This window comes from Geotrypetes seraphini, chromosome 8 (assembly GCF_902459505.1).
Source record: "Geotrypetes seraphini chromosome 8, aGeoSer1.1, whole genome shotgun sequence".
NCBI lineage: Eukaryota > Metazoa > Chordata > Amphibia > Gymnophiona > Dermophiidae > Geotrypetes > Geotrypetes seraphini.
Genome location: NC_047091.1, coordinates 86,042,015 through 86,181,739, shown reverse-complemented (window position 1 = coordinate 86,181,739; position 139,725 = coordinate 86,042,015). Strand labels below are relative to the sequence as shown.

Below are 139,725 nucleotides of genomic sequence, written 5' to 3'. Positions count from 1 at the left end.
AACAGATTGCAGCTCTACACTCTGGAGGAACGTAGGGAGAGGGGAGACATGATTGAGACATTTAAATACATCACAGAACGTGTCGAGGTGGAAGATGACATCCTTTTCTCAAAGAACCCTCGGCCACAAGAGGGCATCCGCTTAAACTTAGAGGGGGGAAATTTAGTTGTGACACCAGGAAGTATTTCTTCACGGAAAGAGTGGTGGATCACTGGAACAAGCTTCCGGTGCAGGTGGTCGAGACCACCAGCGTTCTTGACTTCAAGAATAAATGGGACATCTACGTGGGATCCCTACGAAGGTCGAGTTAAGGAACTAGGTCATTAGCATTCAGACTTATTGGGGTGGGTCAGTTGAGTGGGCAGACTTGATGGGCTATAGCCCTTTTCTGCCGTCATCTTTCTATGTTTCTAAAATCCTGTAGCCAGCAAAAAAAAAAAACATTGTGTGCTGTTGAGCCAGCAGCACCCAATAAAATCATCCTGTGGTAGCCATTACACCAAAACAAAATCAACTTATGGTATTAGCCAGCAAAAAAACACTCAAAACCAAAACAAACATCGTGTGCTGTTAAGCAGCAGCACAAAAATTAAATCAACTTGTGCTGTTAGCCAACAAAACAACCATCAGTGAGTGCTGTTAGCCAGCAGATTAAATAAAAACAAAACAAGCAGCTTGTTTTGCCAGCCTGTGCCCATCTAATCAGTGCATCCTGAGTGAGCGATTCCTCCGTCTTTTTCTCTTCCTCCTCACCAGTGCTTCCTGAGTGTACATCTCATAAACTGTGTGCCCATAGTAAAAGTGTAAGCTACGAGAATGACCCCTAAGAAGAAGCAGCATGAAAAGGAAGCCAATAAGGAGATGATTACAGTGGCAGTTAAGAAGGAAATCCAGGAACATGAAAAAGGTATGCGAGTGGCTGACGTTGTTATAATAAACCTACATCAAACATTTGCACAATATTAAAAAAGAAAGAAAAATTAAGGAGGCCAGATGCAGCAAAAGGAGTCACGAGAGTATCAAAGAAACAGCCACGAGTTCTGGAAGATGTAGAAAAGTTGCTTCTCCTATGGATAAATGAGAAGCAACTCGCAGGTGATACTGTGACTGAGAGCATTATCTGTGAGAAGGCTAAGGCATTGCACACCGACCTTGTAAGGAAACTGCCAGGTACATCAATAGACAATGAAGAAGGCTACAAGGCGAGCAGGGGATGGCTTGATAACTTTAAGAGGAGAAGTAGCATCCATAGTGTTGTGAGGTACGGAGAGGTTGCAAGTTTGGATGCTCGGGCAGCTGAGATGTTCGCTGCTGAGTTCCAGGAGCTCATAGCTTCTGAGTGTTACCTACCGCAGGAAGTTTTTAACTGCGATGAAACGGGGCTTTTTTGGAAAAAGATGCCTAGGAGAACCTACATTACAGCAGAAGAGAATGCAATGCCAGGTCAAAGCCCATGAAAGACCGTCTCACCCTCTTGTTCTGTGCTTATGCAAGTGGGGAACTCAAAGTCAAGCCCCTGCTTGTGTATCATTCTGAGAATCCACGAGCCTTCAAGAAATGCAAGATGCAGAAAAGCCAGTTAAATGTTCTGTGGAGGTCCAACAGCAGGGCTTGGGTCATTCGTATCTTGTTCGTTGAGTGGGTCAACGAGGTCTGTGGTTCTGCAGAAATCCAAGTTCATTAAGGTCAAGTTCCTTCCTCCAAACACAACTCCACTAATCCAGCCCATGAACCAGCAGGTCATTTCAAACTTTAAAAAGCATTATACCAAAACACTCTTTCAGCAACTCTTTGAGGTAACTGATGAAACAAATCTTACCTTCCGAGAGTTTTGGAAAAATCATTTCCACATTGTTAACTGCTTCAAGATCATCGATAAAGCTTGGGAAGGGGTCACCAAGAGAACCCTCAATTCTGCTTGGAGAAAACTCTGGTCTGATTGCGTTCTTGACTATGGCTTGGAGGGGTTTGGTCAAGAACATGAGACTCCGCTTGTCAATGACAATGTGTCCTTGGGGACGACCATGGGACTGGAGATGAATGAAGATGACATCCAGGAGTTGGTGGAGGAACATGGCCAGGAGCTGACCACCAATGAACTGATGAATCTGCATTGTGCACAACAACAAGAGGTAATGGAGGAGATCTCATCTGAGGAGGAGAACAAGACGGAGTAATCTCTCACTTTAAATGAGATTAGGGAGATGTTTAAAATGTGGGAAAAAGTGCAAAATTTTGTAGAAAAGCACCATCCAAATAAGGCTGTAGCAGTGCGAGCGATAAATCTGTTTAACAACAATGCATTGTCACATTTCCGAGAAATCCTCAAAAGGAGGCAGAAGCTACTATCACTGGATAGGTTCCTTGTTAAAATCACACAGAAAGAAACAGATTCCACTGAGCCAACAGATAGCAATGATTAAGTTGTCCTACACAATATCCCTCATCCTCTCCTCTCCTACCTCACAGGCTCAAACCAATCAGGATTCTGTTCAAAAGTAAAGTGAAGGCTATTTGTGCCATCTCATCAGTGCCTCCATTGTACCTATCAGTGCATTTTGTGTGCCCATCTCATCAGTGCCTCCTGTGTGTCCATCTTAGAAGAAGAAGCAGCATGAAAAAGGTGGTGGTAAGGAGATGAATATTTTTACTTTATACAGTACAGTTTAGTACAAAGTGTTTGGGATGTGGAACAAATCATTTAAGTCTCCATTATTTCCTATGGGGAAATTTGCTTTGTTATAAGAGCGCTTTGGATTGAGAGCATGCTTCTGTAAAGAATTATGCTCTCAAACCAAGGTTCCACTGTATTTCTGAGGAATTTCTGCCTTCGACTCAGATTCATCGCTAATTTTGTAACTATTCCCCACAGCCCACCTCGCATATTCCCGGCAGCAGCTTAACCATCCTCCGTTAACTGTAACCCCTACCCTAGCATCCCATACTTAATCCTAAAAAAAATATCTCTCAAAATAACAAAAATGTGCCTAAAGGTGACTTTGTTGTGCTTCTTTCAAATACCAGCATCTTTACAAAACAATATTTCAAATAATCAGTTCACAGTCATATAAACATGACGGCAGATAAAGGCCCAAATTGCCTATTCAGTGTGTCCATCGGCAGCACCCACTACCCTCTGTCGCCTTCCACTTAACCAGTTCCTGATCCAGTCCATTGTTTTTGGGGCCATAGCAAGGGTATTCAGTTTATTAAATGCCTGTGTGGAGCACTGTCAAAGGCTTTGCTAAAATCCAAATACACCACTATCAAAGTGGTTTTATGTACAAGTTCTGGTGGAATTCTGCGCAATTGTGCATAATTTTGCACAATTCTTCCAAACTGCCACATCTCTTCCTTCTCCCCACATGAGCCTGGCCTCATTCCCTCCTTAGTTTGACCTCCCCCTCATTCATGAAACAGCAGTGATGGGACCCAGCCCACAGAGGCACAAAATTATCAAAAGGAGTAACTTAGATAGTATAATTGCACAAATCTGCATAGCTTGGACTTCCCTCATACACTTCCACACACATTTGCCCCATATTCCTTGCCCTTACCTCACCCATACGTTGACATCATTAAATCCTTCTGCCAAACTGCTCTCTTCTCCCCCAGTAGCAGATGAATTAATAAATAAATAAACAAACATATTTTACAAACTTGAAAAGTAGCCTTTTCTCCTGCCATCCTGAGTGAGCAGCAGAAAGGCAATAATAAAAGGCCAACAACCAGAGTAGAAGGGTTGACGTGAAAGAGAACAACATGGAGGAGAAGGAGGAAGAAGACACAAATATGATTAACCACTGCAGCCTTTAGGAATATTGTGGTGCTAATTGTTTACTTCTTGTCTGTATTTTTCTTACTTTGGTATTTCCTTGAAATTGTTTAATGAAGGTCAGTTTGCTTTCTATTCTAAATGTCAATCTGGGATCAAATGACCTAACTTTTGGAAAGGCTATTGGTCTCACTGTTCAACAGAAAGTCTTTCATATATTTAAGCCCCACCTGCCATCCTTGTAATGCTGCACCTGTTTTCAATGTCATTGCTTGCACACACTCTATCTTTACATATATATATATTCCGATTCATGTGCACTCTGGGAAACGATAAACCATCAGTGCTTAAAAAAAAAAGCTAACAGAAGTCTTTAAAAAGAGAGTGTTCAGGCCCCAGCTCTCGTTGGCAAGGTTTGAAAAGCCCGCCCTGTGAAGTGATTGGTCAGATAAGAATTCCTTCCTTGCCCAGTCCGGAAGAGAAGCCTCTACAAATCGATATTTTGATAAGGTGTTGTTCGTGGGATTTGAAGTTTTTATTCCTAACCCTGTTTTCCCTGGACGGCTCAAAGCTGTCACTTACCTAATTTTACCTTCTGTTCTAAAACCCCATTGATATTCCTATCCTTTTGGCTATGCCATGTTCTTTTTGTCGCTTTTCTTTGACATCTTTCTACTAACAGGTAAGCCACTACACACCTTCCTTCGTCTCCATATAAGTTTGAGGTGTGCCAAAATACTGCAGCGGTGATCAATGCAAGCCTCGATCCCAGGAGCAAGGCTAGCTCACAGTTAACACATCCACTTCCATATAGTACAATTAAGTCTTGCCAAGTTTACAACTAATGTTTACAAAAGAAAAATGGGTTCATTCAGCAAACTGGCTCTTTACATGATAAGAGTGGGTGGCTCTGAAAAGAGCCTTTGGGTTTCTGGTTAACGTCCTCTCAACGGGACAGCTTTATTTGCCTTTGGCCGCTTTGTGGCTCTCGGTTTTCTTGGGCAGTAGCACAGCCTGGATGTTAGGCAGGACGCCGCCCTGCGCGATGGTGACTTTCCCCAGCAGCTTATTCAGTTCTTCATCGTTGCGGATGGCCAGCTGCAAGTGCCTGGGGATGATCCGAGTCTTCTTGTTATCGCGCGCGGCATTGCCGGCCAGCTCTAAGATCTCAGCGGTCAGATACTCCAGCACCGCTGCCAGATAGACCGGGGCGCCGGCACCCACCCGCTCAGCATAGTTGCCCTTCCTCAGCAGCCTGTGCACGCGCCCTACGGGAAACTGCAGCCCTGCTCGGGACGAGCGAGTCTTGGCTTTAGCTCGAGCCTTCCCTCCTTGTTTGCCGCGCCCAGACATCTTATTTTCAAATTGGCTTTGTGAGAATAAAAGAATCTCAATCGCTTCTGTCCCGGAACTTTTATTCTTTCCTAAAGCTTCACTACATCGTTTTTGATTGGATAAACGAGTTCAGCCCCGCCTATGAGGCTGATTTTCATCCAAGGTTTGCTCGCGGACCAATCCCGCTCTAGAAAGTAACCGGAGGATATCCCCCAACACTTAGCTAGGTCCAATAGCAAGGAAAGGCGCGCAGGAACACAAATTTGCATAAGTATACTATAAATAAAGCCTTCCGCCATTATTCAGCACATTCTGTTTGCTTACTTTTAGAAAGTAGTTAGGAACTATACTGAGATGCCCGAGCCAGCCAAATCAGCTCCAGCAGCCAAGAAAGGCTCCAAGAAAGCCGTGAGCAAGACTCAGAAAAAAGATGGCAAGAGGCGCAAGAAACAGAGGAAGGAGAGCTACGCTATTTATATCTATAAAGTGCTGAAGCAGGTTCATCCCGACACCGGCATTTCCTCCAAGGCTATGGGCATCATGAACTCCTTCGTGAGTGACATCTTCGAGCGCATCGCCGGAGAAGCCTCCCGCCTCGCTCATTACAACAAGCGCTCCACCATCACCTCCAGGGAGATCCAGACCGCAGTGCGCCTCCTGCTGCCCGGTGAACTGGCCAAACACGCCGTGTCCGAGGGCACCAAGGCAGTCACCAAGTACACCAGCTCCAAGTAATTGCGGGCTTAGTCTACAGCTCTACAAACCAAACCCAAAGGCTCTTTTCAGAGCCACCCACATGCTACACATAAAGAGATGGATTTCTAGTTTATACAGCACTTCTCTTCAAAGTTCTGAGCGAGGTGTTTTCCTTTTCTCCTAGATTCTATGTTTCTTTTCCCCTTCTCTATATTTAAAACCTCTTGCTGCTAGCCCTCATGACCCGCATACCCTAAATAAGATCAGTGCAGAGCGGTGGGTAAGAAAACGGTAATATCAGTGGAACGATTGGCTAAAATCTGGACCTGAAGGCATGAAATCTGAAACCTGAGCTGTGAATTAACATATTTAAGGGGGGGGGGGGGCGGTTGAGATCCTCGTGGTTAAGACTATTTGTTACAACAGATAGCTAAAAAGACACTGAAATTACAGCTCTGTTCTTGAAAGCGTGGGTGGCTCTTAAAAGAGCCTTTGGGTTTTGTGAACTGAGAAAAGTCAATGACACTCTTTAACCTCCAAAGCCGTACAGAGTGCGGCCCTGGCGTTTCAAGGCATATACCACATCCATAGCGGTCACGGTCTTTCGCTTGGCGTGCTCGGTGTAGGTAACGGCATCTCGGATGACATTCTCTAGAAAAACCTTCAGAACCCCACGAGTCTCTTCATAGATGAGACCAGAAATACGCTTTACGCCACCTCTGCGCGCCAGGCGTCGGATTGCAGGCTTCGTGATGCCCTGGATGTTATCGCGCAGAACCTTCCTGTGCCGCTTAGCGCCTCCTTTACCCAGACCCTTTCCGCCTTTACCACGTCCAGACATCTTGAGCTATCAAAACTAAAAACACAACAGTGACAAATCCGCAAACTGCCTTTAATATACAAGAGAGTCCGACCTGAAAGAGAACTGCCATTTTCTGCAAACGCGGGAAAACCAAGCTACAATTACTGCCTCCAAATCTGTGTTCATTCAGCAAATTCTCCAAAAGGGATAGAACTGAACGGATTCTTTGCCCTGCTCCACACATGTTGGCGTTGTTAAACTGCTGTGAATGATATTAACTTGGAATATAAGCACGAGCGGGGACATAAAGTATCATTTACCCTGCCCAGCTCAAACCTCCACTCATTCCCATCTTAAAGCTACTTTCCCTTTTCTTGGGTTCGTTGGTTGGTTAGTTCTATCACAGCTGCTCTAAACTGAGTTATTGTCTCAGTATTTTCAACGCATTGTCATTAGACAATGATCTGCATTAAGGATAAATGTGGAACATAGAAATGAATAATATCATTCTAAATCAAATGTGCCCCACCCTGAGCACTCCATAGGGCAGGGGGAAAATGAGATCTAAGGAAACTTGAGAGGGCAAAATATAAGATTTTGCGTCAAAAAGGGGTAGGACTTTGTATCTGGAGGTGCGGTAACCCAAGGTAGCAGTTCATGACATGGGAGTGAAGCGCATATGTTGCACTTCAGAGTAGAGAGTTGTGCGGGGACAGAAATCCCACCCGTCCCTGCCAAAGTCTCACCCGTCCCCACCCGTCCCTGCCAAAGTCTCACCCGTCCCCGTGAGGAATCCCCTCCGTCCCCGCCTGTCCCCGCGAGGAATCCCCTCTGTCCCCGCCCGTCCCCGCGAGGAATCCCCCTCCGTCCCCGCCCGTCCCTATAAACTTCAGAAATAGTTATTTCATTTAATTATGCTACTGAATTAAAGGCTCTGGTAGAAACCCATTTAAAAATAAGCAAAAAGACTTTATTAATTTGGAAATATTAATTGGGAAGAATACATACTTTGTAAACGGGTTTCTACCAGAGCCTCTTTTGTTTATAAATTTTTATCAACACAACTAATATACTACTTTATCCTGAAGCAAAAAAAAAAAAAAAAGAAATAGAATTATTTTCCTACCTTTGTTGCCTGGTTTCTGCTTTCCTCATGTTCTCATTCAGTTCCTTCCATCCACTGTCTCTCTTCCTTCTGCGTCTTCCATTTGCTCTGTTACTGTGCCTCTTCCTTTCTCCCCCCTTCCAAATTGGTCTGGCACCCATCTTCTTCCCTCCGCTCCCCCCATAATCTGGCATCTCTGTCTTCTTCCCTGCCAGCGTTTTCTCCCCACTCTCTCTTCCCCATTTCCTTTCAGCGTCCTTCTCCCCCCCATCTTCCCCATGTCCTATCAGCGTCCTTCTCCCCCCTCTGTCTTCCCCATGTCCTTTCAGTGTCCTCCCCCCCCTCTGTCTTCCCCATGTCCTTTCAGCGTCCTTCTCCACCCCCGCCCCCGTCTTCCCCATGGCTTTTCAGCATCCTTCTCCACCACCCCCCCGTCTTCCCCATGTCCTCTCAGCGTCCTTCTCCCCCTTCTGTCTTCCACAAATGCTTTCAGTGTCCTTCCCCCCCTCGTCTTCCCCATGGCCTTTCAGCGTCCTTCTCCACCCCTTTGTCTTCCCCAGTGCTTTCAGCGTCCTTCTCCCCCCTCCTTCTCTCTCGCCCCGGGTGCAGCACAGCCGGCCAGGTCCCCTTACTTTTGTGCCGACAACAGCCCCGGTCTGACAAACCTCCCTGCCCTTAACCGCAAATCTAAATTTCCTTCTTACAGCTGCTGTAAGAAGGTAATTTAGATTTGCGGTTAAGGGCAGGAAGGTTTGTCGGACCTGGCCGGCTGTGCTGCACCTGGGGCGGGGCGGACCGCCCCCCTCCCTTGGTAGCCACTCGAGCCGCTAGGCTACTCCTCCTTACCTACCCTGCCTGCAGCACAGAGCCGAACGGAAGTCTTCCCGACGTCAGCGCTGACGTCGGGAAGACTTCCGTTCGGCTCTGTGCTGCAAGCAGAGCAGGTAGGGAGAAAAGCCGCATGACTTAGTACATCCAGCCCCGCAGGAACCCTGCAACCCTCGGAGGCGTCCCCACGGGAACCCTGTGACCCTAGGGGGCGTCCCCATTGGATTCCCGCGACCCTAGGGGGCATCCCCACGGGATCCCCGTGACCCGAAGGGGGAACCCGCGGGTCCCGCGGGATTCCCGTCGTCCCCGTTCCCGTGCAGCTCTCTACTTCAGAGCAGACAGGATAACCATGTCCAGTGACCCTGGTTCATCCTGATTCTGCAGCCATCTTAAATGCTACAAAATTTGAACTTTGTATGACAAAGGGTACGGTCTCATCTCCAAGCACTGCCTTCTCCACAATCCTTTTTGCCTTCTGTCACCTATGGGGCTCAGAGGCAGGATATTTGGGCCCGAGAAGCAGGGGAGAAGGAGAAGAAATATGCAGCAAAGGCCTTGTACCGCTCCTATCCTACTAACAGTCGTGGACAGGACAGGATGAAGGTCGCTAAATCAAGGAGGAAGAAAAATGGAAATTGATCGGGGCTTAATTCATAGTGAGAATTGTATGGGGGAAATGAGTGGGAGGATCGGAGGGCAAGCCAGATGAGTGGAGAGAGATTGAACGGATTCCAGGGTGGAGGAAGGATGAAGGTAGAAACTGGCTTACTGGGAGAGGGGTTAGGGACAGTAGAAAGATAAGAACTGAAGCATTACTATACTGGGACAGACCGAAGTTCCATCAAAGCTAGTATCTTGTTTCTAACAGTGGCCAACCTAGATCACAAGTTACTGTCAAGATCTCAATGAGTAAAACAGATTTTATGATGCGTAACCTAGAAATAAGCAGTGGATTTTCCCAAAACTATCCTAATAATGGCTTAGGAATTTACTGTTAGGAAGTTAACCAAACCTTATTTTAATCCTGCTAAGCTAACTGCATTCACCCCATTCTCTGGCAAGAAACTCAGGAGTTTTTTTAAAAAATTATTTATTTATAAATTTCAAATTATTTATCAAGCATACAAAACTTGTACAGAAAGAAATTGAACTTAGATCACATTCAAAAAGAGAGAAAATATTGTTACAAGTCAACAAATATAAAGCAAGAGCTTGAGACTGAAGCAAAATGTAATGCTTAGTTCTTCTAACGAGCTTAAGATTTTTCTTTACCCTGTCTGGTGAATGACAAGAAGAAAGTTAATTGACATGGTTCAAAGAAAACATACTTATTTGTTTGGAAATGTACAATGCACTTAGAGGGATGACGCATATCAAAAGTAGCCCCCAAAGCCAAGACTCCTGGTTTAAGTAGAAGAAAGTCACGTCTACGCTTCTGCGTCTCGCGTGATATATCTGGATATATCTGAATCTTATAACCCAGGAATTGTTTCTGTCTATTTTTAAAGAATAGTCTCAAAATCCACATCTTATCTGTTTGAAGAGCTACAGTGGCCTGTAGCCTGGCAGCGGAGTGGTGTTATGCGTAATGTGACTCTCTTGAAGCTTTTCCCGCTACTGGTCGCCTGCGAACTTTGGCCTGCTCGGCTGTGTAATAAGTGTGTAATATTTTGGTGCGATAATATGGGGGTTGTGGAGGTCGTCAATCGGCATGCCGCAAAATGTTTGCAGGTTAATCAGTTGATGTGTGAGATCGTTCTGCGTTGTTTGCGGCTCAATTTGTACATTAGGGCTAGGCATGTGCCAGGGAGTTGCAACTGTATTGCTGATGCTCTTTCTCGCTTTAACTTTTCGCAGTTTCGTCGGCTGGCTCCAGACGTGCAGCTCCATGGTTTGCAGATGCCGGATCATTTATGGAGCCTGGTCGGGAAGAGCTCTGGGACTTGCTGAGACAGTCGGTGGCTCCTACCACCTGGACTCGCTACAATGCTGGATTCCGTCGATTGTTCGCCTTCCTGTCTTCCCGGGGTTGGTCCCCAGGACCAGTATCCGAGACCCTGCTAGCGGAATTTGTGCAGGACTCACATCGTGGGGGGTTTGTCGCGGGGAGTTGTACCTGGCCACTTAGCTGGTTTTACATTCTTCTCCAGGGCCTTGGGGTGGCGTTGCCCGTCCTCGGGTTTCCTAGTGCGTAGACTTCTGACGGCTATGGCTAGGATTGCACCACAGCAACCCGATTTCTCATGACTTGTTGATGAGATTGATCGTGGAATTGCCGGCGGTGGCTCGATCCCGAAACGAGGTGCTGCTGTTCACTGCTGCTTTTTCGCTAGCTTTTTTCGGAGCCTTCCGCGTCGGGGAGCTATTAGTGCATCCTGCTGATTCGGTGTGTGCGCGTGGCTTTTTATTGCGGCATGTACAGTGCGATGACAGTACCGTTAGTTTATATCTTGCCAGATCCAAGATGGACCAGCTGGGCAGGGGCCGTATGGTGGTGTTGCATAAGATAGTGGGTGTTACTTGCCCGGTTACGGCTCTGTGTGCCTATATGGCGGTTCGTCCTCCTTTGGGGTTGGCCTTGTTGTTGCATGAAAACGGCGGGCCCCTTACTCGTTATCAGTTCTTAGCCGTGCTGCGTCTAGTTTTGCGCCGATGTGGTGAGGACCCGGCGCGCTTTGGTACTCATTCATTTCGGATTGGGGCTGCCACTTGTGCCTTTCTGGCTGGGGTGCCAGGTGTAGGGATTCAACGGTTGGTGCATTGGTCCTCGGACTGTTACAGGAGTTACATTAGGCCTCAGGGGTGGCACGAGGTTTAGATCAGGGAGGGACCTAGTTAGGGCTGCTGAGTTAATGTTTCCACTGATGGGTACCTTGGTCTCGGGGGAGTGGGTGGCTATAGCTGGTTGGTGCATGCTCAGGACTGACACTTTACTAACCAGAGTTTTGTGTTTTGATTTAGGGCTGGATTTGATTGTTGGGTTTGCCTTACAGATGCGGTACGGCGACAGCGTGCGGTGTAGATTGTCGGGCACTCCTTCGTCCACTGGGCGGGAGAGCGTGCCACGATCCGGCCTGGGGGTCAGCACCTGGGTCTGCAGCACTTGGGCATTCGCTTGTCCTGGTGGGGTCAGCGGGGCATGAGGTGGCATCAGCTGTTACCGTTGCTGGCTGACTTCCGTCGTCGCCCTCGTCGTCCGGATGTCCTGCTGCTGCATTTGGGTGGTAACGACGTGGATTCCCAGACGGGGAAGCACCTGATTGACACTCTTCTGGGTGATCTCAGGATGGTATTGGAGTGGTTCCCTGGCACGACGCTGCTGTGGTCGGACATTATTCCACGACCACGCCGGCTGGAGTCCCGGAGATGGACCAGGGGTCTGTGCAAGGTTAACCGTCAGGTAGGGCGATGGGTGGAGTCTAGGGGGGGTGCAACTACGACACGAATGGGTGGATGTGTCCTGTTTAGGTTTATTTGCGAGGGATCGGGTACATTTGTCGGACGTGGGCTGGGATTTGCTTTTGGATGATTTCTCGTCGGGTTGTGAGCGTTGGGCGCTATCTTAGTCGCACCTCTGTTCATTGGGGGGGGGGGGCCTGTAAGGGTTTACAGGCCCTATGGCGGTATCTCGAGCTACTGGCTGGGCTCATCAGGAGATGAGCGGTGGGCCAGCTGGGAGCCGTGCCTGGTGGGTCAGGTGACCCGGGTTAGTGGGGCATGTGGGGGACATGCCACCCCCCAGATTCTTGCTTCATGGCGGGGTCGGGGGCATAACTTGTTTTTTACAGTAGCTCGAAATAATTTGTGTTATAATGTTTATACTGTTTATACATTGTTATGTTATTTAACAACCTGTTATGACCAATAAACAGGGCTGCGGCTATTTTTCACCATAATTAGTGTTGAGTTTTTTGTGAGATAATGTAGGGGAGGGGTAAAGGTTTGAAATATATGTAGGTAGCGGGCCTATCCAGATTCCGCTGTTATAGGCAGCCCGAGAGCTCGTCTCGACGGGCGTACCTAATGCGGAGCTGGGAGGCCCGCGTGGTAGCCCGTCGGAGACGCGGGGCCGTTGGGGGGAACAGGAGGCAGGGGATTGGTCGGCAGGTCTTCCTGCCGCCGGGAAGACCTGTCATTGGTTAGTCGTGGCATCGGAGGGCGTCGTGAGGGGGGAGGGTTTATAAGTCGGGCCTCGGAGGACTAAGGGCGTTTCTGGTCCTCCGAGGCGGCTTTCCCACCTGCCCACCCTTTGGCTTCTGGGTAGAGAAGGTTGAGTTGGGATATTTGGGCGGTATCTCGAGCTACTGGCTGGGCTCATCAGGGGATGAGCGGTGGGCCGGCTGGGAGCCGTGCCTGGTGGGTCAGGTGACCCGGGTTAGTGGGGCATGTGGGGGACATGCCACCCCCCAGATTCTTGCTTCATGGCGGGGTCGGGGGCATAACTTGTTTTTTACAGTAGCTCGAAATAATTTGTGTTATAATGTTTATACTGTTTATACATTGTTATGTTATTTAACAACCTGTTATGACCAATAAACAGGGCTGCGGCTATTTTTCACCATAATTAGTGTTGAGTTTTTTTGTGGGATAATATAGGGGAGGGGTAAAGGTTTGAAATATATGTAGGTAGCGGGCCTATCCAGATTCCGCTGTTATAAGTGTGTGATGAAGTGTCGCAACCTAGAATGTGAGCTCACTTTGCAGAGAGAAAAAGTACCTGTAAATAATATGTAAGCCTCTTTGCTTATACTAGAGAATGACACGGTAGTTGTTACCGAGACTAGCTGTGGGTAACCCTCCGAAATGGTGACAAAAAAAAGTTCACCCGAGTATTGGGACAAGGCCATTCACTGCCTCGTGGAGCAGTGAATGGTCTTCTATTCGCAGTTAAAGGAGTGAGCACGCGTGGCAAACGAGCACTAGGTCCGGCAAGCCTCCTCTCTCCCGACGGCCGTCCATATCCCTCCCTCCCTTTCCTTCTTTTCGTGGCGATTTCTATAAGACTATTTGTTGCATTGCTGCCGGAGCCTTGAAGTCAGGTCACGTGTAGCTGCTGGAAAGTCTCCTCTGACACAACTTCCTGTTTCTGGTTGCATCGGAGGAGACTTTTCCAGCAGCCAACACAACGCGACTTCAATGCTCCTGCTGCAAAACAACACATAGAAATTGCCACGAGGGGAAGGGGAAGGGAAGGAGGGAGCTGCACGGCTGGCAGGCGGAAGGGAGGCAGCTGCTGGACCTCGTAAAGGGTGCTGGGGGGTGGGGATGGAGAGGAGAAGATGCTTAAGCAGCCTGAAGGGAACTGGTAAAGAAAGAGAGGGGAGGAGATGCTGGAAAATGGGGAAGAGAGCGTGGGGAGAAGACAATGGAAAATGGGGAAGAGTAAGTGGAGAGAAGACGCTGGGGAAGAGAGAGTGGAAAGAAGACGCTGGGAAAGAGGATAGATTAAGAATATTTGAATCGCTATCCCCTTTTGACTCTTCCCTATCAAGCTTCCCTGCCTTTTCTCCTTACCTCCCCACCTCCCTTTCCCAATCCTATCCACTTTTGTTAACTCCTTCTACTTAAAGAACAATTTTCTCTCTAGGCTTGTGGGAACGGGACAGTGACGGGGACCAAGCCCACAGGAAGAAGGTAACCAATTTTTCCCAAATGTCATTCTCTAACTTGTAAGAAGCATCAAAAACTAAGCCTCAATTAGAGTTAATATATTCGTTTATGACCTCAGCAGTACAAACTGTGAGAAAGACTTCATTCACAGTATAACTTGCACTAAAGTCTTCATCGGTCAGATTTTTTATCTCAAAACTTATTAGTTTATTTATTTTTATTTAGTTTTCAAAATAACTTAAGAGATAATACTCATCTCATTATCAGAGCATAGCAGGGGTGAAGAACCCCTGCTATGCTCTGATAATGAGATGAGTATTATCTCTTAAGTTATTTTGAAAACTAAATAAAAATAAATAAACTAATAAGTTTTGAGATAAAAAATCTGACCGATGAAGACTTTAGTGCAAGTTATACTGTGAATGAAGTCTTTCTCACAGTTTGTACTGCTGAGGTCATAAACGAATATATTAACTCTAATTGAGGCTTAGTTTTTGATGCTTCTTAGATTTTTTGGCCTTATAAAGATATATCCAAGTGCCCAATATACTTATTCTCTAACTTGTACCATAGAAAATACATAATCTGCAAAAGCCATGACAACATGTCCACAAGGATGAAGTGTTTCGGACATGATGTATCAGCTGAAGAAATGTTGTCAAAATATTTGGAGGTGCCATCGCACCATGGAGCGTTAAAAAAACAATTATAATATTATGTTTTGTTCTCTATTTCAGTCCTAATAATGTTACAGAGAATTTGATCGTTTTTTAAATTGGTTTATTATTACTTTTTTTCTCCTTCAGATAGTTAACTTTTGTGCTCCACACCTCTGATATTTCTGGCCATAAATGGGTGCCAACACCCAAGTGATAAGCTGTACTGTATTTAAAGCAGTAGTGTCGATTTTAAGAGCAAAGACCGAAAAATTCTCAGGTTGCAGCCGGTAACTGAGAAAAGAAATGTCCAATCACTGCTCAGGGCGGGAATTTCAAACCTCTGGTTCCGGCTAGTCAATAATGTACAAGATTTTAAAGGGCTAACCTTACCTATCAGATTGGAAGAGGAGGGGCTCTGAGCTTAACCATGTTCAAGTTCTTCTCCAGCTCTTTTTATAACAGGCAATTTCTAAGTAGTAATTTCATTTCTCCAGTTGTTGGGAATTTGAGGCTTAGGATGCTCCCTTTTCTTTGTCTTTTATTCCCCACAGCCACTCATTCAGATAGCTCGGTAATTAAAGCAAGAAATACAAATTTAAATTGGGAAAGTCCATGGCAGCTTGAGCCCCAGCTTTACTGTTCTTTCTCTGAATTCGGAAGATAAGAAAGAAAATCAGTAACGCCGTAACAAAATAAATAATAACAATAATTGCTTGTTTTTATAATTTCATCTCTTCCCCAGCCCACTCCCCGATATTTTCTTGTTCAGTATCAAGAGCAGATAAAGAATGCGAAACGAAAGAAAATGCAGGCCTGGGAAAGAAAAAACCCATCAATCACCAACGACCATTGTTCTCATAGAGAAAAAAGGACCAATCCCGGCAAAGGGCGGGCTTTTCATATTTAGCGGCAGACAAGGCACAGCCTATAAAAGAGGCGAGCAAGCGAGCTGATTTCCATCGTTGTTTTTTTTTCTACAGCATAAGAAGGAAGGAGTCGTGTGTTCGGTATGGCACGTACGAAGCAGACCGCCCGTAAGTCCACCGGAGGAAAAGCTCCTCGCAAGCAGCTAGCGACCAAGGCTGCCCGCAAAAGCGCCCCAGCCACAGGGGGTGTGAAGAAACCTCATCGCTACCGACCGGGCACTGTAGCGCTTAGAGAAATCCGCCGCTATCAGAAGTCCACCGAGCTGCTTATTCGCAAGCTGCCCTTCCAACGCCTGGTGCGAGAGATCGCGCAAGATTTCAAGACCGACTTGCGCTTCCAGAGCTCGGCTGTCATGGCCCTGCAGGAGGCTAGCGAGGCTTATCTGGTGGGGCTCTTCGAGGACACCAATCTCTGCGCTATCCACGCCAAGAGAGTCACCATCATGCCCAAAGATATCCAACTGGCCCGCCGCATTCGTGGGGAGAGGGCTTAGAAAGCGCCCTTGGTCAACAGGCATTTAACCCAAAGGCTCTTTTAAGAGCCACCAACTTCCCACCTGAAAGGGGCTTAAATGAGTCTTGTTTTTTGTGTATAAAAAGCTACATTTCTAGTGTAGACAGCATTCAGTGCTAGACACCTACTGCAAAAGGTTTACTCTAAACAGCTAATAAAACATAATAAAATACTGCTCTTATGATTTGTTTTCACGCATGGCTACTGGCCTGGAGCAAAGGGATGCCTTGCAAACGAGACGGGCTGAATAAGGGGTGTGTGTGTGGGTGGAGGATAACAAAACACGTTGTTGGAAATTATTTAGGAACATAAAAGATTATGGCGCTCTTTCATTGATGTGTGAGGTGGCTCTGAAAAGAGCCTTTGGGTTTAATAAGCGTCGCCGGTTGTCGAGCAGAGCTTCACTTTTTCTTTGCGGCTTTTGCTGCCTTGGGCTTGGCAGCCTTGGCCGGGCTTTTCTTCCCCTTCGCTTTCACCGCTTTGGCTTTAGCCGGGCTCTTCGCCGCTTTCTTGGCTTTAACCGCTTTGGCCTTTTTGGGGCTCTTGGCTGCTTTCTTGGTGGCGGTTGCCGACGGCTTCTTGGCCCTCTTCGGACTCTTTTTCCCTCCGGCCCCTGCCGCCTTTTTCGCTTTCTTCACTGCCGCTTTCTTGCTTTTCGGAGGGCTCTTCTTCTTCGCCTCCGGCTGCTTCTTGTTCAGCTTGAAAGAGCCCGAAGCTCCGCTGCCCTTAGTCTGCAGCAGGCTGCCTTTACTCACCAGACTCTTGACGGCTAGCTTCACGCGACTGTTGTTCCTCTCTACATCGTAGCCGGCTGCCGCCAGAGCCTTCTTCAGGCCAGCCAAGGACACGCCGTTGCGCTCCTTTGAAGCCGAGACCGCCTGCACGATCAGCTCGGAGACGCTGGGGCCCGATGCCTTGCGCGCTTTCGCCGCTCCCGCCGGCTTCTTCGCCTTCTTCTTGGCCGCGCCTGGAGCAGGAGGCGGCGCAGCTGCTGCTGCTGGAGCGGTTTCGGCCATGCTCTGCTGTGTCGCACTCGCACCAAAGCCAAAAATTAAACCGATGAAGTTGCTTCTCGGCCCCAGCCGCTCCCACTATTTATAGCAGATGCTGCCCACTGATTGGCTGCGGGCTCAGCGCCTGCCTGCTTCAGACCAAGGCTCCTCTCCCCTTGTGTTTCTGAAGCCCTCTCAATTAACTTTTTATACTCAAATAACATTCGTTTGCACAATTATTCTCGTTCGGATCAGTAAAGAAGAGTTCATAGTCTGCCCTAAACGCGGTGTTTGCTTCTCATGAATATTAATAAAGTCCAAAAGAAACGTTCCTTTGCTTCTTTCGGTCTTTCCCACCTTCCAAAGAGGCGCAACTGTTTTTTATTTGTGAAAATAATATCGCTGTCAGGATCTACATGGGCATAATTTCCCTGCAACAGTTTTTAAGGAGGTGTAAAACTGCTTTGCTCACAAAATCAGCCTTTCCTCTTGGAAAATACTGACCGAGAACCCAAATCTAAGGGGAAAGAAATAACACACACCATTCTGCACTGTCCTAAGAATCTACAACAGTTAGTCTATTCTCTTATACAATAAAAATAAAATCTTTGGATTATAATTGATAGTCTCGTTAATATATTAAAGCTGAGGTATGAAAGAGGTTTAACAAAGAACAGTTTGGCAATCAGTTAATTAGGAGTTTGATACTAGCATACCTGTCTATTTTGTATTGGAGAGTCCCTGACAAGTGGTGTGGTAAGTGGTGTGGTAAGGGGAGGTTCATCCTGGGCGATGTCTTGTTGAAGACGCAAATACCCACGCATAGGAAGTGACATCAGAGGAAGAGATGATGTTGGCGCGACAGCAGCTTGGAGGTTGCTGCTCGTGCCAGGAATGTTACAGAGGTATAGGGGAAGGAGCATGTGGAGGAGGGTCGCCGCTGCTCTGAGCGCCTCTCACCTTCGCTCAGAGCCGGATTAAAGAATAGACCAAGTACGCACGGGCCTATGGCCCGAAATGGTCAGGAGGGCCTGCCAGTGCCATGCTTTAGGGCCTCACCCTTGCTGGATTCGCTGTAAGCAGCAGCAGCATCGTCATCTAACCGGCACCCCTAACCTGATCCGGCCCCCCTCGTTTCTCTCCCTCCTTCCCATCGCGAGACTCTAAACAGCACCAGCACTCTAAGCAGGCTGCTTGGTGGCTTTTTCCTGCCAGTGATTCCTTCTGGTGCGTCACTGTACACTTGTGTGCCTAGGGGCTCTCAAATAATTAATCCTGCCCTGCCTTCGCTATGTCACTGTCCCTGAGTTTATTCTTCTAAATGCTGGTTGTGCCTACTCCTACTCTACTTCTTTTCTTTTTCCTTAAAGTACCAAAGGTCATGAAAGGAGGAAAAAGAGGAGATGTGGCTTGATGGGAAATGATGCCTGAGTTCAAGTTCTTCTTTTTTTATTTTTTGACAAATAACTTGGGGGCATATTTTTACTAAGCTGTATTAAGCACTAAAAAGCATGCTTACAGAAGGATAAAAACCAATAAAATAGGGCAAGCTCAGAAAACACACGGTAGTTTTATATTTGTGGCCTATCCACATGCTAAAGAATAGAAAATTGCTTTTGGCTTTAGGGGAGGATATTAGGTGTAAACAGTTCTTGTTTTGTTTTGTTTTTTTATTTGGCACTGTTTATTGAAAAACTAAAATCAAAATACAACAAAACACAGCCAGTCAATGTGATGCCAAGATACACAGGAGTACAGTAGTTCTTCAGTGCCCCTTGCATAGATCAAACAATAAGTGGTCCCCCTCCCCTCACCCAAACCTCAAACTGCAGGAAGTTCCCTCCCCAGTGGTCAAATCTATCCCATATTCCAGTAAATACCCCCATTTTATGGTTTTTCAAGCAGTGATAAACTACAGTGCATTCCAAGTATTCAGTTTTGAAGCAAAATAGAACAGACTGGGGAGTGCGTTTGCTTCCATACCGCAGCAATAGTCAATAGTAATTTACTAAATGTCTCTTCCTCCACCTAAAAGTCTGCAGGAAATAGGTGTAAAAACACCAAAGTGGGCAAACAGTCAACCTATCTGTTCAATATGGAAGAGAGAAGATCTAAAATATGTATCCAAAATACGCTCCCAATAGCCATTCACACATCAAAATAACACACACACAGGTATTCCTTAAGCTCAACAATCAAACACTCTTACGGCTAAAGCACTCAAGCAAATCCACCCAATTTCCAGAGTCACTCAAAGTCATCCATACCATTTCTCCCCTCAAAACATACCCCAACACCAAGAAGAGAAAAAACAAACTTGAAACCACCTCTTACCGCTCTCCCTCATTGCTATAAAAAATGGAGCAATGCAATGTTCTGTGTCCAGAAACAGGAATCACAATGCATGGGTAACAGCACACCCAGGGAAGGTCAGCTCTTTCTCAACCATTGCTGGGGCTACTCCCTTCTCCAGCCCCGGATGATCTCCCACTTTGCTGCCAATGGAATCCGGCCAATCGTTGCTGTACTGTAGGAGCACCCTTCGAAGTGCTCGGCTCATCCACGATCTCGATACCCTTCTTCAGCAGCAAAACCTTGGGCTCAGATAGAGAGGATAATCTCCTAATGGACTCCGTTTATAGTGATCAGTATCCTGAGATTAAAGGTCCATCTATAGCAGATGTTAGCTTTGGAGCGAGCTCAGGTCACTGCTCTGAAAGAGTGACGCTTCTGCAAAGTGCTGAATGCCAAGTCCTGGTAAAGCTCCACTCGACATTCCTGTCAGGTGTCATTCCCCAGCTCTCTAGCACAACACAAAATGCACACTTTTAAGGTGAAACTCTGGAGACACACTACTATGTCTCTAGGGTGGTGAGGGTTGCGGGAACCCAAGAAGCGATGGACCCGCTCAATGCCATGCTCGAGGTCTTCCATATCCTAGAGGAAATGACACAGGCCAGTGACCACCTCTCTGGCATCTCCAAAATAGCTAGTATCAGGCACCTTTCACATCCGGAAGTTATTCCTTCTAGCTCTGTTTTCCAAATCCTCCATTTTAGTGACCAATTCAGACAGTTCAGCCCACACATTAAGAACATAAGAATTCCCATTGCTGGGTCAGACCATTGGAACATCCTGCCCAGCAGTCCTCTCACGCTGTGGCCCTGAGGTCAAAGACCAGTGCTCTAAATGAGTCCAGCCTCACCTGTGTACGTTCCAGTTTAGCAGGAGCTTGTCCAACTTTGTCTTGAAAGCCTGGAGGGTGTTTTCCCCTTTAACAGACTCCGGAAGAGCGTTCCAGTTTTCCACCACTCTCTGGGTGAAGAAGAATTTGCTTACATTTGTATGGAATCTATCCCCTTTCAACTTTAGAGAGTGCCCTCTCGTTCTCCCTACCTTGGAGAGGGTGAACAGTCTGTCTTCATCTACTAAATCTATTCCCTTCAGTATTTTGAACTTTTCAATCAAGTCTCATCTCAGTCTACTCTTTTCAAGGGAGAAGACGCCCAGCTTAGAAACATAGAAATAGACAGCAGATAAGGGCCACGGCCCATCTAGTCTGCCCACCGCAATGACCCTCCCCCACCTAACTCAGTGAATAGATCCCACGTGTCTATCCCATTTGGCTTTAAAATCAGGCACGCTGCTGGCCTCAGTGACCTGAAGTCGAAGATTATTCCAGCGGTCAACCACTCTTTCAGTGAAAAAGAATTTCCTGGTGTCACTGTGCAGTTTCCCTCCCCTGATTTTCCACGGGTGCCCCCTAGTTGCCGTGGGACCCTTGAGAAGGAAGATATCTTCTTCCACTTCGATGCGGCCTGTGAGATACTTGAACGTCTCGATCATGTCTCTCCTCTCTCTGCGTTCCTCGAGTGAGTAGAGCTGTAATTTATCCAGCCTTTCCTCGTACGGGAGATCCTTGAGACCCGTGATCATCCGGGTGGCCATTCTCTGGACCGACTCTAGTCTCAGCACATCCTTTCGGTAATGCGGCCTCCAGAATTGCACACAGTACTCCAGGTGTGGTCTCACCATGGATCTATACAATGGCATAATGAGTTCAGGCTTACGGCTGACGAAACTCCTGCGTATGCAACCTATGATTTGCCTTGCTTTGGAGGAAGCTTGCTCCACTTGATTGGCAGCCTTCATGTCCTCACTGATGATCACCCCTAGGTCACGTTCTGCTTCAGTTCTTGTTAGGATCTCGCCATTTAGGGTGTAAGTCTTGCATGGATTTTGGCTGCCCAGGTGCATGACTTTGCATTTTTTGGCATTGAAGCTGAGTTACCAGGACCTAGACCAGCGCTCCAGTAGTAGTAGGTCGTGCATTATGTTGTCGGGCATTGAATTTTTGTCTGTTGTACTCTTGGCCACTACATTGCTTAGTTTGGCGTCATCAGCGAATAATATTATTTTACCTCGGAGCTCTTCTGCCAAGTCTCTTATGTAGATGTTGAACAGGATCGGGCCCAGGACGGAGCCCTGTGGCACTCCTCTGATCACCTCCGTCGTTTTGGAGGGGGTGCCATTCACCACTACCCTCTGAAGCCTACCCTCAAGCCAGTTCCCAATCCATTTCGTCAACGTGTCGCCCAATCCTATAGAACTCATCTTGTTCAGCAACCTGCGGTGTAGTACGCTATCGAATGCTTTGCTGAAGTCCAGGTATACGATGTCCAGGGACTCCCCAACATCCAGCTTTCTCGTCACCCAGTCAAAGAAGCCGATCAGGTTGGATTGGCAGGATCTCCCCTTAGTAAATCCATGTTGACGGGGATCCCGTAGATTCTCCTCGTTCATGATCGTATCCAATTGGCGTTTGATTAGAGTTTCCATTAGTTTGCTCACTATTGATGTGAGACTCACTGGTCTGTAATTTGCTGTCTCCATCTAGGAGCCTTTCTTATGAAGTGGAATGACGTTAGCCATTTTTCAGTCCAACGGGACGTTACCTGTACTAAGGGAGAGATTGAAGAGCGCGGATAGCGGTTCCGCCAAAACATCACACAACTCCCTGAGCACCCTGGGGTGTAGGTTGTCAGGCCCCATTGCCTTGTTAACCTTGAGCTTTGACAGCTCGCAGTAGACACTGCTGGGCGTAAACTCGAAATTACTAAACGGATCAGCTGAGTCAACCCTTGTCTGCAGCTGAGGACCAAGTCCCGGTGCCTCGCGGGTGAAGACTGAGCAGAAGTATTCATTTAATAGTTGGGCTTTTCCGAGTCCGTTTCTGCATAGTCTCTTTCTGGTTTCCTGAGGTGTACTATCCCACCTGAGTTCTTGTTCCTGTCACTGATATACCTGAATAAGGATTTATCTCCTTTCTTTATGTTCCTTGCTAAAGACTCCTCCATGCGGAATTTGGCCTCCCTAACTGCTGTTTTGATGGCTTTTGACTTGGCCAGATAGATTTCCCTGGAGTCCTGTTTCCCTGATTGTTTGTAAGAGATGAATGCTTTTTTCTTCTCCTTGATGAGGTCCGAGATCTCTGCAGAGAACCACTGTGGCTTATTGTTCCTACTCCGTTTACTTACCGATTTAACATAGCGGTTTGTTGCTTCCTGTATGGTGGCTTTCATAGTTGACCACATTTCTTCCATGTTATCGGTTTCTGCTTGGCTTTGTAGCACCTGGTGAACGAAGTTCCCCATGTCTTTGAAGTTTGTGTCCTTGAATTTAAGGACCTTGGTCAGTGTGGTAGATTTAGTGAAACTTTTCCTGAGATTGAACCATACCATGTCGTGGTCGCTGGAGGCCAATGTGTCGCCCACCGAGACCTCTGTGACACTTTCTCCATTGGTAAGTATCAGGTCTAGGATTGCCTGATCCCTTGTTGGTTCCAACACCAGTTGCCTTAGTCTTGCTCCCTTCAAGGAGTTTAATAGCCTCCTGCTGCTGCCTGAAGCAGAGGAAAGCGTGACCCAATCCACATCAGGCATGTTGAAGTCACCTAACAATACTGTGTCCCCACGCAAGGTGATATTCTCTATATCTCCGATTAAGTCCATATCTTGGTCATCCTGTTGTCTTGGGGGTCTGTATACTACGCCAAGATACAGGCATTTGTCCTTCCCTCTGGCCAAATTTACCCAAAGAGATTCCCCAGTGTATCGTACATCTGTGATTCTGGTGACTTTAATGTCATCTTTAGTATATAATGCTACACCTCCTCCCATTTTGCACTCTCTGTCCCGGTGAAGCAAGTTGTAATCCGGTATGACCATGTCCCACCCGTGGGAGTCTGTGAGCCAGGTCTCAGATATCGCCACCACATCCAAGTCTGCATTTGTCATTTCTGTTTCCAGTTCCAGGATCTTGTTTCCCAGACTGTGGGCGTTGACGTACATAGCCCTCCATGTTGTATGTTTGTTACATCTCAATGGGGACATTCCTACTATAGCAACTAGGCCACCTTTAGCATTATTTGCATGTCTCGTACTCTTCCTAGACCCAGAGCTGCAACGTGCACCTTTCCCGGACTCCCCATACCCAGAACTACAGTTTATGCCTAACCCAGACTCAGAATTGTGTGTACCCTGTGGGGGTATTCCCTCTTGAGCAACTTGACTTCCTATAATACAGTTTGCAGTGTGTATTCTGTCGCTGGACCCAGAATTACAATATGTACTTCTCCTAGTCCCAGAATCACAATGTGCATCCCTCCTAGATCCAGAATTACAATGTGAACTCCCCTTAGACCCAGCATAACAATGTGACCCAGAATTATAATGTGATCCTGAATTATAGTGTTTACTTACTTTAGTCTCCCTTATTTTAGTCTCAAGAAGAAATTGGTAGCTTAGCTCGTCAAGTAGGTTGTTTGTGCCAGTATCCTCCCCCAACTTACCTAGTTTAAAGCCTTGTGAAGTAGTAGCTTCTCCAATCTCTCACTGTAAGGCAACTCCTCCATCCCTTTAACCATTTTAGTCGCTCTTCTCTGGACCCTTTCAAGTAGTACCCTATCCTTCTTCGTTTACGGCGACCAGTGCTGGACGCAGTACTCCAGGTGAGGGTGCACCATGGCCTGTACAGCAGCATGATAACCCTCTTCGATCTGTTTGTAATCCCCTTCTTAATCATTCCTAGCATTCTGTTCGTCCTTTTTGCCTCCGCCGCACATTGTGCATAAGGCTTCATTGACTTGTCGATCAAAACTCCCAAGTCTCTTTCCTGGGAGGTCTTTCCAAGTACTGCCCCGGACATCTGTATTCATGCATGAGATTTTTGTTACCGACATGCATCACTTTGCACTTATTTACGTTGAACTTCATTTGCCATGTCGATGCCAATTTCTCAAGCTTGATTATGTCATGTTGCAGATCTTCACAATCCCCCTGTATCTTCACTACTCTGAATAACTTTGTATTGTCCGCAAATTTAATTACCTCACTCGTTATACCAATGACCAGATCATTTATAAAGACCCGGTGAGTGTTACCCGGAATTAGCCCCGTGTAACCAGTGTTCCCGCTAAGCTGCGTTGACGTGCGCACGCGCACAAAATATTACCTCGCAGCGCACAAGTTTCTCGTCGCAGCGCACACAGTGTAGAGCACAGTTCTTCAACCGCCGGTCCGCAAACAAAATCTTGCCGGTCCACGAAGGATTCGGTCCCCGCCGCAACGAAAGGCCGGCGTCAGCTGACTTGCAACTTCCTGTTGCAGTCGCTGTGCCGGGACTCCTGCCTTCCACCGCGTTTGCCTCCTGCCTTGTCTCCGCACCTCCAGACCAGCAGCGGCAGCTGTGTATGCTTTTAACTTCGGCACAGAGCTGCCCCTAATCAATAGTTTAGCGCGGTTTCATAAGGCAGCCTCGGGGCCTTTGCTAGGCCGGCCCACATCGCATCATCGAAGCGGGCCGGCTATCAAAGGCCCCGAGGCTGCCTCATGAAACCGCGCTAAACTATTGATTAGGGGCAGCTCTGTGCCGAAGTTAAAAGCATACAGAGCTGCCGCTGCTGGTCTGAACTCTTGGGCCGCTGAAGGAGGGCAAAAAGCAGCTGTCCTGGAGGTTTCCCTTCCTCTCGCCTTTACAGGTTCCTTTTTTCCACCTTTTTTTTTTCCTTCAAACGGCAACGGGCCCCAGCATCGACATCAATCAAGTAAGTTCCACTGTCAATCAAGCGGTTCTGCTCGGCCAAAGCTTCCCCTGTGACATGAGCCACCCTCAGGGGAAAGAAAGTGACCCACAAAGGTGAGGGGAAGGGGGGCAGATGATGGAAGTTGGGGGGGGGGGAGAGAGAGAGAGAAGGGGCAGATGATGGAATGGAGGAGATGAGAGAGAGAGAGAAGGGGACAGATGATGGAAGTGAGAAGAAGGGAGAGAGAGCAGAAGGCAGATGGATGTCAGTTGAGAAGGGAGAGCAGATGCTGAATGGAAGTGGGGAAAGAACACATACTGGATGGAAGGAGGAGATAAATAAAGGGGGAAGAAAATAGTAAGATAATGGAGGGGTGAGGGAAAGGGGTGACAAGCTGTGTGTAGACACAGTGAAAAGAGGGAAACGGGACTAAATAGTAAGAAAGAATTTAATTTAGATGGAGGCAGAAAATAGAGAAGGAAGACCAGAGAAGAAAAGGGAAGAGAGAGCAGAGAATGATCAGATCTGAGTGGAGGAAATGAGAAGAGAGATATGCTAAAAACCACAGGGGGGAGGGAAGGATAGAGATGCCAGACCATGAGGGGAACAGAAGGAAGATGATGGATGCTAGACCAAATTGGGGGGTGGGGGGGGGGCAGGAGGAGAGATGGCAGGGAAAGACAGACAGTGAATGGAAGGGGCAGATGCTGGACTGAAGAGACAGAGAAGGTTATCATGCTGCTGTACCGGGCCATGGTACGCCCTCACCTGGAGTACTGCGTCCAGCACTGGTACTTTAAGAAGGACACGGTACTACTCGAAAGGATCCAGAGAAGAGCAACTAAAATGGTTAAGGGGCTGGAGGAGTTGCCGTACAGCGAAAGATTAGAGAAACTGGGCCTCTTCTCCCTTGAGCAGAGGAGATTGAGAGGGGACATGATAGAAACATTCAAGGTACTGAAGGGAATAGACTTAGTAGCTAAGGCAGGGAGAACGAGAGGGCACTCTCTAAAGTTGAAAGGGGATAGATTCCATACAAACGTAAGGAAGTTCTGTGGTAGAAAGCAACATATTTATTTGGCTCATAACTTGCTGGCGCCCGATATTTTTAGCTCACAGTGAAAAAAGTTTGCTCACAACACCCGCCCGCTTAGAGGGAACACTGCGTGTAACCCACCAAAATGGGGAGGAAAATAAACTGGTCGCCATGGGTACGGGGACAAGGCCATTCACAGCCTCGTAGAGCAGTGAATGACCTTGTCCACGCAGTAAGGTATCTGTCGTATTGCTTCCCTTCCCAGCCATCCTCGCGATCGCGACACTCACTCTTTTCCACCGGTGGCAAAAAAATCAAACAAGCAACCCATCCGGGCATCACTTCTCTTCACCTAGCCATCTCCCTCCGTTCTCCTCACCTTTGCGGGAGCTCTTCATAGTTTTCTCTTTCTGAGGTGTTCGGACGTGGCAACATTCTCATCAAGTCCCATGTGAGTGCACTAAAGCTTCTCTGATGCAAGCCACCCAGGCTAATACAGAAAGTTGAGTCAGAGGAGAAGCTTTGGGGCAGTCACGTGGGTCTTGGAGAGAACGTTGCCATGTCTAGACAAGTCAGAAAGAGAAAGCTATAAAGAGTGCCTGCGAAGGTGAGGGGGAAGGGAGGAAGGTGGTCTGATGAGGGGAAGAGGTTGAGTGATGCTGAAGGGAAGTGGAGGAAGAGAGGAGAAGGGTAACAGGTATTAGGCACCTCTCACCTTAAAACATACCCCAACACCAGGAAAAGAAAAAACATACTTGCAATCCTTCACAGTTTTCCCTCATTGCCAACAAAAATGGAACAATGCAACGTTTTGTGTCCAGATGCAGGAACCACAATGCAGGGGTAACAGCACACCCATGGAAGGTCGGCTCAACTCCAGCAACAGATGATCTTCCAATTGTTGCTGTATTGTAGGAGCACCCTTCGAAGTGCCCGGCTCTTCCATGATCACGATACCCTCTTCCAGCAGTTACAGCTTGCCTTTAGATAGGGAAGATAATCTTATGGACTCCGTTGAGAGTGATCAGTTTCCTGAAAGGAAAGGTCCATCTATAGCGGATGTTAGCTTTGGAGAGAGCTCAGGTCACTGCTCTGAAAGAGTGACGCTTCTGCAAAGTGCTGAAAGCCATGTCCTGGTAAAGCTCCACCCGACTCCCCCATCAGGTAATAGTCCCCAGCTCTCAAGCACAGCACAAAATGCACTCTTAAGGTGAAACTCTGGAGGCACATTACTATGTTTTGCATATCAGACAGATTAGTCTGCACATCCTCAATACCTTGCTGTTCCCTTGTGCCAGTTCTTTGCAGGAATTGACACAGGTTTCCACAACATCCAAGCAGCCAGTCATATGTGTTAAATCTTGCTTAAGGTCATAAATCGACGCTCTTACTTGAGAGGCTACTGCTAAAATCTCGCTTTTCATCTCAGCAATCCAATTCTGCATATCCACTCTGATAAGTACAGTGCTCCACTCACCTGGCTCCTCTAACATATTGCTCACGCTGTCGTCCATCCGCTGGGCCACTGGCGAAAACACAGGCCCCGCCAACCACATAGCCTATGCTATGTGGTTGGTGAGCCAATGATTTATCCACATCAATCTTCTTTCTGGACATCATGAATCCAGGTGAATTAACCCCTCTCTGGCACTAAGTGAGGAGTCTAATGTCTGCCGCAAGTACATTTAAAGCGGGATATATAGCAGCTGAAGACGGAGCCTCTGATTTAGGCTGCCATCTTCTTCAGTGACGTCACTTCTTCCTTCAGGTGTACGCAGTTCTAACACAGGCCAACAGCAAAAAAACAAGACAAAAAAAACCCCCCAAAACAAACAAACAAAAAAATATATATATATTTTTAAATAAATATATCTTTGAGATTTGTTTTTTTTGACCTGTTCCTGGGGTTATTTGGGGCACTGATTCAGAAAATTGTATTGGATAGTTTTTTTTATTTATTTATCAATTTTCAAATTAATTTACAAGAATTAACTCTTGTTACAGCAATACAGTTTAAACTTGAATAAAAAAAAAGAAGCAAAATCTTTATACATTTAAAGAAACAATCAATAGCTCCTTAGACCTCAAATTGTAAGGGAGGAATTTTGATAAGCAAAGAGAAACTTATTATTTATGTAGTTAATCAATCAGGAAAGGCTTAACAGCATTCTTGCGAATCCCTTTTTACAAAACTGCTGTTCACCATATCTAGACTAAACATTTCCTGTGGCCAACTTCTTGAAATATAAGAAAGCTCGGAGCTGTTCAGGAGAATAAAACACATATTTAACCCTTAGATATTTAACTAGACATTTATAGGGGTAGGCTAAAAGAAATGTACCTCCCAAAGAGATTATTTCAGGTCTCATTACTAGAAACAATTTCCTATGTTCCTCTGTATGTCTAGCTACATCAGGGTATATAGAAACATTTTTTTTTTTTTTTTAACCATAAAACAACATCTGTGAAGAATGAAAGTATAACTGGAAAATTGCACTTCACATAGTAACATAGTAGATGACGGCAGATAAAGACCCGAATGGTCCATCCAGTCTGCCCAACCTGATTCAATTAAATTTTTTTATTTTTTCTTCTTAGCTATATCTGGGCAAAAATCCAAAGCTTTACCCGGTACTGTGCTTGGGTTCCAACTGCTGAAATCTCTGTTAAGACTTACTCCAGCCCATCTACACCCTCCCAGCCATTGAAGCCCTCCCCTGCCCATCCTCCACCAAACGGCCATACACAGACACAGACCGTGCAAGTCTGTCCAGTAACTGGCCTAGTTCAATATTTAATATTATTTTCTGATTCTAAATCTTCTGTGTTCATCCCACGCTTCTTTGAACTCAGTCACAGTTTTACTCTCCACCACCTCTCTCGGGAGCGCATTCCAGGCATCCACTACCCTCTCCGTAAAGTAGAATTTCCTAACATTGCCCCTGAACCACCTCTCAACCTCAAATTATGTCCTCTGATTTTATCATTTTCCTTTCTCTGGAAAATATTTTGTTCTACGTTAATACCCTTCAAGTATTTGAACGTCTGAATCATATCTCCCCTGTCTCTCCTTTCCTCTAGGGTATACATATTCAGGGCTTCCAGTCTCTCCTCATACGTCTTCTAGCGCAAGCCTCCTATAATTTTTGTCGCCCTCCTCTGGACCGCCTCAAGTCTTCTTACGTCTTTCGCCAGATACGGTCTCCAAATCTGAACACAATACTCCAAGTGGGGCCTCACCAATGACCTGTAAAGGGGCATCAACACCTTCTTCCTTCTACTGACTACGCCTCTCTTTAAACAGCCCAGCATCCTTCTGGCAGCAGCCACTGCCTTGTCACACTGTTTTTTCGCCTTTAGATCTTCGGACACTATAACCCCAAGGTCCCTCTCCCCGTCCGTGCATATCAGCTTCTCTCCTCCCAGCATATACAGTTCCTTCCTATTATTAATACATTACTCTGCATTTCTTTGCATTGAATTTTAGTTGCCAGGCATTAGACCATTCCTCTAACTTTTGCAGATCCTTTTTCATATTTTCCACTCCCTCTTCAGTGTCTACTCTGTTAAAAATCTTGGTATCATCTGCAAAAAGGCACACTTTTCCTTCTAACCCTTCAGCAATGTCACTCACAAACATATTAAACAGGATTGGCCCCAGCACCGAACCCTGAAGGACTCCACTAGTCACCTTTCCTTCCTTCGAGTGACTTCCATTAACCACCACCCTCTGGCGTCTGTCCGACAGCCAGTTTCTGACCCAGTTCACCACTTTGGGTCCTAACTTCAGCCCTTCAAGTTTGTTCAACAGCCTCCTATGAGGAACTGTATCAAAGGCTTTGCTGAAATCCAAGTAAATTACATCTAGCATATGTCGTCGATCCAGCTCTCTGGTCACCCAATCAAAAAATTCAATCAGGTTCATTTGGCACGATTTACCTTTTGTAAAGCCATGTTGCCTCGGATCTTGTAACCCATTAGATTCAAGGAAGTACACTATCCTTTCTTTCAGCAACACTTCCATTATTTTTCCAACAACTGAAGTGAGGCTCACCGGCCTGTAGTTTCCTGCTTCATCCATGTGACCACTTTTATGAATAGGGACCACATCCGCTCTTCTCCAATCCCCAGGATTCACTCCCGTCTCCAGAGATTTGTTGAACAAGTCTTTAATAGGACTCGCCAGAACCTCTCTGAGCTCCCTTAGTATCCTGGGATGGATCCCATCTGGTCCCATCGCTTTGTCCACCTTCAGTTTTTCAAGTTGCTCATAAACACCCTCCTCCGTGAACGGTGCAGAATCTACTCCATTTTCTCGTGTAACTTTCCAGACAATTTCACTCCTCCAGGATTTTCTTCTGTGAACACAGAACAGAAGTATTTGTTTAGCACATTTGCTTTCTCCTCATCACTATAAACATATTTGTTCCCAGCATCTTTTAGCCTAGCAATTCCATTTTTTTATCTTCCTCCTTTCACTAATATATCTGAAAACATTTTTATCTCCCTTTTTTACATTTTTAGCCATTTGTTCTTCCGCCTGTGCCTTTGCCAAACGTATCTCTCTCTTGGCTTCTTTCAGTTTCACCCTGTAGTCCTTTCTGCTCTCCTCTTCTTGGTTTTTTTTATATTTCATGAACGCCAATTCTTTCGCCTTTATTTTCTCAGCCACTAGGTTGGAGAACCATATCGGCTTCCTTTTTCTCTTGTTTTTATTGATTTTCTTCACATAAAGGTCCATAGCCATTTTTATCGCTCCTTTCAGCTTAGACCACTGTCTTTCCACTTCTCTTATGTCCTCCCATTCTAACAGCTCTTTCTTCAGGTACTTTCCCATTGCATTAAAGTCCGTACGTTTGAAATCTAGTACTTTAAGTATCGTGCGGCCGCTCTCCACTTTAGCCGTTATATCAAACCAAACCGTTTGATGATCGCTACTTCCCAGGTGAGCACCCACTTGAACATTAGAGATACTCTCTCCATTTATGAGGACCAGATCCAATATCGCTTTTTCCCTTGTGGGTTCCGTCACCATTTGTCTGAGCAGAGCCTCTTGAAAGGCATCCACAATCTCCCTACTTCTTTCCGATTCCGCAGACAGAACATTCCAGTCCGCATCCGGCAGGTTGAAATCTCCCAATAGCAGAACCTCCTCTTTCCTTCCAAACTTTTGGATATCCACAATCAGATCCTTATCAATTTGCTGCGATTGAGTCGGAGGTCTGTAGACTACACCCACGTAGATAGAAGTTCCATCTTCTCTTTTCAGAGCAATCCATATCGCTTCTTCCTCTCCCCAGGTCCCTTGCATTTCGGTCGCTTGGATATTGATCTTTACATAGAGAGCTACTTGCATCTTGTTCAAAAACTAATGAAATCAGTAGCATCATTCTTTCAGATAATTCAAATACAGTTGATTCCAAAAGATCAGATACATTTAGGACTTCTTCATTCTTTCCTTAAAGATAGGTAATAAATCTTGTTAACAGATGGTATATAGGGGAAAATTTTAACAAGATATTTTTTATACATCTCAATGGGAGATACTCTAAGGGTTTTAGGAAAGTTCAAAAGACGAATATTCAGCACATGATTAAAGTTTTCTAACTGTTCAACCTTACGGTTCAATTGAGTTTTATCCTTAATTAATCCAGAAGATAAGTGTTGGAGTTTTTCAACTTTATCATTAACTTGTTTTACTTCCTTAGTAAAATCTTCTTTAGTCACCTCTAGTTTAAGTCCCAAAGAGTCAACAGTACTTATTAAAGCTGCTATTTCTTGTGAGGAGTTGGCCACTGCTACAGTTAGGCTAGCAAGGGCATCCAAAATGTTTTATAATGTAATCACCTTGATCAACTTATAGCTGGGTTTTCCTACAGCTCCGAGGTCCCCTGCTACTTCAAACTCACGGCCCCTGTCCCTCGATCCGGGGTTCCCCCTGCAGTATCCATTTGACAGGGCTCCTCAGTCAGTGCCGCGGTAGGAGCAGGTTGCGGTGGAGGAACAGCTACTGGGGGAGATAAAGATGTCCCCAGGGAAAAGTCTTCCACTTCTCATGTGGGGGATAATGCCACCAACACCCCAGGTAACTCCATGGTATTATGCATAGTTGCAAACTCCCGAATCGATCGCTGCATCGGGAAGGAAGTTCGAGGTGTCAAGGAATCCACCTGAACTATCCCCTTGCGCCTGGTGTGCGGCATATGATTACTGATAGGAAAAATTAGAACGAAACACTCTCGTATCGGTTCAGGAATGCGATTAAGCTGCTGCCATCATTTTGAATTTCTCCATCCAGCTCTAGTTTCTTAGATATGGTTGAATTTAATTTTACTATGTTTCCTTCATGATTAAAAGATATTAATTTAGACACTACATTAAAATATCCCAATTTTTTAATGAGCGGCAGAATGAAGAGTTGTATATGGAATATGTTCTGTATCTCAAATACTAGAGCTGATGGGAAAAAAACTGGTGCCATTTCTGGGATCAGAAGGTCAAATATACCCAGAAACTGGTCTAACATTTGAGGCACCAAAATAAGTATTGGCCAGTAATAGGTTAGCATAGCTCAGGAGCTCTTACCAGCTAGAAATTAGGGGCTTCTTTAACAAAGCTGCGGTAAATGCGTCAAAGCCCATTCAATTCCTACAAGCTTCACTGCATTTACCACAGCAGCATCGCCACGATGACTTTGTATAAGAGGCACTAGGTGTTGGCAAGGACTCATACATTAATTTCCACATGCTAAAAGTGGAACTTACTGCATGGAGAAGAAGAGAAAATGGGAAATGTGGCCATTTTACAGTTGTGCTGAAAGTGTTCTCAGCTTGCGGAAAAGTCCTGCAGTAATGATAACTCCGGCTACTTTTTAACACAGCTTAGTAATAGGGCCCTTAATAATTGCGTTGCCATCAACAGCCAGGAATATGCCGTCTCTCCCCCCCCCCAAATCATGTTGGATACAGTGAGAAATGCACCCTGAAGCTGGTCCTCTACTACTCCCGCATCAAAACCCAGGGTCAGAATTGTTTTCCAAACACTCTCACAGCAATGTCTCTTAACTCTTCTCTGGGTTTAGAGGGTTGCTAGAGAGAGAATAGTTGGACAGAAATGTACAGTGGTACTTCGGTTTATGAGTGCACCGGTTTGCAAGTGTTTTGCAAGACGAGCACAACATTCAAAAAATCGGCGACTCAGAAACCGAGTATGATTCATTAAAAAAGCAAGTGCGGCCCTACATCTGTACCTCAGACAACGAGCGCTTTACTTGCTACATGAGCAATTTCACTGGCATGTACAGGACATGCATGCCACGAAGAAAGACACTATAAAAGCACAGTGCATGCGCGAAGATTGCCAGACCAGGAGAACCGCGTGGAGATTGTCCATTGAGGGAAAAGGCACGAACTAGCTTGTGATATTATCCAGCAAAACAACAATCAATCATGTGCTGTTAAGCACACAATACAGTACAGTACTGTACAATCATCTTATAGCTGGGGAAAAAAAACCCCAAAACATTGTGTGCTGTTATTCAGCAGCACATAATATCCTGTAGCCAGCCAGCAAAAAAACCCCAAACAAACATCATGTTACTGTAAAGGCGATAACACGATTGTTATGGGAATAGACTGGAGTCTTGGAAACTCAAAATGTGCTAGGGAGACCGGATTCCTGGAAGCTATACAGGACTGCTTCATGGAACAGCTTGTCAGAGAACCGACGAGAGGGAATGCCACTCTGGACCTAATCCTCAATGGGCTAAGAGGACCTGTAAAAGAAGTGGAAGTAGTGGGACCGTTGGGGAAACAGCGATCATAATATGATCAAGTTCAAGATTGAAGTAGGAATATCGAAGGGGAAGAGAACCAAAGCGACAACTTTGAACTTCAAGAAAGGAGACTACGAAGCAATGAAAGTAATGGTAAGAAAGAAAGTTAGGAACAGCTCAAGGAAATCAGACTGTAGAGCAAGCCTGGTCATTATTCAAGGACACGGTGAGCGAAGCACAAAATCTGTATATCCCCAGATTTAGAAAAGGATGCAAAAAGAACCGAACTAAAGACCCGGCGTGGATAACTAAAGAAGTGAAGAAAGCGATAGGAGACAAGAAATATTTATTCCAGGAATGGAAAAAAGACAAAACCGGGGAGAACTGGAAAGAGCACAGGAAGCATCAAAAAGAATGTCACCTCATAGTCAGAAGAGGAAAAAGAGAAGCTAGCCAGGGAAGCACAAAATTTTAAACCGTTCTTCAGATATGTTAAAGGGAAGCAGCCGGCAAGGGAGGAAGTGGGACCGCTGGATGACGGAGATAGGAAAGGAGTGGTGAAGGAGGAGAAAGAAGTGGCGGCTAGACTAAACATGTTCTTTACATCCAACGTGCCGGAACCTGAAAAAATCTTCACAGGAGACCAAACAGAAAAATTAACATCAATGGAGGTAAGCCTCGAGGACGTACATAAGGAGATAGATAGATTAAAAAGTGACAAATCTCCAGGCCCGGATGGAATCCACCCTAGGGTTTTGAAGAACTAAAGGAGGAAATAGCAGAACTACTACAGCAGGTTTGTAACCTATCCCTGAAAACAGGCGTGATCCTGGAGGATTGGAGGATAGCTAATGTTACGCCCATCTTTAAAAAAGGATCGCGAGGTGACCCGGGGAACTACAGACTGGTAAGCAGAAATGGCGGAAGAGCTGATAAAAGACAGCATCAATGAGCATCTAGAAAGAAACAAACTGATGAAAACAAGACAGCACGGCTTCTGCAAGGGAAGATCGTGCCAAACAAACTTATTGCACTTTTTTGAAGGAATTAACAAACAAATGGACAATGGGGACCGCATAGACATCTTATACTTGGATTTCCAAAAAGCCTTTGACAAGGTACCCCATGAACACCTACTACTGAAACTGAAGAACCATGGGATGGAAGGAGACGTACATAGATAAATAAAAAATTGGTTGGTGGATAGGAAGCAAAGGGTAGGAGTGAAGGGCCACTACTCTGACTGGAGGAAGGTCACGAGTGGTGTTCCGCAGGGGTCAATACTCAGGCCACTGCTGTTTAATGTATTTATAAACGATCTAGAAACAGGGACAAAATGCGAAGTAATAAAATTTGCAGACGACACCAAACTATTTAGTGGAGTTGGGACTAAAGAGGACTGCGAGGAATTACAAAGGGACCTGAACAAACTAGAAGAGTGGGCGATGAGATGGCAGATGAAGTTTAATGTAGAGAAATGTAAAGTCTTGCATGTAGGGAACAGAAACCTGAAGTACAGCTATTCAATGGAAGGGCTGATAATGGGTGAAAGTATCCAAGAAAAGGACTTGGGGGCAGTGTTCCCGCTAAGGTGCGCTGGCCTGCGCTCGCGCACAAAATATTACATCGCAGCGCAAAGTTTCTCTTCACAGCGCACACACGCGTCGCAAAGGTAAGGGGAGGTAAGGTAAGGGGACGCATTGGGGGGATTGCACTTCCCCACAATTGCCATGCTTCGGTTCCTCTTCTTCCTTCCTTCCTCCCCCCCCCCCCCGCGGGACCCTGCGGCACCATCAACTCTTACGCCCTCTAATGTCGGCCCTGCAGCTCCAGACTTCCTCGCACCTTCTCCCCTCCCCCTTTGGATCGCTATTATTTTTAATGTTATAGCCGCGGAGCTGTATCCATCAGTGGAGATGTCTAACCTCGGCCTGCCCCGGAACTCTTACTGCAACAGTGACTTCCTGTTCCTGCCTAGACGGGCGGCTGCTGCAGTAAGAGTTCCGGGGCAGGCCGAGGTTAGACATCTCCACTGATGGATACAGCTCCGCGGCTATAACATTTAAAATAATAGCGATCCAAAGGGGGAGGGGAGAAGGTGCGAGGAAGTCTGGAGCTGCAGGGCCGACATTAGAGGGAGTAAGAGTTGATGGTGCCGCAGGGTCCCGCGGGAGGGGGAGGGGGGAGGAAGGAAGGAAGAAGAGGAACCGAAGCATGGCAATTGTGGGGAAGTGCAGAGCTGCAGGGAAGAGTGTTGCGGTACCCAGCTGGAGGGAGAAGGAAGATGAGGGAGGGAATTAAAGGAGATGCCAGGGCTTGGAGCATAGGAGGAAGGTATGCCAGTCTAAGGGAAAAGGAAGGGGGAGATGTGAGAGCATGGAGGGGGAGCGAAAGATGGAAGAAAAGGAAAGGAGAGAGATGCCAGAGAATCAGGGAAGGGGAGATACCAGACTATGAGGAGAGGTGTGGGAGAGGGAAGGCGAGGAGAGAGATGCCAGACCAATGGGGTGAAAGGAGAGATGGAAGGGGGAGGCATACAGTTTCTGGAAGGGGCATAGAAGGAGAGAAGATGCCATATAGGGGAAGAGAGACGGCAGACAGTGAATGGAAGGAAGAGAGTTACAAGAAGATGAGGAAAGGAGAAACCACAGAAGACAAAGGTAGAAAAAAATTTCTATTTATTTATTGCTTTAGGAGACATGTGTCACTGTTTCTGTGAAGCATTGTATGCAGAGTCCAGCTTCTTGCTGGTTCAATTTAACCTTTGTCTATGTATTTTTATTTTATCCCCCCTTTTACAAAACTGTGAAGCGTTTTTAGCACCAGCCTTGGTGGTAGCAGCTCTGATGCTCAGAATTTTATGAGCATCAGAGCTGTTACCTCCGTAGCTAAAATCCACACTACAGTTTTGTAAAAGAGGGAGGGGTTAGTTTGTGATTACATATTCCTTACTAGGCGAATGTGTTTTCTGTGTTCTGTGTGTTCGAAAGACATGGTTTTCTGTTAGGATTGACGGTGTAGGATTGATCTGTGCTGGTCTGGCTTGTTTAGTTTTACAATGGGTGTATTGATGTACTGCTCACTGCAATATGTAAGATGCTGCCTTTTCCTAGGTACTCATGTGTGACGTGTGGTTTGTTACTAAAAATCATGTTTTTCTTACAGATGGGGGGGGGGGGTGCCAAAAAATGATGGGCCCCGGATGTTACATATGCTAGGTATGCCACTGTATGTAAAGATACCAGAAAGCTGGCGTAGCAAAAACTTCTAAGTTTTGAGTATTTAACCCTCCCACAATCTCACGGGCACTCGTTTCAAGTTTATTGAGATTTTGATTTAAACGCAATATCAAATATTTTCAATGCGTATAACAAAAATAAATTTGGGGAAATAAATAAAACCATTTGAACCAGTGTTCCCGCTAAGCTGCGCTGGCGTGCGCTGGCGCACAAAATATTACATCGCAGCGCACACGTTTCTCGTCACAGCGCACGATCGGAAGAGGCGTACGGCAGATGGCAGGGCGGCGAGAGGAGAATCGGGCGAGTTGGCTCATAACTTGCTGGCGCCCGATATTTTTGGCTCACGGTGAAAAAAGTTTGCTCACAACACCCGCCCGCTTAGAGGGAACACTGCTTGGGGGTAATAGTGGACAACACAATGAAGCCGTTGGCACAGTGCGCAACAGCCTCTAAGAAGGCGAATAGAATGCTAGGTATTATCAAGAAAGGCATTACAACCAGATCGAAAGAGGTGCGCCCGCATCTGGAGTACTGCGTCCAATATTGGTCGCTGTACCTTAAGAAGGATATGGCGATATTTGAGAGGGTTTAGAAAAGAGCGACGCGATTGATAAAAGGTATGGAAAACCTTTCATATGCTGAGAGATTGGAGAAACTGGGCTCTTTTCCCTGGAAAAGCGGAGACTTAGAGGGGACATGATAGAGACTTACAAGATCATGAAGGGCATAGAGAAAGTGGAGAGGAACAGATTCTTCAAACTTTCAGAAACTACAAGAACGAGAGGGCATACGGAAAAATTAAGAGGGGACAGATTCAGAACCAATACTAGGAAGTTCTTCTTCACCCAAAGGGTGGTGGATGCCTGGAATGCACTTCCAGAGGGTGTGATAGGACAGGGTACGGTATCAGGGTTCAAGAAGGGATTGGATGAATTCCTGAAGAAAAAAGGGATAGAAGAGTATAGATAGAGGACCACTGTACAGGTCCTGGACCTGATGGGCCGCCGCGTGAGCGGACTGCTGGACAAGATGGACCTCTGGTCTGACCCAGCAGAGGCACTGCTTATGTTCTTAAGGGACTTGACTCGAGGGCTGCAGGGTAAGGTAACATTATTCGCTGATGACGCCAAACTATGCAACATAGTAAGTGAAGGATGTTTGCAGGATAATATGACACAGGACCTTCTTGCTTTGGAAAACTGGTCCTCAACATGGCAGCTGGGTTTCAATGCTAAGAAATGTAAGGTCATGCACCTCGGTAGCGGAAATCCATGCAGAACTTACATCTTAAATGGAGAAACATTGACTAGGACCTCGGCAGAACGAGATTTGGGAGTAATCATCAGTGCAGACATGAAGGCTGCCAAACAGGTAGAAAAGGCCTCATCCAGGGCAAGACAAATGATGGGATGTATCAATAGAAGTTTCGTCAGCCGGAAACCAGAAGTCATAATGCTACTGTACAGGACCATGGTGAGACCTCATCTGGAGTACTGTGTGCAATTCTGGAGGCCACATTACCGTAAAGACGTGCTTAGAGTCGAGTCGGTTCAGCGGATGGCCACTAGGATGATCTCGGGGCTCAAGGGTCTCTCATACGAAGAGAGACTGAACAGATTGCAGCTCTACACTCTGGAGGAACGTAGGGAGAGGGGAGACATGATTGAGACATTTAAATACATCACAGAACGTGTCGAGGTGGAAGATGACATCCTTTTCTCAAAGAACCCTCGGCCACAAGAGGGCATCCGCTTAAACTTAGAGGGGGGAAATTTAGTTGTGACACCAGGAAGTATTTCTTCACGGAAAGAGTGGTGGATCACTGGAACAAGCTTCCGGTGCAGGTGGTCGAGACCACCAGCGTTCTTGACTTCAAGAATAAATGGGACATCTACGTGGGATCCCTACGAAGGTCGAGTTAAGGAACTAGGTCATTAGCATTCAGACTTATTGGGGTGGGTCAGTTGAGTGGGCAGACTTGATGGGCTATAGCCCTTTTCTGCCGTCATCTTTCTATGTTTCTAAAATCCTGTAGCCAGCAAAAAAAAAAAACATTGTGTGCTGTTGAGCCAGCAGCACCCAATAAAATCATCCTGTGGTAGCCATTACACCAAAACAAAATCAACTTATGGTATTAGCCAGCAAAAAAACACTCAAAACCAAAACAAACATCGTGTGCTGTTAAGCAGCAGCACAAAAATTAAATCAACTTGTGCTGTTAGCCAACAAAACAACCATCAGTGAGTGCTGTTAGCCAGCAGATTAAATAAAAACAAAACAAGCAGCTTGTTTTGCCAGCCTGTGCCCATCTAATCAGTGCATCCTGAGTGAGCGATTCCTCCGTCTTTTTCTCTTCCTCCTCACCAGTGCTTCCTGAGTGTACATCTCATAAACTGTGTGCCCATAGTAAAAGTGTAAGCTACGAGAATGACCCCTAAGAAGAAGCAGCATGAAAAGGAAGCCAATAAGGAGATGATTACAGTGGCAGTTAAGAAGGAAATCCAGGAACATGAAAAAGGTATGCGAGTGGCTGACGTTGTTATAATAAACCTACATCAAACATTTGCACAATATTAAAAAAGAAAGAAAAATTAAGGAGGCCAGATGCAGCAAAAGGAGTCACGAAAGTATCAAAGAAACAACCACGAGTTCTGGAAGATGTAGAAAAGTTGCTTCTCCTATGGATAAATGAGAAGCAACTTGCAGGTGATACTGTGACTGAGAGCATTATCTGTGAGAAGGCTAAGGCATTGCACACCAACCTTGTAAGGAAACTGCCAGGTACATCAACAGACAATGAAGAAGGCTACAAGGCGAGCAGGGGATGGCTTGATAACTTTAAGAGGAGAAGTAGCATCCATAGTGTTGTGAGGTACGGAGAGGTTGCAAGTTTGGATGCTCGGGCAGCTGAGATGTTCGCTGCTGAGTTCCAGGAGCTCATAGCTTCTGAGTGTTACCTACCGCAGGAAGTTTTTAACTGCGATGAAACGGGGCTTTTTTGGAAAAAGATGCCTAGGAGAACCTACATTACAGCAGAAGAGAATGCAATGCCAGGTCAAAGCCCATGAAAGACCGTCTCACCCTCTTGTTCTGTGCTTATGCAAGTGGGGAACTCAAAGTCAAGCCCCTGCTTGTGTATCATTCTGAGAATCCACGAGCCTTCAAGAAATGCAAGATGCAGAAAAGCCAGTTAAATGTTCTGTGGAGGTCCAACAGCAGGGCTTGGGTCATTCGTATCTTGTTCGTTGAGTGGGTCAACGAGGTCTGTGGTTCTGCAGAAATCCAAGTTCATTAAGGTCAAGTTCCTTCCTCCAAACACAACTCCACTAATCCAGCCCATGAACCAGCAGGTCATTTCAAACTTTAAAAAGCATTATACCAAAACACTCTTTCAGCAACTCTTTGAGGTAACTGATGAAACAAATCTTACCTTCCGAGAGTTTTGGAAAAATCATTTCCACATTGTTAACTGCTTCAAGATCATCGATAAAGCTTGGGAAGGGGTCACCAAGAGAACCCTCAATTCTGCTTGGAGAAAACTCTGGTCTGATTGCGTTCTTGACTATGGCTTGGAGGGGTTTGGTCAAGAACATGAGACTCCGCTTGTCAATGACAATGTGTCCTTGGGGACGACCATGGGACTGGAGATGAATGAAGATGACATCCAGGAGTTGGTGGAGGAACATGGCCAGGAGCTGACCACCAATGAACTGATGAATCTGCATTGTGCACAACAACAAGAGGTAATGGAGGAGATCTCATCTGAGGAGGAGAACAAGACGGAGTAATCTCTCACTTTAAATGAGATTAGGGAGATGTTTAAAATGTGGGAAAAAGTGCAAAATTTTGTAGAAAAGCACCATCCAAATAAGGCTGTAGCAGTGCGAGCGATAAATCTGTTTAACAACAATGCATTGTCACATTTCCGAGAAATCCTCAAAAGGAGGCAGAAGCTACTATCACTGGATAGGTTCCTTGTTAAAATCACACAGAAAGAAACAGATTCCACTGAGCCAACAGATAGCAATGATTAAGTTGTCCTACACAATATCCCTCATCCTCTCCTCTCCTACCTCACAGGCTCAAGCCAATCAGGATTCTGTTCAAAAGTAAAGTGCAGGCTATTTGTGCCATCTCATCAGTGCCTCCATTGTACCTATCAGTGCATTTTGTGTGCCCATCTCATCAGTGCCTCCTGTGTGTCCATCTTAGAAGAAGAAGCAGCATGAAAAAGGTGGTGGTAAGGAGATGAATATTTTTACTTTATACAGTACAGTTTAGTACAAAGTGTTTGGGATGTGGAACAAATCATTTAAGTCTCCATTATTTCCTATGGGGAAATTTGCTTTGTTATAAGAGCGCTTTGGATTGAGAGCATGCTTCTGTAAAGAATTATGCTCTCAAACCAAGGTTCCACTGTATTTCTGAGGAATTTCTGCCTTCGACTCAGATTCATCGCTAATTTTGTAACTATTCCCCACAGCCCACCTCGCATATTCCCGGCAGCAGCTTAACCATCCTCCGTTAACTGTAACCCCTACCCTAGCATCCCATACTTAATCCTAAAAAAAATATCTCTCAAAATAACAAAAATGTGCCTAAAGGTGACTTTGTTGTGCTTCTTTCAAATACCAGCATCTTTACAAAACAATATTTCAAATAATCAGTTCACAGTCATATAAACATGACGGCAGATAAAGGCCCAAATTGCCTATTCAGTGTGTCCATCGGCAGCACCCACTACCCTCTGTCGCCTTCCACTTAACCAGTTCCTGATCCAGTCCATTGTTTTTGGGGCCATAGCAAGGGTATTCAGTTTATTAAATGCCTGTGTGGAGCACTGTCAAAGGCTTTGCTAAAATCCAAATACACCACTATCAAAGTGGTTTTATGTACAAGTTCTGGTGGAATTCTGCGCAATTGTGCATAATTTTGCACAATTCTTCCAAACTGCCACATCTCTTCCTTCTCTCCACATGAGCCTGGCCTCATTCCCTCCTTAGTTTGACCTCCCCCTCATTCATGAAACAGCAGTGATGGGACCCAGCCCACAGAGGCACAAAATTATCAAAATTATCAAAAGGAGTAACTTAGATAGTATAATTGCACAAATCTGCATAGCTTGGACTTCCCTCATACACTTCCACACACATTTGCCCCATATTCCTTGCCCTTACCTCACCCATACGTTGACATCATTAAATCCTTCTGCCAAACTGCTCTCTTCTCCCCCAGTAGCAGATGAATTAATAAATAAATAAACAAACATATTTTACAAACTTGAAAAGTAGCCTTTTCTCCTGCCATCCTGAGTGAGCAGCAGAAAGGCAATAATAAAAGGCCAACAACCAGAGTAGAAGGGTTGACGTGAAAGAGAACAACATGGAGGAGAAGGAGGAAGAAGACACAGATATGATTAACCACTGCAGCCTTTAGGAATATTGTGGTGCTAATTGTTTACTTCTTGTCTGTATTTTTCTTACTTTGGTATTTCCTTGAAATTGTTTAATGAAGGTCAGTTTGCTTTCTATTCTAAATGTCAATCTGGGATCAAATGACCTAACTTTTGGAAAGGCTATTGGTCTCACTGTTCAACAGAAAGTCTTTCATATATTTAAGCCCCACCTGCCATCCTTGTAATGCTGCACCTGTTTTCAATGTCATTGCTTGCACACACTCTATCTTTACATATATATATATTCCGATTCATGTGCACTCTGGGAAACGATAAACCATCAGTGCTTTAAAAAAAAAGCTAACAGAAGTCTTTAAAAAGAGAGTGTTCAGGCCCCAGCTCTCGTTGGCAAGGTTTGAAAAGCCCGCCCTGTGAAGTGATTGGTCAGATAAGAATTCCTTCCTTGCCCAGTCCGGAAGAGAAGCCTCTACAAATCGATATTTTTATAAGGTGTGGTTTGTGGGATTTGAAGTTTTTATTCCTAACCCTGTTTTCCCTGGACGGCTCAAAGCTGTCACTTACCTAATTTTACCTTCTGTTCTAAAACCCCATTGATATTCCTATCCTTTTGGCTATGCCATGTTCTTTTTGTCGCTTTTCTTTGACATCTTTCTACTAACAGGTAAGCCACTACACACCTTCCTTCGTCTCCATATAAGTTTGAGGTGTGCCAAAATACTGCAGCGGTGATCAATGCAAGCCTCGATCCCAGGAGCAAGGCTAGCTCACAGTTAACACATCCACTTCCATATAGTACAATTAAGTCTTGCCAAGTTTACAACTAATGTTTACAAAAGAAAAATGGGTTCATTCAGCAAACTGGCTCTTTCCATGATAAGAGTGGGTGGCTCTGAAAAGAGCCTTTGGGTTTCTGGTTAACGTCCTCTCAATGGGACAGCTTTATTTGCCTTTGGCCGCTTTGTGGCTCTCGGTTTTCTTGGGCAGTAGCACAGCCTGGATGTTAGGCAGGACGCCGCCCTGCGCGATGGTGACTTTCCCCAGCAGCTTATTCAGTTCTTCATCGTTGCGGATGGCCAGCTGCAAGTGCCTGGGGATGATCCGAGTCTTCTTGTTATCGCGCGCGGCATTGCCGGCCAGCTCTAAGATCTCAGCGGTCAGATACTCCAGCACCGCTGCCAGATAGACCGGGGCGCCGGCACCCACCCGCTCAGCATAGTTGCCCTTCCTCAGCAGTCTGTGCACCCGCCCTACGGGAAACTGCAGCCCTGCTCGGGACGAGCGAGTCTTGGCTTTAGCTCGAGCCTTCCCTCCTTGTTTGCCGCGCCCAGACATCTTATTTTCAAATTGGCTTTGTGAGAATAAAAGAATCTCAATCGCTTCTGTCCCGGAACTTTTATTCTTTCCTAAAGCTTCACTACATCGTTTTTGATTGGATAAACGAGTTCAGCCCCGCCTATGAGGCTGATTTTCATCCAAGGTTTGCTCGCGGACCAATCCCGCTCTAGAAAGTAACCGGAGGATATCCCCCAACACTTACTCGGTCCAATAACAAGGAAAGGCGCGCAGGTACACAAATTTGCATAAGTATACTATAAATAAAGCCTTCCGCCATTATTCAGCACATTCTGTTTGCTTACTTTTAGAAAGTAGTTAGGAACTATACTGAGATGCCCGAGCCAGCCAAATCAGCTCCAGCAGCCAAGAAAGGCTCCAAGAAAGCCGTGAGCAAGACTCAGAAAAAAGATGGCAAGAGGCGCAAGAAACAGAGGAAGGAGAGCTACGCTATTTATATCTATAAAGTGCTGAAGCAGGTTCATCCCGACACCGGCATTTCCTCCAAGGCTATGGGCATCATGAACTCCTTCGTGAGTGACATCTTCGAGCGCATCGCCGGAGAAGCCTCCCGCCTCGCTCATTACAACAAGCGCTCCACCATCACCTCCAGGGAGATCCAGACCGCAGTGCGCCTCCTGCTGCCCGGTGAACTGGCCAAACACGCCGTGTCCGAGGGCACCAAGGCAGTCACCAAGTACACCAGCTCCAAGTAATTGCGGGCTTAGCCTACAGCTCTACAAACCAAACCCAAAGGCTCTTTTCAGAGCCACCCACATGCTACACATAAAGAGATGGATTTCTAGTTTATACAGCACTTCTCTTCAAAGTTCTGAGCGAGGTGTTTTCCTTTTCTCCTAGATTCTATGTTTCTTTTCCCCTTCTCTATATTTAAAACCTCTTGCTGCTAGCCCTCATGACCCGCATACCCTAAATAAGATAGCATAAAACACCGAGGAGGCGTCTCATCGGGAAAGTATAAAACGCGGATCTCAACCGCATATCCTTAAAAAAGTTAATTTATTAACAACTTTGTAACTTGCAGTTTCTAACACTACGGATGTGTGCTGACAGTCTTATTAAGAATAATAAATTTGAGGAAACACTTCAGCTAAGGGAGGTCTGGGCAGGAAAAAGTATTTTTGCCTGGTTCAACCTGGTCTTGAACCCAGATCAGCAGGGCCCAAGATAGCTACCCTGCCACTTTTAGTCTCAGCAAAGGGAGGGAGAAGCACTAGGGTCCATCAGAGCATAAAAGTGTCGAGACTAAGAGTGACAAAACTTGATTATTTTACAAGCTAAGAAAGTAGCCTAGAGGTTAGGCCAGCTGTCTTGGGCCCTGCTGATGTGGCTGAAGTGTTTCCTCATATTTATTACTAATACTGTCAGTGCAGAGCGGTGGGTAAGAAAACGGTAATATCAGTGGAACGATTGGCTAAAATCTGGACCTGAAGGCATGAAATCTGAAACCTGAGCTGTGAATTAACATATTTAAGGGGGGGGGGGGCGGTTGAGATCCTCGTGGTTAAGACTATTTGTTACAACAGATAGCTAAAAAGACACTGAAATTACAGCTCTGTTCTTGAAAGCGTGGGTGGCTCTTAAAAGAGCCTTTGGGTTTTGTGAACTGAGAAAAGTCAATGACACTCTTTAACCTCCAAAGCCGTACAGAGTGCGGCCCTGGCGTTTCAAGGCATATACCACATCCATAGCGGTCACGGTCTTTCGCTTGGCGTGCTCGGTGTAGGTAACGGCATCCCGGATGACATTCTCTAGGAAAACCTTCAGCACCCCACGAGTCTCTTCATAGATGAGACCAGAAATACGCTTTACGCCACCTCTGCGCGCCAGGCGTCGGATTGCAGGCTTCGTGATACCCTGGATATTATCGCGCAGAACCTTCCTGTGCCGCTTAGCGCCTCCTTTACCCAGACCCTTTCCGCCTTTACCACGTCCAGACATCTTGAGCTATCAAAACTAAAAACACAACAGTGACAAATCCGCAAACTGCCTTTAATATACAAGAGAGTCCGACCTGAAAGAGAACTGCCATTTTCTGCAAACGCGGGAAAACCAAGCTACAATTACTGCCTCCAAATCTGTGTTCATTCAGCAAATTCTCCAAAAGGGATAGAACTGAACGGATTCTTTGCCCTGCTCCACACATGTTGGCGTTGTTAAACTGCTGTGAATGATATTAACTTGGAATATAAGCACGAGCGGGGACATAAAGTATCATTTACCCAGCCCAGCTCAAACCTCCACTCATTCCCATCTTAAAGCTACTTTCCCTTTTCTTGGGTTCGTTGGTTGGTTGGTTCTATCACAGCTGCTCTAAACTGAGTTATTGTCTCAGTATTTTCAACGCATTGTCATTAGACAATGATCTGCATTAAGGATAAATGTGGAACATAGAAATGAATAATATCATTCTAAATCAAATGTGCCCCACCCTGAGCACTCCATAGGGCAGGGGGAAAATGAGATCTAAGGAAACTTGAGAGGGCAAAATATAAGATTTTGCGTCAAAAAGGGGTAGGACTTTGTAACTGGAGGTGCGGTAACCCAAGGTAGCAGTTCATGACATGGGAGTGAAGCGCATATGTTGCACTTCAGAGTAGAGAGTTGTGCGGGGACAGAAATCCCACCCGTCCCTGCCAAAGTCTCACCCGTCCCTGCCAAAGTCTCACCCGTCCCCACCCGTCCCTGCCAAAGTCTCACCCGTCCCCGTGAGGAATCCCCTCCGTCCCCGCCTGTCCCCGCGAGGAATCCCCTCTGTCCCCGCCCGTCCCCGCGAGGAATCCCCCTCCGTCCCCGCCCGTCCCTATAAACTTCAGAAATAGTTATTTCATTTAATTATGCTACTGAATTAAAGGCTCTGGTAGAAACCCATTTACAAATAAGCAAAAAGACTTTATTAATTTGGAAATATTAATTGGGAAGAATACATACTTTGTAAACGGGTTTCTACCAGAGCCTCTTTTGTTTATAAATTTTTATCAACACAACTAATATACTACTTTATCCTGAAGCAAAAAAAAAGAAAAAAAAGAAATAGAATTATTTTCCTACCTTTGTTGCCTGGTTTCTGCTTTCCTCATGTTCTCATTCAGTTCCTTCCATCCACTGTCTCTCTTCCTTCTGCGTCTTCCATTTGCTCTGTTACTGTGCCTCTTCCTTTCTCCCCCCTTCCAAATTGGTCTGGCACCCATCTTCTTCCCTCCGCTCCCCCCATAATCTGGCATCTCTGTCTTCTTCCCTGCCAGCGTTTTCTCCCCACTCTCTCTTCCCCATTTCCTTTCAGCGTCCTTCTCCCCCCATCTTCCCCATGTCCTATCAGCGTCCTTCTCCCCCCTCTGTCTTCCCCATGTCCTTTCAGTGTCCTCCCCCCCCTCTGTCTTCCCCATGTCCTTTCAGCGTCCTTCTCAACCCCCGCCCCCGTCTTCCCCATGGCTTTTCAGCATCCTTCTCCACCACCCCCCCGTCTTCCCCATGTCCTCTCAGCGTCCTTCTCCCCCTTCTGTCTTCCACAAATGCTTTCAGTGTCCTTCCCCCCCCTCGTCTTCCCCATGGCCTTTCAGCGTCCTTCTCCACCCCTTTGTCTTCCCCAGTGCTTTCAGCGTCCTTCTCCCCCCTCCTTCTCTCTCGCCCCGGGTGCAGCACAGCCGGCCAGGTCCCCTTACTTTTGTGCTGACAACAGCCCCGGTCTGACAAACCTCCCTGCCCTTAACCGCGAATCTAAATTTCCTTCTTACAGCTGCTGTAAGAAGGTAATTTAGATTTGCGGTTAAGGGCAGGGAGGTTTGTCGGACCTGGCCGGCTGTGCTGCACCTGGGGCGGGGCGGACCGCCCCCCTCCCTTGGTAGCCACTCGAGCCGCTAGGCTACTCCTCCTTACCTACCCTGCCTGCAGCACAGAGCCGAACGGAAGTCTTCCCGACGTCAGCGCTGACGTCGGGAAGACTTCCGTTCGGCTCTGTGCTGCAAGCAGAGCTGGTAGGGAGAAAAGCCGCATGACTTAGTACATCCAGCCCCGCAGGAACCCTGCAACCCTCGGAGGCGTCCCCACGGGAACCCTGTGACCCTAGGGGGCGTCCCCATTGGATTCCCGCGACCCTAGGGGGCGTCCCCACGGGATCCCCGTGACCCGAAGGGGGAACCCGCGGGTCCCGCGGGATTCCCGTCGTCCCCGTTCCCGTGCAGCTCTCTACTTCAGAGCAGACAGGATAACCATGTCCAGTGACCCTGGTTCATCCTGATTCTGCAGCCATCTTAAATGCTACAAAATTTGAACTTTGTATGACAAAGGGTACGGTCTCATCTCCAAGCACTGCCTTCTCCACAATCCTTTTTGCCTTCTGTCACCTATGGGGCTCAGAGGCAGGATATTTGGGCCCGAGAAGCAGGGGAGAAGGAGAAGAAATATGCAGCAAAGGCCTTGTACCGCTCCTATCCTACTAACAGTCGTGGACAGGACAGGATGAAGGTCGCTAAATCAAGGAGGAAGAAAAATGGAAATTGATCGGGGCTTAATTCATAGTGAGAATTGTATGGGGGAAATGAGTGGGAGGATCGGAGGGCAAGCCAGATGAGTGGAGAGAGATTGAACGGATTCCAGGGTGGAGGAAGGATGAAGGTAGAAACTGGCTTACTGGGAGAGGGGTTAGGGACAGTAGAAAGATAAGAACTGAAGCATTACTATACTGGGACAGACCGAAGTTCCATCAAAGCTAGTATCTTGTTTCTAACAGTGGCCAACCTAGATCACAAGTTACTGTCAAGATCTCAATGAGTAAAACAGATTTTATGATGCGTAACCTAGAAATAAGCAGTGGATTTTCCCAAAACTATCCTAATAATGGCTTAGGAATTTACTGTTAGGAAGTTAACCAAACCTTATTTTAATCCTGCTAAGCTAACTGCATTCACCCCATTCTCTGGCAAGAAACTCAGGAGTTTTTTTAAAAAATTATTTATTTATAAATTTCAAATTATTTATCAAGCATACAAAACTTGTACAGAAAGAAATTGAACTTAGATCACATTCAAAAAGAGAGAAAATATTGTTACAAGTCAACAAATATAAAGCAAGAGCTTGAGACTGAAGCAAAATGTAATGCTAAGTTCTTCTAACGAGCTTAAGATTTTTCTTTACCCTGTCTGGTGAATGACAAGAAGAAAGTTAATTGACATGGTTCAAAGAAAACATACTTATTTGTTTGGAAATGTACAATGCACTTAGAGGGATGACGCATATCAAAAGTAGCCCCCAAAGCCAAGACTCCTGGTTTAAGTAGAAGAAAGTCACGTCTACGCTTCTGCGTCTCGCGTGATATATCTGGATATATCTGAATCTTATAACCCAGGAATTGTTTCTGTCTATTTTTAAAGAATAGTCTCAAAATCCACATCTTATCTGTTTGAAGAGCTACAGTGTCCTGTAGCCTGGCAGCGGAGTGGTGTTATGCGTAATGTGACTCTCTTGAAGCTTTTCCCGCTACTGGTCGCCTGCGAACTTTGGCCTGCTCGGCTGTGTAATAAGTGTGTAATATTTTGGTGCGATAATATGGGGGTTGTGGAGGTCGTCAATCGGCATGCCGCAAAATGTTTGCAGGTTAATCAGTTGATGTGTGAGATCGTTCTGCGTTGTTTGCGGCTCAATTTGTACATTAGGGCTAGGCATGTGCCAGGGAGTTGCAACTGTATTGCTGATGCTCTTTCTCGCTTTAACTTTTCGCAGTTTCGTCGGCTGGCTCCAGACGCGCAGCTCCATGGTTTGCAGATGCCGGATCATTTATGGAGCCTGGTCGGGAAGAGCTCTGGGACTTGCTGAGACAGTCGGTGGCTCCTACCACCTGGACTTGCTACAATGCTGGATTCCGTCGATTGTTCGCCTTCCTGTCTTCCCGGGGTTGGTCCCCAGGACCAGTATCCGAGACCCTGCTAGCGGAATTTGTGCAGGACTCGCATCGTGGGGGGTTTGTAGCGGGGAGTTGTACCTGGCCACTTAGCTGGTTTTACATTCTTCTCCAGGGCCTTGGGGTGGCGTTGCCCGTCCTCGGGTTTCCTAGTGTGTAGACTTCTGACGGCTATGGCTAGGATTGCACCACAGCAACCCGATTTCTCATGACTTGTTGATGAGGTTGATCGTGGAATTGCCGGCGGTGGCTCGATCCCGAAACGAGGTGCTGCTGTTCACTGCTGCTTTTTCGCTAGCTTTTTTCGGAGCCTTCCGCGTCGGGGAGCTATTAGTGCATCCTGCTGATTCGGTGTGTGCGCGTGGCTTTTTATTGCGGCATGTACAGTGCGATGACAGTACCGTTAGTTTATATCTTGCCAGATCCAAGATGGACCAGCTGGGCAGGGGCCGTATGGTGGTGTTGCATAAGATAGTGGGTGTTACTTGCCCGGTTACGGCTCTGTGTGCCTATATGGCGGTTCGTCCTCCTTTGGGGTTAGCCTTGTTGTTGCATGAAAACGGCGGGCCCCTTACTCGTTATCAGTTCTTAGCTGTGCTGCGTCTAGTTTTGAGCCGATGTGGTGAGGACCCGGCGCGCTTTGGTACTCATTCATTTCGGATTGGGGCTGCCACTTGTGCCTTTCTGGCTGGGGTGCCAGGTGTAGGGATTCAACGGTTGGTGCATTGGTCCTCGGACTGTTACAGGAGTTACATTAGGCCTCAGGGGTGGCACGAGGTTTAGATCAGGGAGGGAGCTAGGTAGGGCTGCTGAGTTAATGTTTCCACTGATGGGTACCTTGGTCTCAGGGGAGTGGGTGGCTATAGCTGGTTGGTGCATGCTCAGGACTGACACTTTACTAACCAGAGTTTTGTGTTTTGATTTAGGGCTGGATTTGATTGTTGGGTTTGCCTTGCAGATGCGGTACGGCGACAGCGTGCGGTGTAGATTGTCGGGCACTCCTTCGTCCACTGGGTGGGAGAGCGTGCCGCGATCCGGCCTGGGGGTCAGCACCTGGGTCTGCAGCACTTGGGCATTCGCTTGTCCTGGTGGGGTCAGCGGGGCATGAGGTGGCATCAGCTGTTACCGTTGCTGGCTGACTTCCGTCGTCGCCCTCGTCGTCCGGATGTCCTGCTGCTGCATTTGGGTGGTAACGACGTGGATTCCCAGACGGGGAAGCACCTGATTGACACTCTTCTGGGTGATCTCAGGATGGTATTGGAGTGGTTCCCTGGCACGACGCTGCTGTGGTCGGACATTATTCCACGACCACGCCGGCTGGAGTCCCGGAGATGGACCAGGGGTCTGTGCAAGGTTAACCGTCAGGTAGGGCGATGGGTGGAGTCTAGGGGGGGTGCAACTACGACACGAATGGGTGGATGTGTCCTGTTTAGGTTTATTTGCGAGGGATCGGGTACATTTGTCGGACGTGGGCTGGGATTTGCTTTTGGATGATTTCTCGTCGGGTTGTGAGCGTTGGGCGCTATCTTAGTCGCACCTTCTGTTCATTGGGGGGGGGGGGGCCTGTAAGGGTTTACAGGCCCTATGGCGGTATCTCGAGCTACTGGCTGGGCTCATCAGGGGATGAGCGGTGGGCCAGCTGGGAGCCGTGCCTGGTGGGTCAGGTGACCCGGGTTAGTGGGGCATGTGGGGGACATGCCACCCCCCAGATTCTTGCTTCATGGCGGGGTCGGGGGCATAACTTGTTTTTTACAGTAGCTCGAAATAATTTGTGTTATAATGTTTATACTGTTTATACATTGTTATGTTATTTAACAACCTGTTATGACCAATAAACAGGGCTGCGGCTATTTTTCACCATAATTAGTGTTGAGTTTTTTGTGAGATAATGTAGGGGAGGGGTAAAGGTTTGAAATATATGTAGGTAGCGGGCCTATCCAGATTCCGCTGTTATAGGCAGCCCGAGAACTCGTCTCGACGGGCGTACCTAATGCGGAGCTGGGAGGCCCGCGTGGTAGCCCGTCGGAGACGCGGGGCCGTTGGGGGGAACAGGAGGCAGGGGATTGGTCGGCAGGTCTTCCTGCCGCCGGGAAGACCTGTCATTGGTTAGTCGTGGCATCGGAGGGCGTCGTGAGGGGGGAGGGTTTATAAGTCGGGCCTCGGAGGACTAAGGGCGTTTCTGGTCCTCCGAGGCGGCTTTCCCACCTGCCCACCCTTTGGCTTCTGGGTAGAGAAGGTTGAGTTGGGATATTTGGGCGGTATCTCGAGCTACTGGCTGGGCTCATCAGGGGATGAGCGGTGGGCCGGCTGGGAGCCGTGCCTGGTGGGTCAGGTGACCCGGGTTAGTGGGGCATGTGGGGGACATGCCACCCCCCAGATTCTTGCTTCATGGCGGGGTCGGGGGCATAACTTGTTTTTTACAGTAGCTCGAAATAATTTGTGTTATAATGTTTATACTGTTTATACATTGTTATGTTATTTAACAACCTGTTATGACCAATAAACAGGGCTGCGGCTATTTTTCACCATAATTAGTGTTGAGTTTTTTGTGGGATAATATAGGGGAGGGGTAAAGGTTTGAAATATATGTAGGTAGCGGGCCTATCCAGATTCCGCTGTTATAAGTGTGTGATGAAGTGTCGCAACCTAGAATGTGAGCTCACTTTGCAGAGAGAAAAAGTACCTGTAAATAATATGTAAGCCTCTTTGCTTATACTAGAGAATGACACGGTAGTTGTTACCGAGACTAGCTGTGGGTAACCCTCCGAAATGGTGACAAAAAAAAGTTCACCCGAGTATTGGGACAAGGCCATTCACTGCCTCGTGGAGCAGTGAATGGTCTTCTATTCGCAGTTAAAGGAGTGAGCACGCGTGGCAAACGAGCACTAGGTCCGGCAAGCCTCCTCTCTCCCGACGGCCGTCCATATCCCTCCCTCCCTTTCCTTCTTTTCGTGGCGATTTCTATAAGACTATTTGTTGTATTGCTGCCGGAGCCTTGAAGTCAGGTCACGTGTAGCTGCTGGAAAGTCTCCTCTGACACAACTTCCTGTTTCTGGTTGCATCGGAGGAGACTTTTCCAGCAGCCAACACAACGCGACTTCAATGCTCCTGCTGCAAAACAACACATAGAAATTGCCACGAGGGGAAGGGGAAGGGAAGGAGGGAGCTGCACGGCTGGCAGGCGGAAGGGAGGCAGCTGCTGGACTTCGTAAAGGGTGCTGGGGGGTGGGGATGGAGAGGAGAAGATGCTTAAGCAGCCTGAAGGGAACTGGTAAAGAAAGAGAGGGGAGGAGATGCTGGGAAATGGGGAAGAGAGCGTGGGGAGAAGACAATGGAAAATGGGGAAGAGTAAGTGGAGAGAAGACGCTGGGGAAGAGAGAGTGGAAAGAAGACGCTGGGAAAGAGGATAGATTAAGAATATTTGAATCGCTATCCCCTTTTGACTCTTCCCTAGCTTCCCTGCCTTTTCTCCTTACCTCCCCACCTCCCTTTCCCAATCCTATCCACTTTTGTTAACTCCTTCTACTTAAAGAACAATTTTCTCTCTAGGCTTGTGGGAACGGGACAGTGACGGGGACCAAGCCCACAGGAAGAAGGTAACCAATTTTTCCCAAATGTCATTCTCTAACTTGTAAGAAGCATCAAAAACTAAGCCTCAATTAGAGTTAATATATTCGTTTATGACCTCAGCAGTACAAACTGTGAGAAAGACTTCATTCACAGTATAACTTGCACTAAAGTCTTCATCGGTCAGATTTTTTATCTCAAAACTTATTAGTTTATTTATTTTTATTTAGTTTTCAAAATAACTTAAGAGATAATACTCATCTCATTATCAGAGCATAGCAGGGGTGAAGAACCCCTGCTATGCTCTGATAATGAGATGAGTATTATCTCTTAAGTTATTTTGAAAACTAAATAAAAATAAATTAACTAATAAGTTTTGAGATAAAAAATCTGACCGATGAAGACTTTAGTGCAAGTTATACTGTGAATGAAGTCTTTCTCACAGTTTGTAGTGCTGAGGTCATAAACGAATATATTAACTCTAATTGAGGCTTAGTTTTTGATGCTTCTTAGATTTTTTGGCCTTATAAAGATATATCCAAGTGCCCAATATACTTATTCTCTAACTTGTACCATAGAAAATACATAATCTGCAAAAGCCATGACAACATGTCCACAAGGATGAAGTGTTTCGGACATGATGTATCAGCTGAAGAAATGTTGTCAAAATATTTGGAGGTGCCATCGCACCATGGAGCGTTAAAAAAACAATTATAATATTATGTTTTGTTCTCTATTTCAGTCCTAATAATGTTACAGAGAATTTGATCGTTTTTTAAATTGGTTTATTATTACTTTTTTTTCTCCTTCAGATAGTTAACTTTTGTGCTCCACACCTCTGATATTTCTGGCCATAAATGGGTGCCAACACCCAAGTGATAAGCTGTACTGTATTTAAAGCAGTAGTGTCGATTTTAAGAGCAAAGACCGAAACATTCTCAGGTTGCAGCCGGTAACTGAGAAAAGAAATGTCCAATCACTGCTCAGGGCGGGAATTTCAAACCTCTGATTCCGGCTAGTCAATAATGAACAAGATTTTAAAAGGGTTAACCTTACCTATCAGATTGGAAGAGGAGGGGCTCTGAGCTTAACCATGGAGTTCTTCTCCAGCTCTTTTTATAACAGGCAATTTCTAAGTAGTAATTTCATTTTTCCAGTTGGTGGGAATTTGAGGCTTAGGATGCTCCCTTTTCTTTGTCTTTTATTCCCCACAGCCACTCATTCAGATAGCTCGGTAATTAAAGCAAGAAATACGAATCTAAATTGGGAAAGTCCATGGCAGCTTGAGCCACAGCTTTACTGTTCTTTCTCTGAATTCGGAAGATAAGAAAGAAAATCAGTAACGCCGTAACAAAATAAATAATTGCTTGTTTTTATAATTTCATCTCTTCCCCAGCCCACTCCCCGATATTTTCTTGTTCAGTATCAAGAGCAGATAAAGAATGCGAAACGAAAGAAAATGCAGGCCTGGGAAAGAAAAAACCCATCAATCACCAACGACCATTGTTCTCATAGAGAAAAAAGGACCAATCCCGGCAAAGGGCGGGCTTTTCATATTTAGCGGCAGACAAGGCACAGCCTATAAAAGAGGCGAGCAAGCGAGCTGATTTCCATCGTTGTTTTTTTTTCTATAGCATAAGAAGGAAGGAGTCGTGTGTTCGGTATGGCACGTACGAAGCAGACCGCCCGTAAGTCCACCGGAGGAAAAGCTCCTCGCAAGCAGCTAGCGACCAAGGCTGCCCGCAAAAGCGCCCCAGCCACAGGGGGTGTGAAGAAACCTCATCGCTACCGACCGGGCACTGTAGCGCTTAGAGAAATCCGCCGCTATCAGAAGTCCACCGAGCTGCTTATTCGCAAGCTGCCCTTCCAACGCCTGGTGCGAGAGATCGCGCAAGATTTCAAGACCGACTTGCGCTTCCAGAGCTCGGCTGTCATGGCCCTGCAGGAGGCTAGCGAGGCTTATCTGGTGGGGCTCTTCGAGGACACCAATCTCTGCGCTATCCACGCCAAGAGAGTCACCATCATGCCCAAAGATATCCAACTGGCCCGCCGCATTCGTGGGGAGAGGGCTTAGAAAGCGCCCTTGGTCAACAGGCATTTAACCCAAAGGCTCTTTTAAGAGCCACCAACTTCCCACCTGAAAGGGGCTTAAATGAGTCTTGTTTTTTTGTGTATAAAAAGCTACATTTCTAGTGTAGACAGCATTCAGTGCTAGACACCTACTGCAAAAGGTTTACTCTAAACAGCTAATAAAGCATAATAAAATACTGCTCTTATGATTTCAGTTGTTCTCACGCATGGCTACTGGCCTGGAGCAAAGGGATGCCTTGCCCCAACATAGTGGCCACTGGGTTAATCTTGTATAGCCCGGTCTCCTTGCAAACGAGACGGGCTGAATAAGGGGTGTGTGTGTGGGTGGAGGATAACAAAACACGTTGTTGGAAATTATTTAAGATTATGGCGCTCTTTCATTGATGTGTGAGGTGGCTCTGAAAAGAGCCTTTGGGTTTAATAAGCGTCGCCGGTTGTCGAGCAGAGCTTCACTTTTTCTTTGCGGCTTTTGCTGCCTTGGGCTTGGCAGCCTTGGCCGGGCTTTTCTTCCCCTTCGCTTTCACCGCTTTGGCTTTAGCCGGGCTCTTCGCCGCTTTCTTGGCTTTAACCGCTTTGGCCTTTTTGGGGCTCTTGGCTGCTTTCTTGGTGGCGGTTGCCGACGGCTTCTTGGCCCTCTTCGGACTCTTTTTCACTCCGGCCCCTGCCGCCTTTTTCGCTTTCTTCACTGCCGCTTTCTTGCTTTTCGGAGGGCTCTTCTTCTTCGCCTCCGGCTGCTTCTTGTTCAGCTTGAAAGAGCCCGAAGCTCCGCTGCCCTTAGTCTGCAGCAGGCTGCCTTTACTCACCAGACTCTTGACGGCTAGCTTCACGCGACTGTTGTTCCTCTCTACATCGTAGCCGGCTGCCGCCAGAGCCTTCTTCAGGCCAGCCAAGGACACGCCGTTGCGCTCCTTTGAAGCCGAGACCGCCTGCACGATCAGCTCGGAGACGCTGGGGCCCGATGCCTTGCGCGCTTTCGCCGCTCCCGCCGGCTTCTTCGCCTTCTTCTTGGCCGCGCCTGGAGCAGGAGGCGGCGCAGCTGCTGCTGCTGGAGCGGTTTCAGCCATGCTCGAACCAAAGCCCCAGAAAAGCAAAATAAAAAGAGAAAATTCAGCTGTCCCTAAAGCCCTGAAATGAAACTGCTTCGCCCTCTACTCCCTCTATTTATATCAGATGCCGCCCACTGATTGGCTGCCGGCTCATTGTTTGCCTGCTACAGATACTGGAAATGGCTTCTCTCTTCCTTGTGTTTCTTAAGACCTTCAAATAACTTTTTATACTCAAATAAAATTAGTTTGCACAATTATTCTCGTTCGGTTCATTAAAGAGGAGTTCATAGTTTGCACTAAAGTGGGCGTTTGCTTTTGATGTATATTAATAAATTTTTTTAAAAAAACAAACCTTCCCATTGCTTCTTTTGGTCTTTCTCACTTTCTAAAGTGGCGCAACTGGCTTTTATTTGTGAAAATAATATCCCTGTTACAATCTGTTTGAACAGAAATTACACGCCATAAGTTTTAGGAAGGTGTAATACTGCTTTGCTTACAAATGTGCTCTTCCTCTTGAAAAATATTCAATGAAAACCGAGATCTAAGGGAAAACAAATAACACATACCATTCTGCACTGTTCCAAGAAGCCATCACAGAAAAAGGTGGTCTATTCCGTTTTTCAATAAAAAGGAAAACCTTTAGATTACAACTGACAACCTCTATGGTATATTAAGTCTGATGATGCAGAAAAAGTATATACGAGATTTAAAAGTCTAACAATTGGCTGATTAGGGGTTCGGTACTAGTATGCATGTTTGTTTTGTACAGGAGAGTCCTTGAATTCATTCGTCTTATGCTGGGCTTGCCTACTACTTCTTTTATTTTCCTTTAAAGCAATGATCTCAAACTCAAATCCTTTGCAGGGCCACATTTTAGATTTGTAGGTACTTCAAGGGCAGTTTCGTAAAAGGAGGTCTTAAAATTAGCAAGTTATTAGAGAGAAAAAGGATCTCAGAAACCTGCTTAGAAGTCATATCAGTTTTAATCTGAGACTTACAAGTTCCAGATTTATATTATTGTACCTGAATACCCCAGCTCAAAATATAACAAAAATGTGTCTAAATGTGACATTTTTGTACTTTATTTAAATACCAGCATCTTTGTAAAATTTAAAAAAAACTATATGTATATACTGTAAATATTTCAATTAATTAGTTTATAGCCATAGAAAGATGATGGCCAAATGGCATATCCAGTCTGCCCATCCTCTTCTTCCATTACTCTCACCAGGACCTTACCCAGTCAATCACATTGTGGCCCAAACCGAGGGCACTCAGTACAGTGTCTAAGGCTTTGTTAAAATCTAAATGCACCACGTCTAACTCTCTCCCTCTATTTGATTCTTTGAGAAGACCTGCATCTAGTGAATCCATGTTGTTTCTGGTCCTGTAATCCACTAGGTTCCAGAAACTTCACTATTCTCTGTTTTAATTGTCTTTCATTAATTTACTTACTACAGAAGTCAGACTTATGGGCCTGTAGTTCCCTACTTCTTCTGTACTTTCACTGTTGTGGAGATGGACCATATTCAATCTTCTCTAGTCCTCTGGTACCACTCCCGACTCTAGTGAAGCTTTGAAAAAGTCAGTCAGCAGAGCCATCATAAAACAGGGTCAGTGAGTAAGGGTATTAGATGGTTATATGCAGTCATAGGCAGCAGAATGCTTTTTGTTTAGAGGTGGGGGGGGGCACCTAAGCTCCGCCACAGACCCCGCCCCCATAACAGTACTAATTGTAATACAATTTTTTTTCCATTCAGTTTTCATATATACACACACATACAGCATATTCTTATTCACAACACATGTTTAACCAAAAAATTAAATTACACAAAGCATACTGCATGTTTCTCAACATTCATTCCTACCAGAACACCTGGCTTTGCTTACACATGCAGAACACATATAACCCCTATGCAAATACAGAACCACAAACTAAAATTATTAATAGAAGCAAATGAAACCCTAAGATGCAAAACTCTGCATGCAGTACAACCCCAGGAAAATAGAAGCAAATGCGTTTCTTCCTGAACAGCGTAAAATATAGGCAGCAGATATAAATTCTCAAAACTGACCCATTACAAACACTAAATTGAAAATTAAATAATTTCCCCTATCTTTTTTGACTGGTGATTTTATTTTTCTAACCATCTTTCCCCAATCACTGGTTGCACTTCCTTCTGCTTGTGCTCTCAACTGTGTATCCGGGGACTTCTTATCTATTTGCTCTTTTTCACTCTTCTTCATTCTCTGTCTCCCCCTTCTCCCCTCCTATGGTCTGGCATCTTTCTCATATTCTTCCCATAGCCTGGAATCTATCTCTCTTTCCCTCTCACTTCCCATGGTCTAACATCTCTCTCCTTCTCTCCTCTCCTTCCTGCAATCTGGCATATTTCTCTCCCCTACTTCCCTTTCATTCCGTGGTCTGACATCTCTCTTCCCTCCTTCCATCACCCTTTTCTAGAATCTAACATCTCTCACTCCTTTGAATCATCTCTCCTCACTCCCAGTGTAACATTTCTCCATCCCTCCTCTCCACCACTGTCATATCCAAGAATTCTCCCTCTTTATTTCTTTCCCCACATATACAAACTATTTTTCCGTCCCACTTTACACAACCATGTCCAAAAATTCTCTTTTTATCTTACCTCAGCCAGAGGTAACGTCTCTGTTTCTCATCCATTCATCTCTCTTTCCCTCCCTTCCAAACCCCCAGCCCATGCAGCATCCAACCTTCCTAACCCACTTCCTGCTTGTGCACCATTTGTTCTTCCCAGTGGCGTACCAAGGGAGGGGCGGAGGGGGGGGGGGGCGGTCCACCCCGGTGCACGATCCAAGGCGGTGCATAGCCGGCCGGATCCGGAACTTCCCGCGCTGCTTCAAACGGCACTTCAGCGCAGCTGCTATACTTAGAGCAGAGTCGGCAGTCACGCTGAAGTGAAGAAGGTCCCGCGATGACTGGGATGAGGTAAATGACGTCGGGAGGGGGACCGGCAGCCGCAGTCATCGCGGGTTCTGTGCCGGCACAGCCCCCTCCGACGTCACTTGCCTCTTCCATCCGAGCAGAACCAGTCATCGCGGGACCTTTGGGATGGAGAAAGGAGGTCAGAATGGTATGGAATCACGCTGAAGGGTGACAAAGGGGGTCAGGGTGGTATGGAATCACGTTGAAGGGTGACAAAGTGGGGTCAAGGTAGTATGGAATCATGCTGAAAGGTGACAAAGGGGGGTCAGGGTGGTATGGATTCATGGTGAAGGATGACAAAGGGGGTATGGATGCTGGGTGGAGGGAGAGAAAGGGGCAGATGCTAATGGAATTGCAGGGAAAGAGACATAAGGGAGAACGATACTGCATGGAATTGGGTTGTAGGGAGCGAAAGGGGGCAGATGCTGATGGAAGTGGGGGGAAAGAGAGAAAAGGGGCAGATGATGGAAGTGGGGAGAGAGAAGAGGGCAGATGATTGAAGGAGGGGGGAAAGAGAGAGAAGGGGCAGATGATGGAAGCGGAGAGAAGGAGAGAGAAGAGGGCAGATAATGAAAGTGGGGGGAAAGAGAGAGAAGGGGCAGATGATGGAAGTGGGGAGAGAGAAGAGGGCAGATGATGGAAGGAGGGGATAAATAAAAGGAAGGGCGCATGATGGGGGAAAAGGATTGAGTTAGGGAAATACTGGAGGGGGTGAGGGAAAGAGGTGGCAAGCTGTAGGTAGACAGTACAAAATGAAATTGATGAGAGTGTAGTAAGAACGTAATCTAGATGGATGCAGAAAATAAATTGAAAATGAAAATGAGGGAAGAAAGGGATTGCAGAAGAGAGGTGTGGGAGAGGGAAGGAGAGGAGAGAGATGCCAGACCAATGGGGGTGAAAGGAGAGATGGAAGGGGGAGGCATACAGTTTCTGGAAGGGGCATCGAAGGAGAGAAGATGCCATATAGGGGCAGAGAGATAGCAGTCAGTGGATGGAAGGAAGAGAGTAACAAGAAGATGAGGAAAGCAGAAACCAGAGAAGACAAAGGTAGAGAAATTTTTTTTATTTATTTATTGCTTTAGGAGACATGTGTCACTGTTTCTGTGGTGTTGCAATGTATGCAGAGTCCAACTTCTTGCTGGTTCAATTTAACCTTTGTCTATGTATTTCTATTTTATCCCCACTTTTATAAAACTATGGAGCGTTTTTTAGCGCCAGCCGTGGTGGTAGCAGCTCTGATGCCCAGAATTCTATGAGCGTCAGAGCTGTTACCACCGTGGCTAAAATCCACACTACAGTTTTGTAAAAGGTGGAGGGGTTAGTTTGTGATGACATATTCCATACTAGGCAAAGGTGTTTTCTGTGTTCTGTGTGTTCGAAAGACACGGTTTTCTGTTAGGATTGACGGTGTAGGATTGATCTGTACTAGTCTGGCTTGTTTAGTTTTACAATGGGTGTATTGATGTTGTACTGCTCACTGCATATGTAAGATGCTGCCTTTTCCTAGGTACTCATGTGTGACGTGTGGATTGTTACTAAAAATCATGTTTATCTTACAGATGGGGGGTGGGATGCCAAAAAATGATGGGCCCACATATGCTAGGTACGCCACTGGTCCATCCTTGCCTTCTCAAACCGCTCCAAGTCCATGCAATATCTATCCTTCTTGCTTTCTCAAACCCAACCACCCCCACCCTTGCAGCATTTGTCCTTCCATCATTCCCAACTGCAGCCCTGCCCTCTCTCAGCTGGACCCTGTGATATGACCTCTCTCCCGTTCCCAAATCCCCGACCTCTCCACTGCTATAATTTAAAATCTTAGGGCAACCGGTGGTGCAACGAAGCAAGCGTCTCACCGTAGGCTTGCCCCAGTTCTTTCTGCAGCACTTCCTCTTCCCACATAGGCAGGACGCTGTAGAAAGATTTTAAATTACAGCGATAGGTGGGGGAATCGGAAGAGCCATACTTCCGATTGTCAAGTTTTGGAGCGTAGAAGGGATTGCATGAAAGAGAGCAACAGGGATTAGACGGAGGATGATAGAGGGCTGCGGATATTATTATCCACGGCGGGCTTTAGGAACATTGCAGTTCTTATTGTTCACATCTTATATGTACATTTCCTTCCCTGGTATGTCCTTGAAAAATTTTAATGTGATGCCTAAACACCATTAGACTATATTACTATTAAGATAGCCTCAAGAAAGTATGTTAACCTTTATTTTGATGAATCCAAAGATAAATAATAATAATAACTTTATTCTTTTATACCGCCATAACCAAAAGTTTTAGGCAGTTTACACTAAAAAGAGCTGGACAATCAGCGAAATACAATAATACAGTAAAAAATACAAATATTTGTAAGATAGAATTTCAATAATAAAACTCACCAAGTAATAAACTTATCGAACAAAGTTGTCTTAATTAATTTCCAAAAACTGTAATAGGATAACATAGCTTGCTGAATACATTTACCTAACCAAGATTGTTGCCTACCAGCTTGAAATGCTTGGGTCCTAACTAAGAAGGTCTTATATCTACACCCATTAATTTTTGGATAAGCAAATAAGTAGAAGTTTCTAGTTTCTTTTGATGGTCTATGCAACAGAAAATGAGGAAAAAGGTAAGCTGGAGACAATTAGGAATCATTAAATTTGGCTTCTAAGGAATTAAGGCAGCAAGTCTGTGAAGTCTGCTCTAAATACAATAACCTTTCCGATATATGACTGAGCCCAAGAGCTAATCCGGATGGGTGACTTTAACAATGGGTTGCGCTGCCGTTTGCCCGAACATTTTAAATTACTGCGGCGGGGATAATCATTAAATTATAGAGACTACAGGAAAGAGAGGAGAGAAATTACAGTCCACAGAAAGGAGAGGAGGAGACAGATATTAGACAATGGGAAGGGAGAGATACCAGACCATGGGAGAGGAGAGTCCAGGTTATGGGAAAAGAGGAGAAAGTGAAGCCAATGAGAAAAACAGCAAATGGATAAGGCAGCCCTGGATACACAGTTAAGAGCATAGAGAGAAGGAAGTGTTGTCAGAGACTGGGAAGAGATGGTTAGAAAAAAATAAAATCAGCAGACGACAAAGGTAGGGAAAATGATTTTAATTTCAATTTAGTGACTGAAATGTGTCAGTTTTGAAAATGAACAGCATATCTGCTGTCTATATTTTGAACTGTTCAGGAAGAAATGCATTTGCTTCTATTTCTCTGGGGTTATACTGCATGCAGACTCTGACGTCTTAGGGTTTCATTTGAATATATTAGTACTTTTAGTTTGTGGTCCTGTATTTGCAGAGGGGTTATCTGTAGGGTTACCAGATTTTATTTTAGCAAAAACCAGACCCTCTAGACCCGCCCCCGCCACATCAATCTGGGATCAAATAATGGAAGTCACTCGGAGGAAGCAAAGGTGAGTAGTGGAGTATCATCAGGGTTTGGTGCTGGGGCCGATCCTGTTCAATATGTTTGTGAGTGACATTGCTGAAGAGTTAGAAGGAAAAGTGTGCCTTGCAGATGATACCAAGATTTGTAACAGAGTAGACACTGAAGAGGGAGTGGAAAATATGAAAAAGGATCTGCAAAAGTTAGAGAAATTGTCTAATGCCTGGCAACTAAAATTCAATGCAAAGAAATGCAGAGTAATGCATTTGGGGATTAATAATAGGAAGGAACTGTATATGCTGGGAGGTGAGAAGCTGATATGCACGGACGGGGATAGGGACCTTGGGGGTGATAGTGTTTGAAGATCTAAAGGCGAAAAAACTGTGACAAGGTGGTGGCTGCTGCCAGAAGGATGTTGGGCTATATAAAGAGAGGCGTAGCCAGTAGAAGGAAGAAGGTGTTGATGCCCCTATACAGGTCATTGGTAAGGCCCCACTTGGAGTATTGTGTTCTGTTTTGGAGACCGTATTTGGCGAAGGACGTAAGAACACTTGAAGCGGTCTAGAGGAGGGAGACGTATGGCTTGTGCCAGAAGATGTATGAGGAGAGACTGGAAGCCCTGAATATGTATACCCTAGAGGAAAGGAGGGACAGGGGAGATATGATTCAGACGTTCAAATACTTGAAGGGTATTAACTTAGAACAAAATCTTTTCCAGAGAAAGGAAAATGGTAAAACCAGAGGACATAATTTGAGGTTGAGGGTAGAGAGTTGCGTGGGGACAGAAATCCCACCCGTCCCCGCGAGGAATCCCCTCCGTCCCCACCCATCCCCACTAGGAATCCCTCCATCCCCACCCGTCCCTGCGAGGAATCCCCTCCGTCCCCGCCCATCCCTATAAACTTCAGAAATAGTTATTTCATTTAATTATGCTACTGAATTAAAGGCTCTGGTAGAGACCCATTTACAAATAAGCAAAGATACTTTATTAATTTGGAAATATTAATTGGGAAGAATACATACTTGTAAATGGGTTTCTATCAGAGCCTCTAATGTAAATATACAATATAAATAACTACTCAGCTGATGAGAACCTCTAAGATGTCAGCTGAGGAATTCCTTTGCAGTTGGCCGGGGGTCTCTTTTGCCAAGCTTGGCAGGCAGCAGTAGCGTCCCTGAGTCACAGATGCTAGCACCTCAGTGGCTCATGGATGTTGCCAGCGACTGCTGTGCTTGGTGGAGGGGAGTTCTGGCTGTCTCTAGAGGAGGTCCTCTGCTGGCGGTGCTTGGGGATCCCCACCAGTCACAGCAAGGGTCAGCAAGTACTTCAACACTGTAGAAATTAAACCAGAAATGCATTTCCTTTTCTTTTGAACACAATACAAAGACATCTGCTATATACATTTCCCAAAGCTAACATATTGAGTCCTCCCACTTTGTTCCAGGTCTTTATGTTTGTCTCACTCTCTTTGTCCTCCCTCTCCCCAGGGCCTGGCATCTCTCTCTCCTCAGTTCAGTGTGTTTCTCCTCTCTACCCCCTCTAGTCCAGCATCTGTTCTGTCTTCCCCCTCCCTTTTGGTTCAAGTCTGCATTCCAGCCCCTCCTCAAGGTCCTTCTCTGTCTCTGTCTCTCTCTCCTCTCTCCCCCTCTGTCCAGATCCAGCATCTTTATGGGTTTACAGTCAGCTAAACTCTAAGTTAAGTGGGATATTCAGTATTTAACAGACTATGGTGAAAGGCATAAAGGAAGGATTGAGTTTTAAGCACAGTCCCATTGACTTTGGCAAGTTAAGTCTTGAATATCAGTCCTTTACTAGCCAAATGCTCACTCCAGCCACAGAATGTCCCAGACATACCTGGTTTTCAGTGACCCAGAGCCATTTAGAGACAGTGAATTTGCTTTGAATATCCTCACTCCCCCGAGACAACCACCTCTTTGGTGCTTACAATGAGCTTTGGAAATGCTTAAATCACCGAACTTAGCCCTGAAACAAAAACACCCTATGATTTAAAAGCTTATTTTCCTCTTAAAGCGTGCAGTAAGGTAGCTCCTCCATGCTTAGGCCCAGTGAACCGACTCTATCCCTGACCTCCTTGCGACCTGGATTAAATCGCTTCCTACCACTGGAATGGAAACAGATCCGGGACTAGAGCTTTGGTATCCCTGAGAGGTAATAAGCCCCTCCCCAAGCCCATGCTCCTCCGCAGTGTTTCCATCCACAGGAATTTGTGTCAGAGGAGGCAGGGCGCGGCAGATGGAAGGCTGCGGGGCGGCTGCTGGTGGATTATTTACAATTGCTGCCGGCGACCCACAGCAAGTTTGGAGCACTGCAGGGGAGGTGAGAAGAGGAAGAGAGGGCCGTAAAAGTGAGAGGAGAGAGGGAAGTGATAAATGTAGGCTCCAAGGTGCCGGGAAGAGAGTGAAAGTGCAGAGCCTGTGCTTGAGAGGAGGGCTCTGCACCGGCTGAGCTGGCGGGGGTACAACCGGGTGCTAGGGAGAACACTGCTCGTCTTCCATTTCCTGCCTGCCCTGCCGCAGCACACATAGCCAACCGGAAAATAAGACCTCCTTCTGACGCCAGCAAGAGAAGCAGTGGGCCCTCTCGACGAACATGGAAAGAAAGGGTCAATTAAAGAGGTCAAACAGGTTGCTGATAGGTTAAATTCATTCTTTGCCTCAGTTTTCACAAATGAGGACACTTCAATAATGCCAGACACAGGGAAGATTTTCAACGGGGGCGCAGAGGAAAGCCTAACAACAGTGAACGTGACGTTGGACATGATTTACTTTCAGATTGACAAACTAAAAAGCGACAAGTCCCCTGGACCGGATGGAATTCACCCGAGAATATTAAAGGAACTTAAGGAGGAATTTGGCGAACTATTACAAACAGTAGCTAACATGTCAATTAGAACTGGGCAAATACCAGAAGACTGGAGGATAGCAAATGTCATTCCAATTTTCAAAAAAGGCTCAAGAGGGGATCCAGGAAACTACCGACCTGTGAGCCTCACATCGGTTCCAGGGAAGATAATTGAAACAATAATTAAAGAGAACATTGTACAACACTTGGAGGACCACAATCTAATAAGGGCTAGTCAACACGGCTTCAGGAAAGGGAAATCATGTTTGACAAATTTACTACAATTCTTTGAGAAAGTTAACAAACAGATAGATAATGGAGAACCAGTGGGTATAATTTACTTGGACTTTCAGAAAGCTTTTGACAAAGTCCCTCATGCAAGACTTATGAAGAAATTACTAAGCCATGGAATAGGAGGGGAAGTACACAGATGGATTGGCAAATGGCTTGAAAACAGAAGGCAAAGGGTTAGCATAAATGGGAATTTCTCGGACTGGGAGAAAGTGACTAGCGGCGTGCCCCAGGGCTCGGTTCTTGGGCCTATCTTGTTCAATATTTTTATAAACGACCTGGAAGAGGAAATAACATGCAATATAATAAAATTTGCAGATGATACAAAACTATGTCGGGTGGTTGGCTCTCTAGGGGACTGCGAGGACCTCCAGAAAGATCTGAACCAGCTGGAAACGTGGGCAATAAAGTGGCAAATGAACTTTAACATAAACAAATGCAAGGTGATGCATTTAGGAAAGAAAAACAAGGAACATGAGTACAGGATGTTGGGGGTGAAGTTAGCAAAATGCGAACAGGAAAGGGACTTGGGGGTACTGATTAACAGTACCCTAAAACCTTCGGCACAATGTGCGGCGGCGGCGAAGAAAGCGAGCAGGATGTTGGGCATAATTAAAAAGGGGATTACGAGTAGATCGGAAAATGTCATAATGCCACTTTATAGAGCAATGGTCAGACCGCACTTGGAGTACTGTGTCCAATACTGGTCTCCATACCTTATAAAGGATATAACTCTGCTGGAGAGAGTGCAGAGGCGAGCCACAAAACTTATCAAAGGAATGGAACATTTGACCTACAAAGATAGACTCAGGAGGCTGGGACTGTTTACCCTTGAGAAGAGAAGAATGAGAGGGGATTTGATAGAGACCTTTAAAATATTAAAAGGATTTGATAAAATAGACCAGGAGGCACCATTGCTGAAATATTCAGAGGTGACACGGACAAGAGGTCATATCCTGAAACTGAGTGGCAGCAGGTTTAGGACAAACGTCAGGAAATTCTGTTTCACACAGCGTGTGGTGGGTGCTTGGAATGCGCTCCCGGAGGAGGTTGTGGAGGAGACTACTGTACTGGGATTCAAGAGAAAGTTGGATACACACCTTCTTGCATATCATATTGAGGGATACGGTAAATCCGGGTCTCCAAAAAGGAGTACCTAAATGGGCCACCGCGTGTGCGGATCACCGGACAGGATGGACCTCGGTCTGATCCGGTGAGGGCGTTTCTTATGTTCTTATGACTTCCGATTGGCTATGTGTGCTGCGGCAGGGCAGGCAGAAAATGGATGATGAGCCTCACAGCAGGGCAGGTAGGAAAATCAGACGAGCCTTGCGGCTCAAATTGTATTGAACCCCGCGGGATCCCCGAGACCACGAGGGGCGTCCCCACGGGATCCCCGTGACCCAAAGGGGGAACCCGCGGGATCCGTGGGATTCCCGTCGTCCTCGTTCCCGTGCATCTCTCTAGTTGAGGGATGGTAGATTCAAGAGCAATGTTAGGAAATTCTACTTTACGGAGAGGGTGGTGGATGCCTGGAATATGCTCCCGAGAGGTGGTGGAGATGAAAACTGTGACTGAGTTCAAAGAAGTGTGGGATGAGCACAGAGGATCTAGAATCTGAAAATAATATCAAATATTGAACTAAGGCCAGTACTGGGCAGACTTGCACGGTCTGCGTCTGTATATGGCCGTTTGGGGGAGGATGGGCTGGAGTAGGTTTTAACGGAGGTTTCGAGAGTTGGAACCCAAGCACAGTACCGGGTAGATATTTGGATTCTTGCCCAGAAATAGCTAAGAAGAAAACATTTTTAAAAATTTAAATTGAATCAGGTTGAGCAGGCAGGATGGACCATTCGGGTCTTTATCTGCCTTCATCTATTATGCTACCATGTATGTTAAGGACAACCGGCCTCACTTTATAACTGGAAGTCTTTTATACCTTTAAATCCTACCCCATCTGTCAAATCTTTTAATTCTTTGCTTACAGTGATTTGGCAATTCTGCAATTGTGTTTTCAAAATTACTGCTAGCACACATATTCACACTCTGTTTTTGCACCAATTTACGCACGCTTCAAGGAACCAGTAACGATCAGTGCTATTAAAAAAGCTAACAGAGGTCTTCAAACGGAGTGTGCTGGCCCCATCTCCCGGTTGGAAGGTTTGAACAGCCCGCCCTGTGCAGTGATTGGTCAGATAAAAATTTGTTTCCCGAACCAGGCCTGGAGAGAGAAGAGACATTTGCAAAATGTTTTTGCTAAGGTCTTGTTGTTGGGAAGGAGAGCTTTTATTCCTGTTTTCCCTAGATGGCTCAAAGCTGTCACCTACCTACTTTTACAATATCTTCTAAAACTCCATCGATATTCCGTTTCTAATGGCTATATGCCATGTATTTTCCCCGCCATTCTTTGACATCTTTCTATTACTGAAAACAACTTTACAGCTCTTTATAAGCATGAAAGGTTAGCCAAAATACTATACTGGAGTAAAACACACACATTCATATAGTATATTTTTACCCTACCTATAAGTCTTGCCGAGCTTTAGTTTCTACAAGGAAAAAAGTGGGTTTATTCAGCAAACTGACTCTTTACATGATAAGAGTGGGTGGCTCTGAAAAGAGCCTTTGGGTTTCTGGTTGACGTCCTCTCAATGGGACAGCTTTATTTGCCTTTGGCCGCTTTGTGGCTCTCGGTTTTCTTGGGCAGTAGCACAGCCTGGATGTTAGGCAGGACGCCGCCCTGCGCGATGGTGACTTTCCCCAGCAGCTTATTCAGTTCTTCATCGTTGCGGATGGCCAGCTGCAAGTGCCTGGGGATGATCCGAGTCTTCTTGTTATCGCGCGCGGCATTGCCGGCCAGCTCTAAGATCTCAGCGGTCAGATACTCCAGCACCGCTGCCAGATAGACCGGGGCGCCGGCACCCACCCGCTCAGCATAGTTGCCCTTCCTCAGCAGCCTGTGCACCCGCCCTACGGGAAACTGCAGCCCTGCTCGGGACGAGCGAGTCTTGGCTTTAGCTCGAGCCTTCCCTCCTTGTTTGCCACGGCCGGACATTTTAATTCTTTTGTTTTAGCAAAATACCCTTTCAGAGTATATTGTAAATGATCTCACCGGCCTCAAGCAGAGCCTTTTTTATACTTTCTCAATGCTTCGCTATCTCGTTTCTGATTGGTTAGATGAGTTCATCCCGCCTACGAGACTGATTATCATTTAAAGTTTGTCGTTGGCGCGGCGGACCAATAGCAACGCTAGAAAGCAGCCCGAAGATATTCCGACACTTATCTGGATCCAATAATAAGGAAAGGCGTCTAGATACACAAATTTGCATGAGCATCATATAAATACAGCCACTGGCCGTCTTTCTACTTACTCTACTTATCAAGATTTAGGAAAAAAAAAGCGTAAGTGTACCAGAGATGCCCGAGCCGGCCAAATCCGTTCCTGCATCCAAGAAGGGCTCCAAGAAAGCCGTGAGCAAGACTCAGAAAAAAGATGGCAAGAGGCGCAAGAAACAGAGGAAGGAAAGCTACGGTATTTATATCTATAAAGTGCTGAAGCAGGTTCATCCCGACACCGGCATTTCCTCCAAGGCTATGGGCATCATGAACTCCTTCGTGAGTGACATCTTCGAGCGCATCGCCGGAGAAGCCTCCCGCCTCGCTCATTACAACAAGCGCTCCACCATCACCTCCAGGGAGATCCAGACCGCAGTGCGCCTCCTGCTGCCCGGTGAACTGGCCAAACACGCCGTGTCCGAGGGCACCAAGGCAGTCACCAAGTACACCAGCTCCAAGTAATAACTTGGCTTTAGTCTCAACGCTCCGCAAACCGAACCCAAAGGCTCTTTTCAGAGCCACCCACCTGCTGCACATAAAGAGTTGGAATTCTAGTTTACTTTTCAATGAGAACGGCTTTTATGGGGAAGGGGTAAAACGCGGACCTCACGGACCTGACGGACCTCGCGGATCTAAACCCGTACGGCCTTAAAAATCTGAGGTCCGTGTCGGTCCGTGTCCCTGCCGCTAGTACTTTCTGTCGCTGACAGACCTCGAAGAGATTTTAGCGCTGTCGGATCCTAACACTTTTCCCTCCCTATGCTGAGAAGGATCCGTCAGCGCTCAAATCTCAATCAATATCTGTCAGCGACAGAAAGTACAAGCGGCAGGGACACGGACCGACACGGACCTCAGATTTTTAAGGCCGTACGGGTTTAGATCCGCGAGGTCCGCCGTCAGGTCCGTGAGGTCCGCGTTTTACCCCTTCCCGCTTTTGGGTGACGTAGATAAGCGAGATACGTATCTTGCAGTATAATGGATGTTTTAAAGACGAGTTTTCCTTTCTCTCTTTTAAACGTGCTATGGGTTAGGTTTAAGATAATTTTAACAGCGGAAGCTGGAATGGCCCGCTTTCTTAATGGTAACATCATCCAGCCCTTCAAACCCTTAAACAAATCCCCAAAGAAGACACGTAAACGTGCGTGGTGAAACCTGGCCGCAGCCCTGTTTATTGTAAATTAACATACTTAAATAACATTTAAATAATATAAATAACAGTACAATCAACTTTTAAATAACCGTTTATCTATTAAAACCTTCACAATGGTATCACCATTGTGACCCAGATCCCGAGCTACTGACACAGATGTAAATGGCCCCAGACCCTGCCATCCAAGCAAGGGTCCGAGGGGTGGCATGTCCCCACATGCCCCATTGTCCAAGGTCATCCGACCAACCAGGCACGGCTCCCAACCGGCCCACCGCTCATCCCCATGATGAGACCAGCCGCCAGTAGCTCGGGATACCGCCTACCAATGCAAACTCACACCCCAGGTACTAACGGGCGGGAGGGCGGGAAAGTTGTCTCGGAGGACCGGAAACCCTTAAGGTCCTCCGAGACCCTCCTTAAATAATCCCTCCACCCCCCGCACCCCCCCATGGCCGCGACACTGACTTATCAGAGGCCAGTCCCTCGGCGGGACGGCCTCTGCCCGCCCAATTTCCTTTCCTACCTAACCCCCCCCCTTTTTCTCGAAACCTACTCGGCGGACGGCACCGCGGGCCATCCAGCTCCGCGTTAGAGCCGTCCGTCGAGACTAGCTCTCGGACTTTTTATTCCAGAACATATAATCCCAGCTCTGTCTTTGAAAGCGTGGGTGGCTCTTAAAAGAGCCTTTGGTTGTGTAAACTGGCAGGTGTGATGGTCGCTGGCAGGTTCTTCAACCTCCGAAGCCATAGAGAGTGCGGCCTTGGCGCTTCAGGGCGTAAACCACGTCCATAGCGGTTACTGTCTTTCTCTTGGCGTGCTCGGTGTAGGTGACGGCATCTCGGATGACGTTCTCTAGAAAAACTTTCAACACTCCGCGAGTCTCTTCGTAGATTAGGCCAGAGATACGCTTCACGCCGCCTCTACGCGCCAGGCGCCGGATAGCCGGCTTTGTGATCCCCTGGATGTTATCGCGCAGCACCTTCCTATGCCGCTTAGCACCCCCTTTTCCTAAACCCTTACCACCCTTACCACGTCCAGACATCTTGAAATAACATTGAAAAGCACTGCAATAACAAACCCATTGCAAACCGAGTTTAATATAGAAGAGATGCCGACCTGACGGAGAACTGAGGTTTCTTCAAAGGCGGGAGAACCGATTCCTGCTTTCCTCCATATTCTAGGCCCACCAACGATGAGCTCATTCTGAAAATTCTCCAAGATTTCTTTTAAAAAGAATGAAAAGACCTGAAATGATTCTTTGCCCTGCTCCATATACATACTGCCATTGTTAAAGTGGTATAAACGATATTAATGTGGAATATAAGCAGGAGTGAGGACAGAAAGTATCCTCATCCTTACGAAATGGTGACTCCAATACCCTGTTTCCCCGAAAATTAAAGTGTCTTATATTGATTTTAGACCTCCAAAACGCACTAGGTCTTATTTTCGGGATATGTACAGTATCATCTCTCCCTTCCTCACCTCCGCAATTCTTCCTCTTTCCTTTCCCCCACATTTGCAGCATCTTTCCTCCCAACCCTCATGCAGCAGGACCCATGCCCAGCTTCTATCCTTCCCTCCCTCCCATCCCTTCTGCAGCAGGACCCTTGCCCAGCTTTCCTTCCCTCCCATCCCTTGTGCAGCAGGACCCTTGCCCAGCTTCCCTTCCCTCCCATCCATTCTGCAGCAGGACCCTTGCCCAGCTTTCCTTCCCTCCCATCCATTCTGCAGCAGGACCCATGCCCAGCTTCTATCTTTCCCTCCCTCCCATCGTTTTGCAGCAGGACCCTTGCCAAGCTTTCCTTCTCTCCCATCCCTTCTGCAGCAGGACCCTTGTCCAGCTTCCCTTCCCTTCCTTGTGCAGCAGAACCCTTGAGCGAGCAACACCCCCAGCCGCTGCTGCACAGCCAAACCCCCATCCTTCCCTCCCATTCGAACACCGCCTACCGTGAGCGAGCCATACATACCTCCCTAAGTATCATCAGGTCAGTAGCACTCTAAACAGGTTGCTTCAGCCTTGTCCGCCTGTGAATTAACTCTGCCAGGATACTCACACAAGGGATCTCCTGATCAAGGGATGGGAGGGAGGGAAAGGAAACTACCAGAAAATTTTTGGGGTAGGGCTTATATTAAGACCTACCCCGAAAATCTTGCAAGGGCTTATTTTTGGGGCAGGTCTTATTTTCGGTTAAACACAGTTAGCTCTTTGATATAACAGTATGTGCCGTCAGGTATCTGACCCTGGTCTTTGCTGATGAATATAATTTTCACACACTGATCCACTTTTCAGAATCCCTGCCGTCTCACTGAAGCCTCATTTGCAGGAACATCTGCATGTTGCCCCGCATCCTTCCTCAGCTTCCATGAGTGTGGTTATCATCTTTATGAAGACAACAGCAACAAAAAAAGAGGATGCATTTCCCTCAGCCCACCAACACACTACCATTTCCTAAGTCCCCCTTCCCATCCTTTATACCCTTTTAGTGCATCTCTCTCCCTTTCTCAAACCGTCCTACCCCATGAGAGCTTTTCTCTCTTTATCTCCTTTCTACTGTCTGTCTTCTGGATGTTTTTTAATTTCTTCCAACCACCCTACTGCCCCTCTCTCTGCTTCCAACCTCCTCTCTTGCTGTTTCAGTGTTTTCACTTCCATCCAGCACTCCCCTGCTCATGACACTTTTCTCTAGCACCCTCTCCTTTCCATAATGCTTCTCCAGCACTCTCTCCATGCTTGTTCTCCTGATCCCCCTTCTCCCTTCCTTCCTTCATGCTGTTTCTCCAGCCCTTCCCCCCCCCCCTTTATTCTGTTTCTCCAGCCTCCCTGCCTCCATACATGATTTTTCTCTGGCCCCCTATTTGCCTTCTTCCTATCATGCTGTTTCAACAACTCCACCCCTTCCCTCCATGTTGTTTCTCAAGTCCTCCCCCACATGCTGTTTCCCCTCTACCCTCCCTCCTCCAACGCTGCTCTCTTGCTCATTTCTCCATCTGCAACGTCTTCCTCGGGCCAGTTCTGAGATTGAATCTTCGCCATCTCAGCTACTTGTAGCAAGTCCTGTATGCCCAGTAGTTGACATGTAGTGATCATCACTGGATGAGTGCATTTCTTGGGGGAGGGCTCCCACGCCAAGAGAAAGTGATTTTTTAAATCTCCAGATCATCATGCTATTTAATTGGCGTTGGATATACTGGCTATGGATGTAGGGGGAAAAAAGAATCCTGTTGCTGAAGAAAGTGGAGTTGGAGTCTAGGCATCACCGTTTAAGATTCTGATTCAGAAACCTTCAACATTTACTCTAGAAACTCTCAGGACTGCAGTTTCGAATTTTGTAAAAGCTCTTTCAATTCAGTTTGCTATTGGGTAATTTCATGTCAACTTCAAGGGCAGTCCCCAGTTGACATCTTCCACAGATACAAAATGTTTCTGTCCAGTCTAATTCTACTAAGATAGCTACAAGATTGATCAAGTAACACAATCTTTGGAAGAACAATATCAGTTGTTAGTAATCTGTAACCTGTCACTAAAAATGTCTGTACTTCTTGAAGATTGGGGGGTGGCCAAAGTGACACTGATTTTTAAAAAGGCTTCCAGCTGAGATATAGGGAATTACAGAATTGTAAGCCTAACCTCAGGCCCGGGCAAAATAGTAAAAACAATTATAAAAAATGAAATTATGGAACATGTAGACAAACATGATGTAATGAAACAGAGTCAGCATGGGTTCATCCGAGGGAGGTCTTGCCTCACCAATTTGTATGACTTCTTTAAGGTATGGTGAGCCGGCACTCCTTGCAGGGATGGCACTGGCAGAGATTTCCACGCTGCACGTGGCTGACCCACAAGCCTTCCCTCCGAGGTCAACTCTGACATCGGAGAGGTTTCCGGGTCATCTACTTATGTGCAGCGTGGAAATCACTGCCTGCGCCGTCCATGCAGGGAGTGCCGCTCAATACCAAAGGCGGTTAGGGCTCTTCAGCTTGTAAATGAGATAACTGAAGGGATTTTGCCAGGTACTTGTGATTTGGATTGGCCTCCATGAAGATGGGATACTGGACTAGATGAACCATTGGCTGACTCAATAATGCTATTCCTATGTTCATATGAAAGAATATCTAACCTATAAGTGGTGAATTCAGTTATTATTAAGGTGGAAAGGCTCGGACTATGGCCAAGACTCACTCGTCACATGCAGTCAGACACCCTTTAAAGCTACAACACACTATTGATTCACAAACCTGATCCTTATTTCACAGGCTCAGGGATTGCAGAATAATCTCTTAGCTCAAAATATCAGTCTAATCCATCAAACTATATATTTAATTATTATCTGGGTTACCCAGTCCAAGTTACTCTTGTGGATAGTGTTTGCCATTCTTCATTCAAAGAGGACATGTCCGGATTTTCCCAGATGTCCGTTAAGCCTATCCAGGAGTCGCTCCTCCCTTCCCATTTTGAAGCTTCATCACCACAAGTCCATCTGCTGGGAACTCAGCCGCCACATCACTCAGCACAGGAAATTGAACTTCAGAAGAATAGGCCCTGAAATTAAAATGTCCAACATAACAGACAGCTATTCTGCTCCAGTGAATTGCATCTAAATAGCAATGGTATACCCGATTTTACAGGGACTGTAACAAAATAATTATCAACAATCATAGCTTTCATCGCTTCCCTACCCCACACCCCGATATTTTCTCATTCACTATCAAGAGCAAATAAAAGAATACGAAACGAAAGAAAATGTACAGCTTCTCAAACTCTGCTATGGTCTCCAAATGAAACCCCTACAACCACGTCAGTCGTGTGGTCTCATCCTACAGATTTGACCAATCCCGGTACAGGGCGCGCTTTTCATACTTTCCATAACGGTTTTCAGTTTCTCTGGAGCCTGTCAGGACACAGGGCGCAACCTATAAAAGAACCGAGCAGGGGCGCTGTATTCTATACTCTTTATTATTTTTGCGTGGTTAAATTAAAAAGAAGGAGGCGTGTTTCTAGTATGGCACGTACCAAACAGATCGCCCGCAAGTCCACCGGAGGAAAAGCTCCTCGCAAACAGCGAGGCTGCCCGCTGTAACGAAATAATAATCATTGCTTTCATCTCTTCCCCAGCCCACTCGCCGATCTGCAAATAGAACCCCGCCAAACATTCGACTGTGTTTTATAGCTCTGACCAATCCCGGCACAGGGCGGGCTTTTCATACTTGTAACGTTTCTCAGGAGCCAATCAGCAGACAAGTTCAGCCTATAAAAGTGCCAAGCAGTGACGCCGCATTCTATAGTCTTTCATTTTTTGTGGCTAAGAGGAAAGGAAGAAGTCGTGTGTTCGGTATGGCACGTACGAAGCAGACCGCCCGTAAGTCCACCGGAGGCAAAGCTCCTCGCAAGCAGCTAGCGACCAAGGCTGCCCGCAAAAGCGCCCCAGCCACAGGGGGTGTGAAGAAACCTCATCGCTACCGACCGGGCACTGTAGCGCTTAGAGAAATCCGCCGCTATCAGAAGTCCACCGAGCTGCTTATTCGCAAGCTGCCCTTCCAACGCCTGGTGCGAGAGATCGCGCAAGATTTCAAGACCGACTTGCGCTTCCAGAGCTCGGCAGTCATGGCCCTGCAGGAGGCTAGCGAGGCTTATCTGGTGGGGCTCTTCGAGGACACCAATCTCTGCGCTATCCACGCCAAGAGAGTCACCATCATGCCCAAAGATATCCAACTGGCCCGCCGCATTCGTGGGGAGAGGGCTTAGAAAGCGCCCTTGGTCAACAGGCATTTAACCCAAAGGCTCTTTTAAGAGCCACCAACTTCCCACCTGAAAGGGGCTTAAATGAGTCTTGTTTTTTGTGTATAAAAAGCTACATTTCTAGTGTAGACAGCATTCAGTGCTAGACTCCTACTACAAAAGGTTTACTCTAAACGGATTCTAATAAAACAATAAACTAAAAATGTCCTACTGTTCTTATATGATTTGTTGTTTTCACGCATGGCTACTGGCCTGGAGCAAAGGGATGCCTTGCCCCAACATAGTGGCCACTGGGTTAATCTTGTATAGCCCGGTCTCCTTGCAAACGAGACGGGCTGAATAAGGGGTGTGTGTGTGGGTGGAGGATAACAAAACACGTTGTTGGAAATTATTTAAGATTATGGCGCTCTTTCATTGATGTGTGAGGTGGCTCTGAAAAGAGCCTTTGGGTTTAATAAGCGTCGCCGGTTGTCGAGCAGAGCTTCACTTTTTCTTTGCGGCTTTTGCTGCCTTGGGCTTGGCAGCCTTGGCCGGGCTTTTCTTCCCCTTCGCTTTCACCGCTTTGGCTTTAGCCGGGCTCTTCGCCGCTTTCTTGGCTTTAACCGCTTTGGCCTTTTTGGGGCTCTTGGCTGCTTTCTTGGTGGCGGTTGCCGACGGCTTCTTGGCCCTCTTCGGACTCTTTTTCACTCCGGCCCCTGCCGCCTTTTTCGCTTTCTTCACTGCCGCTTTCTTGCTTTTCGGAGGGCTCTTCTTCTTCGCCTCCGGCTGCTTCTTGTTCAGCTTGAAAGAGCCCGAAGCTCCGCTGCCCTTAGTCTGCAGCAGGCTGCCTTTACTCACCAGACTCTTGACGGCTAGCTTCACGCGACTGTTGTTCCTCTCTACATCGTAGCCGGCTGCCGCCAGAGCCTTCTTCAGGCCAGCCAAGGACACGCCGTTGCGCTCCTTTGAAGCCGAGACCGCCTGCACGATCAGCTCGGAGACGCTGGGGCCCGATGCCTTGCGCGCTTTCGCCGCTCCCGCCGGCTTCTTCGCCTTCTTCTTGGCCGCGCCTGGAGCAGGAGGCGGCGCAGCTGCTGCTGCTGGAGCGGTTTCAGCCATGCTCGAACAAAAGCCCCAGAAAAGCAAAATAAAAACAAAAAATTAAGCTGTACCTAAAGCCCTGAAATGAAACTGCTTCGCCCTCTACTCCCTCTATTTATAGCAGATGCTGCCCACTGATTGGCTGCGGCTCAGCGCCTGCCTGCTTCAGACAAAGGCTCCTCTCCCCTTGTGTTTCTGAAGCCCTCTCAATTAACTTTTTATACTCAAATAACATTCGTTTGCACAATTATTCTCGTTCGGATCAGTAAAGAAGAGTTCATAGTCTGCCCTAAACGCGGTGTTTGCTTCTCATGCATATTAATAAAGTCCAAAAGAAACGTTCCTTTGCTTCTTTCGGTCTTTCCCACCTTCCAAAGAGGCGCAACTGTTTTTTATTTGTGAAAATAATATCGCTGTCAGGATCTACATGGGCATAATTTCCCTGCAACAGTTTTTAAGGAGGTGTAAAACTGCTTTGCTCACAAAATCAGCCTTTCCTCTTGGTAAATACTGACCGAGAACCCAAATCTAAGGGGAAAGAAATAACACACACCATTCTGCACTGTCCTAAGAATCTACAACAGTTAGTCTATTCTCTTATACAATAAAAATAAAATCTTTGGATTATAATTGATAGTCTCGTTAATATATTAAAGCTGAGGTATGAAAGAGGTTTAACAAAGAACAGTTTGGCAATCAGTTAATTAGGAGTTTGATACTAGCATACCTGTCTATTTTGTATTGGAGAGTCCCTGACAAGTGGTGTGGTAAGTGGTGGTAGGGAGGTTCATCCTGGGCGATGTCTTGTTGAAGACGCAAATACCCACGCATAGGAAGTGACATCAGAGGAAGAGATGATGTTGGCGCGACAGCAGCTTGGAGGTTGCTGCTCGTGCCAGGAATGTTACAGAGGTATAGGGGAAGGAGCATGTGGAGGAGGGTCGCCGCTGCTCTGAGCACCTCTCACCTTTGCTCAGAGCCGGATTAAAGAATAGACCCAGTACGCACGGGCCTATGGCCCGAAATGGTCAGGGGGGCCCGCCGGTGCCATGCTTTAGGGCCTCACCCTTGCTGGATTTGCTGGAGGCAGCAGCAGCATCGTCATCGTCCCGGCACTCCTAACCTGACCCGGCCCCCCTCGTTTCTCTCCCTCCTTCCCATCGCGAGACTCTAAACAGCACCGCAGCACTCTAAGCAGGCTGCTTGGTGGCTTTCTCCTGCCAGTGATTCCTTCTGGCACGTCACTGTACACTTGTGTGCCTAGGGGCTCTCCAATAATTAATCCTGCCATGCCTTCGCTATGTCACTGTCCCTGAGTTTATTCTTCTAAATGCTGGTTGTGCCTACTCCTACTCTACTTCTTTTCTTTTTCCTTAAAATACCAAAGGTCATGAAAGGAGGAAAAAGAGGAGATGTGGCTTGATGGGAAATGATGCCTGAGCCCTGCGGCACTCCGCTAGTCACCTCCGATGTCTTAGAGAGGGTGCCATTGACCACCACCCTCTGAGTGGAAGACTTCAGAGGGTGGTGGTCAATGGCACTCTCTCTAAGACATCGGAGGTGACTAGCGGAGTGCCGCAGGGCTCAGTCCTGGGACCATCCCTTTTTAACATATTCATAAGGGAAAAGTAGCGCTGTTTGCCGACGACGCCAAACTGTCTAATATAGTAGGTGAAAGCGATCTCATGGATGGATCTGATCTGATCAAGTTGGATCTGATCAAGTTGGAAAACTGGTCCTCAACATGGCAGCTGGGCTTCAACGCAAAGAAGTGTAAGGTGATGCATCTCAGCAGCAGAAATCCATGCAGAACATACACCTTGAATGGAGAAACACTAGCTACAACCTCAGAAGAACGGGACTTGGGAGTAATCATCAGTGCAGACATGAAGGCTGCCAAACAAGTAGTGAAGGCCTCATCCAAGGCAAGGCGGATGATGGGATGTATCAACAGAAGCTTCGTCAGCAGTAAACCTGAAGTCATAATGCCACTGTACAGAACCATGGTGAGACCTCATCTGGAGTACTGTGTGCAATTCTGGAGGCCACATTACCGTAAAGATGTACTTCGAGCTGAGTCAATCCAGCGAATGGCCACTAGGATGGTCTCTGGACTCAAGGGTCTCTCATACGAGGAAAGACTGGGCAAGTTACAGCTCTACTCTCTAGAGGAGCGCAGGGAGAGGGGTGATTGAGACATTTAAGTACGTCACAGGTCGTGTCGAGGTGGAAAACGACATATTCTTTCCTAAGGGACCTTAAGTCACAAGGGGGCACCCGCTCAAACTCAGAGGAGGGAGATTTGTTGGTGACACCAGGAAGTATTTCTTTATAGAAAGGGTGGTGGATCACTGGAACAAACTACCGGTGCAAGTATCAAGGCCACTAGCGTGCTCTACTTTAAGAATAAATGGGACATCCACGTGGGATCTCTACGTGGGTCGAGCAGCACTCTGACTTAATGGGGTGGGACAGTAGAGTGGGCAGACTTGATGGGCTATAGCCCTTTTCTGCCGTCATCTTTCTATGTTTCTTTGTTTCTATGTTTCTAAGTTCTTTTTTAATTTTTTGGCAAATAACTTGGGGTCATATTTTTACTAAGCTGTATTAAGCACTAAAAAGCATGCTTACAGAAGGATAAAAACCAATAAAATAGGGCAAGCTCAGAAAACACACGGTAGTTTTATATTTGCCGTGGCCTATCCACATGCTAAAGAATAGAAAATTGCTTTTGGCTTTAGGGGAGGATATTAGGTGTACCAGTTCTTGTTTTGTTTTGTTTTTTTTAATTGGCATTGTTTATTGAAAAACTAAAATCAAAATACAACAAAACACAGCCAGTCAATGTGATGCCAAGATACACAGGAGTACAGTAGTTCTTCAGTGCCCTTTGCATAGATCAAACAATAAGTGGTCCCCCTCCCCTCACCCAAACCTCAAACTGCATGAAGTTCCCTCCAGTGGTCAAATCTATCCCATATTCCAGTAAATACCCCCATTTTATGGTTTTTCAAGCAGTGAGAAACTACAGTGCATACCGAGTATTCAGTTTTTGAAGCAAAATAGAACAGGCTGGGGAGTATGTTTGCTTCCATACCGCAGCAATAGTTAATAGTAATTTACTAAATGTCTCTTCCTCCACCTAAAAATCTGCAGGAAATAGGTGTAAAAACACCAAAGTGGGCAAACAGTCAACCTATCTGTTCAATATGGAAGAGAGAAGATCTAAAATATGTATCCAAAATACGCTCCCAATAGCCATTCACACATCAAAATAACACACACACAGGTATAACAGCGGAATCTGGATAGGCCCGCTACCTATGTATATATCACACCCTTACCCCCTCCCCTACATTATCCCACAAAATACTCAACACTAATTATGGTAAAATTTAGCCGCAGCCCTGTTTATTGGTCATAACAGGTTATTAAATAACATAACAATGTATAAACAGTATAAACATCATAAAACAATTATTTCGAGCTACTGTAATAAAACAAGTTATGCCCCCCGACTCCGCCATGAAGCAAGAATCTGGGGGGGTGGCATGTCCCCCACATGCCCCAGTAACCCGGGTCACCTGACCCACCAGGCACGGCTCCCAGCCGGCCCACCGCTCATCACCTGATGAGCCCAGCCAGTAGCTCGAGATACCGCCATAGGGGCCTGTAAACCCTTACAGGCCCCCCCCCCAATGAACAGAGCTGCGACTAAGATAGCGCCCAACGCTCACAACCCGACGAGAAATCGTCCAACAATAAATCCCAGCCCACGTCCGACAAATGTACCCGATCCCTCGCAAACAAACCTAAACAGGACACATCCACCCAGTCGTGTCGTAGTTGCACCCCCCCCCTAGACTCCACCCAGCGCCCCACCTGACGGTTAACCTTGCACAAACCCCTGGTCCATCTCCTGGACTCCAGCCGACGTGGTCGAGGAATAATGTCCGACCACAGCAGCGTCGTGCCAGGGAACCATTCCAATATCATCCGAAGATCCCCTAGAATAGTGTCAATCAGGTGCTTCCCCATCTGGGAGTCCACGTCGTTACCCCCCAAATGCAGCAGCAGGATATCCGGACGACGAGGGCGATGACGGAAGTCAGCCAGCAACGGTAACAGCTGATGCCACCGCATACCCCGCTGACCCCACCAGGACACGCGAATGCCCAAGTGCTGCAGACCCAAGTGCTGACCACCAGGCCGGATCGCGGCACGCTCTCCCGCCCAGTGGACGAAGGAGTGCCCGACAATCCACACAGTACGCTGTCGCCGCACCGCATCTGCAAGGCAAACCCAACAATCAAATCCAGCTCTAGAGTAAAAACACCAAACCCTGGTTAGTAAAGTGTCAGACCCGAGCATGCACCAACCAGCTACAGCCACCCACTCCCCCGAAAACAAGGTACCCATCAGTGGAAACATAGGCTGAGCTGCCCCACCTAGATCCCTCCCTGATCTAAACCTCGTGCAATCCCGTGAGGCCGGATGTAACTCCTATAACAGTCCGATGACCAACGCCCTAACCGTCGAATCCCCTCGCCGGGCACCCCAGCCAGGAAGGCGCAAGTGGCAGCCCCAATCCGAAATGAATGATTACCAAAGTGCGCTGGGTCCTCGCCACATCGGCGCAAAACTAGACGCAGCACTGCTAAGAACTGATACGTGTAAGGGGCCCGCCGTCTACATGCAACAACAAGGCCAACCCCAAAGGAGGACGAACCGCCATATAGGCACACAGAGCCGTAACCGGGCAAGTAACACCATTTATCTTATTCAAAACCACCGTACGGCCCCTGCCCAGCTGATCCATCTTAGATCTGGCCAGATATAAACTAACTGTACTGTCGCCGCACTGTACATGCCGCAATAAGAGGCCACGCGCACCCACAGTATCGGCAGGATGCACCAATAGCTCACCGACGCGGAAAGCCCCGAAAAAGGCAAGCGAAAAAGCAGCAGTGAACAGCAGCACCTCGTATCGGGACAGAGCCACCGCCGGCAATTCCACGATCAACCTTGTCAACAAGTCGTGAGAAATTGGCTGCCGTGCATCGGGTTGTCGCGGCGCAATCCTAGCCATAGCCGTCAGAAGTCTACGCACTAGGAAACCCGAGGACGGACAACGCCACCCCAAGGCCCTAGAGAAGAATGTAAAACCAGCTAAATGGCCAGCCACGACTCCCCGCGAAAAACCAGCACGATGTGAATCCAGCACAAATTCCGCCAGCAGGGTCTCGGATACATGTCCCGGGGACCAATCCCGGGAAGACAGGAAGGCGAACAATCGACGGAATCCAGCATTGTATCGAGTCCAGGTGATAGGAGCCACCGACTGTCTCAGCAAGTCCCAGAGTCCTTCCCGACCAGGCTCCATAAATGATCTGGCATCTGCAACCCCCGAGGCTGCGCGTCTGGAGCCAACCGACGAAACTGTGATAAGTTAAAGCGAGAAAGCGCGTCAGCAATACAGTTGCGACTCCCTGGCACATGCCTAGCCCTAATGTATAAATTGAGCCGCAAACAACGCAGAACGATCTCACGCATCAACTGATTAACCTGCAAACATTTTGCGGCATGCCGATTGACGACCTCCACAACCCCCATATTATCACACCAAAATAGCACGCGCTTATTACGCAGCCGAGCTGGCCAAAGTTCGCAGGCGACCAGAAGCGTGAAAAGCTCCAAAAAAGTCACATTACGTGTAACACCACTCCGCTGCCAGGCAGCAGGCCACGGCGCTGCACACCAGTCCCCCTGGCAGTAAAGGCCGAAACCGAGGCCACCTGCCGCATCAGAGTAAAGTTCCAAATCCAGGTTAGACAACTCGGGCTGTTGAATCGGCAACGTGCCATTAAACCGCGTGAGGAACCCGACCCACATCCTAAGATCCGCCCGAATACCTGCAGATATACGCACGAAGTGGCGACGATCACGGACGCCTGAGGTGGCAGCAGCCAGTCGTCGAGCAAAAGCCCGCCCTATAGGCAATACCCGACACGCAAAGTTAAGAGATCCCAGCAGTGATTGAACGTCTCTGAGGGTAGCCCTGCGGGACTCGGCCAACCGAGAAATCTGCAACAACAGAAGTTGTACCTTGTCCAGTGGCAACCTGGTAACCATTGCCACGGTATCAATCTCAATACCCAGAAAAGTAAGCACCGTAGTTGGGCCCTCCGATTTATCTGCCGCCAACGGAATACCAAATGCAGCAGCCACGCTTTCAAATGACGCTTTTAAGCAAGAACACACAGCAGACCCCGCCGCTCCAACAAAAAGAAAATCGTCCAGATAGTGAACAACCGAATCCGCCCGTGCAACGCGGACCGTAACCCAGTGCAAGAACGTACTAAACATCTCAAAGTAAGCGCACAAAATGGAACAGCCCATCGGTAAACAACGATCGTAATAAAACCCGCCCTCGAATTGAAAACCCAGCAACGGATACGAGGAGGGATGGACAGGTAAAAGCCGGAAGGCAGACTCAATGTCCACCTTTGCCAGGAGAGCACCACACCCAGCCTGTCCCACCAGACGTTGCGCACAATCAAAAGACGAATAGCGAACTGTACACAGGTCACGAGGGATGCCCTCGTTGACCGAGCGGCCCAACGGCCGGGACAGATTGTGAATCAAACGGAACTTACCAGGGTCCTTCTTAGGAATGATAGCCAACGGGGAGACCATCATAACCGAGAAAGGCTGCTCTCGAAAAGGCCCCGCAATGCGCCCAAGTCTAGCCTCCTCTTGCAATTTTGACCGAACCACCTCCCGCAGGCTATTCACGGAGGATGCGTTAGGAACCCGCACCGAAGCCACCGGTTTCTCGTACGGTATAACAAAACCCTCAACAAAACCCTTCTCCAAAAGTACTGCAGCCCTCCGATCACTATAACAGCGCAACCACGGCCGGAGGGCCCCCACCTTAATCGGAGTGGGCACCCCAGAGGAACCCACCTCATTTTGCTGTCCCTGAGGGCAAGGCCACTCCCTTTTTTGGGCATTTAAGCGCTGAGTGACCCTGCCCACACAGCGAGCAGGCGTGCCGGAATCTACAATCCGGAAAGGGGCACGTCGCTTTGTTGAACTTCCAGCATAGGTCATTCCCTCCCCCAGAACCCTGACCCGATTGCCCTGCTCCGGACCGAAAGGAACGGTACCCACCCGTCGAACCTTGCTGCATCGATCGAGCCGCAAAACTCGCCGCAGCTCCCCCAGGTCTAGCCATATTCGTTAGCCATAAATTGATATCTTGAGTACCCCAAGACATGTGCTTGTTTTCTTCCATCTTATCTCGAAAGGCCTCGTCATAGTTGAGCCAGGCCCAACCACCGAAGCGCTGATAAGCGTCAAGCACAGAATCCATGTACGCCAAGAGCAGGCCATAATCCTGAGGACGAGCCTGGCCCCATACGCTGGCCAGACGAAGAAACGCCCGCGTCCAGTTAACCATATTACGGGAGACCTGACCCGATTTAACCTTGCCCTCTTCCTTCTTAACCTTCTTTTTACTCCTGCGCGTCCTGCCCTCTAAGAGCCGAAACACATCAATGCACGCTCGCTTTTTAATTTTCCGACGCAACCTTCTAGGAACCTTCTCCCATAGCTCGGTGAGCGCCACCAATGCCGGAGCACCCCTATCCTGACTCTCCTGCCTCGCCTGTTCACCCAACGCCCTCGACCGAGACCGGGAGGAAGACGAAGAAGCAGTGGAGGTTAAAGAAGAAGAAGACGAAGAAGAGGAGGAAGCCCTAGCCCTCCGCTTGCGCTTGCGCTTACCCCTCCCATTCCCCCTACCCCGTTCCCCACCCTCAACAGCCTCTAAGGCCATGTTACCCATGTCCTGTGCTCCTCCAGCGATGATCGGTCAACTCGACCCTCCAGCAGCGCCATCCGCAGCAGCTACCATGTAAGGACCCCGCTGTCCGGACATCGCCGATATCCCTCCGCCAGCAGCGCCATCCGCAGCAACCACACGACCAAGTCCCCTCTGTCCGGGCTCCACCGTCTGAACACCACCGGAACTCTGTACTTGCTCCTGGAAGGAGGTGGCCGCAGCTTCACGTCCTACCGACGAACCAGCGAAGACCTGCGAAGACAAACCCAAACAAGGAACAGACAACTGCACAGCACCAGAAGGAGGAACCCCAAAAGGACCACCAGAACCCCCCACTCCCCCAAGGGCCCACCAATCCACAGGACCCCCGCCACGACCCATCCCACAGCCCCACGCGGACGCAGGATCGAATACTCCAGCGCCCCCCATCGGCCAGGGCACCGGACTCCAACCCGCACCCAAGACCCCGAAGCCCAGGGAGGCCAGAAGAAAGAATGAACAGAGGGCAAGCCGATGCTCTGCGCAGGCGCAGAGACACCCACGCTCAAACCACCAACAGGATCTCCCAGGCCCCCAACCCCGACCGTCCCTGCACTCGCCGGAACCCTGAACTGCACCGCTCTCTCTGTTGGGCCCGCAACCGCACCCCCGCTCAGTAAGTGGTCACCAGTCTGGGGAAGTGAAAAATCCGACACCACTGTTGCAGTATGCAACACATCCGGCTGACTCACGAGATCAGCACGTGGCTCAGGCCCAGCCATGCTATAAACCTCCCCCGCGGTCAGCGATACACGCCCGGACTCCGCCACCACTCTCCCCCCGACAGAACCACCGGACCTCACCACTTTGCGGGCCCTCCCGCCGGACCGCGCGATTTCCAACGGTCCCCCTCCAGCCCCCAGCGCAATGGATTCCCGGGCAATCTCCCGAGAACGCCTCGGCGGCAGGGAACGCTCCCGGGTCGGCGCGGTACTCACCGGCTCTTCTTCTTCATCAAAGGAGCTCCCTGCCGCGAAGGAGAGCTCGACCGCACCGGCACCGGAACCCGAACCCGACTCCATGCCGCCAAAGACGCCTCGGAGGACCAGAAACGCCCTTAGTCCTCCGAGGCTCAACTTATAAACCCTCCCCCCTCCCGATGCCCTCCGCGGCCGCGGCTACCAATGGCAGGTCTTCCCAGCGGCGGGCAGACCTGCCGACCAATCCCCTGCCTCCTATTCCCCCCTTACGGTCCAGCGTCTCCGACGGGCTACCACGCGGGCCTCCCAGCTCCGCGTTAGGTACGCTCGTCGAGACGAGCTCTCGGGCTGCCTATTCCTTAAGCTCAGCAATCAAACACTCTTACAGCTAAAGCACTCAAGCAAATCCACCCAATTTCCAGAGTCACTCAAAGTCATCCATACCATTTCTCCCCTCAAAACATACCCCAACACCAAGAAGAGAAAAAACAAACTTGAAACCACCTCTTACCGCTCTCCCTCATTGCTATCAAAAATGGAACAATGCAATGTTCTGTGTCCAGATACAGGAATCACAATGCATGGGTAACAGCACACCCAGGGAAGGTCAGCTCTTTCTCAACCATTGCTGGGGCTACTCCCTTCTCCAGCCCCAGATCTCCCACTTTGCTGCCAATGGAATCCGGCCAATCGTTGCTGTACTGTAGGAGCACCCTTCGAAGTGCCCGACACATCCACGATCTCGATACCCTTCTTCAGCAGCAAAAACTTGGGCTCAGATAGAGAGGATACTCTCCTAATGGACTCCGTTGATAGTGATCAGTATCCTGAGATTAAAGGTCCATCTATAGCAGATGTTAGCTTTGGAGCGAGCTCAGGTCACTGCTCTGAAAGAGTGACGCTTCTGCAAAGTACTGAACGCCAAGTCCTGGTAAAGCCCCACTCGACACTCCTGTCAGGTGTCATTCCCCAGCTCTCTAGCACAACACAAAATGCACAGTTTTAAGGTGAAACTCTGGAGGCACACTACTATGTCTCTAGGGCGGTGAGGGTTGCGGGAACCCAACAAGCGATGGACCCACTCAATGCCATGCTCGAGGTCTTCCAAATCCAAGAGGAAATGACACAGGCCAGTGACCACCTCTCTGGCATCTCCAAAAGAACTAGTATCAGGCACCTTTCACATCTGGAAGTTATTCCTTCTAGCTCTGTTTTCCAAATCCTCCATTTTAGTGACCAATTCAGACAGTTCAGCCCACACATTAAGAACATAAGAATTCCCACTGCTGGGTCAGACCAGTGGTACATCCTGCCCAGCAGTCCACTCATGCGGTGGCCCTGAGGTCAAAGACCAGTGCTCTAAATGAGTCCAGCCTCACCTGTGTACGTTCCAGTTTAGCAGGAACTTGTCCAACTTTGTCTTGAAAGCCTGGAGGGTGTTTTCCCCTATAACAGACTCCGGAAGAGTGTTCCAGTTTTCCACCACTCTCTGGGTGAAGAAAAATTTCCTTACATTTGTATGGAATCTATCCCCTTTCAACTTTAGAAAGTGGCCTCTCGTTCTCCCTACCTTGGAGAGGGTGAACAGTCTGTCTTCATCTACTAAATCTATTCCCTTCAGTATTTTGAACGTTTCAATCAAGTCCCCTCTCAGTCTACTCTTTTCAAGGGAGAAGAGGCCCAGTTTCTCCAATCTCTCACTGTACGTAAACTCCTCCAGCCCCTTAACCATTTTAGTTGCTCTTCTCTGGACCATTTCAAGTAGTACCTTATCCTTCTTCGTGTACGGCGACCAGTGCTGGACGCAGTACTCCAGGTGAGGGTGCACCATGGCCTGTACAGCAGCATGATAACCCTCTTCGATCTGTTTGTAATCCCCTTCTTAATCATTCCAAGAATTCTGTTCGTCCTTTTTGCCTCCGCCGCACATTGTGCATATGGCTTCATTGAATTGTCGATCAGAACTCCCAAGTCTCTTTCCTGGGAGATCTCTCCAAGTACATCCTGTATTCATGCATGAGATTTTTGTTACCGACATGCATCACTTTGCACTTATCTACGTTGAACCTCATTTGCCATGTCGATGCCAATTTCTCAAGCTTGATTTATGTCACGTTGCAGATCTTCACAATCCCCCTGTGTCTTCACTACTCTGAATAACTTCGTATCGTCCGCAAATTTAATTACCTCACTCGTACCAATGACCAGATCGTTTTTAAAGTCGCAGTGAGTGTTACCCGGAATTAGCCTCATGTAACCCACCAAAATGGGGAGGAAAAAAAACTGGTTCGCCGTGGGGACGGGAACAAGGCCATTCACAGCCTCCTGGAGCAGTGAATGGCCTTGTCCATGCAGTAAGGTATCTGCCGTGTTGCTTCCCTTCCCAGACATCCTTGCGATCGCGACACTTGCTCTTTTGCCCCGGTGGCAAAAAATTCAAGCAAGCAACCCATCCGGGCATCACTTCTCTTCACCTAGCCATCTCCCTCCGTTCTCCTCACCTTGGCAGACGCTCTTCATAGTTTTCTCTTTCTCAGGTGTCCGGACGTGGCAACATTCTCATCAAGTCCCATGTGAGTGCACTAAAGCTTCTCTGATGCAAGCCACCCAGGCTGATACAGAAAGTTGAGTCAGAGGAGAAGCTTTGGGGCAGTCACGTGGGTCTTGGAGAGAACGTTGCCATGTCTAGACATGTCAGAAAGAGAAAGATATGAAGAGTGCCCGTGAAGGTAAGGGGGAAGGGAGGAAGGTGACCTGATGAGGGGAAGAAGTTGAGTGATGCTGAAGGGAAGTGGAGGAAGAGGGGAGAAGGATAACAGGTATCAGGCACCTCTCACCTCAAAACATACCCCAACACCAGGAAAAGAAAAAAAGCATACTTGCAATCCTTCACAGTTCTCCCTCATTGCCAACAAAATTGGAACAATGCAACGTTCTGTGTCCAGATGCAGGAATCACAATGCAGGGGTAACAGCACACCCATGGAAGGTCGGCTCAGCTCCAACTCAAGCTCCAGATGATCTTCCAATTGTTGCTGTATTGTAGGAGCACCCTTCGAAGTGCCCGGCTCTTCCATGAACTCGATACCCTCTTCCAGCAGTTACAGCTTGCCTTTAAATAGGGAAGATAATCTTATGGACTCCGTTGACCTGAAAGGAAAGGTCCATCTATAGCGGATGTTAGCTTTGGAGAGAGCTCAGGTCACTGCTCTGAAAGAGTGACGCTTCTGCAAAGTGCTGAAAGCCATGTCCTGGTAAAGCTCCACCCGAATCCCCCACCAGGTAATAGTCCCCAGCTCTCAAGCGCAGCACAAAAATGCACTCTTAAGGTGAAACTCTGGAGGCACATTACTATGTTTTGCATATCAGACAGATTAGTCTGCACGTCCTCAATACCTTGCTGTTCCCTTGTGGCAATTCTTTGCAGGAATTGCCACAGGTTTCCACAACATCCAAGCAGCCAGTCATATATGTTGAATCTTTCTTAAGGTCATAAATCGATGCTGTTACTTGAGAGGCTACTGCTAAAATCTCTCTTTTCATCTCAGCAATCCAGGTCTGCATATCCACGCTGATAAGTACAGTGCTCCACTCACCTGGCTCCTCTAACATATTGCTCACGCTGTCGTCCATCCGCTGGGCCACTGGCGAAAACACAGGCCCCGAAAACCACATAGCCTATGCTATGTGGTTGGTGAGCCAATGATTTATCCACATCAATCTTCTTTCTGGACATCATGAATCCAGGTGAATTAACCCCTCTCTGGCACTAAGTGAGGAGACTAATGGCTGCCGCAAGTACATTTAAAGCGGGATATATAGCAGCTAAAGACGGTCTGCCCAACCTGATTCAATTAAATTTTTTTTTTTTCATTTTTTCTTCTTAGCTATTTCTGGGCAAAAATCCAAAGCTTTACCCGGTACTGTGCTTGGGTTCCAACTGCTGAAATCTCTGTTAAGACTTACTCCAGCCCATCTACACCCTCCCAGCCATTGAAGTAGAGAGTTGCGCGGGGACAGAAATCCCACCCGTCCCCACCCGTCCCCGCCAAAGTCCCACCCGTCCCCACCCTTCCCCGTGAGGAATCCCACCCGTCCCCACCCGTCCCCGTGAGGAATCCCTCCGTCCCCACCCGTCCCCGCGAGGAATCCCCTCCGTCCCCACCCGTCCCCGCGAGGAATCCCCTCCGTCCCCGCCCGTCCTTATAAACTTCAGAAATAGTTATTTCATTTAATTATGCTACTGAATTAAAAGCTCTGGTAGAAACCATTTACAAATAAGCAAAATGACTTTATTAATTTGAAAATATTAATTGGGAAGAATACATACTTTGCAAATGGGTTTCTACCAGAGCCTCTAATGTTTATAAATTTTTATCAACACAACTAATATACTACTTTATCCTGAAGCAAAATAAAAAAAAAGAAATATAATTCTTTTCCTACCTTTGTTGCCTGGTTTCTGCTTTCCTCATGTTCTCATTCAATTCCATCCATCAATTCTCTCTTCCTTCTGCATCTTCCATTTGCTCTGTTACTGTGCCTCTCCCTTTCTTCCCCCTTCCAAATTGGTCTGGCACCCATCTTCTTCTCTCCGCTCCCCCCATAGTCTGGCATCTGTCTTCTTCCCTGCCAGCGTCTTCTCCCTACTCTCTCTTCCCCATTTCCTTTCAGCGTCCTTCTCCCCCCATCTTCCCCATGTCCTGTCAGCGTCCTTCTCCCCCCTCTGTCTTCCACATGTGCTTTCAGTGTCCTTCTCCCCCCTCTGCTTCCCCATGTCCTTTCAGCGTCCTTCTCCCTCTCTGTCTTCCCCATGGCCTTTCAGCGTCCTTCTCCACCCCTCCCCCATCTTCCCCATGTCCTTTCAGCGTCCTTCTCCACCCCTTTGTCTTCCCCATGTGCTTTCAGCATCCTTCTCCCCCCTCTGTCTTCCACAAGTGCTTTCAGAGTCCTTCCCCCCCGCCCTTCCCATGGCCTTTCAGCGTCCTTCTCCACCCCTTTGTATTCCCCCATGTCCTTTCAGCGTCCTTCTCCACCCCTTTGTCTTCCCCATGTGCTTTCAGCATCCTTCTCCCCCCTCTGTCTTCCACAAGTGCTTTCAGAGTCCTTTCCCCCCCGCCCTTCCCATGGCCTTTCAGCGTCCTTCTCCACCCCTTTATCTTCCCGATGTCCTTTCAGCTTCCTTCTCCACCCCTTTGTCTTCCCCATGTGCTTTCAGCATCCTTCTCCCCCCTCTGTCTTCCACAAGTGCTTTCAGAGTCCTTTCCCCCCCCCCCGCCCTTCCCATGGCCTTTCAGCGTCCTTCTCCACCCCTTTGTCTTCCCCATGTGCTTTCAGCATCCTTCTCCCCCCTCTGTCTTCCACAAGTGCTTTCAGAGTCCTTCTCCCCCCCCCGCCCTTCCCATGGCCTTTCAGCATCCTTCTCCACCCCTTTGTATTCCCCCATGTGCTTTCAGCGTCCTTCTCCCCCCCCTCCTTCTCTACCGCCCCGGGTGCAGCACAGCTGGCCAGGTCCCCTTACTTTTGTGGCACTTCCCCGACCAACTGACAACAGCCCCGGTCCGACAAACCTCCCTGCCCTTAACTGCGAATCTAAATTACCTTATTACAGCTGCTGTAAGAAGATAATTTAGATTCGCGGCTACAGGGCAGGGAGGATTGTCGGACCGGGGCTGTTGTCGGTCGGTCGGGGAAGTGCCACAAAAGTAAGGGGACCTGGCCGGCTGTGCTGCAACCGGGGCGGGGTGTGGCGGGGCGGACCGCCCCCTCCCTTGGTAGCCACTCGAACCGCGAGGCTACTTTCCTCCTTACCTGCACTGCCTGCAGCACAGAGCCAAACGGAAGTCTTCCCGACGTCAGCGCTGACGTCGGAGGGAGGGAGGGCTTTGTTTAAGCCCTCCCTCCCCTCCAACGTCAGCGCTGACGTCGGGAAGACTTCCGTTCGGCTCTGTGCTGCAAGCAGAGAAGGTAGGGAGAAGAGCCGCGCGACTGAGTACATCCAGCCCCGCAGGAACCCCGCGACCCTCGGAGGCGTCCCCACGGGATCCCCGCGACCCTAGGGGGCGTCCCCACGGGATCCACGCGACCCTAGGGGCGTCCCCATGGGATCCCCGTGACCCAAAGGGGGAACCCGCGGGATGCCCGCGGGTCCTGCGGGATTCCCGTCGTCCCCGTTCCCGTGCAGCTCTCTACATTGAAGCACTCCCCTGCCCATCCTCCACCAAACGGCCATACACAGAGACAGACCGTGCAAGTCTGCCCAGTAACTGGCCTAGTTCAATATTTAATATTATTTTCTGATTCTAAATCTTCTGTGTTCATCCCACGCTTCTTTGAACTCAGTCACAGTTTTACTCTCCACCACCTCTCTCGGGAGCGCATTCCAGGCATCCACTACCCTCTCCGTAAAGTAGAATTTCCTAACATTCCCCTGAATCTACCACCCTTCAACCTCAAATTATGTCCTCTGGTTTTATCATTTTCCTTTCTCTGGAAAATATTTTTTTCTACGTTAATACCCTTCATGTATTTGAACGTCTGAATCATATCTCCCCTGTCTCTCCTTTCCTCTAGGGTATACATATTCAGGGCTTCCAGTCTCTCCTCATACGTCTTCTGGCGCAAGCCTCCTATAATTTTTGTCGCCCTCCTCTGGACCGCCTCAAGTCTTCTTACGTCTTTCGCCAGATACGGTCTCCAAAACTGAACACAATACTCCAAGTGGGGCCTCACCAATGACCTGTACAGGGGCATCAACACCTTCTTCCTTCTACTGACTACGCCTCTCTTTAAACAGCCCAGCATCCTTCTGGCAGCAGCCACTGCCTTGTCACACTGTTTTTTCGCCTTTAGATCTTAGGACACTATAACCCCAAGGTTCCTCTCCCCGTCCGTGCATATCAGCTTCTCTCCTCCCAGCATATACAGTTCCTTCCTATTATTAATCCCCAAATACATTACTCTGCATTTCTTTGCATTGAATTTTATTTGCCAGGCATTAGACCATTCCTCTAACTTTTGCAGATCCTTTTTCATATTTTCCACTTATCCTTAATTAATCCAGAAGATAAGTGTTGGAGTTTTTCAACTTTATCATTAACTTGTTTTACTTCCTTAGTAAAATCTTCTTTAGTCACCTCTAGTTTAAGTCCCAAAGAGTCAACAGTAATTATTAAAGCTGCTATTTCTTGTGAGGAGTTGGCCACTGCTATAGTTAAGCTAGCAAGGGACGCCAAACTATGTAATATAGTAAGTGAATGCAGTTTACAGAATTATATGGCGCAGGACCTGCTTACATTGGAAAGTTGGTCCTCAACCTGGCAGCTAGGCTTCAATGCTAAGAAATGTAAGGTCATGCACCTCGGAAGCGGAAATCCATGCAGGACGTACTTCTTGAACGGAGAAACTTTAACTAGGACTTCAGCAGAACGAGATTTAGGAGTAATCATCAGTGCAGACATGAAAACTGCCAATCAAGTGGAGAAGGCTTCATCTAAGGCAAGGCAGATATTGGGTTGTATCAATAGAAGTTTCGTCAGCCGAAAGCCTGAAGTCATAATGCCGTTGTACAGGGCCATGGTGAGACCTCATCTGGAGTACTGTGTGCAATTCTGGAGGCCACATTACGGTAAAGATGTGCGCAGAATTGAATCGGTTCAACGATGGCTACCAGGATGATCTCGGGGCTCAAGGGTCTCTCGTATGAAGAGAGACTGAACAAATTGCAGCTTTACACTCTTGAGGAAGATAGGGAGAGGGGAGACATGATCGAAACATTTAAGTACCTCACGGGACGTGTCGAAGTGGAAGATGATATTTTCTTTCTCAAGGGACCCTCGGCCACAAGAGGGCATCCGCTCAAACTTAGGGGCGGAAAATTTCATGGCGACACCAGAAAGTATTTCTTCACAGAGAGAGTGGTTGATCATTGGAACAAGCTTCCAGTGCAGGTGATCGAGGCAGACAGCGTGCCAGACTTTAAGAATAAATGGGATACCCATGTGGTATCCCTACGAGGGTCAAGATAAGGAAATTGGGTCATTAGGGCATAAACAGGGGGTGGGTAAGCAGAGTGGGCAGACTTGATGGGCTGTAGCCCTTTTCTGCCGTCATCTTCTATGTTTCTATGTAATCACCTGTGGCTTGATCAACTTATAGCTGGGTTTTCCTACAGCTCCGAGGGTCCCCTGCTACTTGAAACTCAGGGCCCCTGTCCCTCGATCCGGGGTTCCCCCTGCAGTATCCATTTGACAGGGCTCCTCAGTCAGTGCCGCGGTAGGAGCATGTTGCGGTGGAGGAACAGCTACTGTGGGAGATAAAGATGTCTCCAGGGCAAAGTTCTCCACTTATCGTGTGGGGGATAATGCCACCAACACCCCAGGTAACTCCTTGGTATTCTGCATAGTTGCGAACTCCCGAATCGATCGCTGCATCGGGAAGGGAGTTCGAGGTGTCAAGGAATCCACCTGAACTATCCCCTTGCGCCTGATGTGCGGCATATGATTACCGATAGGAAAAATTAGAACGAAAGACTCTTGGATCGGTTCAGGAACGCGATTAAGCTGCTGTCACCATTTTGAATTTCTCCACCAATCTCTAGTTTCTTAGATATGATTGAATTTAATTTTACTATGTTTCCTTCATGATTAAAAGATATTAATTTAGACACTACATTAAAATATCCCAATTTTTTAATGAGCAGCAGAGTGAAGAGTTGTATATGGAATATGTTCTGTATCTCAAATACTAGAGCTGATAGGAAAAAAACTGGTGCCATTTCTGGGATCAGCAGGTCAAATATACCCAGAAACTGGTCTAACATTTGAGGCACCAAAATGAGTGTTGGCCAGTAATAGGTTAGCATAGCTCAGGAGCTCTTACCAGCTAGAAATTAGGGGCTTCTTTAACAAAGCTACGGTAAATGCATCAAAGCCCATTCAATTCCTACAAGCTTCGCTGCATTTACCACAGCAGCATCGCCACAATGACTTTGGATAAGAGGCACTAGATGTTGGCAAGGACTCATACATTAATTTCCACATGCTAAAAGTGGAAATTACTGCATGGAGAAGAAGAGAAAATGGGAAATGTGGCTATTTTACAGTTGTGCTGAAAGTGTTCTCAGCTTGCGGAAAAGTCCTGCAGTAATGATAACTCCGGCCACTTTTTAACACGGCTTAGTAATAGGGCCCTTAATAATTGCATTGCCATCAGCAGCCAAGAATATGCTGTCTTCCTCCCCCCCCCAATCATGTTGGATACAGTGAGAAATGCACCCTGAAGCTGGTCCTCTACTACTCCCGCATCCAAACCAGGGTCAGAATTGTTTTCCAAACACTCTCACAGCAATGTCTCTTAACTCTTCTCTGGGTTTAGAGGGTTGCTAGAGAGAGAATAGCTGGACAGAAATGTACAGTGGTACTTCGGTTTATAAGTGAACCGGTTTGCAAGTGTTTTGCAAGATAAGCACAACATTCAAAAAATCGGCGCCTCAGAAACCGAGTATGATTCATTAAAAATGCAAGTGCGGCCCTACATCTGTACCTCGGACAACGAGCGCTTCACTTGCTACATGAGCAATTTCACTGGCACGTACAGGACATGCATGCCACGAAGAAAGACACTATAAAAGCGCAGTGCATGCGCGAAGACTGCCAGACCAGGAGAACCGCGTGGAGATTGTCCATAGAGGGAAAAGGCATGAACTAGCTGAAAAAAATCTGGTCCGTTTCTTGGTCCCGAAACCGCCCTGCCCATACCCTTTCGCCTGGGTACGGATATCCGGAGGCATTCTCCTTAGAGAGAAAAGATACGCAGACAGTGTCCTAAAGAGATTGCCTGTTTTATTATTAGTGTACATTCAGTTTTATATCTTTCAGTGGTAACCAACACAGGAAAAGGGGGTTGGACAAGAGAGAGAGGGGGGGGGGGATTAATGTATTGCTATTATTCTTAGGGTAATGCTATATCCAACTTTCCCTTCCCCTCACCAGCTCTCTGACTGGGAAAATTAATAGCATACACAGAGGACTGAAAGCATAATATAGGTTTATTCATACAATTTTATAATAATGAAATCATGGAGTAAGGAATCAATAATTTGTTACCATATATTGCATCATCACTCCGTGGTCGGGGGACCAGCGAACATCGGAGGCAGCGCAGCATCTCATTTCAGCATCACACGGCTCGTCAGCAGTGGAGAAGTCCCGATTCCACTGAGTTCTGCCTGTCTTTTTATGCTCAAATTATGGTCAGGATCCGGTTTGTGTACGTGCTCCAATATGAGCATGTCACAAACAAGTTAGGCACTTTTTTGCTCAAATTATTATGGTCAAAATCCGGTTTGTGTATGTGCTCAAACATGAGCATATCACAAACAAGTTAGGCACATCCCCCTTCTCTCGATTAAGTCATCCATATCCTGTTTTGACTAAATCTGGCTCGCCAGGTGCAAGTTATCTTTCTGAACTCTAGTTCCCCTTTTTAAAAAAAGAAAGTTGTTATTCAGTATTATGATCCCTTTTTAGTATCAGATGGTTTCTTAAACAGTCATTGTTACAAAAAAAAACAACTTTCAGTCCTCCAGGTATATCCCATCCGTATCACAGTTGAGCAGGATATGTACTTCTTTGTCTGAATCTAAAGGTGTTAAAATTTCCTTTATCTATCTCAACCGGTACATGGCAGTGGGGGGTCGAACCTCTATTGTCTCCAAACAACTAACTTCATTAACAAGATTAAATGGCCTCTTTCCAAACATCAAGTGTTTGATTACCTCCAGCACAGACAGAGACAGAAAACTTATGTCCTTTCAAATGTGTCCTTTCAATCCCCTCTTACGTCATGAAAATGACATCATAAATGCACAGCATGAGCGTGGAGGGAGAGATATTCTGGATATGTCTCTTGAGGAGGGGGTTTTAGGAGCTGTAATATGAGTCAAACAGCGCAGGAACAGTCTAAAAATTACATAAGCAACAAGAGTGCAGTTAATAATAAAGATTATAACAATAAGAAGGTCTTTCACCCAGCCCTGCATCCAACTAAAATATAGATCCCAAGGATTAGATAAACCAGAATTACGTTTTATTTCAGCAGAGAGGTCTTCTAATTTTTTAATGGCCATAGTAACCTTACCCGTGGGACCTGTATTGTCAGGAATAAAGGTGCAACAGGATAAAGTACTGGGGAGAATTTTACAGACATCCCCTTCTCTGCAAGGATCATATCCAAGGCCATGCGATTTTGGAAAGCCATCTGAGAAGTGGGGCCTAACTGATCAGCAATACCTTGCAAGGCGTCCCTAGAGTAATTCACAAAGAGTTGCTGATTATAATAAATGTAATTAATCCAATCAACATTCTTATTGATAGTAATAAGGGGAATAAGGGACTCAAACCCAGCCTTAACCTGGTCTCGGGCCTTGAATTCATCTGGGTCCCCTCTTGGGACCCCTATCTCATCTATGTATACATGCGGATCAAAACTACCAAGGAGCCTGGCCTATCCACTGGCTGGGTAGTTTAACACGGAGCCGAAGGTCTCCACAGAGCCAGTAAATATCACCTAAAGCGAAAATCTGATGTTGCAACAGTGAAGCATACCTATGATTCTAAAAAGGAACACTAGGCTGTAGTTAAATGTAATTTCCAGTATGCCTCTGACAATAGTTTCTGATTAATCTTAGTTATCTGTGCACCTGGACCATTGTCCTAAGCACCCTCTTAATGAGACATTAACACCTTTTAGCTAATCATGATTTAATCAGGGCTATTTCTGCATTCCCATGCCAGAGTCAGATTGATATAATTTCCCATAGGCCTTGGATGACTTTAGTTATGCCAACTGAAAATGCTGAATGCTAGCAACAGCTATGCTGACGTCTCCCATTGTTTGTTTATTTTTATTCTTTGAAATGAAGACAAGCTTGTAGTACCCTTCTATAAACTTCTATAAACAGCCAGTTTGCATTTCGCAAGATGCTTTGCTTGCCTCCAACATTATAGTAGCACGTCCACTGTCCTGCAGAATCTCCAAGCTATGAAGATAAACAGTTCCCATTATGAGTTCAAACCTCTGTCTTAGGTTGTACACCATCATCTGGGCGGGGATCCCAGTTTGCTTATATCTTACCCGTTGTTGAGCAAATGAACGGTGCATAAGGGATGCAGGAAACTTTTCTCAGGAAGCTCAGACATAAAGGTACAAAGTTGTCATGAGAGAGTATGCAAGTATGAGGTAATTATGTCTGAGCCTGGCATGCAATGCAATATGCCAGATTAAAATCACATTAGAACCAAATTAGCCAAATTAGCAAGTGTCAGAGAAGATACTGGAAATTCATGTCTAACTGCCTTAAAAGCTAGAAGGAACCTTGTGAGAAAAGAAATTTACACGTGTTTCACTCTACAGCAAAGGAGAATCATAACAATACATAGCAAAATTTTGTAGAATAATTAAGATAAAGATAGGGTGAATTAAAACATTAAATACGTGGTTTGCAGTGGGCGAATACTCAAAGAAAAGTTCCCAAACTGAGACATGAGCGTCTCGTCAGCAGCTTGTGGAATGTCTCGTTCCCCATACCATGAGGTAGTGGATGCACAGCATATGAAAGAAAGTCTGGAATGTCCATATAATCATTAGAGGTGTGGAGTAGGTTAAATAGGTGGAACTGTACAGCAAAGCATTCTTATATATCCAATGAACAGGAAACATTGTGTACAGCATGTGTAGAAAAGTCTTTGCAGTCAGGGTGCAGGAAGATGAATTACAGTCTCTTTAAACTGGTGAGATGCATGCTTGGGATGAAACAATGTCTGCACAGGATCTGTCGGTAAATGATATCTGTGCATACAGGGAGGGATATACCGACTTGACATTCAGCAGCTGTACTCCAGTGTGATCCAAATAAGAGATAGAAAATGAGAGAAACCATGTTGCCTGTACTGAATGTCGAGAGAGAGAGAGAGAAACTAGGTTGCCTGTACTGAATGTGGCAACATGTAACAATATTAATGCATTTACTTGTTATAGTTATGGTGAAAGAGAGACAATATTCAGGTACTTAAGGTTCTTAATCAGACATTCCAAAAAGATATGTTTTTTTGTGCTGCATATACCTATTATGGTACTTCAGAGAGACCATAATTCTGTACTGAATGTATTAAAAAAAATTATGTCAGATATGTGTACTGAATGGTTCATATCTAGTGAGCACCATAGAATAAACACTGTATAGATATAGAGTAAAACCTTTTCTTAAAAATATAACCTCTAACTAAGCTACATTTAGCATATGCAAACTATAGGTAAAAAGAACATTGTGCAATGGGCTAGTAAAAAGTGGGAAAAGAGCTAGCTCTAGAAATGGCCAATGTTATGTATCCTGGGGTACCCACTAAACTAAAACAAGTGGACAAAACACAGACCACATGGCACAGACAAAACATAAAACACAATATTTTTCCATCTGTCAAGTGTGGAGGGCTGAATTTAACTCTGCAAATAAACACATTGTTATAGAGAACCAAAATAAAGATGAACACATGAGTAATACAAATAACCATCTCATATTCGGAAAAGCTAATGTCTCTTTGGATCGTCTTTATCTCTGCAGTGACAAAGAGGATCCTTGAAAAACACCAGAAATATCCTTGTGCCAAAACTGGGATGGCTATGTATATATCCGAACTGCTGCTAAGAAAGAGAAAAAAAAAACACATATTAATTTGGCAACATCCTAATTTCAGCTAAAACAATAGGAAGTAATTTTTTCCAATTCACAAATGTGCCAGCTGTGGCTTTCCAGATTTTGTCTTTAATAGTCCTGTTCATGCGTTCGACAATACCAGAACTCTGTGGGTGATATGGGAGATGAAATTTCCACTCAATGCGGAGTGCGATAGCTAAATCTTTGCATACTCTGGCAGTAAAAGCAGGACCATTATCTGAGTTGATGTATGTGGGACATCCCCACCTAGGGATGATTTCACGAAGTAAAATGTTCACCATAGTCTGAGCAGTTTCATTTGAAGTGGGAAAAAACATCAGGCCATCGGGAGAACATGTCAACAATAACAATGGCAACTGGTATACAGGGTTCCCCCTCTTTACACCAAAGTCTGTCCGAAGGGCAGCTTTGGGTACCAGCCAGATGGGCATTGATTAAGCCAGTGTCCAGGGTCCCCGTAATTAAAACATCCAGTACTTCTGGATGGATTATTACCACCTCGATCGGAGGCAGGGACCCGCCCCCTACGAAACTCGCAACCCCCTCTTCCGCGAGGAGCGGACAGATGCGGTCCCCAGGTGGGTAGCCGGCCCTGATAATGCAGGATTTCCCGAGGCTTAGAGATCTCAAAGCAATCTGCGGCTTCTCTTTTTTTTTTTCCATTAATTTATTCTGAAATTCTGCACGAGAACTAGTGGGCCATTCTGAAATCATTTGTTTGACCAGAATCTGCAAAGGAGATCAGAGGTTAGAAAGGAAAGTCTGAATAAGTAGGGAATCCATATTTGCATGGGCACTAAGACCTGCCTCTTGGGTCCAGGTTTCATTAAACCTCTTCAACACCTATCAAGCTCTGACTGCAATCCTGATCAAATCACATTGGATTCCTGTTACTCATTGCACTACCTTTAAAATCCTACTTTTAGTTTTTAAAACACTGTTTTTGAACGAACCCCAATTCATTAACAACTGCTTATTCCCCATAGTATATCATGTTCTTTAAGGTCCATTAATCAAAAACTCTTAACAATTCCATCACTGAATGTTATTGGAACTAGTCATCATGATATCTTCTCTGTAATGGCCCCACAATTATGGAACACCTTACCTCAGCATTTAAGAGAAGAAAATGACCTAAGCCATTTTAAAAGCAATCTGAAGAGCTTCCTTTTTAAAGACGCCTTTAATTTATTTATTCCCCATTCCTATTGTTTTCACCATTCATGTCTTCTTTTGTGGTTTATTAATACAACTGTAGTTCTGCCCTTTTTCCCTTATGTATCTGTTAGTTTGTATGTCAATATGTCAAACTCATGTAATGTACTATAAATAAGCTTATGTGTACACCTTTTGTTTTTATTTGTAAATCACTTAGCAAATTAAATTAAGCTATTCAATAAGTTAAAAATAAACTTGAATCTTGAATCTCAAAAATTTCCATATTTTTCTTGCTTTTTCTGTAAAACTGATTCTGGCCCTTGTATCAATTAAAGTTAATTTATCCTGACCCTCTATGGTAGTAGTAACATTGGGGCGGCCGCAAGTGTCCAAAATCAAAGGTGCCACACAGTGTTCCCGCTAAGGTGCGTTGGCCTGCGCGCGCGCACAAAATATTACATCGCATCGCAAAGTTTCTCTTCACAGCGCACACACGCGTCGCAAAGGTAAGGGGAGGTAAGGTAAGGGGACGCATTGGGGGGATTGCACTTCCCCACAATTGCCATGCTTCGGTTCCTCTTCTTCCTTCCTTCCTCCCCCCCCCCCCCCGCGGGACCCTGCGGCACCATCAACTCTTACTCCCTCTAATGTCGGCCCTGCAGCTCCAGACTTCCTCGCACCTTCTCCCCTCCCCCTTTGGATCGCTATTATTTTAAATGTTATAGCCGCGGAGCTGTATCCATCAGTGGAGATGTCTAACCTCGGCCTGCCCCGGAACTCTTACTGCAACAGTGACTTCCTGTTCCTGCCTAGACGGGCGGCTGCTGCAGTAAGAGTTCCGGGGCAGGCCGAGGTTAGACATCTCCACTGATGGATACAGCTCCGCGGCTATAACATTTAAAATAATAGCGATCCAAAGGGGGAGGGGAGAAGGTGCGAGGAAGTCTGGAGCTGCAGGGCCGACATTAGAGGGAGTAAGAGTTGATGGTGCCGCAGGGTCCCGCGGGGGGGGGGGGAGGAAGGAAGGAAGAAGAGGAACCGAAGCATGGCAATTGTGGGGAAGTGCAGAGCTGCAGGGAAGAGTGTTGCGGTACCCAGCTGGAGGGAGAAGGAAGATGAGGGAGGGAATTAAAGGAGATGCCAGGGCTTGGAGCATAGGAGGAAGGTATGCCAGTCTAAGGGAAAAGGAAGGGGGAGATGTGAGAGCATGGAGGGGGAACGAAAGATGGAAGAAAAGGAAAGGAGAGAGATGCCAGAGAATCAGGGAAGGGGAGATACCAGACTATGAGGAGAGGTGTGGGAGAGGGAAGGCGAGGAGAGAGATGCCAGACCAATGGGGTGAAAGGAGAGATGGAAGGGGGAGGCATACAGTTTCTGGAAGGGGCATAGAAGGAGAGAAGATGCCATATAGGGGAAGAGAGACGGCAGACAGTGAATGGAAGGAAGAGAGTTACAAGAAGATGAGGAAAGGAGAAACCACAGAAGACAAAGGTAGAAAAAAATTTCTATTTATTTATTGCTTTAGGAGACATGTGTCACTGTTTCTGTGAAGCATTGTATGCAGAGTCCAGCTTCTTGCTGGTTCAATTTAACCTTTGTCTATGTATTTTTATTTTATCCCCCCTTTTACAAAACTGTGAAGCGTTTTTAGCACCAGCCTTGGTGGTAGCAGCTCTGATGCTCAGAATTTTATGAGCATCAGAGCTGTTACCTCCGTAGCTAAAATCCACACTACAGTTTTGTAAAAGAGGGAGGGGTTAGTTTGTGATTACATATTCCTTACTAGGCGAAGGTGTTTTCTGTGTTCTGTGTGTTCGAAAGACATGGTTTTCTGTTAGGATTGACGGTGTAGGATTGATCTGTGCTGGTCTGGCTTGTTTAGTTTTACAATGGGTGTATTGATGTACTGCTCACTGCAATATGTAAGATGCTGCCTTTTCCTAGGTACTCATGTGTGACGTGTGGTTTGTTACTAAAAATCATGTTTTTCTTACAGATGGGGGGGGGTGCCAAAAAATGATGGGCCCCGGATGTTACATATGCTAGGTACGCCACTGTATGTAAAGATACCAGAAAGCTGGCGTAGCAAAAACTTCTAAGTTTTGAGTATTTAACCCTCCCACAATCTCACGGGCACTCGTTTCAAGTTTATTGAGATTTTGATTTAAACGCAATATCAAATATTTTCAATGCATATAACAAAAATAAATTTGGGGAAATAAAACCATTTGAACCAGTGTTCCCGCTAAGCTGCGCTGGCGTGCGCTGGCGCACAAAATATTACATCGCAGCGCACACGTTTCTCGTCACAGCGCACGATCGGAAGAGGCGTACGGCAGATGGCAGGGCGGCGAGAGGAGAATCGGGCGAGTTGGCTCATAACTTGCTGGCGCCCGATATTTTTGGCTCACGGTGAAAAAAGTTTGCTCACAACACCCGCCCGCTTAGAGGGAACACTGGTGCCACATATCTCAAGCTGAATTCAGAGTCTGACTTCTTTCCCTTACTTCTTCAAAATTGAGTCCACAGGAAAGTGATAGGAGTCCAGCAGGGCTGTGAAGGTTTGAGTGACCTTGGTATTCGGACACAGAAAGTCAGGACATCCCTTGAGCATGGAAATTGGATGCCTGCGCTCCCATAAAGCTCAAGGTGTGAAAAACAACAAAAAACATGCTAAATGACGTTAAATGCAAAGGTTTTGTTAATCAATCATGATACCAAAAGAACAAAGCACAACTGCGCCAGCAGTTGAACCAGCGGGAGAACGCCACAGCCGCCAAAATGCTGGCCCTCTGACAACGTGCCCAGCTCAACACCCCGAAACACTCCCACCATACACCTCTGGCCCAGTGCGACACCATCAGCCCAACAGCCAACAAAACTCAACAAAGGAGGTGTTTAAAAGTCAGGCAAAGAAGTTACTCTACGTTCAAAAGTTTCAGAAATCACACTCGTTCCGTCCACATTCATCTCCAAACACACACCAACACCCCAATATTCCAATATTCTTTTATCATTTTAAAAACTTATTTCAGACAATTTGTCTATGTATCAAACAAGCTGCTGAAAAGTTCTCAGCCTGCCCGTCAGCTGCCTCACGCCACCCACAAACAGTGCTGAAACCTGCCCATCACCACAACAAAGGAGAAGGAGGATGAGAAGGAGGGGCCACCCTCCCCCTCTCCCTGCCAATGATTGCCACAGAATCAGAATCAGATCTCTGACTCCAACCCAACCACCTCATTCCAAGCACTACAAATTAATTCATACCACACATTCACAAATTAGTTCACTCATATTTAATTTATATTTAATGCATGCCATATCCTAGCTTGGGATACTTCTTCCCAGCCAGCCCAAGGCACATCTGGTATCAACCAACACCACGATGCTAGGAACGGGAAAACTTTGCACAAAGTAAAGCAGAGAAAGAGAAGAAACAAAGAACCCAAGATGGAGTCCATGCACCTCCTGATTTCCTTTATGATCTAGCCTAACAGCAAAGCAAACAAAAAGAACATCACTATACTTTCCCTTATATTAATCTGCAGTGTGTTTTTCTGGCTTTGACTGCATCCATATTCGGATTTTTCTTTACCAGTTCCTCGTACGCTTCTATTGGGCTTGACCCCAACTAACACACATGCCTGCATCCAATCAGAGCCACCCAGAATCACACGAAAAACCAGCCCCCCCATAGAAAAACTCCACAAAACACTGCACCATCACGTTCCGACGTCCACTCCACCACCGTCCCACAAACACCACCCCCCACTGGCCACGAGCCACCACTCCTCACCCTATGAACTAACACTGTTTTGTAAATACTAATTGAGGCAATTAACTGTTGCAATCTCTTAATTAAATACTCTTATTCATTCGCTAGTCATTTCATGTCTAGGCTATAGCAATGCATTATATAAAGGCATCACTAAGAAAGAAAGATAACGCCTCCAAATTATTCAAAATACTGCCATTAAAATCATTTCAACTTAAAAGCTCGAAAATTTGATCATGTCACACCACTTTTAATTAACTCCCATTGGCTTCCCATAGATCATCAAATTACTTATAAAATAATGTTACTGATACATAAAACCATAGCTTCCGGTCTACCTGATTTCATCAACAGGTTATTAATCCCCCACAACCTCCATCGCACATTACATTCTTCTTATCAAAATCTGTTATCCATTCCCTCTTTAAGACACATTGGCACCATGCGTACTAATATCTTTTCTACAAAGTGCTAGATTATTTATTTTTTGTTCCCTACCTTTTGTTTTGATTCTTCTCCCTCTTTTTTTCATTACACAAATGTATTTCTACCCTTTTTCATTTTGTTTTGGTAAGTTAATGTTCGTCTATGTGTCTGTCTGTTTTAATAATTATAATTTGTTTTTTTAAATGTATGCCTTTCTACTCTTTGTTTTTATATATTATGTAAAACCGCTCTGACCCTTGACAAGGCACTATATCAAATCCCCAAACAAACCTGAAACCTAAAACAGAATTTTTTATTTCCGGAAACACAGCACAAGAAATGGTAGAAGTTTCCTTCTTCGGCAAAAGGGTAGCAGCCGAAGAAGGAACTCAAGACATGAATCAGAGTCAAACTATTGTACGTTCGAGAGGGAGATAAGAAACAGTTCTTGTGTACAAGCTGCGAAGAAAAAATCTTAAACCGAATACAGCTATCAAAATTCAGGACTGGTGACACAGAGAGATGTTAGCTGGAGCGAGAGTGTCACACACACGGGCAACATAAGCTTTACAAGTCTCATCTGTCTAGGAGGGGGAGAATCCCAAGTGCCTTTATGACCCATAACAATATCACAATGCAGGAATTTTTGCAATAATAAAAACAATATAACAATGCAGAAATTTTCACTTACCTTACCTTATAAGCGAGGTACATTAATAATCTAATATAATAAAATGCTAGGCCGTGCATGCGCACTCCCATCTGTGTGTGTCCGTTTTCCGTGAGATGTAGGGCACCTTAGGTAGGAGTGCACTTGCGCGCTTACGTCACCAGCCGCCGATGCATCCACAAGCCGGAACCGCAACCAGCCACCGATCTCCGTTCCTCCAGCTGACCAGTGGGCGAGCGGCCGGGCGGGGGGGGTGTCTCAGAGGAGAGGGATCGCGGCCGCTCAGCACCCCCACCGAGGAGTCCAGCAACTTTCCACCCCGGTTCGGGACCCGAGTCCTTTGCTGCCCCCCATTCCCTTCCCGCAGATCCCACTACCTTGGCGATTCAGGCAGCGTGTGCAGCAGTCTTCACACGATTCTTCGGGCCCTTCTACTGCCCTGATTTGCTCTGCCGCGTCTCTGATGATGTCATCAGTGACGTGCCAGAGTAAATCATGCCAGTAGAAGAACCCGAAGCATCATGTGAAGACTGCTGCACACGCTGGAATCGCCAGGTTCATAGTCTGTACCGCAGGAAGGGAAAGGGGGTAGAGGAAATGCTAATGCTGCTGCAGGGAACTGGTGTGGGGGGAGGGAATGCTGCTTTGGGAGACAGAAAGAAAAGAAGAAAGACACAGGGGCAGGGAGATACACAGAAAGACAAAGGGGGACAGAGACAGACAGTAAAAAAGACAGCGGGAGTCGCATCAGGAGGGGTGCGGGATGCGGCAGAGGGAACTTTTCCAATAGGTGCAACTGGGCGGCTGTCGGGAACCTCTGATCAGGGGCAGAGCAAGGTAAGTGTATCATAGGGATAAGAAGGAGGGGAGGGAGAGAAAAAGGAAGGGATGCCTATTGCTGGACATGGGGAGAAGGAAAGAGGTGCTGATGGACAGGGGCAGTGAAGAAAAAGGAACGGAGGCCTAATGTTGGACAGGGGGAGAAGTAAAGAGGTGCTGCTGGACAGAGGGGAGGTAAAACAAAGAGAGAAGGGCTGCTGCTGCATAAGGAGAGCAGTGAAGGGGTGGTGGTGGACACAGTGGAGGTAAAAGGAAGGGAGAATGGACAGGGGGAGAAGGCAAGGGGTGGTGATGGACAGCCAAGGAAAAAGAAAGACAGAAAGAAAGTGGCTAAGGAGAGAGAGAGGAAGAAATAAAGACAGACACACACACATATATTCTAGCACCCATTAATTTAACGGGCTATAAGACTAGTATACAATATAATATTATACTCTATAAAATCTTATCTAAGCGATAGAAGAGAAAAGCGCATGCAAAGAGTGATACAGACGACAGAGTGCGCAGGCGTTTTTATAAATCCACAATAGAGAGACTTCCCAAAAGTCTTCACTTAATTTCATTCTTCCCAAAAGAATGGCAGCTGCTTATTTTCGCGGCGGGAGCTTCCCGAAAACTCCACATTAATCTTGTTCTTCCCAAAAGAACAGTAACCGCGGTGTGAGTTTCCCAAAAACCCACAATATAAATAAAGGGTTGGAATAGGACGCCAATACCAGTGAGTATTAAAGAACAGGAGCACGCCACATGGCTTCAAAGAAGGTTTGGATAGGTACCTGGAAGACAAAGGGATTGAGGGGTACAGATAGGAGTAGAGGTAGGTTATAGGGATAAGATTAGAGGACTAGAGGCAGTTACAAAATTAGTCAGGGACACTGTTCAGGCAATTAGGCCTGATGGGCCGCCGCGGGAGTGGACCGCTGAGCAAGATGGACCTCTGGTCTGCCTCAGCGGAGGCAACTTCTTATGTTCTTATGTTTTTAACAGAATTCAAAATTCAGAAATACTCACAAAATATTGGTAATGTCCAGCCCATCCCAGACCAGTCTCCAAATTGAAATGAATCTGGTCCGTTTCTTGGTCCTGAAACTGCCTTACCCACACCCTGTCGCCTGGGTACGGATATCCAGAGGCATTCTCCTTAGAGAGAAAAGATACGCAGACAGTGTCCTAAAGAGATTGGCTGTTTTATTATTAGTGTACATCCTGTTTTATATATTTCAGTGGTAACCAACACAGGAAAAGGGGGTTGAACAAGAGGGGGGGGGGGTGGGTTGAGCAGGATATGTACTTCTTTGTCTGAATCTAAAGGTGTTAAAGTTTCCTTTATCTATCTCAACTGGTACATGGCAGTGGGGGGGTCGAACCTCTATTGTCTTCAAACAACTAACTTCATTAACAAGATTAAATGGCCTCTTCCCAAACATCAAGTGTTTGATTACCTCCAGCACAGACAGACAGAAAACTTATGTCCTTTCAAATGTGTCCTTTCAAAAACCCAAAACATTGTGTGCTGTTAGGCAGCAGCACATAATATCCTGTAGCCAGCTAACAAAAAACAAACAACCAAACATCGTGTTACTGTAAAAGCGGTAACACGATTGTTATGGGGATAGGCTGGAGTCTTGGAAACTCAAAATGTGCTAGGGAGACCGGATTCCTGGAAGCTATACAGGACTGCTTCATGGAACAGCTTGTCAGAGAACCGATGAGAGGGAATGCCACTCTGGACTTAATCCTCAATGGGCTAAGAGGACCTGCAAAGGAAGTGGAAGTAGTGGGACCGTTGGGGAAACAGCGATCATAATATGATCAAGTTCAAGATTGAAGTAGGAATATCGAAGGGGAAGAGAACCAAAGCGACAACTTTGAACTTCAAGAAAGGAGACTACGAAGCAATGAAAGTAATGGTAAGAAAGAAACTTAGGAACAGCTGAAGGAAATCAGACTGTAGAGCAAGCCTGGTCATTATTCAAGGACACGGTGAGCGAAGCGCAAAATCTATATCTCCAGATTTAGAAAAGGATGCAAAAAGAACCAAACTAAAGACCCGGCGTGGATAACTAAAGAAGTGAAGAAAGCGATAGGAGACAAGAAATATTTATTCCAGAAATGGAAAAAGGACAAAACCGGGGAGAACTGGAAAGAGCACAGGAAGCATCAAAAGGAATGTCACCTCATAGTCAGAAGAGGAAAAAGAGAAGCTAGCCAGGGAAGCACAAAATTTTAAACCGTTCTTCAGATATGTTAAAGGGAAGCAGCCGGCAAGGGATGAAGTGGGACCGCTGGGAGATAGGAAAGGAGTGGTGAAGGAGGAGAAAGAAGTGGCGGCTAGACTAAACATGTTCTTTACATCCAACGTGCCGGAACCTGAAAAAATCTTCACAGGAGACCAAGCAGAAAAATTAAAATCAATGGTGGTAAGCATCGAGGATGTACATAAGGAGATAGATAGATTAAAAAGTGACAAATCTCCAGGCCCAGATGAAATCCACTCTAGGGTTTTGAAGAAACTAAAGGAGGAAATAGCAGAACTACTACAGCAGGTTTGTAACCTATCCCTGAAAACAGGCGTGATCCCGGAGGATTGGAGGATAGCTAATGTTACGCCAATCTTTAAAAAAGGATCGCGAGGTGACTCGGGGAACTACAGACTGGTAATCTGACTTCCGTTCCGGGGAAGATGGCGGAAGCGCTGATCAAAGACAGCATCAATGAGCATCTAGAAAGAAACAAACTGATGAAAACAAGACAGCACGGCTTCTGCAAGGGAAGATCGTGCCAAACAAACTTATTGCACTTCTTCGAAGGAATTAACTAACAAATGGACAATGGGGACCCCATAGACATCACATACTTGGATTTCCAAAAAGCCTTTGACAAGGTACCCCATGAACGCCTACTACTGAAACTGAAGAACCTTGGGGTAGAAGGAGACGTACATACATGAATCAAAAATTCTTGGCGGGTAGGAAGCAAAGGGTAGGAGTGAAGGGCCACTACTCTGACTGGAGGAAGGTCACGAGTGGTGTTCCGCAGGGGTCAAAACTCAGGCCGCTGCTGTTCAATGTATTTATAAACGATCTAGAAACAGGGACAAAATGCGAAGTAATAAAATTTGCAGACGACACCAAACTATTTAGTGGAGTTGGGACTAAAGAGGACTGCGAGGAATTACAAAGGGACCTGAACAAACTAGAAGAGTGGGCGATGAGATGGCAGATGAAGTTAAATGTAGAGAAATGTAAAGTCTTGCATGTAGGGAACAGAAACCCGAAGTACAGTTATACGATGGGAGGGCTGGTAATGGGTGAAAGTACCCAAAAAAGGACTTGGGGGTAATAGTGGACAACACAATGAAGCCGTCAGCACAGTGCACAGCAGCCTTTAAGAAGGTGAATAGAATGCTAGGTATTATCAAGAAAGGCATTACAACCAGATCGAAAGAGGTCATCCTGCCGTTGTATCGGACAATGGTGCGCTCGCATCTGGAGTAATGCGTCCAATATTGGTCGCCATACCTTAAGAAGGATATAGCGATACTTTAGAGGGTTCAGAAAAGAGTGACGCGATTGATAAAAAGTATGGAAAACCTTTCATATGTTGAGAGATTGGAGAATCTGGGCTCTTTTCCCTGGAAAAGCGTAGACTTAGAGGGGACATGATAGAGACTTACAAGATCATGAAGGGAATAGAGAAAGTGGAGAGGGACAGATTCTTCAAACTTTCAGAAACTACAAGAACGAGATGGCATACGGAAAAATTAAGAGGGGACAGATTCAGAACCAATACTAGGAAGTTCTTCTACACCCAAAGGGTGGTGGATGCCTGAAATGCGCTTCCAGAGGATGTGATAGGACAGGGTACAGTATCAGGGTTCAAGAAGGGATTGGATGAATTCCTGAAGAAAAAAGGGATAGAAGGGTATAGATAGAGGATCACTGTACAGGTCCTCAAAAGGAGGCAGAAGCAACTATTACTGGATAGGTTCCTTGTTAAAATCAAACAGAAAGAAACAGATTCCGCTGAGCCAACAGATAACAATGATTAAGTTGTCCTACACAATATCCCTCATCCTCTCCTCTCCTACCTCACAGGCTCAAACCAGTCAGGATTCTGTTCAAAAGTAAATTGCAGGCTATTTGTGCCATCTTATCAGTGCCTCCATTGGGCACATTTTGTGTGCCCATCTCATCAGTGCCTCCTGTGTGTCCATCATAGAAGCAGAAGCAGCATGAAAAAGGTGGTGGTAAGGAGATGAATATTTTTACTTTATACAGTACAGTTTAGTACAAAGTGTTTGGGATGTGGAACAAATCATTCGAGTCTCCATTATTTCCTATGGGGAAATTTGCTTTGTTATAAGAGCGCTTTGGATTGAGAGCATGCTTCTGTAAAGAATTATGCTCTCAAACCAAGGTTCCACTGTATTTCCGAGGAATTTCTGCCTTCGACTCAGATTCATCGCTAATTTTGTAACTATTCCCCACAGCCCACCTCGCATATTCCCGGCAGCAGCTTAACCATCCTCCGTTAACTGTAACCCCTACCCTAGCATCCCATACTTAATCCTAAAAAAAATCTCTCTCAAAATAACAAAAATGTGCCTAAAGGTGACTTTGTTGTGCTTCTTTCAAATACCAGCATCTTTACAAAACAATATTTCAAATAATCAGTTCACAGTCATATAAACATGACGGCAGATAAAGGCCCAAATTGCCTATTCAGTGTGTCCATCGGCAGCATCCACTACCCTCTATCGCCTTCCACTTAACCAGTTCCTGATCCAGTCCATTGTTTTCGGGGCCATAGCAAGGGTATTCAGTTTATTAAATGCCTGTGTGGAGCACTGTCAAAGTCTTTGCTAAAATCCAAATACACCACTATCAAAGTGGTTTTATGTACAAGTTCTGTTGGAATTCTGCACAACTGTGCATAATTTTGCACAATTCTTCCAAACTGCCACATCTCTTCCTTCTCCCCACATGGGCCTGGCCTCATTCCCTCCTTAGTTTCGACCTCCCCCTCATTCATGAAACACAGTGGTGGGATCCAGCCCACAGAGGCACAAAATTATCAAAATGTTTATGCAGAATTCCGCCAGGAGTAACTTAAATAGTATAATTGCACAAATCTGCATAGCTTGGACTTCCATCATACACTTCCACACACATTTGCCCCATATTCCTTGCCCTTACCTCACCCATAGGTTGACATCATTAAATCCTTCTGCCAAACTGCTCTCTTCTCCCCCAGTAGCAGATGAATTAATAAATAAATAAACAAACATATTTTACAAACTTGAAAAGTAGCCTTTTCTCCTGTCATCCTGAGTGAGCAGCAGAAAGGCAATAATAAAAGGCCAACAACCAGAGTAGAAGGGTTGACGTGAAAGAGAACAACATGGAGGAGGAGGAAGAAGACACAGATATGATTAACCACTGCAGCCTTTAGGAATATTGTGGTTCTAATTGTTTACTTATTGTCTGTATTTTTCTTACTTTGGTATTTCCTTGAAATTCTTTAATGAAGGTCAGTTTGCTTTCTATTCTAAATGTCAATCTGGGATCAAATGACCTAACTTTTGGAAAGGCTATTGGTCTCACTGTTCAACAGAAAGTCTTTCATATATTTAAGCCCCACCTGCCATCCTTGTAATGCTGCACCTGTTTTCAAAGTCATTGCTTGCACACATTCTATTATATATATATATATATATATATTCCGATTCATGTGCACTCTGGGAAACGATAAACCATCAGTGCTTTAAAAAAAAAAGCTAACAGAAGTCTTTAAAAAGAGAGTGTTTAGGCCCCAGCTCTCGTTGGCAAGGTTTGAAAAGCCCGCCCTGTGAAGTGATTGGTCAGATAAGAATTCCTTCCTTGCCCAGTCCGGAAGAGAAGCTTCTACAAATCGATATTTTGATAATGTGTTGTTCGTGGGATTTGAAGTTTTTATTCCTAACCCTGTTTTCCCTGGACGGCTCAAAGCTGTCACTTACCTAATTTTACCTTCTGTTCTAAAACCCCATTGATATTCCTATCCTTTTGGCTATGCCATGTTCTTTTTGTCGCTTTTCTTTGACATCTTTCTACTAACAGGTAAGCCACTACACACCTTCCTTCGTCTCCATATAAGTTTGAGGTGTGCCAAAATACTGCAGCGGTGATCAATGCAAGCCTCGATCCCAGGAGCAAGGCTAGCTCACAGTTAACACATCCACTTCCATATAGTACAATTAAGTCTTGCCAAGTTTACAACTAATGTTTACAAAAGAAAAATGGGTTCATTCAGCAAACTGGCTCTTTCCATGATAAGAGTGGGTGGCTCTGAAAAGAGCCTTTGGGTTTCTGGTTAACGTCCTCTCAACGGGACAGCTTTATTTGCCTTTGGCCCCTTTGTGGCTCTCGGTTTTCTTGGGCAGTAGCACAGCCTGGATGTTAGGCAGGACGCCGCCCTGCGCGATGGTGACTTTCCCCAGCAGCTTATTCAGTTCTTCATCGTTGCGGATGGCCAGCTGCAAGTGCCTGGGGATGATCCGAGTCTTCTTGTTATCGCGCGCGGCATTGCCGGCCAGCTCTAAGATCTCAGCGGTCAGATACTCCAGCACCGCTGCCAGATAGACCGGGGCGCCGGCACCCACCCGCTCAGCATAGTTGCCCTTCCTCAGCAGTCTGTGCACCCGCCCTACGGGAAACTGCAGCCCTGCTCGGGACGAGCGAGTCTTGGCTTTAGCTCGAGCCTTCCCTCCTTGTTTGCCGCGCCCAGACATCTTATTTTCAAATTGGCTTTGTGAGAATAAAAGAATCTCAATCGCTTCTGTCCCGGAACTTTTATTCTTTCCTAAAGCTTCACTACATCGTTTTTGATTGGATAAACGAGTTCAGCCCCGCCTATGAGGCTGATTTTCATCCAAGTTTGCTCGCGGACCAATCCCGCTCTAGAAAGTAACCGGAGGATATCCCCCAACACTTATCTAGGTCCAATAGCAAGGAAAGGCGCGCAGGAACACAAATTTGCATAAGTATACTATAAATAAAGCCTTCCGCCATTATTCAGCACATTCTGTTTGCTTACTTTTAGAAAGTAGTTAGGAACTATACTGAGATGCCCGAGCCAGCCAAATCAGCTCCAGCAGCCAAGAAGGGCTCCAAGAAAGCCGTGAGCAAGACTCAGAAAAAAGATGGGAAAAAATACAAGCGACGAAGGAAGGAAAGCTACGCTATTTATATCTATAAAGTGCTGAAGCAGGTTCATCCCGACACCGGCATTTCCTCCAAGGCTATGGGCATCATGAACTCCTTCGTGAGTGACATCTTCGAGCGCATCGCCGGAGAAGCCTCCCGCCTCGCTCATTACAACAAGCGCTCCACCATCACCTCCAGGGAGATCCAGACCGCAGTGCGCCTCCTGCTGCCCGGTGAACTGGCCAAACACGCCGTGTCCGAGGGCACCAAGGCAGTCACCAAGTACACCAGCTCCAAGTAATAACTTGGCTTTAGTCTCAACGCTCCGCAAACCGATCCCAAAGGCTCTTTTCAGAGCCACCCACATGCTACACATAAAGAGATGGATTTCTAGTTTATACAGCACTTCTCTTCAAAGTTCTGAGCGAGGTGTTTTCCTTTTCTCCTAGATTCTATGTTTCTTTTCCCCTTCTCTATATTTAAAACCTCTTGCTGCTAGCCCTCATGACCCGCATACCCTAAATAAGATAGCATAAAACACCGAGGAGCGCGTCTCATCGGGAAGGTGTAAAACGCGGATCTCAACCGCATATCCTTAAAAAAGTTAAATTATTAACAACTTTGTAACTTGCAGTTTCTAACACTACGGATATGTGCTGACAGTCTTATTAAGAATAATAAATTTGAGGAAACACTTCAGCTAAGGGAGGTCTGGGCAGGAAAAAGTATTTTTGCCTTGTTCAACCTGGTCTTGAACCCAGATCAGCAGGGCCCAAGATAGCTACCCTGCCACTTTTAGTCTCAGCAAAGGGAGGGAGAAGCACTAGGGTCCATCAGAGCCTAAAATTGTCGAGACTAAGAGTGACAAAACTTGATTATTTTACAAGCTAAGAAAGTAGCCTAGAGGTTAGGCCAGCTGTCTTGGGCCCTGCTGATGTGGCTGAAGTGTTTCCTCATATTTATTACTAATACTGTCAGTGCAGAGCGGTGGGTAAGAAAACGGTAATATTTACAGCAGTGGAACGATTGGCTAAAATCTGGACCTGAAGGCATGAAATCTGAAACCTGAGCTGTGAATTAACATATTTAAGGGGGGGGGGGGGCGGTTGAGATCCTCGTGGTTTAGACTATTTGTTACAACAGATAGCTAAAAAGACACAGATTACAGCTCTGTTCTTGAAAGCGTAGGGTGGCTCTTAAAAGAGCCTTTGGGTTTTGTGAACTGAGAAAAGTCAATGACACTCTTTAACCTCCAAAGCCGTACAGAGTGCGGCCCTGGCGTTTCAAGGCATATACCACATCCATAGCGGTTACGGTCTTTCGCTTGGCGTGCTCGGTGTAGGTAACGGCATCTCGGATGACATTCTCTAGAAAAACCTTCAGCACCCCACGAGTCTCTTCATAGATGAGACCAGAAATACGCTTTACGCCACCTCTGCGCGCCAGGCGTCGGATTGCAGGCTTCGTGATGCCCTGGATGTTATCGCGCAGAACCTTCCTGTGCCGCTTAGCGCCTCCTTTACCCAGACCCTTTCCGCCTTTACCACGTCCAGACATCTTGAGCTATCAAAACTAAAAACACAACAGTGACAAATCCGCAAACTGCCTTTAATATACAAGAGAGACCGACCTGAGGGAGAACTGCATTTTCTGCAAACGCGGGAAAACCAAGCTACAATTACTGCCTCCAAATCTGTGTTCATTCTGCAAATTCTCCAAAAGGAACTGAACGGATCCTTTGCCTTACTCCACACATGCTGGCGTTGTTAAACTGCTGTGAATGATATTAACTTGGAATATAAGCACTGAGCGGGGACATAAAGTATCATTTACCTTGCCCAGCTCAAACCTCCACTCATTCCCATCTTAAAGCTACTTTCCCTTTTCTTGGGTTCGTTGGTTGGTTGGTTCTATCACAGCTGCTCTAAACTGAGTTATTGTCTCAGTATTTTCAACGCATTGTCATTAGTCAATGATCTGCATTAAGGATAAATGTGGAACATAGAAATGAATAATATCATTCTAAATCAAATGTGCCCCACCCTGAGCACTCCATAGGGCAGGGGGAAAATGAGATCTAAGGAAACTTGAGAGGGCAAAATATAAGATTTTGCGTCAAAAAGGGGTAGGACTTTGTATCTGGAGGTGCGGTAACCCAAGGTAGCAGTTCATGACATGGGAGTGAAGCGCATATGTTGCAATTCAGAGTAGAGAGTTGTGCGGGGACAGAAATCCCACCCATCCCCACCCGTCCCTGCCAAAGTCTCACCCGTCCCCACCCGTCCCCGTGAGGAATCCCTCCGTCCCCACCCGTCCCCGCGAGGAATCCCCTCCGTCCCCGCCTGTCCCCGCGAGGAATCCCCTCCGTCCCCGCCCGTCCCCGCGAGGAATCCCCCTCCGTCCCCGCCCGTCCCTATAAACTTCAGAAATAGTTATTTCATTTAATTATGCTACTGAATTAAAGGCTCTGGTAGAAACCCATTTACAAATAAGCAAAAAGACTTAACAACGGGATCTGGATGGGCTCCTTTGTCCCCATGACCCATTCCCTAGATCCCTCCCCCCACCCCATTACTATTCCTGCTTAATAAACAACAAAACACCAACTCTAATTTTTGGTAATTAGCCGCAGCTCAGTTTATTAATAATAAATTAACATATTATATTTCCATATCAACTTTAATTAACATAAATTCAAGAGCTCCTCCCGAGCTACCAAAACAAACATTCAGTGCCCTCGACCCTGCCACTTCAACATGGGTCAGAGGAGTGGCATGTCCCTCATGCCCCTTTATCCGGGTCACCTGACCCACCAGGCACGGCACCCCGCCGGCCCACCGCTCATCACCCGATGAGCCCCAATGACCGAGTAGCTCGGGAGATCCGCCACAGGCCTGAGGTCCCAACAGGCCACCCCCCCAACAACCGAGCAGCGGCTAACCCAAACCTAGCACACGCTCACAACCCACCGCAAAATCGTCTAAAAGCAAATCCCAACCAATGTCCGACAAATGCACCCTATCGGTATGAAAAAGGCCGCCACAACCTACCTCAACCCACCCATGCAACAACTGTTTACCACCTTGTGACTCAACCCACTTCCCAACCTGCCGGTTAAACTTCGCCAAACCCCGGGTCCACCGCCGAGACGCAAGACACCGCGGGCGCGGAATAACATCCGACCATAAAACACGTGTACCCGGAAACCAAGCAAAAAGAACTCGCAAATCATCCTTAATAACGTTGACTAACTGTCTGGCCGACAGTGAATCAACATCATTACCCCCCAAATGAATAATGAGAACGACCGGAGGCCGAGGGCAAGACCGCAAATGCGACAAAAACGGCAGGAGCTGATGCCATCTCATGCCGCGCTGACCCCACCAAGATACCCTTACACCAAGATGGCCAAGTCCCAGATGTCGACCTCCAGGGCGCAGCAAAGCCCGCTCGCCAGCCCAATGTACAAAGGAATGGCCGATAATCCACACGGATCTGCTCCGACCAGCACCTGCAAAGCAAAACAAATTGGCACAAACAGCACAAAACAAAACAAATCAAAACAATCCCCCGTTACCCCACAACAATTACAAACCCATCGAACTGCCTCCACGCCCCCGAAATGCACCAGAAGGTCTAATGTACCCGCGGAAGGCCCCAGACACCCAGCGACCCAACCGCCGAATGCCCGCCTCCGACATACCTGCAGCACTAGCACTGGTGGCAGCACCAATCCGAAAGGAGTGCGTGCCGTAGCTCCAGGGCTCCTCTCCACAACGCACCAATGCCAAACGTAGCACGGCCAAAAACTGAAACCGGGAGAGAGGAGCCCCGTCCGCGTGAACAAAAAATACAGAAGAGACCGCAACTCGAACCGACAAATACTCGGACAGACAAGCCACAGGGCAAGAAACACAACCCACAACCCGGTGAAGGACCAACCACTGGCCCCTTCCGGCCTGATCCGTCTTAGAGCTAGCCACACAAATCCGAACCTCGCTGTCACCCAACAACACGTGTTGAACTAACAACCCGCGCCCTCTCGCCCTGTCGGTAGCGCTGACCAACAACTCCCCCACTCGCAAAGCCCCGAAAAAGGCCAGGGAAAAAGCCGCCCGAAAAAGAGCGGACTCATAAGGGGAGTGAGCCAAATCAGGCAGAACCGACAAAAGCTGAATGAACAAATCATGATGAATAGGCAAACGAGAATCCGGCCTAGCAGGCACAACCCTCCCCATAGCACGAAGCAACCGTCGGACAACGAAACCCGAAGAAGGACAATTCCAGCCCAACGCCCGACAGAAAAAGGCAAATCCCGCCAACCGTCCCTGCACAACCCGTTTTGAGACCCCAGCTCTACTTGAATCCAGCACGAAATCCTCAAGAAAGGACTCGGCCACATCCCCTGGAACCCAACCCCTGCTGAACAAAAAGGCAGAAACCACCCGAAACCCCGTGGAATAGTGCGACCAGGTAGCAGGCGCTACCGACAGACGGAGCATTTCCCACACTCCTTCTCGACCAGGCTCCACAAATGCTCCGGCATCACTGAACCTTCCTCGTGAGCCTCTGGCGCCAGCCGACGAAACTGCGAAAAATGGAAACGAGAGAGAGCATCAGCAATGCCATTCTGAAAACCGGGAACATGCCTAGCCCTGAGGAACACGTTAAGACGCAGACATCGCAAGACCAACGCCCTCACCAGCACATTCACCGACAGACAGTGCGCCGTCTGACGGTTAACCACCTCCACCACCCCCAAGTTATCGCACCAGAACATCACACGCCTATCCCTCAATTTATCGGGCCACAGATCAAAGGCAACAACCAAGGGGAACAACTCCAAAAGCGTGATATTACGCGTGATACCCCGAGCCATCCAAGCCGGAGGCCACCGCTCAGCACACCAGGCACCCTGGAAGTAAAGGCCAAAACCCACCCCTCCTGCTGCATCAGAAAAGAGCTCTAAGTTCCCGTTAGAAACCTCCGGCGCCTGCATGGGCAGGCACCCGTTAAAATCCTGCAAAAAACAAGCCCACATGCGAAGACCCGCCCGAACCCCAGCCGACAGACGCAAAAAATGGCGCTTATCCCGGACCCCAGCCGTGGAAGCAGCCAACCGACGCGAAAAAGCGCGACCCATGGGCAAAACCCGGCAAGCAAAATTAAGCGAGCCAATCAAGGACTGAACCACATGCAAAGTAGTCTTTGGAGCAGCTAAGACACGCCCAATAAGATCAAGCAACTGCCGGACCTTAGCCACAGGCAAGCGAGTCACCAACGCCACAGAATCCAATTCAATCCCCAGAAAAACCAGGGACGTAACCGGACCCTCAGACTTGTCCTGCGCTAATGGTATACCAAATTCAGCGGCCATCGCTTCAAAACTTCCCTTAAGACGCCCGCAGTCATCCGAATCCCCAGGACCAACAAACAAAAAATCATCAAGATAGTGTACCACAGCGTCCAACCCAGAACGCTGAACCACCACCCAATGAAGGAACGTGCTGAACATCTCGAAATAAGCACACGAGATAGAACAACCCATCGGAAGACAACGATCGTAAAAGTAAGCCCCTCCGAAACGAAACCCTAACAAAGGGTAAGAGTGAGGATGCACAGGCAATAACCTGAAGGCCGACTGAATGTCAACCTTTGCCAGCAGTGCCCCGCGACCAGCCCTGAGGACAAGCCGCAATGCACAGTCCACCGAGGAATACCGCACAGTACAGAGATCCCGCGGAATACCATCATTAACAGAAAACCCCACCAGACGGGATAAATTGTGAATGAGGCAGAACTTACCACGTTCCTTCTTAGGAACGATGGCCAATGGGGAAACCATCATGACCGGAAATGGTCGATCACGGAAGGGACCAGCAATCCGCCCCAGACGCAATTCCTCATCCAATTTCCTACGGACCACTGCACTCAAATGAACAACAGACGACGCATTGCGCGACCGCGCCCCCGACAACTCACCCCGAAACGGAATCTCGAAACCAACTGAAAACCCACGCTCCAACAGAGCAGCTACGCGCACAGGCCGGTAACGACGCAGCCACGGACCCAAGGCGCCTACCAAAACCGGCGTGGGAACTGCACCCGAACTACCCCTATTTACCAGCCCCCGCGGGCCCCCTGGCCGGCTTCTTAGGGCACTTAAGCAGGGAATGTGGCTGCCCACATTGAGAGCACGCGTGGCGGAACCTGCAGTCGGAGAAAGAGCAGCCAGACTTGTTGAATCTCCAATAAACGTCATTGACCGCTCCCCCGCCCGACCCCGCCCCCGACCCGGACCAAAAGGGCCGCCCGCCGCCCGGAACACCCACCGTCACTCGCCCTCCACTCCCAGAAGCCTGCCCAGCCTTGGAGGACATATGCGTAAGCCACAGGTTAACATCCTGCGTACCCCACGACATATGAGAGTTCTCCTCCATCTTATCCCTAAAAGCCTCATCATAATTTAACCACGTCCAGCCACCGAAGCGCTGGTACGCATCAAGCACAGAGTCAGCATACGCCAACAACAAACCATAATCGCTAGGATGCGCACGCCCCCAAACACTGGCCAGTCGCATAAAAGCACAGATCCAATTGATAATGGACCGGGCAACTGGGAAAATCTTTAAAGCACCTGCCTCCCGCTTCGACTTCTTACGACCCCGCCGATGCACCCTGCCTTCCATAATACGAAAAATATCAACGCAAGAACGCCGTCTAATCTTACGCCGCAAAGCACGCGGCACCCGCTCCCAAAGTTCCGTCAGGGCCACCAGCGCAGGCACGCCCCGACCCTCACTCTGCGGGGGCACACTACTACTTCCAACAAGGCCCGCCCCCTCCCCCGACCCAGGAACCGAAGAAGAAGAGGCCGACGAAGAAGAGGAGGACGAGGACGAAGACCGACTCGTTGAAGAGGACGCACGCCTGCGCCGACGCTTCCCTTTACCCTTCCTATTACGTGTCTGTCCCCCAGCAACCCCAGCAGGTGCCACCTTACCCGAAACAGAAGGTCCCTCCACAGGAACGGAGATGCCACCGGAAACAACCTCCAAGGACGCCACCGACGGACGCTCCACAACAGTGACGCCTCGACCAGCAACCACCACATCAGCTGAGGTACCAGTAGCGCCCCCGCCAACAGCCACTGGCTCCGACGCAGAAACAACCGAAGCTCTCTCACTGCGCTGCTGATCCGCCGCTCCACCGACGCTGCAAGATGAAGGTCCTGGAACTCTGTCACTCGCACAACAAGGAGACTCCTGCACAGGCATCGGACTCTGTGAAGAAAAACCAAAACCAGGAACAGAGCCCAGGAAACCAACCCCAGGCGCCCCCCAACCAGCACCTCCAGCCCCACTCGGCAATGGACCACCCATCCATCCGGGAGGCACCCCCCCCCCCCCAGCAAGGAGAAAACCAACCGGGCCCCCAGCCTTGCTGCCCAGAAAACCACCCCTGCTGCACATGACCCCCCCGGGAAGGACCCGAAAGGCAACCCCATAGGCCCCCCAGAACCAGCACCCCAGGCACCAGCGCCCCAGGAAGTGGAAGGCTGGGGCGACGCTTGTAAAAGGCCCCCCTCTGCACGAGCAGACCCCTCTGCACCCGAAACCAGGGCCGCATGCACCTCCGCCTCACTGCTCCCGGAAGTAGACAATGGAAGAGCTAAAGGGGCAGGCAAATCCCCGGAAGCCTCAAGGGAAACGGGAGCCAAACCCCCAGCCCCGGGTATAGAACTAGAAGCCACCGAGCTGCTGCTCTCCTGCCGAACGGGCAGCCGCCCGCCCGACTTGCACCGCCCACCAGATTTAGCCTTCCCAGCCGCTTTACGCGGCACCGCCACAAGCTGAGACACCCCCGGCACCGGAGACCGACCACACACGCGGCCCGCGAACCCAGCTAACGCGAGGGCCGAGAGCGCATCACGCTTGGATCTGCGCTCCGGCCTACCCTGTGCCGCTTCAACAACTGAACCCACCTGCTCGTCGGGATCTTCAATCAGGGAATCGCCGGCCCTGAAAGAAATCTCCGCCACATCAGACCGTCTCGCGCCAGCCATCGCCGACCTCACGACCACGCCGCCACCAAAACAAACACGGTAGGTCGAAGAAAAGAAAGTTTTCCTGGAGGACCCAAAAACGGTTGAGTCCTCCACTGCCTGCTCCTCTTTATCCCCTCGCTTCCCACGCAAAAAACCCCACCAACCAATCAATTTTAAAAATTGTCTCTCAGCCTTTTGAAGGCCCAATCAGCCCACACCCATTTCTCCGTCCCCCCGACCGCCCCTCCGACGATCGACACGGAGGCACACCAGCCCCGTGTTACATTTTTGCCCTTTGACACAAGGTCTCGGGCTTTCATTTATTAATTTGGAAATATTAATTGGGAAGAATACATACTTTGTAAACGGGTTTCTACCAGAGCCTCTTTTGTTTATAAATTTTTATCAACCCAACTAATATACTACTTTATCCTGAAGAAAAAAAAAAGAAAGAAATAGAATTCTTTTCCTACCTTTGTTGCCTGGTTTCTGCTTTCCTCATGTTCTCATTCAGTTCCTTCCATCCACTGTCTCTCTTCCTTCTGCGTCTTCCATTTGCTCTGTTACTGTGCCTCTCCCTTTCTCCCCCCTTCCAAATTGGTCTGGCACCCATCTTCTTCCCTCCGCTCCCCCCATAGTCTGGCATCTCTGTCTTCTTCCCTGCCAGCGTTTTCTCCCCACTCTCTCTTCCCCATTTCCTTTCAGCGTCCTTCTCCCCCCCCATTTTCCCCATGTCCTGTCAGCGTCCTTCTCCCCCCTCTGTCTTCCCCATGTCCTTTCAGTGTCCTTCTCCCCCCTCTGTCTTCTCCATGTCCTTTCAGTGTCCTCCCCCCCTGTCTTCCCCATGTCCTTTCAACGTCCTTCTCCACCCCCACCCCCGTCTTCCCCATGTCCTCTCAGCATCCTTCTCCCCCTTCTGTCTTCCACAAATGCTTTCAGTGTCCTTCCCCCCCCTCGTCTTCCCCATGGCCTTTCAGCGTCCTTCTCCATCCCCTTTGTCTTCCCCAGTGCTTTCAGCGTGCTTCTCTCCCCTCCTTCTCTCTCGCCCCGGGTGCAGCACAGCCGGCCAGGTCCCCTTACTTTTGTGCCGACAACAGCCCCGGTCTGACAAACCTCCCTTCCCTTAACCGCGAATCTAAATTTCCTTCTTACAGCTGCTGTAAGAAGGTAATTTAGATTCGCGTTTAAGGGCAGGGAGGTTTGTCGGACCAGGGCTGTTGTCGGTCGGTCGGTCGGGAAAGCGCCACAAATGTAAGGGGACCTGGCCGGCTGTGCTGCACCCGGGCCGGGGCGGACCGCCCCCCTCCCTTGGTAGCCACTCGAGCCGCTAGGCTACTCCTCCTTACCTACCCTGCCTGCAGCAAAGAGCCGAACGGAAGTCTTCCCGACGTCAGCGCTGACGTCGGGAAGACTTCCGTTCGGCTCTGTGCTGCAAGCAGAGCAGATAGGGAGAAAAGCCGCGCGACTTAGTACATCCAGCCCCGCAGGAACCCCGCGACCCTCGGAGGCATCCCCACGGGAACCTCGCGACCCTAGGGGGCGTCCCCATGGGATTCCCGCGACCCTAGGGGGCGTCCCCACAGGATCCCTGTGACCCGAAGGGGGAACCCGCGGGTCCCGCGGGATTCCCGTCGTCCCCGTTCCCATGCAGCTCTCTACTTCAGAGCAGACAGGATAACCATGTCCAGTGACCCTGGTTCATCCTGATTCTGCAGCCATCTTAAATGCTACAAAATTTGAACTTTGTATGACAAAGGGTATGGTCTCATCTCCAAGCACTGCCTTCTCCACAATCCATTTTGCCTTCTGTCACCTATGGGGCTCAGAGGCAGGATGTTTGGGCCCGAGCAGCAGGGGAGAAGGAGAAGAAATATGCAGCAAAGGCCTTGTACCGCTCCTATCCTACTAACAGTCGTGGAGGGTGAATGATGATGTCCAGGACAGGATGAAGGTCGCTAAATCAAGGAGGAAGAAAAATTGAAAGTGATCGGGGCTTAATTCATAGTGAGAATTGTATGGGGGAAATGAGTGGGAGGATCGGAGGGCAAGCCAGATGAGTGGAGAGAGATTGAACGGATTCCAGGGTGGAGGAAGGATGAAGGTAGAAACTGGCTTTCTGGGAGTGGGGTTAGGGACAGTAGAAAGATAAGAACTGAAGCATTACTATACTGGGAAAGACTGAAGTTCCATCAAAGCTAGTATCTTGTTTCTAACAGTGGCCAACCTAGATCACAAGTTACTGTCAAGATCTCAATGAGTAAAACAGATTTTATGATGCGTAACCTAGAAATAAGCAGTAGATTTTCCCAAAACTATCCTAATAATGGCTTAGGAATTTACTGTTAGGAAGTTAACCAAACCTTATTTTAATCCTGCTAAGCTAACTGCATTCACCCCATTCTCTGGCAAGAAACTCAGGAGTTTTTCTTTTTAATTATTTATTTATAAATTTCAAATTATTTATCAAGCATACAAAACTTGTACAGAAAGAAATTGAACTTAGATCACATTCAAAAAGAGAGAAAACATTGTTACAAGCCAACAAATATAAAGCAAGAGCTTGAGACTTAAGCAAAATGTAATACTTAGTTCTTCTAACGAGCTTAAGATTTTTCTTTACCATGTCTGGTGAATGACAAGAAGAAAGTTAATTGATATGGTTCAAAGAAAACATACTTATTTGTTTGGAAATGTACAATGTACTTAGAGGGATGACGCATATCAAAAGTAGCCCCCAAAGCCAAGACTCCTGGTTTAAGTAGAAGAAATTCACGTCTACGCTTCTGCGTCTCGCATGATATATCTGGATATATCTGAATCTTATAACCCAGGAATTGTTTCTGTCTATTTTTAAAGAATAGTCTCAAAATCCACATCTTATCTGCTTGAAGAGCTACAGTGTCCTGTAGCCTGGCAGCGGAGTGGTGTTATGCGTAATGTGACTCTCTTGAAGCTTTTCCCGCTACTGGTCGCCTGCGAACTTTGGCCTGCTCGGCTGTGTAATAAGTGTGTAATATTTTGGTGCGATAATATGGGGGTTGTGGAGGTCATCAATCGGCATGCCGCAAAATGTTTGCAGGTTAATCAGTTGATGTGTGAGATCGTTCTGCGTTGTTTGCGGCTCAATTTGTACATTAGGACTAGGCATGTGCCAGGGAGTTGCAACTGTATTGCTGATGCTCTTTCTCGCTTTAACTTTTCGCAGTTTCGTCGGCTGGCTCCAGACGCGCAGCTCCATGGGTTGCAGATGCCGGATCATTTATGGAGCCTGGTCGGGAAGAGCTCTGGGACTTGCTGAGACAGTTGGTGGCTCCTACCACCTGGACTCGCTACAATGCTGGATTCCGTCGATTGTTCGCCTTCCTGCCTTCCCGGGATTGGTCCCCGGGACCAGTATCCGAGACCCTGCTAGCGGAATTTGTGCAGGACTCGCATCGTGGGGGTTTGTCGCGGGGAGTTGTGGCTGGCCACTTAGTTGGTTTTACATTCTTCTCCAGGGCCTTGGGGTGGCGTTGGCCGTCCTCGGGTTTCCTAGTGTGTAGACTTCTGACGGCTATGGCTAGGATTGCGCCGCAGCAACCCGATGCACGGCGGCCAATTTCTCATGACTTGTTGATGAGGTTGATCGTGGAATTGCCGGTGGTGGCTCGGTCCTGATATGCGGTGCTGCTGTTCACTGCTTCTTTTTCGCTAGCTTTTTTTCGGAGCCTTCCGCGTCGGGGAGCTATTAGTGCATCCTGCTGATTCGGTGGGTTCGCGTGGCTTTTTATTGCGGCATGTACAGTGCGGCGACAGTACCGTTAGTTTATATCTTGCCAGATCCAAGATGGACCAGCTGGGCAGGGGCCGTACGGTGGTGTTGCATAAGATAGTGGGTGTTACTTGCCCTGTTACGGCTCTGTGTGCCTATATTGCGGTTCGTCCTCCTTTGGGGTTGGCCTTGTTGTTGCATGAAGACGGCGGGCCCCTTACTCATTATCAGTTCTTAGCCGTGCTGCGTCTAGTTTTGCGCCGATGTGGTGAGGACCCGGCGCGCTTTGGTACTCATTCATTTCGGATTGGGGCTGCCACTTGCGCCTTTCTGGCTGGGGTGCCAGGTGAAGGGATTCAACGGTTGGGGCGTTGGTTCTCGGACTGTTACAGGAGTTACATTAGGCCTCATGGGGTGGCACGAGGTTTAGATCAGGGAGGGACCTAGGTTGGGCTGCTCAGTTAATGTTTCCACTGATGGGTACCTTGGTCTCGGGGGAGTGGGTGGCTATAGCTGGTTGGTGCATGCTCAGGACTGACACTTTACTAACCAGAGTTTTGTGTTTTGATTTAGGGCTGGATTTGATTGTTGGGTTTGCCTTGCAGATGCGGTACGGCGACAGCGTACGGTGTGGATTGTCGGGTACTCCTTTGTCCACTGGGCGGGAGAGCGTGCCGCGATCCGGCCTGGGGGTCAGCACCTGGGTCTGCAGCACTTGGGCATTCGCGTGTCCTGGTGGGGTCAGCGGGGCATGAGGTGGCATCAGCTGTTACCGTTGCTGGCTGACTTCCGTCGTCGCCCTCGTGGTCCGGATGTCCTGCTGCTGCATTTGGGTGGTAACAACGTGGATTCCCAGACGGGGAAGCACCTGATTGACACTATTCTGGGTGATCTCAGGATGGTATTGGAGTGGTTCCCTGGCACGACGCTGCTGTGGTCGGATATTATTCCACGACCACGCCGGCTGGAGTCCCGGAGATGGACCAGGGGTCTGTGCAAGGTTAACCGTCAGGTAGGGCGATGGGTGGAGTCTAGGGGGGGTGCAACTACGACACGACTGGGTGGATGTGTCCTGTTTAGGTTTATTTGCGAGGGATCGGGTACATTTGTCGGACGTGGGCTGGGATTTGCTGTTGGATGATTTCTCGTCGGGTTGTGAGCGTTGGGCGCTATCTTAGTCTCACCTCTGTTCATTGGGGGGGGGGGGCCTGTAAGGGTTTACAGGCCCTATGGCGGTATCTCGAGCTACTGGCTGGGCTCATCAGGGGATGAGCGGTGGGCCAGCTGGGAGCCGTGCCTGGTGGGTCAGGTGACCCAGGTTAGTGGGGCATGTGGGGGACATGCCACCCCCCAGATTCTTGCTTCATGGCGGGGTCGGGGGCATAACTTGTAGCTCGAAATAATTTGTGTTATAATGTTTATACTGTTTATACATTGTTATGTTATTTAACAACCTGTTATGACCAATAAACAGGGCTGCGGCTATTTTTCACCATAATTAGTGTTGAGTTTTTTGTGAGATAATGTAGGGGAGAGGTAAAGGTTTGAAATATATGTAGGTAGCGGGCCTATCCAGATTCCGCTGTTATAGGCAGCCCGAGAGCTTGTCTCGACGGGCGTACCTAATGCGGAGCTGGGAGGCCCGCGTGGTAGCCCGTCGGAGACGCGGGGCCGTTGGGGGGAACAGGAGGCAGGGGATTGGTCGGCAGGTCTTCCTGCCACCGGGAAGACCTGCCATTGGTTAGTCGTGGCCGCGGAGGGCGTCGGGAGGGGGGAGGGTTTATAAGTCGGGCCTCGGAGGACTAAAGGCATTTCTGGTCCTCCGAGGACTAAGGTCCTCCGAGGGTTTCCCACCCGCCCACCCTTTGGCTTCTGGGTAGAGAAGGGTGAGTTGGGATATTTGGGCGGTATTTCGAGCTACTGGCTGGGCTCATCAGGGGATGAGCGGTGGGCCGGCTGGGAGCCGTGCCTGGTGGGTCAGGTGACCTGGGTTAGTGGGGCATGTGGGGTACATGCCACCCCCCCAGATTCTAGCTTCATGGCGGGGTCGGGGGCATAACTTGTTTTTTACAGTAGCTCGAAATAATTTGTGTTATAATGTTTATACTGTTTATACATTGTTATGTTATTTAACAACCTGTTATGACCAATAAACAGGGCTGCGGCTATTTTTCACCATAATTAGTGTTGAGTTTTTTGTGGGATAATATAGGGGAGGGGTAAAGGTTTGAAATATATGTAGGTAGCGGGCCTATCCAGGTTCCGCTGTTATAAGTGTGTGATGAAGTGTCGCAACCTAGAATGTGAGCTCACTTTGCAGAGAAAAAAAGTACCTGTAAATAATATGTAAGCCTCTTTGCTTATACTAGAGAATGACACGGTAGTTGTTACCGAGACTAGCTGCGGGTAACCCTCCGAAATGGTGACAAAAAAAAGTTCACCCGAGTATGGGGACAAGGCCATTCACTGCCTCGTGGAGCAGTGAATGGTCTTCTATTCGCAGTTAAAGGAGTGAGCACGCGTGGCAAACGAGCACTAGGTCCGGCAAGCCTCCTCTCTCCCGACGGCCGTCCATATCCCTCCCTCCCTTTCCTTCTTTTCGTGGCGATTTCTATAAGGCTATTTGTTGTATTGCTGCCGGAGCCTTGAAGTCAGGTCACGTGTGGCTGCTGGAAAGTCTCCTCTGACACAACTTCCTGTTTCTGGTTGCATCGGAGGAGACTTTTACAGCAGCCAACACAACGCGACTTCAATGCTCCTGCTGCAAAACAACACATAGAAATTGCCATGAGGGGAAGGGGAAGGGAAGGAGGGAGCTGCACGGCTGGCAGGCGGAAGGGAGGCAGCTCCTGGACCTCGTAAAGGGTGCTGGGGGGTGGAGATGGAGAGGAGAAGATGCTTAAGCAGGCTGAAGGTAACTGGTAAAGAAAGAGAGGGGAGGAGATGCTGGGAAATGGGGAAGAGAGCGTGGGGAGAAGACAATGGAAAATGGGGAAGAGTAAGTGGAGAGAAGACGCTGGGGAAGAGAGAGTGGAAAGAAGACGCTGGGAAAGAGGATAGATTAAGAATATTTGAATCACTATCCCCTTTTGACTCTTCCCTATCAAGCTTCCCTGCCTTTTCTCCTTACCTCCCCACCTCCCTTTCCCAATCCCATCCACTTTTGTTAACTCCTTCTACTTAAAGAACAATTTTCTCTCTAGGCTTGTGGGAACGGGACAGTGACGGGGACCAAGCCCACAGGGAGAAGGTAACCAATTTTTCCCAAATGTCATTCTCTAACTTGTACCATAGAAAATACATAATCTGCAAAAGCCATGACAACATGTCCACAAGGATGAAGTGTTTCGGACATGATGTATCAGCTGAAGAAATGTTGTCAAAATATATGGAGGTGCCATCGCACCATGGAGCGCTAAAAAAACAATTATAATATTATGTTTTGTTCTCTATTTCAGTCCTAATAATATTACAGAGAATTTTATCGTTTTTTAAATTGGTTTATTATTACTTTTTTTCTTCTTCAGATAGTTAACTTTTGTGCTCCACACCTTTGATATTTCTGGCCATAAATGGGTGCCAACACCCAAGTGATAAGCTGCACTGAATTTAAAGCAGTAGTGTCGATTTTAAGAGCAAAGACCGAAAAATTCTCAGTTTGCAGCCGGTAACTGAGAAAAGAAATGTCCAATCACTGCTCAGGGCGGGAATTTCAAACCTCTGGTTCCGGCTAGTCAATAATGAACAAGATTTTAAAAGGGTTAACCTTACCTATCAGATTGGAAGAGGAGGGGCTCTGAGCTTAACCATGGAGTTCTTCTCCAGCTCTTTTTATAACAGGCAATTTCTAAGTAGTAATTTCATTTTTCCAGTTGGTGGGAATTTGAGGCTTAGGATGCTCCCTTTTCTTTGTCTTTTATTCCCCACAGCCACTCATTCAGATAGCTCGGTAATTAAAGCAAGAAATACGAATCTAAATTGGGAAAGTCCATGGCAGCTTGAGCCACAGCTTTACTGTTCTTTCTCTGAATTCGGAAGATAAGAAAGAAAATCAGTAACGCCGTAACAAAATAAATAATAACAATAATTGCTTGTTTTTATAATTTCATCTCTTCCCCAGCCCACTCCCCGATATTTTCTTGTTCAGTATCAAGAGCAGATAAAGAATGCGAAACGAAAGAAAATGCAGGCCTGGGAAAGAAAAAACCCATCAATCACCAACGACCATTGTTCTCATAGAGAAAAAAGGACCAATCCCGGCAAAGGGCGGGCTTTTCATATTTAGCGGCAGACAAGGCACAGCCTATAAAAGAGGCGAGCAAGCGAGCTGATTTCCATCGTTGTTGTTTTTTCTATAGCATAAGAAGGAAGGAGTCGTGTGTTCGGTATGGCACGTACGAAGCAGACCGCCCGTAAGTCCACCGGAGGCAAAGCTCCTCGCAAGCAGCTAGCGACCAAGGCTGCCCGCAAAAGCGCCCCAGCCACAGGGGGTGTGAAGAAACCTCATCGCTACCGACCGGGCACTGTAGCGCTTAGAGAAATCCGCCGCTATCAGAAGTCCACCGAGCTGCTTATTCGCAAGCTGCCCTTCCAACGCCTGGTGCGAGAGATCGCGCAAGATTTCAAGACCGACTTGCGCTTCCAGAGCTCGGCTGTCATGGCCCTGCAGGAGGCTAGCGAGGCTTATCTGGTGGGGCTCTTCGAGGACACCAATCTCTGCGCTATCCACGCCAAGAGAGTCACCATCATGCCCAAAGATATCCAACTGGCCCGCCGCATTCGTGGGGAGAGGGCTTAGAAAGCGCCCTTGGTCAACAGGCATTTAACCCAAAGGCTCTTTTAAGAGCCACCAACTTCCCACCTGAAAGGGGCTTAAATGAGTCTTGTTTTTTGTGTATAAAAAGCTACATTTCTAGTGTAGACAGCATTCAGTGCTAGACACCTACTGCAAAAGGTTTACTATAAACAGCTAATAAAACATAATAAAATACTGCTCTTATGATTTCAGTTCTCACGCATGGCTACTGGCCTGGAGCAAAGGGATGCCTTGCCCCAACGTAGTGGCCACTGGGTTAATCTTGTATAGCCCGGTCTCCTTGCAAACGAGACGGGCTGAATAAGGGGTGTGTGTGTGGGTGGAGGATAACAAAACACGTTGTTGGAAATTATTTAGGAACATAAAAGATTATGGCGCTCTTTCATTGATGTGTGAGGTGGCTCTGAAAAGAGCCTTTGGGTTTAATAAGCGTCGCCGGTTCTCGAGCAGAGCTTCACTTTTTCTTTGCGGCTTTTGCTGCCTTGGGCTTGGCAGCCTTGGCCGGGCTTTTCTTCCCCTTCGCTTTCACCGCTTTGGCTTTAGCCGGGCTCTTCGCCGCTTTCTTGGCTTTAACCGCTTTGGCCTTTTTGGGGCTCTTGGCTGCTTTCTTGGTGGCGGTTGCCGACGGCTTCTTGGCCCTCTTCGGACTCTTTTTCACTCCGGCCCCTGCCGCCTTTTTCGCTTTCTTCACTGCCGCTTTCTTGCTTTTCGGAGGGCTCTTCTTCTTCGCCTCCGGCTGCTTCTTGTTCAGCTTGAAAGAGCCCGAAGCTCCGCTGCCCTTAGTCTGCAGCAGGCTGCCTTTACTCACCAGACTCTTGACGGCTAGCTTCACGCGACTGTTGTTCCTCTCTACATCGTAGCCGGCTGCCGCCAGAGCCTTCTTCAGGCCAGCCAAGGACACGCCGTTGCGCTCCTTTGAAGCCGAGACCGCCTGCACGATCAGCTCGGAGACGCTGGGGCCCGATGCCTTGCGCGCTTTCGCCGCTCCCGCCGGCTTCTTCGCCTTCTTCTTGGCCGCGCCTGGAGCAGGAGGCGGCGCAGCTGCTGCTGCTGGAGCGGTTTCGGCCATGCTCTGCTGTGTCGCACTCGCACCAAAGCCAAAAATTAAACCGATGAAGTTGCTTCTCGGCCCCAGCCGCTCCCACTATTTATAGCAGATGCTGCCCACTGATTGGCTGCGGGCTCAGCGCCTGCCTGCTTCAGACAAAGGCTCCTCTCGCCCTTGTGTTTCTGAAGCCCTCTCAATTAACTTTTTATACTCAAATAACATTCGTTTGCACAATTATTCTCGTTCGGATCAGTAAAGAAGAGTTCATAGTCTGCCCTAAACGCGGTGTTTGCTTCTCATGCATATTAATAAAGTCCAAAAGAAACGTTCCTTTGCTTCTTTCGGTCTTTCCCACCTTCCAAAGAGGCGCAACTGTTTTTTATTTGTGAAAATAATATCGCTGTCAGGATCTACATGGGCAGAAATTCCCTGGAACAGTTTTTAAGGAGGTGTAAAACTGCTTTGCTCACAAAATCAGCCTTTCCTCTTGGAAAATACTGACCGAGAACCCAAATCTAAGGGGAAAGAAATAACACACACCATTCTGCACTGTCCTAAGAATCTACAAGTTAGTCTATTCTCTTATACAATAAAAATAAAATCTTTGGATTATAATTGATAGTCTCGTTAATATATTAAAGCTGAGGTATGAAAGAGGTTTAACAAAGAACAGTTTGGCAATCAGTTAATTAGGAGTTTGATACTAGCATACCTGTCTATTTTGTATTGGAGAGTCCCTGACAAGTGGTGTGGTAAGGGGAGGTTCATCCTGGGCGATGTTTTGTTGAAGACGCAAATACCCACGCATAGGAAGTGACATCAGAGGAAGAGATGATGTTGGCGCGACAGCAGCTTGGAGGTTGCTGCTCGTGCCAGGAATGTTACAGAGGTATAGGGGAAGGAGCATGTGGAGGAGGGTCGCCGCTGCTCTGAGCACCTCTCACCTTTGCTCAGAGCCGGATTAAAGAATAGACCCAGTACGCACGGGCCTATGGCCCGAAATGGTCAGGGGGGCCCGCCGGTGCCATGCTTTAGGGCCTCACCCTTGCTGGATTTGCTGGAGGCAGCAGCAGCATCGTCATCGTCCCGGCACTCCTAACCTGACCCGGCCCCCCCTCGTTTCTCTCCCTCCTTCCCATCGTGAGACTCTAAACAGCACCGCAGCACTCTAAGCAGGCTGCTTGGTGGCTTTCTCCTGCCAGTGATTCCTTCTGGCACGTCACTGTACACTTGTGTGCCTAGGGGCTCTCCAATAATTAATCCTGCCATGCCTTCGCTATGTCACTGTCCCTGAGTTTATTCTTCTAAATGCTGGTTGTGCCTACTCCTACTCTACTTCTTTTCTTTTTCCTTAAAATACCAAAGGTCATGAAAGGAGGAAAAAGAGGAGATGTGGCTTGATGGGAAATGATGCCTGAGCCCTGCGGCACTCCGCTAGTCACCTCCGATGTCTTAGAGAGGGTGCCATTGACCACCACCCTCTGAGTGGAAGACTTCAGAGGGTGGTGGTCAATGGCACCCTCTCTAAGACATCGGAGGTGACTAGCGGAGTGCCGCAGGGCTCAGTCCTGGGACCATCCCTTTTTAACATATTCATAAGGGAAAAGTAGCGCTGTTTGCCGACGACGCCAAACTGTCTAATATAGTAGGTGAAAGCGATCTCATGGATGGATCTGATCTGATCAAGTTGGAAAACTGGTCCTCAACATGGCAGCTGGGCTTCAACGCAAAGAAGTGTAAGGTGATGCATCTCAGCAGCAGAAATCCATGCAGAACATACACCTTGAATGGAGAAACACTAGCTACAACCTCAGAAGAACGGGACTTGGGAGTAATCATCAGTGCAGACATGAAGGCTGCCAAACAATTAGTGAAGGCCTCATCCAAGGCAAGGCGGATGATGGGATGTATCAACAGAAGCTTCGTCAGCAGTAAACCTGAAGTCATAATGCCACTGTACAGAACCATGGTGAGACCTCATCTGGAGTACTGTGTGCAATTCTGGAGGCCACATTACCGTAAAGATGTACTTCGAGCTGAGTCAATCCAGCGAATGGCCACTAGGATGGTCTCTGGACTCAAGGGTCTCTCATACGAGGAAAGACTGGGCAAGTTACAGCTCTACTCTCTAGAGGAGCGCAGGGAGAGGGGTGATTGAGACATTTAAGTACGTCACAGGTCGTGTCGAGGTGGAAAACGACATATTCTTTCCTAAGGGACCTTAAGTCACAAGGGGGCACCCGCTCAAACTCAGAGGAGGGAGATTTGTTGGTGACACCAGGAAGTATTTCTTTATAGAAAGGGTGGTGGATCACTGGAACAAACTACCGGTGCAAGTATCAAGGCCACTAGCGTGCTCTACTTTAAGAATAAATGGGACATCCACGTGGGATCTCTACGTGGGTCGAGCAGCACTCTGACTTAATGGGGTGGGACAGTAGAGTGGGCAGACTTGATGGGCTATAGCCCTTTTCTGCCGTCATCTTTCTATGTTTCTTTGTTTCTATGTTTCTAAGTTCTTTTTTAATTTTTTGGCAAATAACTTGGGGTCATATTTTTACTAAGCTGTATTAAGCACTAAAAAGCATGCTTACAGAAGGATAAAAACCAATAAAATAGGGCAAGCTCAGAAAACACACGGTAGTTTTATATTTGCCGTGGCCTATCCACATGCTAAAGAATAGAAAATTGCTTTTGGCTTTAGGGGAGGATATTAGGTGTACCAGTTCTTGTTTTTTTTTTTTTTTTTTTAATTGGCATTGTTTATTGAAAAACTAAAATCAAAATACAACAAAACACAGCCAGTCAATGTGATGCCAAGATACACAGGAGTACAGTAGTTCTTCAGTGCCCTTTGCATAGATCAAACAATAAGTGGTCCCCCTCCCCTCACCCAAACCTCAAACTGCATGAAGTTCCCTCCAGTGGTCAAATCTATCCCATATTCCAGTAAATACCCCCATTTTATGGTTTTTCAAGCAGTGAGAAACTACAGTGCATACCGAGTATTCAGTTTTTGAAGCAAAATAGAACAGGCTGGGGAGTATGTTTGCTTCCATACCGCAGCAATAGTTAATAGTAATTTACTAAATGTCTCTTCCTCCACCTAAAAATCTGCAGGAAATAGGTGTAAAAACACCAAAGTGGGCAAACAGTCAACCTATCTGTTCAATATGGAAGAGAGAAGATCTAAAATATGTATCCAAAATACGCTCCCAATAGCCATTCACACATCAAAATAACACACACACAGGTATAACAGCGGAATCTGGATAGGCCCGCTACCTATGTATATATCACACCCTTACCCCCTCCCCTACATTATCCCACAAAATACTCAACACTAATTATGGTAAAATTTAGCCGCAGCCCTGTTTATTGGTCATAACAGGTTATTAAATAACATAACAATGTATAAACAGTATAAACATCATAAAACAATTATTTCGAGCTACTGTAATAAAACAAGTTATGCCCCCCGACCCCGCCATGAAGCAAGAATCTGGGGGGGTGGCATGTCCCCCACATGCCCCAGTAACCCGGGTCACCTGACCCACCAGGCACGGCTCCCAGCCGGCCCACCGCTCATCACCTGATGAGCCCAGCCAGTAGCTCGAGATACCGCCATAAGGGCCTGTAAACCCTTACAGGCCCCCCCCCCAATGAACAGAGCTGCGACTAAGATAGCGCCCAACGCTCACAACCCGACGAGAAATCGTCCAACAATAAATCCCAGCCCACGTCCGACAAATGTACCCGATCCCTCGCAAACAAACCTAAACAGGACACATCCACCCAGTCGTGTCGTAGTTGCACCCCCCCCCTAGACTCCACCCAGCGCCCCACCTGACGGTTAACCTTGCACAAACCCCTGGTCCATCTCCTGGACTCCAGCCGACGTGGTCGAGGAATAATGTCCGACCACAGCAGCGTCGTGCCAGGGAACCATTCCAATATCATCCGAAGATCCCCTAGAATAGTGTCAATCAGGTGCTTCCCCGTCTGGGAGTCCACGTCGTTACCCCCCAAATGCAGCAGCAGGATATCCGGACGACGAGGGCGATGACGGAAGTCAGCCAGCAACGGTAACAGCTGATGCCACCGCATACCCCGCTGACCCCACCAGGACACGCGAATGCCCAAGTGCTGCAGACCCAAGTGCTGACCACCAGGCCGGATCGCGGCACGCTCTCCCGCCCAGTGGACGAAGGAGTGCCCGACAATCCACACAGTACGCTGTCGCCGCACCGCATCTGCAAGGCAAACCCAACAATCAAATCCAGCTCTAGAGTAAAAACACCAAACCCTGGTTAGTAAAGTGTCAGACCCGAGCATGCACCAACCAGCTACAGCCACCCACTCCCCCGAAAACAAGGTACCCATCAGTGGAAACATAGGCTGAGCTGCCCCACCTAGATCCCTCCCTGATCTAAACCTCGTGCAATCCCGTGAGGCCGGATGTAACTCCTATAACAGTCCGATGACCAACGCCCTAACCGTCGAATCCCCTCGCCGGGCACCCCAGCCAGGAAGGCGCAAGTTGCAGCCCCAATCCGAAATGAATGAGTACCAAAGTGCGCTGGGTCCTCGCCACATCGGCGCAAAACTAGACGCAGCACTGCTAAGAACTGATACGTGTAAGGGGCCCGCCGTCTACATGCAACAACAAGGCCAACCCCAAAGGAGGACGAACCGCCATATAGGCACACAGAGCCGTAACCGGGCAAGTAACACCATTTATCTTATTCAAAACCACCGTACGGCCCCTGCCCAGCTGATCCATCTTAGATCTGGCCAGATATAAACTAACTGTACTGTCGCCGCACTGTACATGCCGCAATAAGAGGCCACGCGCACCCACAGTATCGGCAGGATGCACCAATAGCTCACCGACGCGGAAAGCCCCGAAAAAGGCAAGCGAAAAAGCAGCAGTGAACAGCAGCACCTCGTATCGGGACAGAGCCACCGCTGGCAATTCCACGATCAACCATGTCAACAAGTCGTGAGAAATTGGCTGCCGTGCATCGGGATGTCGCGGCGCAATCCTAGCCATAGCCGTCAGAAGTCTACGCACTAGGAAACCCGAGGACGGACAACGCCACCCCAAGACCCTAGAGAAGAATGTAAAACCAGCTAAATGGCCAGCCACGACTCCCCGCGAAAAACCAGCACGATGTGAATCCAGCACAAATTCCGCCAGCAGGGTCTCGGATACATGTCCCGGGGACCAATCCCGTGAAGACAGGAAGGCGAACAATCGACGGAATCCAGCATTGTATCGAGTCCAGGTGATAGGAGCCACCGACTGTCTCAGCAAGTCCCAGAGCCCTTCCCGACCAGGCTCCATAAATGATCTGGCATCTGCAACCCCCGAGGCTGCGCGCCTGGAGCCAACCGACGAAACTGTGATAAGTTAAAGCGAGAAAGCGCGTCAGCAATACAGTTGCGACTCCCTGGCACATGCCTAGCCCTAATGTATAAATTGAGCCGCAAACAACGCAGAACGATCTCACGCATCAACTGATTAACCTGCAAACATTTTGCGGCATGCCGATTGACGACCTCCACAACCCCCATATTATCACACCAAAATAGCACGCGCTTATTACGCAGCCGAGCCGGCCAAAGTTCGCAGGCGACCAGAAGCGTGAAAAGCTCCAAAAAAGTCACATTACGTGTAACACCACTCCGCTGCCAGGCAGCAGGCCACGGCGCTGCACACCAGTCCCCCTGGCAGTAAAGGCCGAAACCGAGGCCACCTGCCGCATCAGAGTAAAGTTCCAAATCCAGGTTAGACAACTCGGGCTGTTGAATCGGCAACGTGCCATTAAACCGCGTGAGGAACCCGACCCACATCCTAAGATCCGCCCGAATACCTGCAGATATACGCACGAAGTGGCGACGATCACGGACGCCTGAGGTGGCAGCAGCCAGTCGTCGAGCAAAAGCCCGCCCTATAGGCAATACCCGACACGCAAAGTTAAGAGATCCCAGCAGTGATTGAACGTCTCTGAGGGTAGCCCTGCGGGACTCGGCCAACCGAGAAATCTGCAACAACAGAAGTTGTACCTTGTCCAGTGGCAACCTGGTAACCATTGCCACGGTATCAATCTCAATACCCAGAAAAGTAAGCACCGTAGTTGGGCCCTCCGATTTATCTGCCGCCAACGGAATACCAAATGCAGCAGCCACACTTTCAAATGACGCTTTTAAGCAAGAACACACAGCAGACCCCGCCGCTCCAACAAAAAGAAAATCGTCCAGATAGTGAACAACCGAATCCGCCCGTGCAACGCGGACCGTAACCCAGTGCAAGAACGTAGTAAACATCTCAAAGTAAGCGCACAAAATGGAACAGCCCATCGGTAAACAACGATCGTAATAAAACCCGCCCTCGAATTGAAAACCCAGCAACGAATACGAGGAGGGATGGACAGGTAAAAGCCGGAAGGCAGACTCAATGTCCACCTTTGCCAGGAGAGTACCACACCCAGCCTGTCCCACCAGACGTTGCGCACAATCAAAAGACGAATAGCGAACTGTACACAGGTCACGAGGGATGCCCTCGTTGACCGAGCGGCCCAACGGCCGGGACAGATTGTGAATCAAACGGAACTTACCAGGGTCCTTCTTAGGAATGATAGCCAACGGGGAGACCATCATAACCGAGAAAGGCTGCTCTCGAAAAGGCCCCGCAATGCGCCCAAGTCTAGCCTCCTCTTGCAATTTTGACCGAACCACCTCCCGCAGGCTATTCACGGAGGATGCGTTAGGAACCCGCACCGAAGCCACCGGTTTCTCGTACGGTATAACAAAACCCTCAACAAAACCCTTCTCCAAAAGTACTGCAGCCCTCCGATCACTATAACAGCGCAACCACGGCCGGAGGGCCCCCACCTTAATCGGAGTGGGCACCCCAGAGGAACCCACCTCATTTTGCTGTCCCTGAGGGCAAGGCCACTCCCTTTTTTGGGCATTTAAGCGCTGAGTGACCCTGCCCACACAGCGAGCAGGCGTGCCGGAATCTACAATCCGGAAAGGGGCACGTTGCTTTGTTGAACTTCCAGCATAGGTCATTCCCTCCCCCAGAACCCTGACCCGATTGCCCTGCTCCGGACCGAAAGGAACGGTACCCACCCGTCGAACCTTGCTGCATCGATCGAGCCGCAAAACTCGCCGCAGCTCCCCCAGGTCTAGCCATATTCGTTAGCCATAAATTGATATCTTGAGTACCCCAAGACATGTGCTTGTTTTCTTCCATCTTATCTCGAAAGGCCTCGTCATAGTTGAGCCAGGCCCAACCACCGAAGCGCTGATAAGCGTCAAGCACAGAATCCATGTACGCCAAGAGCAGGCCATAATCCTGAGGACGAGCCTGGCCCCATACGCTGGCCAGACGAAGAAACGCCCGCGTCCAGTTAACCATATTACGGGAGACCTGACCCGATTTAACCTTGCCCTCTTCCTTCTTAACCTTCTTTTTACTCCTGCGCGTCCTGCCCTCTAAGAGCCGAAACACATCAATGCACGCTCGCTTTTTAATTTTCCGACGCAACCTTCTAGGAACCTTCTCCCATAGCTCGGTGAGCGCCACCAATGCCGGAGCACCCCTATCCTGACTCTCCTGCCTCGCCTGTTCACCCAACGCCCTCGACCGAGACCGGGAGGAAGACGAAGAAGCAGTGGAGGTTAAAGAAGAAGAAGACGAAGAAGAGGAGGAAGCCCTAGCCCTCCGCTTGCGCTTGCGCTTACCCCTCCCATTCCCCCTACCCCGTTCCCCACCCTCAACAGCCTCTAAGGCCATGTTACCCATGTCCTGTGCTCCTCCAGCGATGATCGGTCAACTCGACCCTCCAGCAGCGCCATCCGCAGCAGCTACCATGTAAGGACCCCGCTGTCCGGACAT

General features: G+C 47.5%; 17 protein-coding genes and 1 long non-coding RNA gene across 18 annotated transcripts; 5 read left to right on the top strand and 13 right to left on the bottom strand.

Moving 5' to 3' along the window:
* Positions 1 to 4,678: 4,678 nt before the first annotated feature.
* LOC117364935 (histone H2A type 1) lies at positions 4,679 to 5,165 on the bottom strand. Its single transcript, XM_033954682.1, has one exon. It carries the CDS (start codon positions 5,126 to 5,128, stop codon positions 4,736 to 4,738), a length of 393 nt encoding a protein of 130 aa, XP_033810573.1. The 5' UTR covers positions 5,129 to 5,165; the 3' UTR covers positions 4,679 to 4,735.
* Positions 5,166 to 5,430: 265 nt separating this feature from the next.
* Positions 5,431 to 5,902, top strand: LOC117364946 (histone H2B-like). Its single transcript, XM_033954692.1, has one exon. The coding sequence runs from the start codon at positions 5,465 to 5,467 to the stop codon at positions 5,843 to 5,845; it is 381 nt and encodes a 126-aa protein (XP_033810583.1). The 5' UTR covers positions 5,431 to 5,464; the 3' UTR covers positions 5,846 to 5,902.
* Positions 5,903 to 6,279: 377 nt separating this feature from the next.
* On the bottom strand, positions 6,280 to 6,662 carry LOC117364956 (histone H4). The gene has a single exon (XM_033954704.1). It carries the CDS (start codon positions 6,645 to 6,647, stop codon positions 6,336 to 6,338), a length of 312 nt encoding a protein of 103 aa, XP_033810595.1. The 5' UTR covers positions 6,648 to 6,662; the 3' UTR covers positions 6,280 to 6,335.
* A 9,935-nt stretch (positions 6,663 to 16,597) lies between these two features.
* Positions 16,598 to 17,325, bottom strand: LOC117364930 (histone H1.4-like). The gene has a single exon (XM_033954677.1). The coding sequence runs from the start codon at positions 17,267 to 17,269 to the stop codon at positions 16,655 to 16,657; it is 615 nt and encodes a 204-aa protein (XP_033810568.1). The 5' UTR covers positions 17,270 to 17,325; the 3' UTR covers positions 16,598 to 16,654.
* A 26,377-nt stretch (positions 17,326 to 43,702) lies between these two features.
* On the bottom strand, positions 43,703 to 44,171 carry LOC117364938 (histone H2A type 1). The gene has a single exon (XM_033954685.1). It carries the CDS (start codon positions 44,126 to 44,128, stop codon positions 43,736 to 43,738), a length of 393 nt encoding a protein of 130 aa, XP_033810576.1. The 5' UTR covers positions 44,129 to 44,171; the 3' UTR covers positions 43,703 to 43,735.
* Positions 44,172 to 44,429: 258 nt separating this feature from the next.
* Positions 44,430 to 44,902, top strand: LOC117364944 (histone H2B-like). The gene has a single exon (XM_033954691.1). The coding sequence runs from the start codon at positions 44,464 to 44,466 to the stop codon at positions 44,842 to 44,844; it is 381 nt and encodes a 126-aa protein (XP_033810582.1). The 5' UTR covers positions 44,430 to 44,463; the 3' UTR covers positions 44,845 to 44,902.
* Positions 44,903 to 45,722: 820 nt separating this feature from the next.
* Positions 45,723 to 46,100, bottom strand: LOC117364957 (histone H4). Its single transcript, XM_033954705.1, has one exon. The coding sequence runs from the start codon at positions 46,088 to 46,090 to the stop codon at positions 45,779 to 45,781; it is 312 nt and encodes a 103-aa protein (XP_033810596.1). The 5' UTR covers positions 46,091 to 46,100; the 3' UTR covers positions 45,723 to 45,778.
* A 9,995-nt stretch (positions 46,101 to 56,095) lies between these two features.
* On the bottom strand, positions 56,096 to 56,815 carry LOC117364928 (histone H1.01-like). Its single transcript, XM_033954675.1, has one exon. The coding sequence runs from the start codon at positions 56,765 to 56,767 to the stop codon at positions 56,153 to 56,155; it is 615 nt and encodes a 204-aa protein (XP_033810566.1). The 5' UTR covers positions 56,768 to 56,815; the 3' UTR covers positions 56,096 to 56,152.
* Positions 56,816 to 68,906: 12,091 nt separating this feature from the next.
* On the bottom strand, positions 68,907 to 69,354 carry LOC117364939 (histone H2A type 1). Its single transcript, XM_033954686.1, has one exon. It carries the CDS (start codon positions 69,309 to 69,311, stop codon positions 68,919 to 68,921), a length of 393 nt encoding a protein of 130 aa, XP_033810577.1. The 5' UTR covers positions 69,312 to 69,354; the 3' UTR covers positions 68,907 to 68,918.
* Positions 69,355 to 69,636: 282 nt separating this feature from the next.
* Positions 69,637 to 70,115, top strand: LOC117364950 (histone H2B type 2-E-like). The gene has a single exon (XM_033954697.1). The coding sequence runs from the start codon at positions 69,674 to 69,676 to the stop codon at positions 70,052 to 70,054; it is 381 nt and encodes a 126-aa protein (XP_033810588.1). The 5' UTR covers positions 69,637 to 69,673; the 3' UTR covers positions 70,055 to 70,115.
* Positions 70,116 to 71,408: 1,293 nt separating this feature from the next.
* On the bottom strand, positions 71,409 to 71,789 carry LOC117364960 (histone H4). Its single transcript, XM_033954708.1, has one exon. It carries the CDS (start codon positions 71,782 to 71,784, stop codon positions 71,473 to 71,475), a length of 312 nt encoding a protein of 103 aa, XP_033810599.1. The 5' UTR covers positions 71,785 to 71,789; the 3' UTR covers positions 71,409 to 71,472.
* A 3,231-nt stretch (positions 71,790 to 75,020) lies between these two features.
* On the bottom strand, positions 75,021 to 75,891 carry LOC117364965. The gene is made up of 2 exons (XR_004540333.1): positions 75,754 to 75,891; positions 75,021 to 75,282 (listed from the first exon to the last, which is right to left on the bottom strand). It is a non-coding gene; the product is annotated as an uncharacterized LOC117364965 (long non-coding RNA).
* A 142-nt stretch (positions 75,892 to 76,033) lies between these two features.
* Positions 76,034 to 130,805, top strand: LOC117365475. Its single transcript, XM_033955951.1, has 5 exons — positions 76,034 to 76,482; positions 114,054 to 114,454; positions 125,061 to 125,137; positions 125,410 to 125,646; positions 130,320 to 130,805. Exons 1-5 carry the CDS (start codon positions 76,075 to 76,077, stop codon positions 130,751 to 130,753), a joined length of 1,557 nt encoding a protein of 518 aa, XP_033811842.1. The 5' UTR covers positions 76,034 to 76,074; the 3' UTR covers positions 130,754 to 130,805.
* Positions 76,906 to 77,631, bottom strand: LOC117364927 (histone H1.01-like). The gene has a single exon (XM_033954673.1). It carries the CDS (start codon positions 77,575 to 77,577, stop codon positions 76,963 to 76,965), a length of 615 nt encoding a protein of 204 aa, XP_033810564.1. The 5' UTR covers positions 77,578 to 77,631; the 3' UTR covers positions 76,906 to 76,962.
* Positions 113,295 to 113,785, bottom strand: LOC117364940 (histone H2A type 1-like). Its single transcript, XM_033954687.1, has one exon. The coding sequence runs from the start codon at positions 113,740 to 113,742 to the stop codon at positions 113,350 to 113,352; it is 393 nt and encodes a 130-aa protein (XP_033810578.1). The 5' UTR covers positions 113,743 to 113,785; the 3' UTR covers positions 113,295 to 113,349.
* On the top strand, positions 114,048 to 114,518 carry LOC117364949 (histone H2B type 2-E-like). Its single transcript, XM_033954696.1, has one exon. It carries the CDS (start codon positions 114,078 to 114,080, stop codon positions 114,456 to 114,458), a length of 381 nt encoding a protein of 126 aa, XP_033810587.1. The 5' UTR covers positions 114,048 to 114,077; the 3' UTR covers positions 114,459 to 114,518.
* Positions 115,347 to 115,729, bottom strand: LOC117364955 (histone H4). Its single transcript, XM_033954702.1, has one exon. It carries the CDS (start codon positions 115,712 to 115,714, stop codon positions 115,403 to 115,405), a length of 312 nt encoding a protein of 103 aa, XP_033810593.1. The 5' UTR covers positions 115,715 to 115,729; the 3' UTR covers positions 115,347 to 115,402.
* A 387-nt stretch (positions 130,806 to 131,192) lies between the features above and the next one.
* Positions 131,193 to 131,910, bottom strand: LOC117364926 (histone H1.01-like). The gene has a single exon (XM_033954672.1). It carries the CDS (start codon positions 131,838 to 131,840, stop codon positions 131,226 to 131,228), a length of 615 nt encoding a protein of 204 aa, XP_033810563.1. The 5' UTR covers positions 131,841 to 131,910; the 3' UTR covers positions 131,193 to 131,225.
* Positions 131,911 to 139,725: the final 7,815 nt, after the last annotated feature.

Coding starts and splice junctions, on each gene's coding strand:
- LOC117364935 (XM_033954682.1), bottom strand. CDS start 5,128: ATGTCTGGGCGCGGCAAACAAGGAGGGAAGGCTCGAGCTAAAGCCAAG.
- LOC117364946 (XM_033954692.1), top strand. CDS start 5,465: ATGCCCGAGCCAGCCAAATCAGCTCCAGCAGCCAAGAAAGGCTCCAAG.
- LOC117364956 (XM_033954704.1), bottom strand. CDS start 6,647: ATGTCTGGACGTGGTAAAGGCGGAAAGGGTCTGGGTAAAGGAGGCGCT.
- LOC117364930 (XM_033954677.1), bottom strand. CDS start 17,269: ATGGCCGAAACCGCTCCAGCAGCAGCAGCTGCGCCGCCTCCTGCTCCA.
- LOC117364938 (XM_033954685.1), bottom strand. CDS start 44,128: ATGTCTGGGCGCGGCAAACAAGGAGGGAAGGCTCGAGCTAAAGCCAAG.
- LOC117364944 (XM_033954691.1), top strand. CDS start 44,464: ATGCCCGAGCCAGCCAAATCAGCTCCAGCAGCCAAGAAAGGCTCCAAG.
- LOC117364957 (XM_033954705.1), bottom strand. CDS start 46,090: ATGTCTGGACGTGGTAAAGGCGGAAAGGGTCTGGGTAAAGGAGGCGCT.
- LOC117364928 (XM_033954675.1), bottom strand. CDS start 56,767: ATGGCTGAAACCGCTCCAGCAGCAGCAGCTGCGCCGCCTCCTGCTCCA.
- LOC117364939 (XM_033954686.1), bottom strand. CDS start 69,311: ATGTCCGGCCGTGGCAAACAAGGAGGGAAGGCTCGAGCTAAAGCCAAG.
- LOC117364950 (XM_033954697.1), top strand. CDS start 69,674: ATGCCCGAGCCGGCCAAATCCGTTCCTGCATCCAAGAAGGGCTCCAAG.
- LOC117364960 (XM_033954708.1), bottom strand. CDS start 71,784: ATGTCTGGACGTGGTAAGGGTGGTAAGGGTTTAGGAAAAGGGGGTGCT.
- LOC117365475 (XM_033955951.1), top strand. CDS start 76,075: ATGGCACGTACGAAGCAGACCGCCCGTAAGTCCACCGGAGGCAAAGCT. Junction 76,483..114,053: donor GCATTCGTGGGGAGAGGGCT/TAGAAAGCGCCC, acceptor GCTTACTTTTAG/AAAGTAGTTAGGAACTATAC. Junction 125,647..130,319: donor GCAGGACTCGCATCGTGGGG/GTTTGTCGCGGG, acceptor CTATAGCATAAG/AAGGAAGGAGTCGTGTGTTC.
- LOC117364927 (XM_033954673.1), bottom strand. CDS start 77,577: ATGGCTGAAACCGCTCCAGCAGCAGCAGCTGCGCCGCCTCCTGCTCCA.
- LOC117364940 (XM_033954687.1), bottom strand. CDS start 113,742: ATGTCTGGGCGCGGCAAACAAGGAGGGAAGGCTCGAGCTAAAGCCAAG.
- LOC117364949 (XM_033954696.1), top strand. CDS start 114,078: ATGCCCGAGCCAGCCAAATCAGCTCCAGCAGCCAAGAAGGGCTCCAAG.
- LOC117364955 (XM_033954702.1), bottom strand. CDS start 115,714: ATGTCTGGACGTGGTAAAGGCGGAAAGGGTCTGGGTAAAGGAGGCGCT.
- LOC117364926 (XM_033954672.1), bottom strand. CDS start 131,840: ATGGCCGAAACCGCTCCAGCAGCAGCAGCTGCGCCGCCTCCTGCTCCA.